The sequence below is a fragment of the Gambusia affinis genome, linkage group LG17, assembly GCF_019740435.1.
Source record: "Gambusia affinis linkage group LG17, SWU_Gaff_1.0, whole genome shotgun sequence".
NCBI classification, from domain to species: Eukaryota; Metazoa; Chordata; class Actinopteri; order Cyprinodontiformes; family Poeciliidae; genus Gambusia; species Gambusia affinis.
Window position 1 is genome coordinate 10152614 of NC_057884.1, and position 106170 is coordinate 10258783.

The following is a 106170-nucleotide window of genomic DNA, read 5'->3' on the forward strand; positions in this document are numbered from 1 at the left end:
ACTAATGTATTTTCTCTGTAATTTTTGTCAAAACTGATTTTTTTTATGAACTCAATTAAATATTTAAGTGTGGAGAAAAAAAAGAGAGAAAAAAAAGGCCTGGCATATACTGAAGTGGATGTAATCAGAAATCTTTTTTTTTTTTTTTTTTTTTTTTCACGTGCTTCCTTAATACTTGCTTTAAACTAAAAGCTAATTAGAATTTCTTTTGGTCACATAAACTTGGTAAACTTCATAAGTGTGCCTCTTCTGCTACCAGAATTAAAAACAAAAATAGCAATAAAAACGAGTAGAGATGTCATATTGATAAAAGGCCTTTTTGTATTGAGAACGAACGTTTTATATGCTTTTTAACTTGAACATAGATGCTGTGTACACTCATCTCTATATTTTGCACTGACCCTGGAAACTGCATTTAATAAGGATAAAATTAGTCCTGCTGTACACAAGTAAAAGGAAAACATCTATTGGGGAAGTTCTTACTTTTGCAGAAACAAATCACCATCTTCATGTTATTAAGCAAGGCAGCAATTATAGAAAAAGGTGAAAAAGAGGTTTGTGCCAGTGAGATTTAGATGACTTCTTACAATTTACAGAGCTCTGTTGAAAAATGTTCAGAACATGCAGCTCTTCCAGTAAGACCTCAGAAATATCACACTAATTAAGCCTTCTTTCTCCCACTCCATTAACATATTTCCACATTTTGTCATGTTACAAATAATGAAGTATACAAATAATGAGGTGTAACAAAAAAATCAAGTTTAATTCAGATTTTACATAGACTCACATTAAGTAATGCATAATTACAAAATCTAAGGCCAATTCAAAATTTGTCATCAGCAAATTCAGCTGTTCTCCTTCAACTGTCTGACACTCATCAGTAGCTTCAGGATTCAGACTGTCACCATCACTTGTCTCACCAATCAGTTTGTACACAAGTGCATCACATGGGTAAATGTATGAATATTGCTGTATATATGATGTGTACATATACATATATTAAATGCCAATTTCTCACATCTTTCAATCCAGTTCAGATTGTTCCTGGTGTATGATCAGAAATATTATTATCGTCCTTTGTTAAAGTGTCATGTGACACTTGTTTCATTACCTTGAACTAGTGGCTATGAATTTGTCTTTTCTGAAGAAAGATTTTATCATTCTGTTTGCATCATTATTTTTAAAAAGACAGACATTCAGGACTGATAAACACTTCAAAACATAAGTATAATGCTGCTTCCAACTAAATTGTACTTAAAGGTGGACAAATGTGAAAATGCTATTCACTGTGGGTTTTTTTTAATTATCCATGTTCAAGGGTATCTTTTCCTTTTTTTCTTACCTTACGGCCCCTGAAATTAAAATTGATTTTTGTAGTTTTTTTAAAATAATATACACATCACAGAACAGGTATTACTTTTCAAAGGGTTATCATGACACAAAAATTTAAATAAAAAAAAAAAAAAAACAAGTGAAAAGGATTATTCAGCCCTTGAATCATTTTTACACCCTCCATTTTGTGAAAGAATTTTACAATAATTACAATAACAATAACAATGTTAATTTTGTCCTTCTCCAATGTAACTTATTGACTTAATGCACATACTGCATATCTTTTAAGTGATGTTTTAAATGCTCCAAAAGATCTCTAGTGCAAGTAACCAGACACTAAAACAAGTTTTCCACAAGAATCTGGCTTTATCAGATTAAATAGATTTTGACAATCTAATTACAAACTGTCTGCACAGGATGTGCTGCCGCAATATTTGAATTGTATTCTTGATACAACCAAAATAACATTTTTTGCACCAATCTTAGATTATTTGAGTAAAATCTCATTTATTAATAATGCAAAGATACATTGTGTTATCTAAAGAAATTGAATTGATTAGAAATGAAAAATGTTAAGATAAAAAAATTGTAAACTAATCCGATTTAAAGCCAGACTCTTTGTTATAAATTTCTTTTTTGACATTTAGTATGACAGATTCAACAAAAGACTTCAATGAAAGCAGAATGTAGATTATAGTCACAGTGAAAAATATATTTTGATGTTTAGTACAGAACAATTAGTGTATTAAGAGCTTGCAATTAAACAGTAGCTTTTAAAATGTTTCTGTTTTTTAGTATATTTTTGTGGTTCTGGGCTCGCCTCTGAGTCATCAGAGCTTTTATCAAGCTTTCATCTTTTCTCCATGTAGTTGCAGACGGATTTGTTAAAAACCGCCAGGAAGAAATCCGCGTCTTCCTTTGTGATGCACATGGGGGGTTTGATGCGGAAGATCTTCAACAGAACAACAACAAATACATAAGTAAATATTCGTACCTGTGCAAGAATACAGACAATTACAGACAGATAATGGGAAATAATGCAGTGCTCTGACTGAAGTAGTGATTCAAAGGCAGTTCTTCTGGTTCTGTGTTTTAACTGAGAAAATAAAACATTGTCATTTAGAATGTAAAGTTTCTCCTTCTCAGTTTGTCCTTCATCTTGTGACACTTTGGGTTTGTATTTTTGGATCAATCTGGTTTTAGTTTGGGGATCTGTCTCTCCTTCAACACTGTGAACGTTCTTGTTGGTTTCTGGATTCAGTCTCATTTTGTTCCTGCTTTGTGTATAGAGTCACAGTTTATTTTAAAGCCACTTACATTTTGTCCTCTAACCTTTGTAACCTTTGAAACATACATACCAGATAAATGAAGGCCTGCTAATCTGTAAAAAGATCATATGTGTTGTTAATTGAGGTTTTTGCATTTGTATAATAACGAGGGGTGACCATTTAGACTGCCTGGCCAAAAAAAACCCTCATATGCTAATATTACATTGGATCGCCTTTGGTTGTGATACAGCATGCATTTGCTTTGGCATTGTTTTGATAAGCATCTGCAATGTCACAATATTTATGTCCATCCAGGGTTGCTTTAAATTTTCACATTTTAAATGTCAACTCGTTTGACCTTTCTTAAACAGAGTAGCATGTTTTCCACAACCACAGGATGTGTCTTTCCACGTGGATGTTTAAGAAATGAGAAGCTGCTCGTTGGATCAGCTGGGCTCAAGTAACTTGTTGCCAGCTGGAAGACAAGTCGTTCAAGCAGTAACTATCCAATAGGAAGCTCATGATTATTTGCTCAGTTAAATTCAAGCGGTTACTTTTTTTTAAGCAAGGAAGTGCTTAATATTTTTTTGGTTTTTATTGCGCTCATTTTCCCAGGGTTCTGTGTATTCATTCTGTTTATCAATTAGTTTCTTTAAGCATCTCCTGTCCCCACCCACATCACAGCTGCCATGGCTTCTGAAATTTTACTGGCCTCTGAAACTTTCCAATACTTACTCTTCCTCACACAGTTTTTTTCCTCATCCTTTGCTTGAATTTCCTGCTTTTTTTCCCTTGTCCCTGGTTCCCGTTGAGCTTTTCCCTCTGTAACTACTCCATCATTCTGTGATGTTTACATTGTGCCCTGTTTTTCTGGTTCAGCCAATCCAAGTCACGCCCCTCATTTCTGTTATTCCTCGCACCTGTGTTTCTTCCTATTGTCTCCCTTCTTAAACCTCCCTCAGTCACAACCACGCTGCCAGATTATCGAACGCTTTCAGCAAGTAGTTTTCCAGCACTCATACCTCGCCCTCATAATCACGACCACGCCTTGTTCCTCAGACCTGTCCCTTTTGCCTCGCCCTTGTCGGACTATTACTGATTGCCTTTCTGGATCTCGACCCACGCCTGTTGCTGTACTCCACTCCCGCCCACTCCCACGGATTCTGCTCTCTGCCCCGATCGTGTATGACCTCCGCCCGTCTGACTAGGATTCAGGATCTGGATTTGGTTCTTCTGCTGCCCCCACAAGTTGGCACGCTGCCCTGCATCAGCGCTTCCCTCCCCAGGCACTTCGTCCCGAGCTCTGCGTCAGCGCAGCATCTGCTCCACTCCTTGTTCCTCAGCCGATCCCCACATTTACTGAATGCCAGGTTAGTGTTTCCCTTTACACACGCTAACAGACCCCTTTGTTGCTATTTCTCCGGTCATCAACCTCTCCTTTTCGCCCCCCCTTCGCAGTGCTGCAGCTGACGATCCTGTGCCCGGTTTAAGCTGCCTTTTAATAAATATCAGAGTTACTGCTCACTCCTGTGTCGTGGCTGAATTTCTGGGTCCCTCTAGTGCACCATTACACATTCTCCATTTGGTTTCTCCAAACGACTTTTTTTTATAAAATTGCATAGCCTCTTCATGTTATGTGAAGACTGACTAACCTCACTTACATCTTTGGGAGAGTATTAAAATAAGAGGAAAGAAACAGATGACATATAAACAATAAAAGAAGGGTTTGTCTTTTTTTTTAATGGCAATTTTTGATTTATCAGACTTTTCTTGTTTCACTAATCTCTTTTCTTTTGGCATTTTGTTCTATTATTGATTATAAATGCCTTGAAATACATTGGAAAACTCAATATTAATATATTAATATATTAAAACAAAAATAAAACTTAATATTTCAAACATTTCTGGACATGTCCAATAACAAGGCATAAAAAATCAGCCTAATGTAAAGTAAGTCTGGAAAGCTAATATGAAATTAATCTTGATATTAGTGTGACTAACTCAATAAACTAAAGGATGTTAAGCCTTGATCTTTAGCATGTACTCCATGTAATTTACTTATTTTTTATGTAATCAGGATTCATGTTACCTGTCCATAAACTCCTCCTTTGCCTATGAGGACTCCCATATCTTTAACATCCTCAAAGATCTCGGCGATGTCTTCAGGAGGCAGTGGATCTCTGCTGGTCTGTAAATGGAAGAGAAGATAACTTTGAATAGAAGAAGTGGTCCTCTGATATCTACAGATCAGCCCAAAATTATTCATGCACCTGGAAATTTAGGTTTAAAGTTATATTTCAATTTTACCAACATGATCCTCTTACTGAAAATAATATGCATGTTCTTAGAGGTCACAGTCCTGCCTTAAACCTGACAGAAAGTCTGTGGAGATAGTTTAGATTAGGGTGATGGCAAGGACAGAGGACTAAACATTATGTAGAAAATCTAAAGCAACATCTCAAGACATCAGTTCACAAATACAGACGGTGAACATTGCAGCCAGCTGGGACACAGCTGAACCCTGCCCCAGGACGCATCGTGCAGAAACACACGTTAAACAAACACGGAAGAGGTGAGAGTCTCTTCTGTCATACACTCAGTACCTTGTCTTTGACCATTTCCACACCGATCTGAAGCCCTTTTCCACGGACGTCGCCAATGATTTCATACTTGTCTCGAAGTTTTGCCAGCTCTGTCATTAGATAGGTGCCCACATCAAGACTGTTCTTCTGTGTGCCGTCCTCTATGATTGTCTGTTTAAGAAAAAGCAATTGGGAATCAGAGAGAGCTGCGTGCTCCAGAGAATTTGAAAATACCTTCTTTCCAAGTCAATCTTGTGGACAGGAAATTGCTCACATCAAGCACGGCTGAAGCAACTGCACAGGCCACCGGATTTCCACCAAAGGTGTTAAAATGCACTCCCGTGGCAAAAGAATTAGCAATTTCTGGAGGGAAATAAAACATAAATTAACAAGCTCACACCTTTAGCCCTCTCAGGTTCTACTTGATGTCAAGCATTCAGAACACTAAGCGAAAAGTATAAAAACAACAACATTTTTTGTTCCTGTTCTATTTGTTTCTTGGAAAAATCAAACATCTTGGAACAGCTGGAGGGTCTTTAAGTATACAGAAGTTTGATTATCAACCAAGTGCCATGGAAACGGGCTATCACAATAAATAACACAAGAAGTAACATGTGTTGTGCTACCAGAAATAAGATGTGATTGTTTGGAAGTGTGAAGTAAATCCTGATGGCAATCAGCAAACAAGGCTACATAGATTAAGAGGCGGAAAGTGAAATCAATGAACCACTGAGGTGAGGGTCCAGGCAGCTTACTTCTCGAGCCCAATTTTATATAATATATGTTTTTATTTTTTTGGGAGAGATTATTGAAATCAATAAGTCTGACAGGTTGCTAAGAATGCCCCATTAATAAGGATGATATCGAAAATCTTTAATGGCTCTATGTTCTTCTCTTTATAACTCAAGTTCTGTGACAGCATATTCTTCATCGTTCACAACAATTCATCTTCCATCTGCAGACAATACACTTACTAATGTTGCAAGTAACAAACTGGAAGTGTAAATTTTAAAGTGTAAATATATATTCTCACCTGGTGTCGTAACTACAGCTGCCATAGGGAATCCATTACCAATGCCCTTTGCCATTGTAACCATGTCAGGGATGACATCATGTCCTTGGAAACCCCAGAAGTGGCTTCCAGTTCGTCCAAATCCAGTTTGAACCTGCCACGGTGCAGTAAGAGACAATATGGGGATTCATCAGCACCTTGCAATGTGGTGATTGCTTTTGCAGTCCTTCCTCTCAGGTACATAACAGTGTTGTCAATGAGCAATCTACCCATGTATGCAGATATATGCCATTTCCATTTTAATGTTATTAGCAGTAGGTAACTAGCTTTCGTTCTAGTTATTTTTCTAATAGAAATTAAAATGGACTTTATCAAGTAATCAAACACAGTACTTGATTCTGAAAAAAAAGCATGGCTCTAATGTGTGACTTATCAGTTTTCCAGGTGTAGCACATATTTATGCTTCTGATTTTCAAACAGATAACCAGATTAAACGGAAACATTTGCAAATGACAATTTTATCTATGAAGGCAAACATCTATTCAAACGTATTTGATCTTCTGAAAAACAGTTACAATAATGAATTGCAATTAACTTAATTTCTTTCTAAAGTTGAACTTAATGCACAAACCATGCCAGAACTTATAAGTACAGCCAGCACATTATCCTTTGATCTAAAAGAAACTCACACATATAAGTGTGATTGTAAGACTGTCAGACTGGGTTCTCTGTTTATGTTAGAGGACTTGCAATAAGTAATAGAACCATTAATTGTGTTCTTTGTCAGAGTTGTTCATAAACCTACAGAAAACTGAAAATTAGTCAATCTCATATCACATGTAGTTCCATGTGGGTAAAACTTTATCTGGATGAGTTACCGTTGTCTCAGGAGAATTGTAAGCCTCTAGTTCATGACCTTAAGCTGAAGGGAACATGCTTTATGCAGTCAGACAATAACCTGAAGCAAGCCAGCTTTGAATGGCTAACAAAAAAATAAATACAGAAATTATTTTCAGCTGTCCAACTGAGATACTAAGGCACAAAATTAAACTTTCTTTCATGCTCGAGAGATTTTGGGTGTGATTGAATTGCAACAATTATTCAAAATCTGGAGGGCCAAAGTTTCTCCTCTGTGGTATAAAACATTCATTGTCAGTTACTACAAATAGATAGAGGCAAAACCAGCTTTTAGGCTCAAAAGAAATGATCCTTTCACTTGGTTTGCATGCTTTTTTTCCTCTTTCCTTTTCTTCATCATTTGTAAACCACATTTTGTTTTTACTCAGGGTATAAGGTAAAAATAAGTTTTATCTGAAACATTATTTTTCACAATATACACATATATAATTACAGTTTCATTAATTATATATATGTATATAATGACACATTATAATTATAATGTTTTATGATAATAATGAAATTATAACTGAAGTTCACTGAGTTTCATGAGTGAAATTTAATGATGTCAAACCCTTTAAAATTTTTATCGGCTGCATAAAACTTTTGGTAATGCCATTCTACAGAAGTGAGCGTGCAGATGATGAAAAACCTCAAAGGTTTACTGATACTCTTAGTAGCTTTTGATTTTTAAATTTAAAATCATTTAAATCAGACCTCATCAGCAATGCAGATCCCTCCTCTCTCTCTTACAAGTTTGAAAGCCTCCTTTAGGTAGTTTTTAGGGTACTGAACAGCTCCTCCGACTCCCTGAATGAACCAGACATATTCGCAAAAACATGGAACATATAAGTGGAAAAAGATATAAGAATTATATCAGAAATGTCTTCATTTTTAATCAATATATTTAATCACCATGCATGTTTATCTACCTATACATTAAATACCGATGGTGACAAAATTATTTAAAAGATTTCAAGACAAAATTAAAACTACTGGGAAAAAAAACCCATTGATATAAGCATTATTTTCAATATCATCACTGTATGATTTCTTAAGATGTAAAACAACACCTGAATAGGTTCTGCAAAGAAAGCAGCAATTCTAGGAGGGACGCTTGTAGCTAATGTCTCCTTAAGTTGTCTGATGTATTGCTCATTTGCTGCACAGTGACCTGTATAATAAAAACATAGAAAACTCAGAAAAATGCTGAGCGGTGATGTAACAGGTTAAAAACAACTAAAACACATTCCACCTCTCTCCCACCTGATTTGAACTGTTTTACTTTAGTCCCAGAGCACAGATTAAAAAAAAAAAAGAATATTTCTGAAAATTTGTTTTTCCGTGACTGATTTTCTCCGGCCGCGTCTAAAATTCACAGTAGATGCCTCATGACAGAATGAACCTTGTAAAGGGACAAACTTTTCACGATGGTTAAAAATAAGTCAATGATCAACAGGAGGAGACTTTGAACTTCATTCTGCTCTTTCAGCACTTATTCTCGTCTCCTCACATCTTATTTTTAGGAGTTCAGCATTTTTACTTTTACAAGTTTCATCTATTAAATTGAAGATATTTTAGACCAGTTTGAACAATAAGTAAGAACTGCTAACAATAAGGCATAAAAATGTCTGGTGCCATTGGGAGTTGTACAAATATTAAAAGGCTAAGCAAACACTCTAGATCCAAAACATCAAACTTTTTTTTTTTTTTTTTAACAAAACATGGATGGATGATATTTTATGATTTATTTCTCCTGTTAATGAGAACTGAGTCTTGTGTGGCCATGTCTGTGTACCTTGAGCACAGCTACACTCTCTGGTAGTCTGCACAGGTGAGTCCCTGCAGTGCCTTCCTCCCCAAGGACCTCTGAACACATCCGGACACATCGTCTGTTTAATTGGCAGAAAACAACACAGCTGGGTTAAAGTGACAAAAACGGAAATTCTTACATAATACAGCAGCAGAAAAAAATGTTAAACTAGAAAACTGCAAGAGTATTAATTAGGTCAATACTCTGAATGCTGCAATTGTGCAAAAAAAAAAAAAAGACAAACAAATATTAAATATGAAATGCCTTTTTATTCATTAATGTTAAATGAATTCCTCTACCGCAATGCAAAAGACTTGTCACCAACAACTGCTTGCCAGTGTGGCGCAACTAGTTTTTATGCCCTATAAACCTGCTGGTTAGTTTTTAACATAGAGCCAGACTGATCTTACCCAATTCCTTTAATAGCATTTTCTATTTTCGTAAGTTTTCATTGTCTGATAATAAAAAGTGTTTCAAACAAAGAGTTTAAAGAAAGCAATGTTCAAACACTGTGTCCTAATGTGTGAAATAAATGTGTATTTTTCACTTTTTCAATTGAATTACTGAAATAAATAAACATTTCAATGTATGGAGATGCACCTATTTATCATTTCTATTTCATGGGCGAGACTAAATGAAATCCTCCACCACACCAGCATGTTTCAGTTAGGCACTGATGTTCCCACACTTCAGCTCTCTACAAAAATAGCAACTTGAAATGAGGCCTTGCCAACGCTATTTTATCAACTTATATTAGAGGGTATGTCGTTTACAATAAAACAATATAGTCTTGTTAAAACATAAAGGTGTATAATGAATACGACATCACAGATCATGAAAGCATTGCCGCAGGACGGACAGAACCGTGAATGTATGACTGCTTTTCTATAGACATACTGCTGTTCTACATACATTTGTACAACCTAAACCGTTGGCAACAGGGTATTTGTATGCTGCATTGGAAGTCAGACCCATGGCCATCGGGCTGCCACCATGATATGATCCTCTGAAAAACACACAACAACTATGAGCACATTGCACATGTTTATCTCAAGGAAACATTCTTGTTAATTTAGCAATCCTAACAGACAAGAAATAAAATGAGAAAAATGTCTCCTTGCTCTCCTCCAGTTTGGTGTAAATATGTTAAAAGTTTTTAATAATTCATTGGTATGTTATTTTTTTAAACATTGGATATTTCTATTCTAGCAAAATGTATAAAAAAAGAAAATGTTGGACCTGAAAGTGATTATGTCAAAATTTCCAGTGTAGAGACGAGCTATAAACATCGCAAGGTCGTTTGCTTCAGAGCCGCTGTTTGTCAGAAAAACCACCTGCCCACGGAAACAGACATTTTAACTACAGCATAAATATACATACCCATGACTAGTCTAAAAATACACCACCCTACCTTAAGAGGATCGGGCAAATGGGAGGCAAGTTTCTCGCAGTACTCTTGGAGAGTAGGGTAGACATAAATGAAAGTAGTATGCCAAAGTTTTTTCAGCTGTTTTTCAGCAGCAGCAGTTACTTTCCTGCACACACAGACATCAACAATTAGCTATAAATACACTAAAAAGTGAACAGACAAAAACATAATTCCTGCTTCACATATACACACAAAAGAACCTTACGGGTGGCAGTGGCCCACACTGACAGTGGCCACACCAGCAAACAGATCCAGATATCTGGTCCCATCCACATCCCACAGATACTGCATGTACCCCTGATGGATGAACACTGGTTTCTTGTAGTATGTAACTTTCATGGTCATGGGGTTGCAGTTCTGTTTGCGGATCTCTATCATTCTTGCTTTTGACATTCCCTGGAGAGGCACATGGTGTAAAATATAACTTCAAAAGAAATATTATGTTTCATTTTTCATTTGATTTGTTCTTGAATTTTCAAAGTACAAGACAGTGTGTGCATATCAGTGGCACTTGAGACTGGAGGTGTGAATGAAATGTTGGGGTTTTTTTGTTGTTTTTCCATGAAACGATTTTGTCATTTAGACAGTTAACTTAATTCTTACATAATACAAGACAGAACTGTCCAAGGTTAATCTACTGTGTGTCTGCAGATCTTGGCTCATACCTTATATTCCTCTGGAGTGAAATTGCAAGAAGGCATCTCTGGTATATCTGTGCGAGAGAATCTGAAGTCTGATTTCTGACATGATGCACCTGTAAAAGAAAAATTAATGAACTTAACATATTCTGTCAAGTTACAACCACAAACTACAAAATACTATTGTAGTTTTACATTACGAGGGATATGGCTGAAAAAGGATTTCATGTCAGTCAATATTGATAATTATTGATTTGTTTTTTGTTTGAAATACTGGCAAACTGGTGATGTGGTCTTTCCTGTTTTGTCCACAGTTTCCTGTGAAGGTGTTTTACAGATTTTCTCACTTTATTTCTTGCCAAGGTGCAACCTTAAACTGCTGCTGCATAAGTTACTCAATTGGTTTAATTGCTTACCAAAAAGTCAGGGAGTTGTTGGCACCTTGTCCAGCTGTCCCTGAGAGGTAGAGGATTACAGACTCTCCTCTGCCTACATCTCCCAAAATGCTGTGCGGTTCTTGATCGAGTTCAGGTGAAATTATGATCTACAGATACATGTATAACACATGTTTTTGATTTATTGCCCAGCCCTAGTCATAAGCCAATACAAAGTAAGGAGGAAGGAAAAGAACATGTGGTTTTTAAAATGTTTTGAAAATGAAAATGTTTTATTTTTGTTAATTCAGTGCCAGAATGCCAGAATTGTGCAGTGCCAGACAAATGCTTGTTTTAGGTCAACAAATTCTTCCAGTTGAGCTGTGGATCAACATTGGATTAAATGTTAGTATGTTCAACTCAGTATAGCGGTATAATTGGCTATTTTAGATATAGGATGTGTTCCCTTGATTTTAGGTGCATATGATGGAATTTTATCTGTTTATGATGACAGTCGAGTACCAGTGGTTCAAATAACAAAAATGGTAAACATAGAGTAAAACTTGAGACGTGTGCCATCTGCATTACCTTAGTAGAACAAAAACAAGTATGGCATGTTCCATGAACAGCTGTCTGCACTGCAGCAACAGTTACAAACTAGTTTGATCCGGATTTGATAAATTTCCACGTTAACTCACCGCTCGCCAGGTGGATTTTAGCCGAAAATTGGGGCCGATAGACGGGATGTCCCGTAAAAACTGCCCATCGGCCACTCGCACAGGACGCAACTTTTAGCATGTTGAGGATGCACTCTGTTCAACTTTGCCCAGACTTGTGTTTTTTGTTTGCTTTCTCCATCTCTCTTCACGGTAGGCGTAGACCGACCCCCGCTTCGCTAGTGGTCCTTTCGTTTTTCGACATACTGAGAGGTGTGGGCATGCAGGACCGCTGCAGAAAATCCTATTAATCACCCAGGTTGGCCCCCATTCCCACTTGATCATTGACATTATGCCTTGTGTTATTTTATTTGTTTAGTCACTATAGGATATTAAGAAAATGCATTTTTTCTGGACTATTAAAAGTCAAATGGATAGATGTTTGGGCTTTTTAAACCCAACAAATGTACTCATGTAATGACTTCACATTAAAAAAATTACAAAAATATAAATTATAATAACTTAGTTTTAAGAAAACTTAAAATGAACAGTTCTCAACATCTAGTTTTTTCTATATCAGACTCATAAAATCCAAACTTACATTATATACGGTATATCTTTTAGTTCAAGTACAGAGAAAAGTATATTTTACTATACTTTTTACATAGTATAGTGTAAAAGGTATTGACACTGTATTATTTATTGTACATTCGCTTGACCTGCAAATGACACAAGTTAAGGTTTTAGAGAATAAGAGACATCTGTAAAGTCATTAAACAGCTGACTATGCAGTGTATTTTCTCTGATTAATCTCACTCACTAAGAATAAGACTTGTGTTTTAGACATTGAATTAAGTGAGTAAATAATAACTATAAGAAACACTTTTCAAGATCAAAATGGTTTTTAAAAAGGGATTACATCTGACTCAAACGCACCAACAGTAGGTGAAATAATAGTTAGACTCCAGCTATTCTGCCAGAATTAATCAAGAAGTTTGCTGACTTTTGCAAAAAGTAATGTAATCAATATAGAACAGATGTATGCATAAAGCATATTAAGAGCTGTGCAAGAATCTGTTTTTTTAATTAAAATTGTTAATCTCTTTAGTTCATTAATTCCACCTGTAAAACGGAGTGGTTAAAAGGATAAATCACATCTAAATCTGAAAAATATATAATTACATAAAAATGCAAGGCAATCACTCTTCTCGCTATAATTATATAATTTGATAGTAATTTAAAAAACTGTAAGTAATACATCTTCATGTTAGTATAAAGGTAAAAAGAAAATAAACCATATACTGTTACAGTGTAAAGTAATTTATTACAAACTCAATTTTTAAGACAAGCTTTCAAAAGTAACCTGATGGCTGTTTCTTATGTATTGCAAATATGTTCACCACAAGTGTAGCCATACGCACAAGGACAGTATACTGTTATATAAAGGTGTCCAACTTTTATGACACAAATTTTCCATCAAAAAGAACACATCATTATAGATTTCTTCGACTCAAATGTACATAATCTGCTCTGAGTGACAAATACCTCAGTAAATTCTTGCTTGTCTTCTTTTTTAACCTCATGTTTAACATTCAAACACACACACACACACACGCACACATGCACGCACACATATCAAAACACATACATAAACCAAACTACAACATCTGAAAATAAGTCTCTCTTCATATCTTAATGTCCATTTAAAAAAAGAAGACACATATACCAAAAGACGTTCCCTCTTTTAGCATTTTTTGGATGCTCCAATACAAACTTTTATTCATTTCAGCCAAATATTTCACACTGTTATCTGTGTTGAGAGCTGGTGACAGTGAAGAGCACATAATGTGATTTACATCATTTTTATATGCAAATATTTAACAGAATATTTAACAGCAGCACAGAAAATAGTATAAAATATATTTAATTTGCACAGACCCCTGGAGCTGTGCAACGAGCAGAAACTTAAATGCCCTGGGTGAAGTGTTTAGGGGTTCTTTACGTTGTATATATATGTGTGTGTAATATGTACAATATACAACAAGCAGCCTTACAATATATTTTAGAGGTAAAATAACAGCTTGCAGTATAATCAACATTCAAACTAGAACATATAGAATCAACATAGAAACATGTAGTACCCCATAAATTAAGATACATTTTATTCTTAATTAATCTGAATGACAATTATACTGTTTAATCATCTGAAAAATTGTGGCTCTTAAATATCAGTGTTTCACCTTGACAGCAAAAGGAAAAAAGTATATTCCCATGAAAGAAAAATTGTCTTTGCAACCAATTTTGGAAAGATGCAATCATTGTCAGTATGGTTTTTCTCCTTGTTTCAGGCTTAAAGTGAACCACTCACAACGTCCAGCAGCTGCCAGATTAATATCCAGAACACCTAGTAAGTGGGCAGGCCAAACATGGTGGCGGTGTCAACATAACCACTGCCTGCCATTTCGTCAAGAATTGGCAAGGCGGTGTTAATGCCAGTCGCAGAGTTCTGCAAAGTGGGAGTGATGGATGCTCTGCAGCCAGTCGACGTTGCTCTGCTCACCATTTCTTCTTCATAAGGGCACATATTCTTCTCTTCCTCAATAGCATCTCTCTGAAGAAGTAGCAACCCATTATTATTGTTCACCATCCTCACCCTGCTGTAGTCCTCTGTTTGGTGGCTTACATTACAGCTGTTTTCATGGCTGGGGGGAACGGGGTGAAGAAGAACCACGTCCTCGTCACTGACCCTCTGGACTTCGACATACTCGGTGGGCCTGACATTGAGCGCATGAACATCCATCGGCGCTTCCATGTAGTCGACATATGCCGCATTGAGGTCATTCTGGGCCTGGAGGGCCTCATGGGCTGCTCTCTGGGGATGGAATAGATGAGATTGCTTGTGGTCCAAGCTACACTCCCAGTAATTTGATCTAAAGCCTTTTGTGTTGCTGGGATCAGGCTGAGTGAAGTAAGACGACAAGGAGTTTGGGGTGAACAGGCTGTCAGAAAGACAGTGTTGTTTCCCCGTCTTAGGTTTGTTTGGTTGATTCACTGGGCTAAGACTGTACTGGGGCAGTGGAGAAAACAAAGAAGGGCAGCTCTTCACCTTCTCCTTCTCATTGGAAATATTTGGGATCTGTGCATTTTCATGAGAACATGCCAGGAGTTCGTCCTCCAGGGCTTCCTCATGACTTTTTGTGTCAGCCTCAGCCTGACTACCTTCCTGATCTGACTGCTGCCCATCTTCTTTGTCACCTCCGCCCTTATCGATAAGCAGTGTGTGGCTGTCACAGCTGCCGCGGCCAGAATCATTGTCACATGTGGAGTTTTCAGTTTTGAAGCCATCGTCTTGAAGATCTTTGCCTTCATCCATGATTAGTTCACGCTCCTCAGGGATATACACCTCTAAGTATTGCACAAGAAAATCCTCATAGTTGGATGTGGTTGGGGGGAAATTAGACACCACCAGTGAGCTGAAGATGTCCTCAGATTTGCCACTCTGCACATAAAAAAGTATATGGTTACAAAGACGTCATGATTTAAATAGATACTTTAACATGTATTAGTTAGCATCTTCAGTCAAAAAGCTCTGGTTTACTTTGAGAAGTTGTTTGTCAATTCCCTTGATCTTAGGTCCTGGCACTGGTGGCAGAAGGTAGTGCTTCACACTGCATGCACAAAAAGTTTGAACGGTAATAAAAATCAATATTAGATTTATATATATATGATATATGACTAGATGTAAATGTGTTTAATGTCTAATACATGCAATTTACTAAAAATGTTTACTCTTACCTATGAAAGTTCATGTATATCATCCAAATAGAGATGAAGAGGATGAAGACAGCAAAGACCACAATAAGGATCCACATTGACCTTTCCCGTGGTAAATCTGAATGAAACAGAACAATAATGACAGTCTTAGAACATGTAAATGATTGTATTAATGTAGTATTTTCTTCTCTTCTCTCCCAAGTCACTTTTATGCCACAAGGCTAATTTTTCCACTGGCACACAGAAGAAAAATGTGAATTAAGCACATAGTAAGTCAGTTTTTCTTATAGGTAATTACTTGCTTGTTCCTGTGAGGACAGGGTAACTAAGCTTATGGGTTGCAAAATGGGAGCATGGCGTTAAAAACAAATCCTCCCACATCTCTCTATATTACTAATTACCCCATTTTTTACTAAATCCACACAAAAACCAGGTGGACAGGTTAAATCCACTCTGACCATAGAATAGTGAAACATGCATTCCTCCAAGTTTATGTTTTTGGTTCTCCATAAAAAATAGTCTACATTCATGATGACAGATGCTGTGAAACCTGAAATAATGTCTTCAGTCAAGCTTCTGGGACCTACATGAATTTATTGCCTTTCCACGTTCTGCAATAGTACAATCACAAATGTCGTTGTGTTTTACTTTAACTTACTAGGATGGGCAAACACAAAATTTCATAACGGTGAAGTGAAAGTAACATGAGGATGTATATTCTGTTGCTGTACTTTTGACCAACAAAATGATTGTTTTTTTGTTTTATTTTTTCTAAAATGGAAAATATGTATTTTACAAAGCTGATTTTATCTTCTAAATACAGTTGACATTGTACAACTGTATTTAGACAGTTGTAAAGTTATTTGTGGGTGAAGGACTTACATTCAGAAACTTTGACACGGGTTGAGGGGCTCCATTCACTCCAAAAGCCATGATCAGGCTTACAGCGAACCTGAACATCATAAGTACCACCTGACCTCAGGCTGTAAATCTTAAAATTCTTCCTCTGGCCTGCAGAGAGCTCCTGGAAATGAAAGACATATACATATGAGTCAGGTGAGGTCAGTAAATTGTAGCACTCTATGTAGATTTTAGGTGTGGTTTTGAGGTTTGAGAATCAAACCCTGGCTTTGTGACATACCAGCGAGTCCTCTGACAGAACTAAATGCAAAGTTTCACATTTGAAAGACAAATGCTCTACACACCAGGCTATTCCATCTCACTGGCAGTGGTTTACTCACCTCCCATTTATTCTCATTCTCCAACTTGAGTCGGACCTCGTAGATGAGTGTGATCCAACCCGAGCGGGTGTCAGCCATTTTGGGGGGTTTCCATGACACTTGAAGAAAAGGCCAGTCTTTGTCTTCTGTGACATTCACTATCACTTCTTCCGGAGGATTGGGCTTGACTGGGGAGAGAAGGAAAGAGAACATGTATGTCTTAGATCTGATGAGACCCAATAATGAATGACAAGAAATCATAGTAAATAATCACGCGCCCTTCACTCCAGATGTGCTAGTGTATGTACAGGTCCAGCTGAGGAACTCTAACATTCTAGCTCTGACCACTGATGTATATTTTTGAGCTAGGAGTAAGAACAACTATTTAGACTTCAAATTATAAACCTACTGCAAAAATAGACAAGTCTGAGGGCTGAGGTTAGTGAAAGACGCTGATGCTAATTAGCCCTGATATTCAATCATTGTAAAATTCTAATGAAAAGGATAAGTGGAGCACTTACAGATCCTCTAAATCCAAGATAAAATATAATCCAAGTTAGTCAGGCATAAATCTCTTCCATTAACAACTTGAAAAAGGGAACAATTTTCAAACCTCTGAAAAGGTCAGACTTTTTATTAAAAAAAGTTGTGATATTAGCATTAAAGAACATGGAAAGAGGAAGCGGATTGCTTTTTCTATATATTATAAGATTATGTTCCAAAGCTGATTGTCAGCCTATAGCTTAAAAATGTCACCGCAACAGAAATAGTCCAAAGACTTGAATTTTGCTGTTGTGTCTGCAACAGCAAAAGTCCAGATATAACAGCTAAGATTTTTCACAGTACACAAAACAACACGAGTGCTGTTCTGTCGAAAAACATATTTTCTACTAAAATTCTCCCAAGGAGTTGTGTCAGTGCTGTCCCACTGAACCTTTGCCACTTTCCCCTCACCGATATAGACGACATCTACGTCAACGGGATTGGAAAATGTGCTTCCCATCGAGTTGGTAGCCACAACGGTGATGTTGTAGTTCACCCAGATGGACGTCACATTCTTGCTGAAGAAGCAAGAGTTCTTGCCGGCCGTTTTGTAGTCAGGACACTCGAACACCTTCTCAGAGCTGTTGAGGAGAAGGAAAACATCATGCAGTTGTGTGATTTCAGACACTGTGCAGTAAAATACCAAGAACAGGGTGTGCTTTTTGCGGTACAATTTCTATTTAAAAAAAAGATGTATTTTGAGAGGATAGGAGAGGATGATTCAAGGATGAATTGAGAAATTATTTTCTTATTAATAGTGAACAGATTTACTGAAAGGAGGAAGAACCATTAACTACAACAATAGGCGATACGTAGACAACTAATGAATTCAAAGAATTACTAATTATTTCGAATTTTCTGGAATACTCAACAATTCTCTTGTTGTGTAGTGATGTTACCATGTGTGTAGGGTATTTTGTTTATGAAAATAATACTTTTGATAATATAATGGATGCTCAGCAACCACTGCAGGCAAAACCCCATTAGACTTGTGGTGGGTAAATGAGTATAGCCTTGAGAATTGATATGGAACCGATGGGAACATGTTGTTGTTGCTGTAGCAGCAGCTGCATCGTTGTGATGTTGTAAATTTCAGGATGCAATGATCTCGTCTCACAAGGAAGTGCTTTGCTACTAATCTAAAAGAACCACATGTTTTAAAGTTTTGGGATGAAATTCCCAAGCTCTTCCTTGTGTGTGCTTTACATGAAACTACACTTGAATTAAAAAATGGAGTGTTTTTTATCTTCCACATATTAAAGTATGCACTTATTAGACTCAAGAATAAATTGGGAAATTAATTAATAGAAAGTTTATTGCCATCTGAAAATACACAACAGACCAATCCATATCACAATGAAATTTCATTCTATTGACTTATAATGGACTATGGACCAAGCTTTCATAGCTTTTATTGCTTTGACACCAATAAAATAGTTTATTGTAAGCAACATTTTCTTGTAAACAAATTTGAAACACGGACAAAAATAATCATCAAAGGTTTTGCTTACGACCAACTGTATCTCAAGGAAGCCTTTTCGGACTGAATGCAAAAAATGTGACAGCCATTTTCAGTTTGAGCAATACTGAGGTGTGGAAGTAGACTAGGGCATGTGTACAATTTCAAGATAAAAAAAGATTTTAAATTCCAAATTTGATTTGACAGTTCCTACAGCTTAATGTCTTTTTAGACATGTCAGAAAATGTCACAATGACCGAAGTTTTCTTAGGATGTAGAGCATCACAAAACTGCCCCTCCACCACCTGCTGCTTTGCACTACCAGGCGGCTGACTAAAAGAAGGCTACCACTGTTTTTGAGTACAAAGGACACAAATAATTCAGCAGTGAATGTCCTGCTGTGCTAAAGAGCTAAAAGTCATAGTATGAATGAGGCAAATCAAATGCACTTCAAACAGTTCACCCAGCTTACATAAATGGTTATTGAGTAGAAGATGGGCTGCTGCTGAGCTCTGTGGGCTTCCATTTATCAGTTGTGCCTTAGCATATGTCTGATAGTCTGAATCAATTTAACACATGTTCACCAAGTTTTTCAGTCTGTTGGAGAAAAATGGTGGGCTCTGCTGTATCACAGGTGGGTGCGTTATTTAAGTGGGTGGTAATTATTACCGTAACATGAGCAGTATGAATAATATTGTATGAAAAGAATCCTACATGAACAAATAACTTGTTGGTGACACCCTAGAACAGAAGCATCAGACTTTGTGATGAAGCTGAGAGACTTTTATTTTTGGAGACAAGTCACGTGGTCAGTTGAAACTAAAATTGAAGTGTAATAAACTGTGAAGTACAGAAGTGAAAGGCTCATATTGTCGAGATGTTTTGCTGCAGGAAGGACTGTCATAACAAATATTACAACATAAACAAAAAAAACAAACATTAACGCAACATCCGAAGGCAGGAAGACAAATCTGTGGGCAGAGACTGCTGGTAAAGGAAACTCAATTACACCAGTTCAGTTATATCCCTTTTGTGGATTTTGTGATAGCGTATCTAATTAATGTTCACTCAAAGATGTTTTTTGCATAAATCTTTTTGATGTAGTATAATTTGTAACAATAAAAGACACATTGGTTGTTCCTTGTCTTCATTAGGCCAACCACACACTTGACTGTTTTGTTCTGACCCACTAAAAAATTATGCCAATAAATGCTACTTATGCATTCAGGTCTCTAGTATTGCTGGCTGGATTTAACAAGTATCAGAAGAAGAACAGACATCCCTAACAGAGCTGTCACCCCAAGTGGTGAAACGTAACAGTACTTTCCCTGAATTATAATTCAGCCACTGCTGCCATAAAGTTTTGCCACAAAAAGGTCAAGGGTCATGCAGACTTGTTATTAGAATTTAATTTCTCCTGTCTGAATTTCTGCAAGAATCATGCATAAACTGAGTTCAACAGAAAAGTGACTATTATGAGGAACTAGTCTCTGCATTTCTCTCAAAATAATTGATTCCTTGTCAATAGTTAAATAATATAATCCCTTTAAGATTTTTAGGGGATAAACATTGACTCAGCTCTAGTTCTTAAAATGACAAGTAAAGAGGAAAAACTGTGTTAAAATGAACAAATAAATAAATGAGAGGTCTACGATACTTTTTTTTTTTCCATAAAAAAATTTATGGTGTTATCTGCTGTACTATGACTTGGCTGATTGTAGCAGGATCTTGACGCTACATTGTCACTTCAAAGAGATAGCTCTGAACTATTAATGCAAGGTTATCTTAAAAGGTTAGAAGCAGTTAATATCTTACCTGTGGTAGATAATTTGCTAGGTGTGTTCATTTAATACATATTCTGATTAGTTGGTCTAGCTGAAGCTGAAATTAATAACTACTCTGAGAGAGGTCCAGACTTTCACCATCTTGTCACAAACAACTCTAAAAAACATTGCAGAAGTTAATTAGCAGGAGTGGTTTCAATGACAGGAGGAGAAATGTCACCAATGAGCTTACTGTACATGTACTGAGAAAAAACAAGTACATCTTTTCCAGTCAGAATAACTGGACAAAGGATTATTAATAGGGTGGGAAAAAAATCAATGTAGTGTCATTGAACTAATTCCCCAGAACTGTTTTACTATCAGACTGAAAATGCTTTATGTGTTTTGTTCTCAGAGTGCATTTCACAGAAGACCACTGGTGGCACACTGCTTCTTACCTCTATTTACTGTGTAATCAACTATTAGCACCTTTGTAAATAACCTTCTAATGAAATTATGAACATTGTTAAGAGCTTCAGAGAGCCTGCAGAAAAATATGTTTTTTTAGACTGGAGTTGTTTTAATGGCAGAAGGTTGCTTTGTTGTTGGTTCCTACTGGTTTAAGGCTAATGGTTTTGCCATTAGCCTTAGCCTCAGGACCCAACCTAATGTGAACCTTTAATAAATAAGGGGAGCTACCAACTGCAGATCACTTTAGAAATTCTGAACTACACATTTAAAGTAGTAATATTTAGCTAAATCAACTTCACTGTAGTTACATATATACAGACATAGTGAATACTAAAATTTCAATACATTGAAACTATCAGTACAGTTTTTCTGAATTAGAGTTTACTTCTGCTATCAAAAATTCACTTCCTGTGATTTTCAGTCTCTATATGTCTTATCGACATGTATCTCAGCTGAGTGGATTAGGCTATAAACAAAAACTAATCCGCTGCATCCTCTCCTTTTCCACATCTGTGTTGGCTCCTTATCAACCCTGCTCACGTTTTAAACTCCACCTTCACAGGAGCAGGCCGTGCCACATGACCCTTTGCAATCTTTATCCTCTTACACCAGTCTGCAGCCCTCAGTGATTCATATTATGAGGTTTCCACTCTGTGGTTCACACAGAGGGTAGCAGGTGAAATGCATCCTCATTCACATCTAATTGTGCTTGAAAATAGGTACAATATTTACTCTGTGTTTGTCCATAGCTGGTAGAGACATACACCAAAAGACTTTTAGGGATTTTTATCTTTAAAAAAATAAATAAATAAAATAACAACATGCCTTCAAGCTATGCAATATTTTGTGTTAGTCTATCACATCAAATCATTGTAAGTTACATTAATGTGTTTAGTTGAAATGTGAAAGAATGCCAAAGATGTTGCAGGGGTATGATTAACACTGCAAAGCTCTGTATTATCCTGGGTGAACACAAACACTGAATGATCCAGATGTCTTATAGCAAACGCTGCTAGAAACCCTTTAAAGTAAAACTTAAAGAAGTCAAAACCTGAACTAATTTCAGTTATTTTGTCCATCTGAAAATGCAAAACAAAAAAGTGATTAAAATTAGAACAGAGTTTTATCGCCAGATCTCGCTCAGACACATGCACACACATGTAGCATTTCTTCTTAGTATCCACATGTCAGGAAGGAATGAAAATGATGTGCATTCCTAAGCCTTTCTCTATCCGCTCCAAACATGTATGTACTGTTATTAAATAGGAACTTGCACAATAGCATCTTTGAGTGTATTTGAAAATTCATGAGGTCATGAGGTCGAGCCACAAACAGAGTAAGAAACACTGTCTTTTGGTTTCTGAGAAAATTGATTGGTTCCTTTCAAAAATCTCCCATTAAATTTTTTCTTTGCTTTTCTTACCACATATTTAACCCATATGGATGAGGGTGGGTCACTGGTATACTAAAAATCACCACAATTGATGAAATGGAAGTTAACAAGAGCAACATAAGTATTTTTAACAACCAGGAATTGAGTTCCTGGTTGTTAAAAAACCCTTCGGTTTGTTAAAGACAAACCGAAGGGTTTAAAACATCTCATAATCCCAGCATATTTGAGATCATGTCAAAATGGCCATAAAAGATAAGTGTGGTCAATGCAATTAAATATAAAAGAAGCCTTTTGAAAAAGAACCAGATTCTAATATTCAAATTATAACCAGAAATATTCCTAGGAATCTTATATGTATTCCTAGGAGTACATATATATATAAAATTTTTACACTTATTAGTTTAGTATGGTCACATAAAGTTGTGGTCAAACTTTGGTCCAATCTCAGCCTTGAAACGATTAAACAGGTCTCTTCTAAAAAATGTTTCACTTTTACTGCTCTGCATCTTTTTGCTCTCCTCGGCTGAACAGCAGATTTTAAAAAATGCCATCTGTGGTACACTTTTCATTGTGTAATTTACATTTAATATTGAAACATGATGAGCAAAATTCCATTAGGCGGCAAAGAATCCTATGGTATCAGTTTTACCCACATCTGTAAAGTGATACAATAAAAACACAACAGAGTCCTGCTTCATGGCAGACCTTTTGGAAAAAGAAAAAAAAATAAAGATAAAGGGTGCATTACACTTAAAGGATGTTCTGCTTTTGATTCTCCTCTACCGAGCAAACCAGTTAGAACAAGTCCCTGTCCACACTTGGACTTGTGCAACCCATCTAAATTCAGAAGATTAGTCAGGGCTGGATTAAAGCTAATATACAAAGTTCTCTTCTAACAAGCTGTGGGAAAATAATATCAATCATACCAATAGTTTTGGTAGTCTGAAAATGCTTCACTTGGTGAACAAAGGTTCCATTAATCTAAAACTTTGCTTTGAAAAATCTCTGTTGAGTGAAGGATAATCTTTTACAGTTTGATCACAGCATCTTGAAATTTGAACTAAAGAAAATCAGGAGAGGATCAAAAACATGCAATAACCTGTAAGATTAATACCAACAGGAAGGTCTGGATAGAAAGCAAAGCTCTCATTAGCAGCGATTAGTCAGTACTTTCACAGTGCCTACAAATAATTTGTATTTTGTCTCATTTATCCAAAACGTTGTTACACAATCAACATTAAAAGAGTTGGAGCCTTTTTCAGTAGTTGATAGAGTAAGAAGGTCTTATTAGTCAACTCCATCAACACAACTGGTCAACATCAACTACTTTGTTTGTTTATTTTGTTTTGCTTTTATTAAGTCTCAAGGGTGTCAAGCCTTTAGCACATGCCACCATAAACACAGTGCATAGAAATATTAACAATTCATTAGACAAGGACACATAATGACGGTAACAGGATCGAGACAGACTTCACCTTGATGAGCTATCTGGAGGTTTTTTCAAATCACTAGATCTAGTTACACCCCCCACACCCACAGGAAGCAACTTACCCTTCTTTGCGGTAGTACAAGGCGTAGGTGGTTGGAAGCCCGCCATCAGAGCCTGGCTGCCACCAGCAGGTGAAGGTCTCTTTTTCTGGAGAGCGACAATTGATATTTGTTGGCTTCCCTGGAGGGCTGTATCCTAAAGACAAAAAACACAAATAAATCCGTTTGCGAAAACAATAATGGTCATTAATGTAATTTATGAGCAGTTATTTATAACGAGTTAATTATTCAGTGTTGGATCCTGTTTCTTGTTTCAACAGCCAGTCAACCTTAAGGCACATCTCAGATGTCTTCACTCATTAGCAGAAACTGCTGAAAGTTTGTTTAAGTCTAGCTGAATACAAAGCACCCGACTTTCTCCCTTTGTGATCCTTTAAAACACAAAAAAGGGATTGTTACAGGTAGATGAAAAAAAATTCCTGGACCTTATTTTAGCCTCTTTCCCGTTCTTTTCCGTATTTAAAAACTGAGAAAAGATTTCCCTAAAATGTTTCCTTGGGCAAAGCATATACTCATCGTGTTTTCCTCTTAAACTGCTGATGCTAATGGCTCTGATCAGGAAGGATGGATTAGCTGAAATTTCATTTTTAACTAGACTTTTCCAGACTGTGTAGGAACCCTGTCTCTAATGTTGAAAGTACTCTTTGACCAATACTTAAGCGTCATTTATACATTTGCTTTGTCCTTTCAAGCAGGCTGCTACAAGGTGTTTCCATGGTAAGAATGAGGGATGATTGGATTCAGTCAACCGCTGCCCATTGACACATGATTTTGAGAAACAACGTAATTGAATTTCAGTTTGTTTATGAGACCAGATTGCATTGGACTGATTTGGTTATACATTTCTGGATTGGATCCGTTTGTCTTGTAAAATGACTTACAATAATTTGCCGTGAATGGGTGTCAAACAAATAAACTGAACTAAGTAAAACACATACATAAGGCAAGAACAGGAGGGATCGTTTTGTCAAATGAACACTCATTTAACAAAATGAACATGCTGAAAACATACAGGTATTATTTCTGGATACAGAAGTTCCAATCAGATTTAACTAATGAGCTGGTTCATTAGGGTCATTAATTCCTCCCACACGATGAAGTGCAGGAGCAACTGAACATAAACACATTACCTGCTGGAAAATATATTTCATTAACAGGCTTCGGAAAAACAAATAGTATCAAAAGATCATTTCATTTTACTGTTGTGGATACGGATTCTGAAACTATGAAAAGAAGATTCTGAATTGGTCCGTATTCTGCTTATCCATAACTTAAAAGGCCTTGAATCCATAGAAGGTGTTTAGAAACTGGGGTTAATCTAAGTGCAAATCCAATGGCGAACTTACCCTCCCCTGCTGCATTCTGGATAAATAATATCAACAGCCACAGCAGAACAACTTCCCCAACCTTCTTCATCGTGGCACCACAAAGCCTTTGCTGTGGGATTGAGCAAAAAACACAAACAAAGACAGGTGAGCATGGCAGACAGGCTGATACGGGCACTTGACCAATCACTCGACCCATAACATTCGTGATGGATCGGAAAAAAAAAAAATTGCTGTTTGCAGTGGAGGCATTTGTCTGCTGCTGGCATAATCTGACTGACATGAAAACCCAGCATGCTGTAATAATATTTACTAAAGGGACAACAAGAAAAGATATGGCACAAGTGAACATTAATTAAACAAGAAAAAAAAAACCTCAAATACTTTACTTCAGAGGGAAGACGTCAAACATTTACCCAGAGAGCATTTGTGCTGTTAACATTCAACCCAACACAGAGGGCAAGGAGGAGAAAATCTGAATAAAGAAAAGCAAATGAGGGAAAAAAAAAACTCTTGTTGACTCTCTTACTAAAGATTTAAAAACAGAGACACCCACACACATTCTCTGTTTCTGACTACCTCTACCAGCTGGTACAGGCAGCGTAACTGATTGCATAACTTGAGCTTGGGCTCCATAACAGCAGAAGGCTGGATCGCCATTACCCACAAGTGTCTAGACTTCCCACATCTGCCTAGCTACGGACAGATGTCTTCATTTCTGCACCTTTGTTTTTCAAATGACTGATAAAAGGAGGAATGCACGATGACTATAAGAAACAGGAAAATAGCTGGAAAGAAATACTCTCATATGTTATTGCCTAAAACTAACATTAAATACTCGGCACCTTCAGTGCAGCACTTTGTTGTAGACAAAAAAGGGACGTTCTTTTGTTCATTGCGAACATTTGCAAATAAACTTCCTTTCGAGCACTATGGCTGTTTATGCAAACAACATGTAAAACAAAACTGCTGTCTTTGGGGATTTCTTTCCCCATAGGTCACCTTCTTGTTTACTTGCACCTAGCAGGACAGTGCAACATACATGCAAATTATGGTTTGTTTTTTTTCAAAGACCATCCTGTTACTGTAGTTTTGATTAAAACGAGTGACAATTCTTAATGAATGAAAAAAAAACAACATGAATTTGTATGCAATTGATTGTGATTTTGATTTGGCTCTGAAACTAAGTGCACTCACTGCCTGTTTCCACTGTTCAACCAGACAGAATACGGAAGAAAAACTTCCTTTCCTTACATGCTGTTCAGCACGCACACTCTAAAACACAACTAATGAGCATGCTGAAAACATGGATGTAGAACCTATGGGAGTGCCTGTGGTTTCCCAAAGCATGCCACTGCAGTGCTTTATAACAATGTACTCCAGCCCTGGATTCAGGCGGATACCCTCATTTGGGCCTTTTCTTCCATTTTCTTGTTTTTTTTTTTTTTTTGGTTAACCAAGTAAAATAAAAAAATTATTTGACACATACAAACAAATAGCACTAGATTAGTATTACTGCTGATCAGATCCCCACGTTTAATGTCGAAATATTCCTGAACAATCCATGTATAAATAAATTAAATTGCTTTTTACATTTTTACCATTAGAATGACCACTGTCAGCAAAAAAGTTGAACATGGCTGTAAAGCGGAAGGAAAATAATAAATGTTTGCAGATATTTTATGAAAACACATATCGTCATGTTGGTCAATATTTTGTGCAGTGCAGCGGGTGCAAGTGAAATTCTTTTGGATTGTGCCTTTAAAATTTTGCATACCTAGAGACTGACATTTCTGTCCATTCTTCTTTACAAATTACCTTAAACTCAATCAGATTGGGTGAGTTTTCCCACAAATTGTTAATCAGATTTAGAAATGGACTTTGACTGGGCCATTCTGCTTTGATCTAAGCCATTCCCTTGTAGCTCTGGGTAAATATTTAGGGTTGCAACTCTTCCAAAAAGGCTTATGCTTTGGAGTGATGACTATTAATTGTTCTTTCATCAAAGTCTCCCCAAAGCTGTAGATCACTGCTGCTTCTCCAGAATTACCAGTCACTTTACTGCTCTCCTTGTCCAGCTTATCTGTTCATGTGAACACCCATGGTAGGTTTGTCAAGCTCAGTTTATAAGATGGGTGGAACAACGCTTCCTGATGTGTTTGTCGCTATAATGCAGTTTTACTTAATCCTGCTTTAAAATGTTTCTTGATCATATCTCTGACCTGTCTGGTCTACAGGTAGATTTGGTGGGTTGGAAGTTGCAACAAACTCTTTTGGTATGATGAACTGATTGAGTCATCATACCACTGATAGGACTGATTAGTCAGTGTGATTAGGGCTGGGTAAATATGCATGAAACCCTTTGAAAAGGTTAATTCATGATAATAATATACTGTATAAAGTGTGGCTCATTTCCCTTCCACTTCAATAGCATGATACACTTTGTGCTGATCTGACATTAAACCTAAATACCAATTATGACCATAATGTGGTCATACTATAACAAAACGTGGAAAAATCTTAGATGTAGGGTTACATTTGCAAGACTGTGTAAAAAAGTCTCTACTCACTTTTGTTTTCTTTGTCTTACTTTATTACTATATATTACCTGTGTGTCTCACAAACTGTTCTTAGAGTTAGATTTTCTAGGAAAGGGCTTGTATTTCCAACATATTAAGTTTTATAGTGTAGTAACAAAAGGCAAAATAGTTTAGTTTACCGCTGGAATGTAAACACATTGCGGGGTGAAATAATCTGAAACGGGCGATCTCCAACATGCTGCGACTTATTCCGCGACTGATCTAAATGCCAAGGATCTGCCTGCAAACCGCAGCACTATGTGTAAATTCTACATTAATAACGTGCTGCAATTATGTTCAGGGATGTGGCTGCCTGGGCATGTGTTGTCACACAGCCTCTGCCTAACTACTAGGTTAGGTCTACCTTGTGCAATAGCCGCAGTGTTTCTCAATATATATCTGAAATTTTTCCATTTACACATTCATTCACCTTTAAGAACCTTAGAACATGAACCATATCCTGCTCATGTATATAATGCCTCCATTTCAGGAACGTCACCATGATCTGATAATTGGCATTAAGATCAAGGCACCGGATTAGCCTCCTGCTACATATAGCCTTCTTACATAACCAGTAGCCGAGACCGTGGGACATAAGCTGCTGCCCATTGCAGCAAATCTTTTTCCCTAAACCTAGCGATGATGCACCGTTTATATGATATGGTTGTGCACTTTTTATGCTTTGCTTCTTCAATCATAGTAATTTTGGCTTAAACTTCCTGTCAGAAATGCTTTATGTGACCCTTATCAGAGGGTTTTAAAACATGAACAGATGCTTTCTGATCATATCACAAAATCTCAACCAGTCTTAAGTCCAGATCCTGACTAGGACACCGCAAAACCTTAATTAATATATCTTTAGCTATTCAGTGCTAAACTTTCTGTTATCCTCTGGATTATTGCCTGGCCTCTAAACCAAAGTGTTTTTATGCAAACTGATGGCAGATTTTATGTCAGACAACTCTGAAGGATTTCTGCTAAGTAGAATTTATAGTTCCATCAATAAAGTCAGTTATCCAGGTCCTAAAGCAGTAAAGTAGCTCTAGACTATTACACTATTACCACTATGTCTTGCTAGTATATTGCTTTTTTTCCCCTGAAATGCAGTGTGAATTTTAATCTTATTTCTAACTGAACACAGGTTAACATAGAACATAGAACCAAAAAGTTCCAAAAAGTTTCATATTTGTCTCAACAGTCCACAGATTGTTTTCCAAAAAGTCATAGAGGTCATAATGGAAAAGGCAGTATGGGCCTTTCTGTTATTTTTGGTCAGCAGGGGTTTGTCAGCATTTAACTATTGCATTGATGTCATTCTTTTTGTTATTGATTCATGAACACTTAACAGAGGCAAGTGAGGGCTGCAGTTCTTACGATGCTAATTTGGGTTCTTTTGTGATCTCTCTTCAAAAGATTCATCTATGTTCCATCTTTTCTCCACTAGTAAATATTGGCTCTCACTGTGAATTATTAATGCTCAAAGCCTTGGAAATAGCGTTCCAATGCTTCCCAGACAGACTGATGTCAATGGCTTCGTTTGTCATCTCTTCTTGAATTTTCTCACATTGGATCACGATGTGTTTCTTTTTCAGATCTTCTAACCTAGTCCGTGCTGTCTATTTAACTGATTTCTTGATGGCAGCAACTGGGCACAGTGTGGTTGGTATAATTCATCAAAAATAAAAGTGGATTACCAGCATTAATTTGTGATGTAACAAGGAGTCCATCTTTTCCACACAGAGTCGGATTACTTTGCATAGCTTCACCCCTAAATAAATAAAATAATTTGTTAACTGCCTTTTTGTTTTTATACATATTTGTTTAGTATTAAAATCTGTTTTGTGACCTGCAACACTTCAGTGTGACAAAAAGCACAAACATAAGGAATCCCTAAGGAGGCAAATCATTTTTCACCTTGTTTGTATGTTTTGTTTGAATTATTCCCGACTTCTGCTTTTGAGTTTTCAACTTGGAGCACCTTTGAATTTGCTTCGTTAAAAGTGTTTTTCCGTCTTACTTGGCTTCTGCTTGCTAGCATTAAATTGCGTCCCGAAACACATCATCTCTGGTGAGAGCAACCGTACACATGAGAAAGTGATATCCAAGCAACAGAATGCGCAACCCACATGCATTTGATGCAACATGCACCTGCATGTGTCTACACAGCATGTGGATGTAATGAAGTTACAAGCCATAAACTAAACTATATGTGAAATGTTCTTTACACTACCAGTAAGTAAATTTCTTCTTTCTACCAAATAAATTAGAAATTTTGTGGGGGGGTTTTCTATGACGTGCAGAAAATATTCGGATAAACAATCCCAATTAGGTTAGCTGTTCTCCCATAAAGAACCTGGGGAACAAAAGACACGACCCAGAAGACTAACACCTACATTCAGATTTTGGGTGAATCATTCATGAGCCGAGTCCTCCTCTGGCCTCTCAATTTCAGAAGGTGTGAAGCGGATGTATCAAATGGTGTGCTGAGGGCGACTGTGAGCAGAGAGAGGTGTCAGCTGGTGGCAGACATACGGCTAAATAGCACACCTTTGTGTGGATGACATGTACATAAAGTTTTTCTCTTATGCATAGTCAGAGCATTCTCAGGAGGCCTGACCGACACAGCTGAGTTTACGGCATTCCTCCTTCCTAGAACCTGTTTCTAGTTTCCAAAAGGTTACGAGAACAACCAGAGGAGTGTGCAATATATCCTGAATGATTTACGGCACATTTATGTATCTCAGTTTTATATTAACTTGAGCTTAGTGGGATTAATATAAAAAAGGAGAAAAGGTAAAGAGACCACTTGAGTTCTTGGTAATACTTTCTTTAAAAGCTGGAAAAACAGCCTGACAGTTTCCTGGTACTGAAAACTTTAAACACAGAAAGAGCAAAGATGATGTGGACCAACAGGTTTGGCATGACTGAAAGGTGGTTCGTTATGGCAACAGCTCCTCGACTTTCTAACCCTTTATTTGTGAATTTACGCTACAATCCATTTTGTGATTCTGGTCGCGAAGTGCATGCAGGTAACTTGGCAGGAGGAATAACAGATACCAGAAATTGCTGAAACTTTCCTCATATCATAAGCTTGACCTGAAACCCTGCTCAAACTGGAACAAACCTAACACTTCCCAGCATTGTAAAAAAACCGGTTTGAACAGCAGCACAAACAGATTTCTAGGAACTATTTTTTTTCACCGTCATACAGGTAGTTAGGGTTGGGAAGCTACAGAATGCAGAATCAAAAGGCATAAAGGGACTCCAGGTGCACCAAAACCAGACTAATATATGGGCTATTGTATATTCTGATTTGCCTAAAAAGTAGGGCTAAATCTGTACATCAGCTGTTGATTTTTGTTCTACGTTAACCTCAGACTATAGGGTATGCAATGAGTTTTACTTTAAATATTTCAGATAGATCTCACATTTATGTTCAAGTTAAAATATGAATTTCAGGGCGTGCTGTGGTGGCGTAGGGGATAGCGCAACCCACATTTGGAGGCCTTTAGACCTCGATGCGGCCGTCGCGGGTTCGATTCCCGGACCCGGCAGACATTTGCCGCAAGTCTTCCCCCCTCTCCTTCCCCCTTTCCTGTCAGCCTACTGTCATATAAGGGACACTAGAGCCCACAAAAAAAACCCTGGTGGGGGAAAAAAAAAAAATGAATTTCATCGATGTGCCTAAAAACTAAAGATGCAACAATTCCATAAAAGGAGAACAAATGAGCTGCCGGCTCTTTGATGGAATTTATTTTAAATAAAACAGGACATGAAGAAATTAAAATACTTGTACCAAATCTTAATCACACTTGTCCTGAAATCAATAAAATGTGCATCAAAGCACATACGCTAGTGGTTGATGTATTTGTAGACCAAAAAATAGTGATAGATTTTAAGTCTGATGCATTTAATGAAAGGGTAAAAATAGGAACAGAGACCGTCACCGATCAAGTGATGCATGTTACATAGAAATAATTAATGACTGAAGTTAACTGTTAAATTACATATTCAGGTATCCACTATTCCAATATTCTGTTTGATAAAAGGCAAATATACTTTAGGAATGACAACTCCGGTATGAACAAACATAATTATAAATGCACAAACCCTTAACTACAAGTACAACATAGGGGCAGAAATTTTAAAATATGCACAAAGGGGTCAACAAACTTGTTCAATGCAAACTTTTAAAACATATAGCATTGCCCCTTGTCAGACACACCTTTGTCCTGCTTGAGAATGTGTGGTCTGTGAAATTTCACTTGCTACCATTTCTTGTCCAACCTAACTTACATCTGACAGTCTCAACATGGAAAAACAGCTTCAAGGACAACATACACACATACACGCACACGCACCCACACACCCTTCCCTCACTGCAGCCCTAATGATCCCACTTATCTTCAGTCAGCTCAAAGTCAAGACATAGGTTTGTGAGATAAGAGCAACAGCTAAATTTATGGGCCACTTCTCCTATGCCGGCAACTGTTTGAGAAAGAAACATTAGTTCAGCTGTTTTCTAAAGAGGACACATTAGCCTGATGTTTATGCTTTTTATCTGACACAGGGATAGGCACAAGAATATAAATCTGCATAAATGTTAAATTTCTGAAAGTGGATCCGAGGCAGGTGTATCTGCTGGGACTTTTTAATGTGGCTTGAGGCTTGTGCCCGTACCGATTGTCACAGACATCTCAACCCCAAGTCCAGATGTTGTTGGGCGTCCAGAGGGAGGAACAAAAATGTAGATTTATTCATTAGTTGAAGCGAAAAAAAAATTGGGTTAGGTCGCCATTTGACACTTCTGTGAAGAACTTTAATGATGTAGGCGTGAATTGAGTTACTGCTTACCATGGTGCCAAGCAACATGTGCAGATAAAAAAAAAAAAATTGACACCATCTACTGGGCAGTGCATCCTTTACATTGAGAACAGAAGCTTGAAGGTGGATTTACAGCCAAGAATGTAATACCTGTCATTTGATAAGAGCTGGGTCTTTACTGACCTTTCACTGATAATAGTTAGACTGCTGTGCACTTGCTCTGGGATGAAATGAGCCTGTTGTATTCAATGTTATTAAAATCTAATAACTAAGTTTTTACTGGTTGTGTCCTTTAAATAAATAAAGGGTTACATTAAACTATGCTGACTTTCAACATGTACTCCTTTAAAAGTTTTAAAGCGCCTAAGAGGCGTAAACGTCCTGGCCATGACAGCAGCAATGAGCAAAGCTGAAGTTAATTAAAGCCTCCGTGTGTGACTTGAAGCGGAGAGAGTCAGTAAGCTGCAGGCAACTAACAGTGTAATCTCGTATTGAGATGATCAACCTGGTCCTATAAAGGTTGAGAACTTCTGCCACCTCTTCCTGACCTGACTTAAGTCCGTTAAAAACAGAAAGAATAACCCAGGTCAAAACTACTGAAACTCTGCATCCTCATCCTCATTGCTGCACGACAAACGAAGTGAAAATCACATTTTTTTTTTCAATTCAGACTCTAGAGACAAAAGACGTTGTAATATGCTCTTCTAACCATTGCATAACAATTACAAAAAATTTGAAATAGGAGAAATGGGGGAGTTTACCGGCAGACGACAGGTGTATCAGCGTCTCTCTGGTTTGCGCCTTCGCTGAAGGGACTCCTATGAAGACCGAGCAACTTTTACCTGCTTTCAACTTTCCTGCTTTCTTTGGAAAGTTGAAAGGTGAGGTGCGCACACGCTCCACCGAACCGTGGAAGCCGCTCAGCACGATCGTCCCGTCTGTAAAGGAAGCGCGACTGGCACTCTCCCCGCGCCCTGATGGATCAGAGGAGGGCGGGGATGGTACCGAGGAGCCCAGCCTCCAGACCCCGCCCACCGCTCAGGTTGACGCAGATGAACCGAAGACTGGGGATTACATAGATCTGATTTTTAAAGTTAAACTGTGTGGCTGAGACTTTTATCTGCTATTTCATGTCTCAAATATATCCATTTTATAAGAATAATAGAGGTCAATTAGCATTAACAAAAGTATTTATTTGCTCAATGGCAAAATAATCACTGTTTGTTTTATTTTTTTGTTGTTGTTTTTTCATCTTAAAGTCAAAACGTTAAAAAAAACCAAGATAACTATACCTTTAAACAAATTAAAAAGGTAAAAATGGTCATGCATGGGTTGTGTAACCTTCAGACAGGGAGGAACACCTGTGCATGTATTTAAAGATAACATCAAACACATTGTATAGTTGAGTGGGATCATTGGGAGAAAAAAAAAAAATTAAGTAATTCAGCCAAGCTATCAGAGAGAGAATTGTGGACCTCTATACGTCTGATCCATTCCTTTGAGCCATACCAGATGACTGAACTTGCCACTTTCACTAACATTCAAGTCTAAATATGAAAATATGCAACAATCAAATTGTTCAGGATATTAACATGTTTTGGTACAGAATTTGTGTATCAACCCCAGAACAAAACTAAAAGGCAATGTGATGATTGTTGTATCAACATGACCTTTATATATTTAGATTTATATATGAGTATTATTAATATAAATTTATATTACAAATATATTATCTCATCTTCTAACTGCTGAGCAGCCATGTTAGTTTATTCACGTCTCATCATCATGTCATTTGTTCGATTATAGATATGTAAAAATGCACATTGTTTTTTTTTCTCTTTTGTGATATCTATATTTTTTCATTGTTGCTATGATAAAATCTTACTGATGTTTGGTCTTGGAATCTCTTTACACTCTTATCAACATATGTCTCTCCATATAAAACGAGCAATTTCCCATGGGTCATATTCCAAGATGAAACCATAGTTTAAGGTTCAGTTTAAGGTATCTTGACATCCTACACTGCTTGGTTAGGCAGCCAATGTGATTGTGATCTATGTGATCTAGGAAATGTCGCCATAATCCTTAAACCTCAAAACATAAAGTCTTGGGTTAACCTCAGAGTGAGCTTCCAGGAAATGAATACAACTTGCCGACCATGTTGCACAGGTATCGGTGATAGTAACTAATACATGTTACAATATGGAATCGGGCTGAAAGTGATGATGGTAACTTTGAAGAAAATAAACACCAGCATTTTATTTTTTTTAATGTGTGTTTGGGAAGGAGTGGCATTTCACTGCAGTCTTTATAAAATGTAAACACGCTCCCTATCTGTCATCCTATCAGGGAACAGGCGTCCATGTTGGTATCAGAAAGGAAAACACACTTTAAAATGCTCCCCTGTGGTAAACCAAGACAATTTGCCTGGCTGTAATTATACCCATTATGACCGAAGAACAGGCTGCCGTCTTTATGCTGCAAGATCCTGGCTTTCTCTGCGAAACAAAAATAGTCGCGTCTCCTCAGGGGGTAGAGGGGGGCCACCACATGGTGCCTGCTTGGCGCTACCTTAGTAACTTTTGGTCACTCTGAGTATGAACAAATATTGTAAAACGCACCATGAGCATCCGAATGATGTGCTGTAAATCACTTTTTATCCTTTTCCCTCTTTCCTCTTGTAGAGAGCTATAAAGATAGTTTGGTCTCCAAGTACAGTATATTAGGTTTATGCAGAAAATCTGTCACTGACTCTCTTTTCTGTACTTTTACATAAATATGTAAACTGAAGAGTATTTTTTAAAAGCTCTTCCAGTCTCTGTGTGATGAAAACAGAAAGATGGGCAGTTCAAAATGGAAGATACATGTTTTTTCTGGGAACAAAAGTACCCTGCTCTCAGACATAGACTTTGCTCACACAAAAGTAAACAATGTCGAGGTGCATTTTGTTTCCAAGGAAACACCAACACTGCTTTGGAGGGCACGGGAGGAGATGTAGAGACAGATTCCTTCAGGGATCTTTGCATCCGATTATTGTCTGTCACATGAAACTTCCTCAGAGCTTATTGTGTTCAATCTCTGGAAAAACACTCCTCAACAGATTTTCATGGGCGGGCACTGACGCAAATGCACACATGTGCATTCTTGCAGAACCCTTTCAATGAAGGGGAATAGAAGTTTCTGGAAACATGCATAGTGTGGTATAGACTGGCCAAGCCAAGGTCTGCCTACTTAAACGTGAAGCAAATGCACATGGAGAGCACTTGTTGCAATACTGCTGTTGGTTTTCCACTACTGATTCACTTTACTTCCTATTTTAAAAGGAGAGGCCTCTTCATGCACATGCAGGCACTTATTCAGTGAATAAATACTCAAATGTTTGTTGTGTTTGCCATGGACTGTCCAATATTATTTGTGAACGAGGAGCCACAAATATTCATGTAATACACCATCTTAAATAATCCCGCTATCTGTGAGTAATCTACTTTTAGGCAGACTAACTGGTGGCTCTCTATCGGGATGGCCCAGGAAATCACTCCCCCTCCCGTTTTCAGTTCTACTTAGTTGCAATAATGTTATATAATATGGCCATCTGCTCTTGACATTGATTTAAAAGTCTCACTATGTCTGCCCTGTGAGTGTCAGCAAACATTTGAACACAAGCGGCTTTATTGATGCCCTAAATAGCGTGTTTTTACTATCCAGAGCAATGATATACAAGTACACGTTGCCCCCCTACTTTGATTTTGTTTCAATTTTTCACACAATTGAAATGTTTCTTAATGTCAACATTTTTAAAAAATGTTTTTCAGAGTGAGAGGTGAGTCGATTATATGTAAGTATATACATATGTGTGTGTGAAACATATACGAAGAGAGAATGAGAGAGAAAGAGAGAAATATGAGAGATAGGGGGAGAAAAATGTGGTCCCACACTCCGTGTAAATGAAACCAGCGTTCTGTGTCTGCGTTCATAGTGACATCTAGCGGGTGTTTGCAAAACTGATTTGAGCGAAACTCAAACTGTACAGTTGAACCAGGATGTTTAACATGAGATTTCACACCATTCCACCGAAGGACAGGTCGGAACAACTATATCTTTAAAATCCCCTAAAGGTTTTAATGTTAAAAAAAAATCTAGGGGTATGAATACTTTTAAAATCACTGCAAAAGTGGCGATTGCTTCAATTAATCTAACGTTTCTTTGTTTTTTTGTTTATTTATTTTATGGGAAATCTTTTTTTTTTTATCCTTTAGACATATGCCAAATATTATTCACTTTGGATCTTGGCACCTAAATCTATTTGTAATTTAATGAGACATAAAAGATAAATGCAAAAAAAGAACAAAACACACACAAAATAGGACAACAGAGTATATCCATTATTAGAACTTATTGGGTCAATTTGTCCCTATAATTAGCTTAAAATTAGATATTTAGCCATTCTATTACAATTCAAAACCACCCTTGTAATGATCTCCTAAGGTCAAAACATCAAGTCTAAAAGTTGTTACTGTCAGCTTGTTTAAATGTGAAGTCTGAGGGCAGACTTGTACAGACCCATCTCCGCTGGGGTTTAAATGCCTTGCAAGTGTGAACTGACTCTCGGCGATTCACGCAATATTTGCTTTTTTTGCCAGTCCCATGTCTTGGACAAGCCAGTTGGTGGCGGTACTGCTCCGTTACGTTGTTTGTCAACCACCATTTAGAAAAAGTAGTAGAAGAAGAAGGTCTTGTACAAGCATGGCTGCGTCCAAAAGAAAACGTGGAGGAGATAGAGCCTTTGACAAAAAGGGGAAAAAGGGTAAATTTGTTGTAGATAAAGACGAAACTCCGCCAGAAACCGAGCAGGAGGCAAAAAATGAAGTTACCGTCCCAGCACCGGTTTCTTTGGTAAGTGATTGGCCTTGTTATTAGCCATTAAGCTAGCACCAGCTCTCATGTAGAATCCATTTTCATTTGTTACAGAAGGTGATTAATGGTACTAATGGAAGACTTCAGCGTTTACAAATATATAACAACAAGTGAACGTATGGACAGAAGGTGTTTAGTTAAACAAAGTTGTGAAAAATAACTGATATACCAAAAACAAGCGATTTAAAATGCGTTTTTTTGATTTCTTAATTCGCCATGATTTTTGGTAGTGAATAAAATCGTTATCAATGACATGCTTTATTAATTTGGTAATAGGATTACATTGGGAAACTTTTATATGAATGCACAAATCATCAGCTGCTTTCACGATTTAAACTTCTCCACAGTGGAAAGACACTGAATTTTAACATTGTTCAGGCCAAATTCTGTGAGTTTAATCCTTTATAAAAATGTCCTATTAAGATTTCCAAAAAAGATATTTGACGGGGTATAGATGTATTATTGATGGAATAAAACCTTAACAGATAAAAAATTATTTGTATCTGTTAATACAAATATTATTAATGTACCTTAAATACATTAATGTAGCTTAATGTATTTAGTTTTTGTTTTTTAAAATTTGCAGAATATTGTTCTTTATTATCTGCTTCTGGACTTCATCTACAAATATAACTCCCTTTAGCTGAATAATTAGTTGCTATGTCAGATTAATTACAGACATGCAGCTTTTAGTTTTCAATGAGCATTATTTTAAAGTTGCCAGTGGCACCCTGTGTCTGTCTGCTTTTCCTGCTACTAGTTTGATATTGTGGGATAATCTTTCCTAAACAGGGCAAATGGACCAACAAGGAAAGAGTTCTTATCTTCTCTTCAAGAGGAATCAACTTCAGAACCAGACACCTGATGCAAGACCTGAGGACCATGATGCCTCACTCGAAAGCAGGTCAGTGTTGAGGGATTCAGAGTTGTCTAATGATGGTAACGCCCGAATGTACGATGAGCCAAGATTTACTTCCACAACTTTCTGTACCAGATACCAAAATGGACAGGAAGGACAAGCTGTTTGTTGTTAATGAGGTAAGTCTGTGAAGAGCAGAATTCCTCTCACCTCACAGCATAGCCTGATGTCTGTGTGCTTTCCAGGTGTGTGAAATCAAAAATTGCAACAAGTGCCTCTTTTTCGAGGCAAAGAAGAAGCAGGACCTCTACATGTGGTGAGAGTTTCTGCCTGTGGTACTTTTTTCAAACGTTTAAGCTCCCACACTCCGTGTGGAAACCAAACATATTTTACACTGAATCATTCTATTTTCTTTTTGTAGGATCTCCAACTGTCCGCATGGACCTTCTGCAAAGTTTCTGGTTCAGAACAGTAGGTTGTTTCTCTCCTTCAGCTCTTGGATACGAAGGATATTTGTGGTGTTGCAGATACTTGATAAATGTTATTGCTTCCCTCCCAGTTCATACGTTGGCTGAGCTCAAAATGACAGGAAACTGCCTGAAAGGATCCAGACCCCTGCTCTCGTTTGATCCAGTGAGTGTCACAGAAAAAACCTGCTGATTTGCCCAATGAAAATAAAAATGTATAACATTAACATGGAGACATTTTGCCTTTGTTTTGTGCTCCATGATCTGAATAATGAGTAGAGCTTTGGTTGGTGAAGTCTAAAACTACCTCTTTGTTTCCTTTTAATAGAAATTTGACAAAGAGCCCCAGTATGCTTTACTGAAGGAACTCTTCATCCAGGTATGTTTTTTGTTGTTAAAGCTTGAAAAGAAATTCCCCCAACAGTGAAAATGTCTAATACAGGATGGAATTTAGTGTGACTAAATTTTAATGGTAGGAAAGAAAGAAAATGTATTTCCGGACTTAATTCTGTACATTGGTTTGCAAATTTTCCCCATTTTATCCATCTGTCAGTTACTTTATTCCTTCCATCAATCTGTTAAGTCTGTTCACCCATTTATCTAGTCATCTGTCCATTCCTTAATTTCATTTATTCCATCCATCTATTTTTATTCATTATTCATTTTTTTCCAGTTTAATTCTGTTTAGTTCTTAAGTCAATCAGTCCTCCATTATTTTTGCAGGTTTTATATGTAAAGCAGACCAAGTCACAATATTTACTACATGTTTTGGTTTTTTCCCCTTTAAAAGAAATTAGCTTTGAAAGGAAAAAAAAATCACAAGTATGAAAAAGTCTTAAGATTTTGTCATGAAAAAATGTTTAGCAAGTGGAACCTGACCTACTAGATAATTGAAAAGCTAAGCACTTAGCTTTTACCCAATGCATGTATTTTCAATGTTTGTTTTTGTTGTTTGGAGAATCCCTTTCAGTTTCAAAGAAATGATCTTTAAGTTTTCTTGTAGACATTTTCCACGCCTCACTACCATCCTAAGAGTCAGCCTTTTGTGGACCACGTCTACACTTTCTCCATCGCAGACAACAGAATATGGTTTAGAAACTACCAGGTGATCTTTCTTCATGTATCCTCAAGTTTTACACTGCAAAAGCACATTTTTAGTAGACACTTTTACACAAGGCAGAGTTTGTATTTTTCTGGCTTTGATTTACATTCATAATAATTTCTCTATTTTTCCACTTTCAGATAATTGAAGAGGACGCCTCTCTGGTGGAGATCGGCCCACGATTTGTTCTAAACCTCATAAAGATCTTCCAGGGAAGCTTTGGAGGGCCCACACTATATGAAAATCCAAACTTCCGATCTCCAAACTTGGTAAAAAATCATATTTAGTCAAGCTTCTTTCTTCGTTTGACAGTCACATTTCATATTTTGTAATTATTTTTTTTTTTGGCTTTTCTCTTGTAATAATATTAATCATATCTCAAGCGTGGATGATAGACATTTCATCTAACTTTTGCTGCCATTGCAAAAGTGGTTGATATTATTAGGGACAGTAAATATTCTCTGACTCTGTACCAGAGAAACCACAGATTAGCCTGTATTGATTTTTTAGCAGCATGATTGATGAAAAAAACTCAACCCAAGAGAGAAAAAAATCCACCCTTTTGTATACAGCCAATAAGCACCAATATGTCAAGCTGATACTTTGTGGTTGGAAAGTTATTACAGCAGAACTACTCAGTAGCTAAATAATTTTTAGTGAGATCAGAATGAAATGTGTGATATTCAGAGTGCTGCTTTTAAACAGGAAGTCTGTCTTTTTATGTTGCGCATGCATTTTTTCGGGACTGAAGTCCCGAAAAACTGACTGTAGCTATTGTTGTAATCCTGCATTTTTTCCCCCCTGTGCACCCACAGCACAGACAGCAGATCCGCCTGGCAGCCGCAGCCAAAGTGCGAGAGAAGCAGCTGGTGAAAGAAATTCAGAAAATAAAGAGGGAAGATGCGAAGGAGGAGGTCGACAACGATGTGACGGCTGACGTCTTTGTTACACCAGATGAACAGAAACCTGTTCACATTCAGACGGAGCCACCTACGTCAAAAGTGGTGAAGAAGAAACACAAACCTTTCAAGAGGGAGCGGATGCAGCGGGGACGCAGATGATTTGCTTCAGCCACAATCCTAATTTTTCTCTCCTTTTTTTTTTCTTCTTGATGTCGTGTTGTGTTCAGTGACATGTGCAGAAACTAATTGGCCATGTACAAATCTTTATTTTACAACACATCTTAAGTATTTACAGTCCTTTTTAATAAAAATACATGCTGTTAAATGAACCAGGCTTGATATAAATTGTTTTGTATAAAAAAAAATTTGAATTTTCCGGTGTACTTTGAATGTGTACCACAAAAAAGTACGTTATTCCTCAGTGTACTCGTTTCACCTGGGGTCCATTGTGTGTCAGATGAGTCAAATATTTGCTGTACAAAGAATAATCATGAACAGATACTTGATACCTGCATAAATATTAACATATTACGACATTAAACTTAAATGGAATTTACTCAACCCAGAACTTTTGAGTTTGACTTTCGCAAAACTACAGACGGATACATGACAGGACTGGGTGGACAATGATGAGTCAAAAAACACAAGTGTGAACAAGTTAATCGCTAAAATCTAAACATTGTGTTACTCAATTCAAGTCTGGAGATTTTATTTATGAAAATGAGAAATATGAATTCCAACAGTTGACATTTTCAGGCTTTCAAGAAGACTAGAACTAAGGATACCCATAGCTTTTCTACTGCCTGCTCAAGCTTTTATGGCTGTGTGGTCAAATAAAGCCATTTATCCCAGCAGACCTTGAGGAGCTTAGGGCCACAACAAATCAGCTGTTACTCCTCCTCTACCTCTTCATCAGGACAACAGAAATATTCTACAAAGCAGATCTGACCATCATCATTCCTGACCAGGTACTGCAGAGAAAGAAGGCCCCTGCTGTCGGTCCTCACTGAGACTTTACAGGATATAGACAAGGCTTTGGTGGACGGCTTTAGTAAGGACATCTTGTATCTGTCACAGGAGGAAATCAGAAGTTGTAATACGTCGCTGACGGATCCAGGGTGAGAATAATCAAACTATAAATGATTGCAGATCATTTAGTTTCTAGTTTCGTAAGCGCCTGAATGAAATAAAATGGCCTAAGGTTGAATTTATGGAAAAGTGAAATCTGGTGGTAAAAACAATGAACTACCTCTTATGTAACTCAGGATAAAACCGAAGGGTGAACTGTAGACCTTTGTTCAATAATTGCTTTAATTAAAAATTAAAAAATGTATTTTTAATTGTTGAACTTATGTAAACAAGTTTCACCAACTGCTTCAATTCACTTCAAAAATATCCTTTTGGTCCAAATGTTGGGCATTCCTTGGCCCTAGTTAAAACGATTACTCAGACCAGTGTCTAATATTTTAAAAAGCAAAGGTGACTAACTGTTAGCTTAGTTTTTCTATTAGATGACCTCTTGCTTTTCTGTGGTGAATGAGCGTTTCCACTGATGACTTCACTCACCTGTTGGTTTGTGTCGTGCTGCACTGAAAAAGCTCCATCATATCTGAATCCTTGGAGTAATCATAATGAGCATTTCCAGAGTTTCCAAATGTGGACAACCTGCAGAGTTGAAATGAAAAATAACCCTTTTTAAAGATAATAGGGAATACAATGAGAAACAATACTGAGGTTATTGCATAGGGGAATATACATAATACAGGGAACAAAACTTTACTATAGTATAATTCTTGATCAATTTGTGTTAGATTTTGCATTGCATTACTTTACTTGCCTCAACAGTCGAAATGTGAATTATTGGAAAGTGTTTTTTTTTTCATTTTTACTGTACTATCATAAACCATAGAACACTTTAAAAACTTCAGACAGCCCACCTGAAGTACGGCTGGCTGGGGGACATGGTGATCTGCAGCACCTCGCTGGTCATGTCCAGTTCAGAAAAGGCTTCCTTTAGACTCTCTGACTGAAGAATGACCTATGAAAAGAGACAGAAACAAAAAATTACTCATATATATTCTATGAGGAGTCAAGAAATGATGTTTTTTGAAGAACAAAAGCAAGATGAACCTTGTTTGTGACATTGGAGCTGGAGAACTCAAAATCAATTGGTTCTTCTGGTTCTTGTGTGTTAATTTTGCAGACGGTCACTACACCACCCTCCTCCAGGAACAATGTCAGAGGATGACCATACCCCATGTAGCACATTCGCAGAGCCGTTGATGCTCCTGAAACATCATACAAGGCATGAGGTAAAAAAATAAAAATAAAAAATGTGTAGATTTGGGGTCATACATTTAGTTTTGTTTCATTTTCCAGTCATGTTTCTTTTAGTTCTCACCTGCTGCTGTGCTTCCTCCAAAGATATTCAGGCAGTCGAGCAGAACAGTAAGATTAATTTGAAAAATAACCATATCTTCTTTTAATGTGAACTCTTGAAAGATATCTGCCTGAAAGAATTTAAAAAGAAAGAGTGAATATTTCAAATATAAACACAGAAAAACTTGCTTTTCTAAGTGCTTGATAAAAAAAAAAAAGACCTGAATGAAGGCATTGGCTTGCATGCATTTGCAGTCCTCCACTGTGACCTTCAGGCCGTTTGCTGTTGCTGTGAAGATGGCGTGGTCCCTGCAGGTGATGGCTTTCAGGATATTGGAGAGATTGCGAGCGTTATCCAAATTGGCTACCAGAACATACTGCTGATCTTGACTTTGAGATTGCGTGGACAGAGGCATTATGGGGCTGGAAACAAACTAAAAAAACCCACAAAATAAATTTAGATTTTTGTCAACACTTGCAATAGGAATGTACATAATACATGATCTCATATATTGTCAGCCTTTGTGATTGGTACCATAATTTTAGGTTATTTTCAGTTTTATGTTTCCTGGACATTTCCTTCCTGCGTAATTTCCTCAATAAAAAAAACTGTAGTGGAAATGCACCAATTCGTTTTTTTGTTTTTTTTTTTTCCAATTTTTGGTTTTCTTAATCTGACCAGTTGATTTAAATTTTTCAATCAAACAGAAAAATAGGCTGCAGATTCTTTGACATTACAAGATTATATCCATTATTTATGCATCAAAGCTTATATCTCTAATAAATTAATAAACATTTATAGAGAAATATGGTGGAAGTTCATAGTTTTAAGGTCATAAGAGTTTGTACTCGAGAAAGTGTAACCGTACAAATATGCTGCTTTATTTAAGTGCGAAAAGGCCACATAGGAATGTTGGGATCTTAATAAAAACAACAAAAAAATGTTTAGCTTAATGAACAGGTGAATTAAATTTACATATTACTGCAAAATGCAACATAAAATGCCGGTTATTAATGTGTATGATTTACTGCAACAGATAAACATTATGGCTTTTTTTATTTTCCCGTTTGCTAGCTAATATGCTTAATCATTAAAAACATGTCACTGTTTAGCAACTCAAAAACAAAACACCGCTGCGACGTTAATTACTAGGCATTATATTTTCCGAAATAAAGTACATGACATAAGAATACAAGCATGTAGAACTTATAAGCAATCATCAGTCACTCACAATGTTAGAAGCCAGCAGAAAAAACAACAACAAATGTTTTGAAGAAATCCTACTTTGCCCGCTGACAAGTAGTTTCCGCTTTCGTCATCCACCTCTAACGGAAGTAGGATTGGTGTTCTAACATCACGTTCCAGAGAGTTCGCTCAGTCGCAATATTCGATATTCGCGCTTACCTCGCCGGCAGTACGTGACAACACCTGCGTTTTAGTATTTGACTTATACAGGTAAGAGTTTTTCCTTTTAATTAGGAGGGAATCTTTGGGAGCCTTTGGCCTTTAATGTCTCTCGTTAACCACAGAGTTAACCCCGGAAGCTAACGTTGCCTAGCCATCGGCCGGCGACGTTTCTATAACTATAAACAGTTAAAATAACTATAAACAGTTTAAAATGAAGGTTTTTCCGCTACTTTATTATTATTATTTTTTACCAGCGTGAGCTACGTTAAACGGATTATTATGACTTTAAGTCCTTATTAAACCCCATGATAAATATGATATATGATATATACACATAGCACAGTTACATACGTTATCTTTAAAGTTTTTTGTTGTGAACGAAAAAAAGGAATTTTGCAAACGGACCCAAGTCGTGTTATCTTATGTTGAGCCGAACTCAATTCGCTTTATTGAATTTAACCTAATAAATTGTAGTGCATTTAAATAGGAATTTCGTCACTTTTTTCACCAGGATAGTCAATAAGTCTTTTTAAATGGGCCTAAGCTAAATGACTACTTCTCAAAAAACTTTGAAAAATGACTTGTAATGGCTTAGATATTATCTCATCTGCTTAACCACTGCCTATTTAGGGGATGAGCTGGTCTCTAAGCAAATTTGTTGCAATTTTACCTTCATCGTTGACCTTTAACAGGTACATACTTGACTATATACTGAAAACTGCATTCTAAAAAGGTGCTTAAGCTCTGTGAAAGCAAGTAGCATGTAATCTGAGTACATTTTGACCAATGTAGGTTACGTCATAGATTATATCGTAAAGCTTTGGCATGTCATCCAATTGGCTTTTAGCATAAAACGTGTAATATGTCTTAATATGTCGGAAGTGAGGGAAAAATGCTGATTAAAGAAAGATAACTTACTTGTCTCATTTTGTTGTCCACTGACAGAGGAGTTGTTGGATATTTGGTCTGCCTTTACAGATGAGATACTGATTTTCTAAGTAGTCTTCAAACTGGAGCTCACTGTATGAGTAAAATGCATATTATATATGACATCTTCTCAGTACAATGAAAGATGACCCATTGTTGTAATCTGTCATTGTGTTATAGGCTTAGAAATGTCCGTCCTTTAAGAAATCTTTGTAAAAAAAATAAATAAATAAATAAAAGTTTTGCTTTCCTGAAATTAGGATGTCAGTTTTATATAAATGTATAAACTGGATTAGTAAAAACTATTAAAAAGCAGAGGCACAACTCCAAAGTAAATGTATGCCAGAAAATCAGGAGTGTTATTGCATCAGATGATATTAACTTTTCAACCCAATTCATAATATTCTTTTCTCTATTATATGAAAGAAACTGATACATTTCTACTTTTCTCCTTCAAAGACATTTTCATGTCTTGTCCATTTAAAGTACTACCTAAATCTTACTCAGTTTAAATTGGTGAAATATTTAATTGAATATCAAGTTAGTAATTTGTACTTTTTGTCCTTTTCTACTTGGGTTCTTTGTCTAGTTCACCTGTGTTAACCACAACCATGGTGTGCATCCCCTGCATTGTGATTCCTGTCCTGCTGTGGGTCTATAAGAGGTTCCTGGAACCCATCATCTATCCTGTTATTTCACCCTTCATTCATGCGTTTTGGAACAAAAAAGCTGTAACAGACACAAACACTGATCAGAAAGGCAGTGAAAATAGCAACGGGACTTACAAGGTAAGACATTTAGTGAACTATTTTAAGGTGTAAAATTAATCTTGTGTTATATTTATTAACTGCCTCACTTACAAAAACAAATTTCTATGTTTCAGCCTCAAAGCAACGGTGAGGTGACTGCAAATGGAGCTACTATAGCAGCTGATAAGAAGACAGACTGACTGCTGCCACTACTTCTTATTAAGAAAGACTACAAATATTCCTATAGTATCATTTGGAGGAAACATTTAGTCTTTTTCAAATAATGTGACTATAAAGCTATTCAAGGCTTGTTTTTAGTTTTTCTTTCATCTGGCTGAGGTAGCTTCATTGTGTATTCAGTTTTTTTTATTACTGTTTGAATGAAACAGATTAAAGCACTTTAATGAAACTAAGGATGAAAGAAAGCTTTCAAATAAATGCATATTTATTTCAAGCCTGACCTGCCACTTTAACTACTCTATCTTTCTGCAGAAATTGCTGCAAAGACATCACAGCATAGATTCGTTTATATAAATAAAATGACTGTTGTAGTGATGCTATTCATAAAACTGGCTAAAGATGGATCCTCTTTTTTTTTTTTAAACTGATTGTAATCGATTGTCCATTTTCAAAGTGTGAAGAAAATAAAGTTATTTATATGGAAGATACTCATTCCTTTAAACATACCTTGATCATATGGTTTTCTTACAAATAAAATATGAGTCCAGTCTAATTGTAATAAATAAAAGTTGATTTGTCATTCAATAAAAAAAATAGCATTACAGTTTGATGACAATATTTGATGCAAATTATTTTTAAAAAACCTAATCAGGAGATTTTGATAAAGATATTTTCTGAACAAGTGGTTTAAAGCATAGAAGAACCAGATTGTAAAGGTTTTTTGTTTGTAACCATTTGTGTTCATAGTTATTAAAAAGAAATGTACAGTTGTACTTTTTGATTTGTTTAAATAAAAATTAAATAAAGCAATGACTGACTTGGTTGATTACTTTTAGTGAAAATATGTGTGAAGTGCAACCTAAAATTATCTTATTGGAATCTACGTGACAGACCAAAGTAGTGCATGACGAAAGAAAAATATCCGTTTTAATTTTTTATAATCAAAATGTAGAGATTGCATTTCTATTGTTCCCTCTTGAATTAGTCATTTTGCAGAACTGCCTTTAAGTTCTGCTGCATGTGAACATCTAGGATATCTAGGAGAGAAAGAGAAAGAGTCATAAAATCATTTAGTTTGCTTTAAAATAAATATACACTTTGCATTGCATTACGTTTAGAACAAATTAAAAACGTTTTAAAAAACTTGATTTGTTTATGTTATATTGAAGAAAAGTTGACACGCTTAAATCTTAAAAGCAGAATATTCGTTGAACAGAAACCTGCATCTGTTTACGAACGGACGACGTCACTCACGTAGAGATTATCGCTCACATTTCGTCATTACGCAATGGGTGGCGACGTGGAAAACATGGAGGAAAAGGGTACGTAGAGTTAGGCTAGCAGTGTAAATGACTTTGTAATTTCAAGTGTTTTCCTCTTTTGAAATAAACCCGGTAAACAGTCGGTATAAAACAGCTTCTTTCCCGGGAAGTTCTTGGTCATTAACGCTGCTGAAGCCTAGAGGAACCAAAGAAACTGCGAGAAGCTTTTGTGACAGGTAAGCTGAGCTGTCAGCTGATTGCAAACAACCAGTGAACGTTAGCTTTTTCCTCAATAATAATTCACTTACTAGCTGTAAAATGTTCTCATCAATCATAAACTAACCCCGGTGTGTCTCTCTCAGTGTTGTTTGACACCAATTTCCCTCGTTTAGCGTCCGGGATGTTATGGCACTCCTCAATTCCTTCAGTTAAAGCCAGAAAATTGCTAACATTGACCAGACTCACTCATATGTGTGAACAGAAATAACGCTTGAATACATTGCAAACTTCGCGTTTGCCAGTATATTTCTTCATGCACAGCTACTTGCAATGCCTGTACATAGCAGTGTTCAGTGACTGAACTCTGCTATGTACGTATGCTGTACTGCACCTGTTTGCAAAAGGCGTGTTATTAAAAGACAACTCAACGTCCTGGTTGATAAGACACTATCCTGTTGAGTGTCTTCTGTGACTAAATGACCTGCTGCTTTAACGTGTTTGAATAGTAAACCGAGAATAAGAAGATTTGGAAATTTGCAGTGAGTACATAAATAGATTTTTAGCTTTTGATATTTATAAAGTGATGGCCTGGCTATTCAGGTAAATCTAGTCCAATTTCGTTTTGTATTCTTGTTCAGTGAATTTTTAATCACAGTTGTAATTACAATACTAGTGTGTTGCGATTTCTGTCCTCCAAGTTACTTTACAGATTGTATGAACTAAGTTAATATGTTGTTTTCTTACAGTCCAGTTGTAGAGTTGAATGGAAACACATATTCCATTACTAAATTACTAAATTCAATGCAATATAATTTAAGTGCTCAGTTAGTATCAGATGGTAAGATATGATTTATTCTTGGAGCTCTAATTTAAAAACATTTTTTCTATTTTGATTGCTTTGTAGAATTCTTTTGATAATTATCACATTATGGTTTCAAATTAAAAGTTCAGTTCTAGCAAAGGTTCTGTTTCAATATGCATTTAAAGAACAAATAAATCTTAATTAATTAAACAATAATACACCTGTAAATAAATATTTATATCCTGTATAGCACTTCTGGATAGATGCAAACTACATTTCGTTGCTTGTACTTGTGACAGTGCAATGACAATAAAGTTGAATTCTATTCTATTCTATTCTGATGCATTTTATTTAAAAAAAAATATCACAAACTATACACCAAATTCCTTCCAGAATTGTTGAATTTTATAGATTAATATTGACACATTCTCAATAAGAAACATATTGATGCATAAATTTGAAGTGTTAATATGTCTGAGTACCACCAGAAAATGAAGCAAATCAAGTTCATGCTGATGTTTGCAGTCTGTTCTTTATCTTGTGAAAATGCTTAAATAATGGTGGTCCCATGGACTATCTGTTAGCCCACATTTTCTATTTGTCTTTTTGAATTTTAAGGCCTAACCTTATCATTCTTATTGATGTTTTTTGTTTCTCATTAAATGATCAAAATAGTTTTATTTTGTTGCCTAGCACTGCATCTTCTCATTCTGTAAGCTAGTAGTTAACACTAACAGGAAATGGATTTAAGTCAACTGACAAATAGCACTCCTCTAGTCATCAAACTTCTATACACTATGAGTTATATTGAGCAATGCAGGATTGCAGAACCAGTTGTATGACAGAGGAAAAGACGTTCAGCAGAATGAGTCTGCAGTTTGTAGCAGAGAAGAGACATCAGTTCATTATCTGTTGTCTCGCTGACCAGAGAAATACATTGATCAGTAGAATACGATGCAGGTAATGCCAAGTTATGAACGGTTGGTAAAAACTTTGCTTGTATTTAAAGCACTGAACTTATTTAGACAGTGCGCATGTTTAAACTCTGGACGTGTTTAATAATTTATTGTATTATAACTGCATGCATGTTCAGCTTGATACTAGCAACTAATTTATTCACATTTGTCTGCGAGTCTTGGAAAAATAAGCTAATGCTACAACAGCAGTTTTAAGTAAGGCATCAGAAGGGAAAACCTTTGGTCTGTATATTATGTCTGTACAAATGGCCTAAATGGATGCATTGTCTTAACTACTTTTCACATCAAAAATTAATATCATCATTTGTTATAGGATTTGGCTCATGCCCAGAAAATAAGGACTGAAGATCGGCAGGTGTGGCTGAAAGAAGCCAGGAAATATGGGAGCGAACACCAGCCATGTTACTGACTTGTCCGAAAACACCAGCCTGAAGGCCCTGGTGGGCACAGAGTCCATATCTGAAAACGACCCCTTTTGGAATCAGCTCATCTCCTTCACCTTTATCAGTCCTACAAACAGGTAAAAACAGAAACAAAGAAACATTGAGCATTTTAAAAATTGTATTGAAAATGTTCTTTCTTTCTTTTTGCCATTTCTGTTTGCGTACTGCTGAAAAGCAATGGAGCAGTTATTACAATTTCTAGTTTGTTGTTTTTTTATTCACTAAAAGGTTGTGTATTTATGTGTATTTTGACACTAATTTCTTCCCAGTAAGCTGATAGTGAGAATAACATAAAGTCAATGTTAAGTGTCAATGTTTTCCTATCTAGAAAAGGAAGTAGTTAATCTTTGTCATTGTGACATGAGCACGTCTTTCTAACTTGGGAACTTATTCAAAGATACTTTGTAACTTTACTTGCATAATGGCTTAGCATAAAAATTTAACAATGTTTTAACTATGGAACAAACATTTATTTCATTCCTTTGCATGCTTTTGGAATACATTGACAAAGTCCTTCAAATTTGTACCCAGGATGTTTTGTAAGCTTCGATGCGAAATGTTTGCAGAGCTCGACTGAGTAATGATCAAACTGGGTTTCTGATAAGCTTCTGATTTTTGTTAACTGTTAACATGCAGATCCCTTGTTTAAAAGTTAATCAAAACGAGACATGCATTCCTGTTTGTGTTTGCCAGCTAACTTTGTTTTTGTATATACATAGTTGTAGGTTAATCCGTTTTTAGGATTTTTTTGCCATTCGGTGGAGTGGTTCTCTTTCAGGTGTATGGGTGAATTCACAGGATGTACTTGAGACAGGATGAGGGTAAATAAGCTGTGATCTGTTGTGGCAAACTGTTGGTAACAGATTCCTTAAGTCTTTTAGGATAATCCTGCATGGGTCAACCTTGATCCATTTAGTTCATTTAGGTTGCTTAGTGTCCTGAATATTAAGTCAAAGTGAAATGATGTCTAAAGGAATAAATTGCCATTCTTAGAAAATTGCATGTTGCCTGAATTTGTTGTAACTTAGACTTTACTTAGTGTTGTCATTCAGACAGTGTCTAAGACTTTTCGGATTTATTTGGTTTTTATGTTTCAGTAACACCTAATGTTTTGAATGCTCAAACAAATGTTAAGAATTAGACAAAGATAACCTGGGAAAATGTAAATAACAGTTTTCAGCTGATGATGTAATTTATTATAGTAAAGATAAACAATACAAACAAATCTGGGGTTATGTGGAAAACTTTGGCACATTCTTTTTGAATAATTATTTTTATTCACCCAAATTGTGGGGTCAGAATTGGACTTGCTTTGGATCGTAGTCGAGCTGCATGACCCAAGAGTGCTTTAGCTTTAGGTCAGAAACTGATAGCTGGTCACCTCTCTTCTTTATAAATTAAACTGCAGGCTTACATTGAGTATGACATCTAGGTCCTATAACAGCAAAACAATCCCGGACCCTCACATTGACACTCGTATGTTTGACTTGGGCACAACGTTCTTCATGTAAAGTGTAACTTTTGGAACAACTTCCAAAAAGTTCAAATTTGCTCTCATCAGTACAGAGAATAATTTTCCAAAAGTCTTGGGTATCCTTAAGATTCCTGTAAAGTTTTTTTGTTGTTGTTGTTGTTGCATCTTAGCATTCGGCTGGGTGAATGGTTGAAGAAATTAATTTTCTCCCATAGTGGGCCCTACTGCATCTTCTCCTTGAAGGCAATAGGCTAGATAAATATGAAATCCTTTTAGATTTACATATGCAGCATCACAGAGTAACCAAAACAATGTTTTACACTCAGACGGGGAAATGCAAAACACCATCTTTTAAAATATGACTAATCAGCTACTTATTTCAGAAAGAAAAAGGTTCAGGATATAACCTTTGTAAAATATTATGCTCTAACAGAGTGTAGCTTTAATAAAATCTCTCTTTTTTCTTTGTTTTCAAATTTCACAGTGGAGACTCAAAGTTACTTGAAGAGGCTGTCATCCCACTGGCCAAGACTCTCAGTATGTCGGATGTTTACCTCACAGTTGCATTTTTTATGCCGGGAAAATGAGCACTTTATATGAATTTGATCTATTTTTGTGGATTTTATCTTTCTGGGTTTTTTTTCTTCAGTTCAAAACAATCCCAGGACGGGAAACTTTGGTGCTCTTGTGAGAGTTTTTCTGGGCAGAACCAAGGAGCTGAAAATTTCTACAGAATGCCAGGAGTGAGTATGAGAGCATGTCTGAGTAAAAAATAAACAAACAAACTTGTCTCATTGCATTAAAGATGACAAGGGATATGAACACTGTTGTTGTTTCCTATGAGAGAAATGCTAATTATGTGTATAAAAACTCCACAGTTACTAACCAAGCACCATTTTTATGTGGATTATTGATGCCTAAGTAATTTAAACCTTAAGGTAACTTGAAGCTTAAGCTTTTTATTCTTTGTCATTCTGCCACTTTTTGAAGCAAATGTAAATTTTGGACTATAATAGTTTCAGTCTATCTATCGCAGGGGTGGGCACTCCTGGTCCTTGAGGGCTGGTCTCCTGCAACCTTTAAATGTATCCTTACTTCAACACACCTGAGTCAAATAATGAGGTCATTAGCAGGACTCTGGAGAACTTGACTGCACTTGGAAGGTGATTCAGCTGTTGGATTCAGGTGTGTTGGACCAGGGAGACATCTAAGAGTTGCAGGACACCGGCCCTCGAGGACCAGGAGTCCCCTGATCTATTGGATAATTTCTTTTCCACTCCTTTTACATTTTACATTGTCCATGTTTCATGTGAACATACAGCAACATCTGTGTTTTCACTTATTAGCTTTGTTGAACTAAACTTTGTGTTAATCATTTTATCCCACATACCACCTCATCCTGATACAAAATTTCTTTGCTTAAACATAAGTGTTAAATAAATATATGGATAAAATAAACTGCAGAATATTCTGATTTGATTTTGTTTTGTCTTTCTGCCACAGTCAATTATTCATCTGGCAGGCGCATAATGCACTGTTCATGATTCGCTGCCTGATGAAGGTTTTCATCAGAGAGATGAGTGAGGAGGAGCTGCAGCAACAGTTCTCCCTCCAGGAGAGGGCGCCAGGCTCCTGTGGAGGTGAGCTCCATCAGACTGAGACGTAAATAGGGAGATAGCAATTTAAAAAAGTATTAGTTTAAGCTCTATTATTACAGCAATCTAAGGAAAGCAGTGATTGTGAATCCAAAAAATTTATTGATTCATGAATTGATAACATAACTGAATATTTTTTACATTCGGTTGCACTTAAACATTCTTAAGGGAATTGTGTTCACCAGGAATTATGTTGAATAAAAACTCAGATGTGCATGTGTTCCCTCCATTGCTTTATATGGTGGTTTGATCTAAGTAGTTATTTAATTAAAAATTATTGTTTTAGAAGCTGGGAGTGAGGACCTCTTGGAGGAGCTGTTGTTAAATCTCGTTCACCTGATTGTTGAAGTGCCCCTGCTGTAAGTATATCTGAGCATGTGAGGATATGAGTGTCGGAGAAACATGCGTCTGTACTGCATACTTTATAATAATGAATGACAATATCCTCTAGTGCTCTGAAGTAGCCCTTTTAGATAAATACCATTAACAGATTTGTAACTGTTAATGGTAATTTTGACGTGTGACTATAGAAGTATTTTGAAAATTTCTCTTTAAACTAGTAATAATTATTTTTGTCACTAATGTGTCTTTAGTCCCATCCTTGATCTTTCACTTCTAATAGCCTAAGAAAAACAAAAACCATTGTTGTTCATGCAGACGTTGCACCAACAAGCTAGAGGTAAAAGCTGGGAACAAAATAAATTGTGAAATTAAAAAAAAGAATTTATGTGTGAGAAACATCTGAAGACAAAGAGAAAGTGATGTAGAGGTGCAGAGAAAAGGCTTGAAATGAAAGTTCATGAACGTTTCCAGTGAGTGGGAGAGAAGAGAACATAATGTTTGAAAAATAAAATCAGCCTTTACTCCCACTGGGCAGAGCACACACTAACTCTCTGAATTAATGAGGGAATATTTCACTGAGTGGGTGGCTCATCAATGGGCGAATTATTTGACTGACAGTCTACAAGACATACAGGGAGACTTCAGCTCTGCACAGATCCCCTTTGCTCTCCACAGAGGTTTGTTAGCCATGTCAAACCAGTTCTCACAAACAGGCTGACATTTGGTATTTCCTCAATACTGCAATGTCCACTTTTTTTCTAATCTCATGTCTGTACTGGGTCAATTTTTGACTTTGTCTTCTGTCTAACTCATTTCTTTTCAATGCCCCTTATTCACTATTTTATTTATTTTTTTCAGTTGTCTTTGGACATCAAAACCTGACTCTTGTATAAATGCATTCAGCATTCCAACATTATTCATTGTTTCAAGCTTAAAGGCTCCCTGTTTTTCTTCCCTTCGCCACTTTGTGGCTGTCAGCCCATTTCCTCCGTACGTGCTGCTGCTTTGGGAATCGGGCCATTCTTTTGGTGTAGTCTCTCCAAATCGCCAGCAGACTTCTGCACCTTTTGTGTCATTGTTTCACATGAGAGATGGATGTTTCTTTTTTTCAGTCTAATATGGAGCAAGTAGAAACCGTTGATCAAATACTGGCTTATTGACCAGTACAAAAAATAATATTTTATTATCCATTTACTGATAGGTTCCTTGTAAATTATTTGCTTAGACACTGGATAAACATGCAGTGGAATGGAGGAACATATAAGCATAAATTTGAGCTTTAAAACTATATTTTCTTCAAGCAGACTATTTAGAGGTTTGTCAGGTCTTTAAGTTCAAGAAGTACTTTATTTATTTTTTTTAATTTTGACAAGTTTCCTATTTATATTTGTTTGATATCCTTTAATAAGGGAAATGGTTTTCTTATTTCAGATTTTTTTTGGATGCAAGCATCATTTTCTTGTTTGGTTGTGAAGAGCTCATTTTTGTTGAATTATATGGAGCTCATAGTTTAAATGAACTTTTACGTTTTTATATTTGTGATTAGCATAAGAAGCGCAGTTAACACAACTAAATGCAAATATCCCTTCAGAATGTAGAGTCTCATCTTAACTCTGAGATTCCCAAAAGGCTTGCAAACATTTATAAGTGTTGCAAGTTAAGTGGTTGACAGGATCTGAGAGCTCAACAGAATAAAACTGCAACTTTTCTTTCAGATGTTCAGTCTGCTGGTATCTCCAGGTTGGCTCCAGGTCAATTTGCACCTTTGCCAGCTATGTGAAACCTCTGTAAAGGAGACACAAACAGATGTCCTGTCAGCCATTCAGTTTTCTTTTTAAATAGGTTTTGGCATTCCCCAAAATTATTTTGGCACTGGAAATAGATTTCACTCATCTTCCTTCAGTAGCAGCTTCAATACTGAAGCGTGTTATAGTGATCAGGTGGAGTTTACATATGGTGTGCTCAGCAATTTGAAAAAGAAATCTAAGTCTCCTATCAACCACTCAAGTGTCAGTGCTGACTGTTGTCTGCAAAGCTTAATATCAGATGATTCAATTAACCAGGAGATTTTTGCGTCTCTGGTAAATGGTAATCATTCCTGAAACTCTGTGCTCCTAATCCTGCAGTGACATCACCTACAGCATTCTGTTTGAAGCAGTGACAACGTTACTGATATTCTTCTCCTATCAACTCTTCCACAAAGACATCCTCCGAGATGGATTAACATACCAGCACATCATGAAGGGACGATGGTGAGAAGTGCATTCATTGTTTTACTGTAAAGTATTAACTTGACTCTGAACCCAATGTTTACACAAAGGTCTAATGAAACTGATCATAAAAAACAGTCTCTGTTTTGGGTCTGGAGGAGGCGTGCGGTCTGTAGTCTGTATGCTCTTCTTTATTGCATTGCATAATTGTTTTAGATTTCTCTAAATTTATCATGCAGCACAGTCAATGTAAGAACAAATAGTGTCAAAACTGTCTTGTACTTGGAAATAGCTAGAAACCCTGGGTCTCAGTAGAGTTATTGTAGACAAAAAAAGCAATATTTAAAAGTCTAGACACATGGTCCAAAAATAACATTTATTGGGACTACTGGACATTTTCTGAAAGATCTACTTTATTTTCTGATTTATTTATTTATTTTTTTAAATCCTCATGTGCTTAGGAAGTTGGGTCCCTGCCAGCTGCTTAAGAAAGATGTAAATTATTGTAATTCATAGTTCAGGTATTTGTGTTTCTTGACCTTTATTAAACACAAACTTTTATTTATTTTACTGTAATTTGATGTGAAGGACAAAAAAAATAGAACCCAAATCAGAAATGAAAATAAAACTTGACTTTGCAAATGGAAATCTAAACTGCCTGGCTTACATATGTAATTAGCCACATTACATCTAATGTCCCTAAATAAAATCCTTTGCAGTCAATTACTTTCAGATGTCACCTAATTAACACTTGGTAATTAGTCACCTCTGGGTAATTTTACCTGCCCAAAGGTCAAGTCAAAATCCAGATCCAAATTTAAGAGAATTTGTCAAAAGACTTGAAAACTCAAAAATTTATTCTCAGGCTGGTATAGACATACCCCGAGGTTTGTATTTCATAAAATGTTGCATTGTTAGATGATGCAACATTTTCTAAAAATCTGACACTTTTAGAAAATGTTGCATTTTATTGGTTAGAATGCAACATGACAGATTACTGATTTGACCTGTTTTCTTCTCGTTCCCGTAGTTTGGAGCTGACTAGTCGACTAGTGAAGACCTTGCTTTATAACTTCATCAGGCAGGAGAAGTGTCCTCCTCCTACAGCCCACATCTTTGAGCCGAAAGCTGAAGGCGGCCTTCTTTATGGGCTGGCGTCTGGGGTGGCAAGTACGTACACAGTCTTAAATAATAGAAGTGCTCTGAAACAAGACATTTGAGGCATTTTCTCATTCATAACTTAGTTCATATCCAGGTTTACAAAGGAATAAAGGTTTAGACTGATAATGCAACCATTTTCAAATAATGCAAGGTTTCAATTTAGATCTTATCATTGAGTTTTTTTATTGCAATATTTTTTCTGGTTGTCTTAGTTTTGTTCTCCTTCTAAATCTGTGGTCTATGACCTTAAAAGGAAAATAATAATTAGTCAATTTAATTATGATTTCTCTTTTTTTTTCCTTTTCAAGCTGTTTCTTGTAAATTAGTTTTTGGCTCCTGCAGGCCTAAAACATGTTCCAAGAAGACATTGGGGTCACATGCTGGGTGCTTTCATAAGCATAATCACATATCTGGCATTAATTGTTAATTTGCTAAGGCAAAGCTGTGGTGTAAATTAAATTGAGTTCTTATTTCTGCTTGTAACCAAAGAGTCAGAGAAATCTGATTTATGTGGATGAGAGTGATGAGTCAAGAATAAACATAGTTTGAGTATTTCGGCCTGCTTGAAAAGGTCTGTGTGCGCATTGAATGTTTGTTTGAATGTGAGAATAGGGCAGGGTTTCCCCCACGGATATATGCTCTTTGTTGGTTGTTGGTTGCAGATTCCTATCAGTGAGCAATCACCATTCAGTCCAGCCTGTCTGTCTGTGGCCAGTTGATCGGCTTGATGAGTTATGGTCCCCTGTCCTGTTCTGTAATCCCCTAGAGCCTGCCTGTCTGCAGACGCCTCCCTTATGCACACACACGGGGGCCGACAAAGACACAAACTCTTTTATGCCTAAAGCTCAGAAACAACACTTGTTTTCTTTCTCTGTGTCAAATGATTAAAAGTATCAGGAGATGTGGAAAATCTACAACAAATGGATGTTTTCCCATGTGACTGTAATGAATCACTGTTGTATAATTTTGCAGTGTAAAACTTACTATTTATGAAGAGAGCTCAAAGGGCTTTTTTGGGGGGGATTTTTTTTTTATGATGATTTTTTATTTATTTTGGATGTAAGTGGATCTTTGTCTGCTTTCCAAATAACTATCTAAAAGGTGTGGCATGTTTGTTATTTTACACTTGCCAGGAATTTGAATAATTCTGAGCTTAATGTTGTATGTACATAAATAATCAATAAAAATTATTTTAAAAAACTCTGCTATACCAAAAATGTAAATAAAAATGTTATATTATTATCTTTTATAAGGTTTTCTACATGCCTCTTAGCATCTACAAAGAGATCCTTGAACCCTAATGACAACTCAGAATTTTTAAAAATTAATTTCACTTTTTTTTGTCACTGACATGCTAATCAGCAGTACTAGGAAATAAAACCAAAAGCATAACCAAGTTACATCTTTTTTTTTTTTTTTTTTTTTTTTAAATTTGAAATATCATTTGAGGCTAAAAGCCTTGAACATTACAAAGGGTTCTTATACTTCATATTTTGGTTGGTTTTGAATGTCTGCACTTAATTCTAAAGGAATCCATCAGTAGTGTTGCGTTTGTTGCTTCTTGCTGAAAGGCAGAAACGTCAGTGTCTTGGAAACCTCTCAGATATTTCACGTCTAGACAAAAAAAGATGAGTCAAATGTCCCGCATTACTGTCTAAAGTGCAATGCCAGTAAAGTGGGTGAGAAGGTTTTCACAGAATTGCAAATACACATCGGTGTCATTTCTGATTAAACTCCATGCGAAATGTTTATGAAGCCTCCGCTGTAGCCGTTTTCCCTCTAAATGAATAGTTCATAACAGAGCCACAAAACTTCATATATTGACTGTGTGTGTCATTTATCAATTGGATCATATTTTAAAATATCATTAAGATTTTTAATTTTTTTCCAGATGTCATTGGGTTAAGATTTGATTTATTTGGCGTCAGTTATAAGACTGTGGATTGATGAGATGTGTTTGGATTTTGTTTTTCTCTTTAACCAGTGTTTTTTGAATTTAAATATCTGATATCCAAAAGAGTTTATCAGCAGAAGAGAACATAACGTTTTGGATAATCATTGCATCTCTGGAATATGCGTGTGTTTCTTCTCCTCATGCTTGGCCAACACTTTGGCCTGAAGCTCTGATAATCTATTTATTTTACTGTTATGCAAGTAAAGAATTGGTACATTGTGTTTGTCCACCAGAAATTCACTCCTCTGCCTGTATTGCAGCATAGTTTAATGTCTTGCCAATCTCTTCCAACCCTAGTTTATTTTTACTGTTGTGTTCATTGTATTCAATACTTTGTTGTGGACTTATTTTATTTAAATAAGTGCAACAGAAACAAGATGACATTGAGTAAATATTGCCAATATTTAGTTTTGCTTAATTTGAACTGAAATGGTACGTAATGGAATTATTTTCACTAACATTTAGATGGGAGATTTGGATTTAGGATTAGTTGTTTAATTAGAGTAAAGGTTTTCTACAGTCACAACAAGATTACATAAAACTTTTAATTTGGACACATTGACCTAATACTTAGACTCATTAAGAATAGACGGCATTGTATTCTGTTGAACTCTGCTTTTTGGTGCATATTTACTACTGCTGCAGAGAATGCTCAGGATTTTAACTTGTATAAAGTAAACATCTAATCTACTTCAATCTCCTACATTCTAGCATTTAGTCAACATGTAGTTCTCACAGTATTATAATCTTTAGTAAAAATAAGATGGTTTCATAATATTCTAGTATTTGTGCAAATACTATAAGACATTATTGCATAAAATGTACATTATGTTTTTATATTTAAAAAAAGAAAAATTATAATTATTAGCTTTTAAGCAAAATACTAAGACATAAATGTAAGCATAAACCAAAAACTTAAAAACACCAGTTATATTTGATATTTTTGTCTAGTCTTTATTGTGAATAACATTCTGCTCTGTTCAGTAACACAAGAAGACCAAGCTGTAACGTACAAGTTTGTTATCAGATTATCAGCTCCAGTGGTCAACCTGCTGCCGAATGATTAACTGCTTATAAACAGTTAATACACTGAACTAATATGACCTCTTTCTAATCGAACAGTAGCCTAAAAGAGCTTTAAAACCTTGATGCTCAATCATATAGGTAAATTACAGAAACTTTGCTGTGTGGTGGAAGAAGCTGAATTTGAACTTGCAACATGCCAATTGACTGAAGTTTCTATTTTCCACTGAACTACAGCTAACTTGCTGCTTGCCAGCTGTAGTTTTATTAGAGTTACCATTATACAAGTGATTTGGTTGTGCTATTTTTAGTTTCCAAACCCTGTTTCTTATGTTTTTCTCTAACAGTGGTCCAAGTAGTGAATTTTTCTGTCTTTTTGGGCAAAGAAGCATGTAAAAACCTTCTTTCAGCCAGCTAGAAGGCAGTCCACATCAAGGTCAGGGGAAGTGGAGAATGCGCTGTTTTACTATGTGATTCATTGAGCCATAGAAAACAAGTCATTCTGACTTTCCATCCCATCCCTAAAAGGGATTTTAGATTGTAGGAACATTGGCATTACAAAATGTTTTAGCAGTTTCAAAACCTTCATCTTTTTAAAACCTTGGTTTACCTTGACATAAAGTCTGCACAAGATTATAAAGCACATCAGTGTTATTGATATTGATTGAGATTTATTAAGCTATAAGATATTCATCATAAGTTGTCGTCAATACTCCCAATCTCTGGCATCCACCGTACCACTACTTTTCTTTTCCTGACTTCTTTCTCCTCCTGTATGCAATCCTACAGCCTAAGCTTTGTAACCTTATTTAGTTCATGTGCCGGGCCGGCAGACAGGGAGAGGGCACCAAGCCAGATGGATAACAAAACAGCACCCACAAAGGTGAAATAAAGCGTGTGTGTGCAGGAAGCATGGCCGCCAGACTGGGCTCCCTGACACTGCTGAACCAGTCACTCTGGTGCCAGAGATCTAATGAACAGGACTCCATCCAAACTCTCATCGGATCACCTTTTCCCTTTCTCTCACTCCTGTTTCTGGTCAGATGTCGTTTTGCCCAGATATGATAGGAAATTCTTTCCCTTGTCAATAGAATTGAATTCAGATAAAATCACTTTAAAGGCTGCTATAGCACGTTAGCAAATAAATTAGGTCAAGTATTATACCTCCATGTGTGCATTTAGTAATTTATGCAGATATGTGCTCTGATTTTCCAGCTTTCAGCTCTAGATGGCACCAAGTCCTCTTGTCTTTGTCTCAGACTCAGTAGCTTGATCTATAACGCTCTGTCACTGGTTCTGAGCTGTTTGGTCGTGCAGGCAGTTGAGGTAGACTTGCTGGAGCCAGAGACAGTCATCTGTGTACGTTGGTGTTCATGTTTCCCATGCTTCTCGTGATGCCTGAAAGGGTCAGCCGGCGCTTTGGTGACTTTGCAACAAATTCTGACGTCTGTGTCTCTGATCCCAGAGCAGAACAAATATCCTCACCCTCGGTGTGTCCCGCAGTTCCAGTTTCTCTTTGTTGAGACACTGTCTATGCTGTTTCAAATTTCAGGTGCTGTGAAATGATCTGTGTGACTTCATTGTGCCTCCGTTTGCTGTGATTACATCAGTCTGAGTGCAAATAGTCCTTCGGCAAAGTCATACTAAATAATGTGACAAAACACATTTCTAGCAGCCTTCACTGCTATTTATGTAATTTTTAGGAAGATTTTAATTTCATTATTTACATGTGTGTTTGCACCTTTACGCCTTCACCTGATGCTCTCGCAGCATCATGTCTGGCTCCGACTGAGAACCGATTTTAACAAAATTATATCTATAAGCTTCCTGCACGCATTCTACTCTGCTACAACACTGGCGCAATTTATGACTTAGCACTAAGGAAAATAGGTCGTTTAGCAGCTCAAGTGACAGATTTCCCTCAGGCAAAACCAAACAAGAGTAAATATTGATCTGGAGTTTGTCATGTGGAAAGAAGCATGACTCCAGATGAATATTAATGTCTTGGTCTAAGCTGTTAAATAGAAGCCAATGGCAAATATAACAGAGTTGGACCAAATATTTTGATCAGTATAATATTTATGAAATTTTTCTTTTGTTACCCCTTTGTCATGTATATGTAGAATCATTCTCTTTGCTTATTCATTTAAAGGTTTTAGTTTAATGTCTGAACATTTATTCCAAGCCCGTTTCACATATAGAGTTGTCTTCTTGATATTTCAGTGCAAATTGCATAAAGGACCTTAAAGTCCTGTTGTTGTCATACATCTGAGCTACCAAGAGAGCTTATGAGAGAGCAGTGGGTGAGTAGGTGTAAGTAGCTAAAACCAGCATGGCTGTTCCCACTTAGAGGACCCACAATGCCAGTGTCATTTATGTCAGCAGGTATTATTGGAGGACATAACCTTGTTGAAAGATTGACTTACGAAAAGCAGAGGCATTTTAACAGGAGGCTTGTATTTGCAGCCATAATGTGGAAACGTTTGTGAAAAGAGCTTTAGTCATGTTTGAAAATACCAAGCACTAAAAACTGCTTGTTAGAGTGCATGTTCTGTTAAAAAAAGCAATTGTGTGTATTTTTACTGTATTGTAACTGCTTACAATCCTGCTTGAAGTCAGGCCTGTAAGCAGACCTGACTTCAACTAAGTTGTGAACTAAGTTGGATCTGTTACATCTTACTGGTCCTTAAATCCTATTTTGCTGTCAAAATCCAGCATGAGAATTAAAAATGTGATCTAGATGTTTGACTAAAGCCCACTAGTGTCTTAATTGACAATGAGAAGCCAATGGTGAACATTTTAAAAACAATAGACTCTTAGGTTCATACCCCGTTTGCTGATAAAATACTTTATGAACAGTTTTAGCTTGATTTTCCCCCCTGTCCGCTTATTTCATTATCATCATTTTCATTAGCTTGCTTTTTTCATTATTCCATAAACAAAGCTCCCAATTTAGTATGTTGAAATTCAAGGATGGTTTTAGGACATCAAGTGGACACATTTCCATTTGGTTGATGACTTACCTGATAGGTTACCAGGTAGATTTGCACTGATAAGCTTCCCTAGTTATTCATTCAAAACATATTTTTTAGTCTTCCTGTTATTAGCATCCTGGGTTTATGTATATTTTTGGGCAACCTACAGTTTCCTTAATAAAGAAAGCAAAACAAATTATTCTGTGTCTTACCTTTTCTCTGACATTATGTTAAACTCTATACTGATACTGAAAATAGCCATCTTTGAGTGTTCTTGCAGTAATAAATTCTGCACCAAAGAGTGTTCTGGTTTGAACACCCTGTTAGCAATTAAGTTTGATATGTTTATGAATTGAAAAAAGGGTAAAATTTGGGGGTTTCTCAATAGCTGGTTGGATCTGGTTTAGCTAAAAATCAGTCGGTTCTAGTCAACAAGTTTCATAAAAAGAAACAAAAAAAACAGAAAGCCTCTTTTCACTTTTTAGCTTTGACTTGTGTCTCTGAATTTCATCCAAAACAACTTGCTTTTTGAAGACCCTTTTCTATCAAATGAAGTGCTTACTATTTTATTAGGTTATTTCTCTCTTTTATGAAATTAAGGCAGTACAGTACAATATAATTCTTTCAAATGGTTCAATATATCCTAAAAGTCAACTTTGTGTGAATGTTTACATCTTGTATCTATTGATAAATATTTCTTGGTTCTACTTGTGCTCTTTTTCTCTAGGTGGTCTGTGGAGCGTCTTCACTCTTGGTGGAGCTGGTAGTAGTGCTGGGATAGACCAGGACAACAATCTTTTACCTTTATCCAATCAGAGCCTCTTGTTACTGCTGGTATTGGTCAATCTAACAGATGGGCCTGACTGGCCCAACCCCTTCCGCCAGGCTATCACTTGTTTCAGAAATACGCAAGGTAATAACTGTACGAAAGACAAGGTATTCGCTATGTTCTGCTGTATAGCTTCAAAACTCTTAACACCGCACTCGTATGACTCGTGCCATATGGCAATAAAACAGTGTTGGTAGTAATCCTCACAATATTTACCCTTCCTCCTGTAGACACATCGTCGCTGCCTGTGGAGCCACCTCACACTTTCCAGATCAATTTCAACAGCCTGTACACCGCTCTGTGTGAGCAGCAGCGCTGCGACCAGGCCACTCTGCTGCTGTACACCCTGCTCCACCAGAACACCAACATGAGGACGTACATCCTGTCAAGAACTGACATGGACAATCTGGTGGGTGGGAGGAAGCTATAAAGTGCCTCTCAATCTATCAGTATTCCAGCAGTTAGATATTTTCAGGAAGGTGGAAGGAACAGCCGTGGTTAAAAATCAATTTTAGTGTCATTGAGTGCCTTTGTAATTTTTTTTATCCAGTCAAACTGGTATAGAAGCGATATTGTTTTGATTTATGACCAAACACTATGGTTCAGTAAACAGGCATAGGTGTGCGCAGTGACAGATGGTGCTCTTTCTGTCGGTAGGAACCAGTGCCAGTTATTTCATGTTACAGTATACAGTCTTTCAAACACGATATTTGATCCACCGTTGGGATTTTCTTTCTCCATTGACGTTCCCAAACTGTTTGGAATTTTCTAAAATAAATATTCAGCATGGATTTATAACGTTACAAGACATTAGTCATTTATTTAGAAGTTTTTAAGTCAATTTTTTTGACGATAACAAATCTGTATCTTCCCAGCTCTAGTCCGAGCTGGAATTTTTTTGTAGGCCAGGGCCTTTAGCTGATCAGTTTTCTGACTCTACCTTATACCACTTGATTTTACAAAGCTATACGTGTAAATATTGAGCTCTTTCTCAAACTTTCCCCCCCATTTTCTCAGGTTTTGCCCATCCTCGAGATCCTTTACCACGTAGAGGACAGAAATTCCCACCATGTCTACATGGCCCTTATTATTCTTCTTATTCTTACGGAGGACGATGCCTTCAATCGCTCCATCCATGAAGTGGTAGGTAGACACACACTTTATTGTGCATGCCACGACTCACATCTGGAAGTGGTGAAAAGAAATCTTCACTTTCTGACACTAAAGTCAATCATTCATAAAGTTTTCAGCAGCCGCGTGTCATAACAGTCCCCTTATCGTCTTTCAGGTGTTGAAAAACATTTCATGGTACACAGAGAGGTCACTGACAGAGATCTCACTTGGAAGTTTGCTCATCCTGGTTGTCATTCGCACCATCCAGTTCAACATGACACGAACGAGGGTAAAACGGACTCGCACACAAATACATTTTTTGACAAGACTTTATACTAAAGAGGTCAGTCAGTACTCATCTAGTAAACTGGTTCTTTTTGTTGTGTGCATCTTCAGGATAAGTACCTACACACCAATTGTCTTGCTGCACTTGCCAACATGTCAGCCCAGTTTCGAAGTCTCCATCAGTACGCCGCTCAGCGTATCATCAGGTAAGTGCATACTGAGACATATCAGGAGTCTTATGGTGCTTGTACTAAAAATATCTGGTTGACTTGTTGTGTGGTGTTGTTTCACAAGTCAACATATGCAACAAGGTTGTGTCCCAAACTAAGAGCACTGTCCAATGTTCTGTAGCACAGTTTAAAAAACAAAATAGGGGTCTAAACATTAAGGAAAATCATAGTTGGGTATGCTTCAATGAAAACAGTTAAAAAAGGATATGACTTTTTTATTCTTTTTTTCTTTGGTCAGCAGTTCAATTTCTGAAAAGCGATTTTATGTTCTAAAACCTAGTGTAACTTAGAGAACTCACTGGAGATTTTGTTGGATTTATGTAAATTATTAAACACACAAAAGCATGCAAAGCCAATGCATGGATAGATTATACAACAATATAACCACTGGAAAACAGCTAATGCTGATGTTAATCTTTTTTTTTTTTTTTTTTTTTTTTTTTAAAGTAGGACTGTGCCCATATTTGCGAATAAAACATGTTTAAGCAACTCTGGAGTGGCTTTGATTTTAACCATCTAGTTTAACAACTGTACCAGAATACAAGTAGTGGGAGTTGTTGGGGAAAATCCCATCTCATTGTGCTGATTGGATGCTATGGGCAGCTGATTCTTTGCCAGTTACCTGTGATGTTTACCCATGTAACTGATTGCTGTTGAAAAACACTGAAATAAAGTTTTGCTCCCACCCATTTTTTTCTCTACTGCAATTGCATGAGAGACCTAAATATTCCAAATTAGCAGAGTTTACCGACAGCTGGTGGTACTTTTATGTTGAATTCTGTACCTATTTTGGCTCATACATATTCTCCATATGTTCAGATCCAAAACACCTCTGTGCTTACTAAACTGACTTGGCTGCACCAGACAGTTTTATCAATATGAATACAAAAATGTTTCTGGAAAAAAGGTTTTATGGTCAGTCAAGGAATAAATTGAGCTATTTATCCATAATGACAATAATTATGTTTGAAGGATTCAAGGAGGCTTTTAAGGAGGTCCTGTCAGATCGCTGAATAATTACTATATTAGAATGGCCACAAAAGGCCGATTCAAGCATAAGCACATTTATTCTTTAAAAGTTTCATATTTAATGTCTTAAAATGCAATTTGTTACCTGACAAAGGCTACTGAGTCTCTGCCTTGGTTTTCCTAATGTTGCATAACATTGTTCTCTGCACAAAGGGCCTCAATAGAAGGCTGAAGAGGACGAAGCCCAAACCAAAGCACATACACACAAACACACACCCACTCAGTGACATCAGGTCATTCATGGCTGTTTGTTCACTGCAGGCACACGGGAAAGAACGTTTCCTTCCTTGAAGACGTGCGCACATTCACGCAAATTCAAGGATCCTCTTATCTCGCTGCCTATGTCTTTCTCCCTATCTGTGACTCCGGTGGCTTCAGACTGCGAGGAAAGCTATCTCAGTGTGTGTACACTTGTGCCCAGCATTAATGTAGAGCAACTGACTACGTCTGATGATGATGATCAGTGTGATTGCTTGGGTTGGGGTTAGCTGGTTGGCCTGCTGCAAGATAAAGGGAATTTCCTGCCAGGAATTTCCAAATGTCAGCCAGAGTGCACTGAACTCTGCCCCACATCTGACCTCAGAGAGAGTCTTAGATGCTGCTGCTGTTGATGTTGCCTTCCTTATTATTTTATGCCCATTGTTGCTCCCTTGCAGAAATGCTGTTATGTAAGCTTATGCATCTGTAGACTCAATTCAGGTCACCATCGGCTAGAGATAGGAATCAGGCAAAATAAAATAATGTAGCGCATCTTCTGTCTGTTTTGTGTGAAAAGTATCTGGAAAAAAATGTAGACTGGCGTCAGGCTGCGTGCAAGTATGTGGCACCGTGATGTAGGTTAGCAACAGTTCAGACTACATGAAGTAAGAAAATTGAATCGGAGTGCAAATGTGTTGACACAATGCCAAGTTATATTATAGTTTCACCAACATCTCATAAAATCCAGGTGCATCCCAATAAATTAGGATGTTATTGAAAAGTTGATTTATTTCAGTAACTCAGTTCTGTAAGTGAAACACATTATTTCAATTAATTACACACAGATGTTTTTCAGCCTTTACTCCTGTTAATTATGATTTTATGATTTTCTGCTTACAACTGGTGAAAACAGTATTTAAGATTAGAATATTACATCAGTCCAACTAAACACTCAGAAATGTGAGCTTAATTAAAAATATCTTTAGTATCTGCTTAGAGGTTATTTTTAAAAGATACTGTTGAGCTGACAAATGAGCCTCATTGGATCACATATTTTAATTTACTGAGATGTAGTTGATTTATTTGTACACTCTAATAAAAGCTTTAAATTATTTTGTATCAGTTTTCTTTTTTTTAATATTGCAAAAAGAAACAAACCTTGCAGGCTCAAATTACATAAAAAAATTCTTAAGTCTTTTTTCATCACTGCTTCAGTTTATGTTGAAGTGGGGACAGACCAACTAGTCATCCTGTAGTATTGTATGTTAACACACCAGGTGGAGCTTGGTTGGTGGTCTGTCATTTGAAATGGAGAAAAAAACCCCAGATAGTTTAGAACAACAGGTCTTTATATGTTACTAATAGAGGCTTGAGCAGCAGATCTGGAGATGAGAGGGAGAACTCCACATAGTTGATCCAGTTCCTTCATTCAGCCAATTTTCTTGGATCAAGACCACGGTGGTATTTTGCATGTGTATATTTCCTGTGCTGACAGATGAACATGTGGGTCTTTAGTGGGATTTATCAGAGCGCTCTTTGTGTTTCTTCAGCCCTTTTCATTTTGTGGAATAGAGTAAATTTTACATTTGGAATGGAAATTAAAGGTTTGTCCTCTCCTGGGGCCACAAATGTTACAAACCTGAATGTTAAAAATGGATGAAATGAGGAAAAAACAGTAAAACATGGAGTTTCCCCACCCCCCCTCAAACATAATATGTTCGTTGAATTACTCAAACCCAAAGTCACTCCATCAGACTGTCTTTATGTCTGCACTCATACATTATCCTTACATGTACTGTGGTTCAGTTGCCTACAAACAAACAAACAAAAAAATCACAGCAAAACAAATCAGACTAAATGTGAAACGTTCATCTGTAGCAGAAATAAGTTTTATAAAAAAACTTTAGAGGACAACTTAAGAGGATGAAGTTTAATAATCCTAGTTTGTAGATTTTCAACTCCTGTAATTTCAAAATTATCCCATGGGAAAGTCTGGGTTACTTTGAAGACTCATTAATAATTATTACTTTTGAAAAGCTTCATTTAGAAATAAAAACAGTTACGTCTCAATAATCATCTGTCTTAAAGAGAGGCTTCTGGCTTTTAAAGGAGAACAAAATCTACCATTTCAGGATTAATCATCTATTAGTTTCAGAAATGAAAAACATTCCAGCTGGCTACTTGGCTTCTTTGTGCTTAATTTGGTGAACTATTCATCAGTTGCTGAATCTCTCAGTCTTATGTTTCTCTTTCTGTCTCTCTGTTTTTCCCGTCAGTTTATTTGCTTTGCTTTCGAAAAAGCACAACAAGGTTTTGGAGCAGGCAACGCAGTCTCTAAGAGGCAGACAAGGAGACAACGTAGCCTTGCCAGACTACGTGAGTAAAGCACACATACGCACTCACACTTTCTCTAAGTGGGAATAAAGTTTATTAATAGCTGCTGAATTATGTCTACATGGATAAGAAACAGGAATTTGCAAAGCACTTAAAATCCAGGCTAATTAAAATGTAAAAGTTGCCTACAATAGCATATTTATCATAACAGTTGTTTTTCTAAATAAATGACTTAAACGAAGTAATTTAAATTGACCCGAGTTTGAACATTTCATTGACATGTCTGAGAACTCGGCATTTGTCTTCAGAGCAGCCCACAATATGCTACATTGACATTTGATATTAAGAATTCATAGACAAAATTCCCGTCATTGCATTTTATTCCAACCTTTTACTGACCAATTAGGTGCATTTTTACTAAAATACGGTACCTAGAAGCAAGTACATGATGCATTATGTCAGTGTTGGACACAACAGATGAGGAAATTCTGATGACTGACAGATATGATTACATCTATTATTAATTTAGTGTGTCTACATGGACATGTTGGTTTTATGTTGGTGTTTTTTTTTTCTTATTGTAGTGTCTGTCTGATGAGGCCCTGTACTAAAACATGTCGGCACACATGTCGAAGCACACAAGAACATGTAATGCAATTACCAGCCTTGTTGAGACATCTCATTCCTCAAAGACTTGTTTTTAATGCTGTTTTAATCGCATTCAAACAATATCCAGCACTGTTTACGGGTAGCGATGGAAAACACACGAGTTTTGCTGTGCTAAAGATATCCGTTTAGATAGATGAGGCAACTCTGTGAATATGGAGCAAGAAATCAGAGTGAAGGGTCATCTGCACAACAGTGCTGGTGCGGTTGTCAAAAATTCAGTGTGTTGCTCAAGGGTGTGTGGTAAATCTTCAGCATATTTCTTGGGAATTTTGCAAGAGTTGTCTTTTCCTTGAAAAGCGTCTGACTTCCAGTCTGGGTCACAGACTTAAAAAAGAGTCGATCAAGTTTTAGGATGCAGCTGTTATCCTTCAGCTTAGTCTACACCAACTATATGTGACATTGGTTCCCATGTCTTCTCTCCAGCTCCAGAGGCATATTGACATCTTCTGATGAAAAGTACTATGTGTTGTTTGGCTTCAGACCACGGACACGCACTTACACAAAACAGAAACATACAGTGTCTTGTAAAAGTAGTCACACCCTGGAACTTTTAATGTTACAGCCATAAACCTTGATGCAATTTATTAGGCATTTACCGTATGTGAAATACCAACACAAAGAAGTGCATAAATTGAAAGTGAGAAGTTTAGTAATTGTTCTATTTTTAGTGCATTTTTTCCAGCTTTCTCTTTTCGATAAAATTCAGGTAACTAAATAGTAAATGGAGAACTGCCAACTACTAGAGAAACACCAGCCGCTATATTAGACCTTTCACTGCGGTTAATTTTCTTTCAAAGCATGAGGATTTTGACTTATTGCAACAATGTTCAATTTTAGATGATGACGTTTACTTGCCCCAAAAACTACTTCTAGTATTGTTGGGATTGTTACAATTCCATTTTTTTCCACAATTTGTTTCCAGTGAGCAGAAATTAATATAATATAATATATATATGTATATATGGAGTGCTTCTTAGGAATAAAATTGGAGAACTGAATGTAGCCTACTCAATAATCCAAAACCTTTTCTTCTTTTTTTTTTATGATTTGTTTTTTGTAAGAGCTGTATTTTTATTTGTGGGGCTTCTACTTCAAATACTTGTAGTCTCATACTATCTGTACTTTTGTCAGAAAACACACAGTAATGGTTTCATTTAAAGCACATTCACGTCTTATTTGCTACGACCTAAACATTGAGATTTACAGATGCTCTGCATCCAGTTTGGCTGAACTTGAATTATATTGCAAAGAAGAAACAGCAAAATCCTCAAACTGCAGAAGCACAAACATACCCCAAAATACTAACGGTGCTATGTTTGCAGATGTTTCTACAAAGTATTTACCCAAAGACATTGAATATCACTTACCGCAATTTTATTTTATTTTTTTATTTTTATTTTGAAATAATCTTGCAGGGTGTGAGTAGTGTCTGAAAAATCTTTCCAGGGGTGATTACTTTTGCAAGGCACTTTTTAAGCAACTCTTTGCTGCTAACTTCATTTTCTCTCACATTGCCTCTGTTCTGTTCATGAGGATGCAGCAGATGGCTTGTGTGAAATAACAACTCTGTTTTCTCTTGTTTTCATAATCCTGACTTGTTACCCATGTCTTACCTTTCATGGTAATTGCCTATTAAGAAGGCACTTCTGAGTACAGCCTCAGGAGAGTTTCTCATGCTGGGCTTCTTTCTGGTAAAGACCTAAAAATTTAAATTACTCAGCCTGTTGTGATGTCGGCTTTGAGCGGTTTTTAGGTGTGGCACCTGACAACAATAGCAGCTCCTTCCACAGTTGGCTCCTTCGTTGACTCATGGCGAATGTGGATGATTAATGTTGTAACTGAGGTTTCAACTTGACACAAACTTTGTGATTATGGTGAATGGAAATGTTTTGAAATGCTGTTTGTTTTTCTGTAAAAATCTTTCTAGCAGTGCACAATTCCCTGATGCTAAGTCATGAATTGTACCATTCCAGTATCTGAGACATTTTTTAATTACGAAACACATTTTTTTATTAAAAATTATGTTGCCCAAGTTTCTTGAAAATCGAATTTCCATTTCCGCTTGTCATCTCAAGTAAATGTTTTGCAGCATTCACAGGCCTTTCTCATGAAAATAATGACTTAATTAAAACAATTTGTAAGCATCTTCTGATTTCATCTTACAAGGAAAATTATTACAACTAACAAAGTAATTAAGCATTTTCAGAAACTTTAGTGCTGCTGTGTGCGTCGTGTTTGTGACTAATCTAAATGTTGGTGTCTTTCAACCTCCATCATAGCTGGTAAGAAAAGCAACGTAGAAGTGACAAATAGCCAAGGTAATAATCATGATTTAAATGTTTCACTAATGAGATGATTCTGCTTTGTGGTTGTGGAAAAAAAGACCACATATTTCAATTCCACTGTTATATTCATCTTGTTGTCTTTTATTCAAAACAAATGTTGTCTCTGGGCACTTCACAAAATAAACAGATTGTAGTGAAATATGTTGTACAGTCACTTCAGTTCAAACATAAAGATGGATTTAAATTAAATTCAATATATTCCAGTTTATTCCTAATTGCAAAACAATGCAGTTAAGTTATTAGTCATGTTAGGAGCAAACTGCATCATGGTCCCATTCCCTAACGAAAGGATGATCTGAAAGGAGCAATAGGAAAGGAAAGAACGAAGTCATTATCAGTGAAGTTTCATGTTATATTAGGAATAACGGAACAAATTCAAATATATTCAAATAATATTTTTTTGCAACAGCAGAAACTTTTGTAAAATCATAAAGATCCTACAAAGTTTTATAAGTTTCATTGTTGAGGAATATTTATATGGAACGATTGACAGTCTGCCTTAAGGCTACACGACATGCAAATCTGAGACATTTGTGTCTTGGCTCATAAAAATTTTATGATTATTTCCAAGATCTAAAACAAATGCAAAGCTATTTTTGATAATATCAACGAAATAGGATTGTAGAAAAAATATGTAGAGGATTATTTTTGTTTGCCTTTTTATGTCTGGAATGTTACAAAATTAATTTAAACGGCATTGTTTATAACTGTTCTGGACTAATATTGTTCTTGTTGATATAAGATTTCTATGATACTTCATGCATAATGTTTCTTATATGAGCAGCTGTAATTAGCTCAAGCCTTGAATGAGCCTTATCACTCGTTTGGCAGATGTGACACATGACGGAAGCTCCCCTTGTCTCATTATACCAGCTCCTTTGCTTCCCCCATCCCAGGGCTCTTCTCATCTTCTGCTAGTGGTTGTGACGGTGTAATTGAAAACAGACGCCTCTGGAGTTGTTCACAAAGCCACGCCTAAACTTGAGAGGTGTGGAAGTTTAGGGAACTACAGAGAGAGATAAAGGAGGTCAAAATGTGAGGAGAAAAGAACAATTGAAACAGGAGAAGCTGGCAGGCGGCACAGAGAGGAAGGGATTGGAGGAGGGTTCAGGGTGGGTGTAAATGTGTTTTTGTGACAGGCATCTGGAAACAATGTAATTTGGCCGAGTCTGGCTCTGCAGAGAGAACTAATGTTTGTTTAATGTGGGTTTGTCCTGGACATGTAATTGCTCTCTTTACGAGGGAGAGTCTGAGAGGAGGATATGAAAAAAAAACATCATGAAACGCTCTCAGCTTTGGCTTAAAGCTGCGCGCTTTATGCTTGTCGCCTAACGTCTTGGTCTCTGTCTCTTACATACACACACTGAACACGCCCCTGTCTCTCTGAATGTGTTGGTGCCACTGCATCTGGTTAGCATCAGGGAAGACAGAGTGAAGGGTTTAAGGCCTCTTGAGGCCCCCGGGGAACATCATAGAGGGTCTCGGTCAAAGTAGAGGATCTCTCATGGCCCCCCGTTGAATCGCAGAACGAGCTTGCACATACAAGCAAACATTAAAAGAAAGATGTACCCTCTGTGTTGGATTGAATTGCATTGTGTTTCTGTTTATGCTCCCAGCCAGTCATAATGGTTGTCTTACTTCTCTGCCTCTTAGTCTGTTTACTGCTGCACATTTCTGGGAAGGATCCTGCAAGCACACACACACGCACACACGCTTACGGACGCACACACCCACACACACACTGCCAGCAGCTCCATGGACCACCCAGCCTATGTGTTTATGTGTCCTGGTTGAGTCACAATCTGTGATCTCTTTTTAATAGCCAGAGTTGACGCATGCATTAGCTTTGTGGCACCAGTCCACTTGTTTAAGGGAAACAGCAGAGCCAGAGGATTTATCAACAGATAATAAACATTATGCCTTCTGTTTATTATCAGAGCTTTTAGGATTCTGCCACTTTTCTACGAGGATATGCAAAAGCCATTTTCCTTGCATTAAAGCTGCTGTAGTTTATAGTTGTGTCTAAATTGTTTTGGTGAACTTTGTAATTCAGACAAAGATACGGAGGAGTAGTTTTCATCGTAAAAGAGGGCATGTTTGTGCATTTGTAATAGCCTTCAACATTTGTCAGAATTTGTGTGTAATTTACCACAAAAGGGCATTTGACTCAAATACTTACAACAGTAATGCCACTGACTGGTACAGTACCTCAGTCATAGCTTGATACACTTACATGTCACGAACATTCATCAGCTTTAGTTGCACTGTTTTTGTTTAAAAAAAAAGGTACTGTGACTACTTCTCTCATCTAAACAAATGTCTATTTGTTCAATCAATGAAGCTTAAATGTAAAAAAGAAAAGGAAAAAAAAACTTCCCATGACTAACTCACAAGTTGGACTCTTGTACGGTGGATCTCCAGTAATTGGGGTTAAGGATGACAAACCAACCATAAATAGCTAAAATCCACAAATGATTGATATTCCCCTTTAAAAAGACTTAACACTGCCTATTTTAACAGTTCAAATACCCAATATACATCAATATGCATTGATACAAACAGTGGAAACTATTTTAACACTACTGCATAAGATCATATCTAGAGGCTTTCTTATCTCTACTCTGGGCGTTCAGCAAATTGACACCAAGGAAAATAAATTGTGATCCTGGATTAGCTGTTTTGCAAATGCCAGCCACTAACCTATTAAGTTGCATTTTACTGAGGTATTTCAGCCTTTTAGATATGCTCTGCAAAAAGGCATATTTTCTGCAAATAATTAGGAGTTGCGTTCCACAGAAAAATCTGAGAAATACTCAGTTGTGAAATAGGCGGGACCACATGGTATATTTTCTTCTCTGTCTGAGACTATTGACGTTTATAGCCCTCCTTTCCAGAGTCCACATGGATTTTATCTCATTCTCCAAGGCTATGGAAAATGTTTAATGCATAGTGTGCAAGGAAAAGGGTCAACATTAACCGTCATAAATCTTTTAGCTGGAAGGAACAGCCGATTGATTGCAATAGGAATGTTACATTGCCCTGTCACATTTCTTACTGCCTTTTAATCTAGAGTCCATCCTTCTATCAGTCAAAGAATTAACCACACCTCCGAGTCTTTAGTGCAGAGAGCTTCTGGACATTCTGAATGAAATACCTTGAAGAGAGAGAATGTAAATGAGTTACAGGCTATGTACAGTGATTATCAAAGAGTACCTGGTTTCTGTTTGGTTTTTAAAAAAATAAAAAAGAATTATTTCTATGTGCATTTCAGTTCAAAATTATGCATACCTATGACAGACTTGCATACAATTTTTTTTAACCTCAACCAAGAAACTTGCTTCTGATAAATCACATTTGAGTATTAAAAACTAAATCTATAAGTATTTATGTTGTATTAAAAAAATCACGTCAAAGATTATTTACACCATTCTCAATCATCAATTAAAAAAATCTTGGATTGCAGCAATCACATTCTCCTTACTTGGCAATTTATCTTCATTGATGAGTTGTATAGTTTTTGAGGTTGGAAGGCCTCTTTCCCAGCACCCTAATCCATGGGTGTCAAGCTAATTAAGACTTGAGGGTTTTGCAAGTTTTAAATGCATCTCTGCTCTATCAGAGCAGCTTTAGACAGCTGAATTAACTCAAAGATATAACACCAAACTGCAGAGATCCAGTTAATGAACCATTCATATGATTTAGTTGAGTTAAACGTGGGAACGATTTACATCATCCTGAACACCAATACATGAAAACACTTTTTTTGTACTCAACTTTCACTGTTGGCCACTTGAAGGCCACTTCTCCCTTTAAAACTTTGCCATTGAGACTTTTTATGAAATAGTCAAAGTCTGATAGTAAAATCAAAATATCCTGTCCTTTCTATCTCAGAAGTCTTGCTTTTGTAGTTCTTATTAAGGCAGTGAGCAACGGAGCTAACCTACTTTGCTCATCACCTGCTTATTTTAATTAAAAATACATCCCTCCTCCTCCTACTGTCTCTTGTCTGGCTCTCTATATCTATTCCTGAGCAGTGGGGGAGCCATGCCTGCAGACAGCATGTTGGGTTCCAATGATTATCTCCTTCCAAACGATAATTAGAGCAGCCCTGCTGTGCCCTGGTCTTTTTCAGGACTGAGGCACAGCAAACAGAGCACAGCTTCTGTCTGATCAATTAGCACTGCACACTTTTCTCCCAGAGTTCTCCCGCAGCGGCCGGTGTCATCCCTCTTATCTTTAACCCCACTACTGCTTTTTTTCCCTTCTTCCATCATCCAAGTCTCAACCAACTAGATGACACCTACAAAGTGATAATGAGGTCTCGTACTGTTAATGGGCTCAAACTTTTCTCCTCAGACAGTGACGCAGAGCCTGTCCTGAACAGATCCTAGACCTAGAACGGTCCAGTGTGCTGCTGCTGTTGTTTCAGACGCCGTCGCTTGCCTCATTCTCAGTGTTTGTGCAACAAAAGAAGTTTTGTGCATTGTGTGTGAGACTAGGGGGTAATGAGAGGCTGACCTGGGCACAGTGCTTCACAAAATGGTGCGATTATGACGTAGCTGTTAGGCCATAATGTTCGTCAGACAATGACCCATTTAAAAAAAACTTCCAAACAGGGCAGCCGGCTGCTGCTCAGTCAGTCTGACTCTCTCTGGTTGTCCATGTGGCTTTTCTTTTTTTCTTCTTTCCTCGTTTTTATTTATTTTTTGCCTTCAAACTTGATTTTGTTTTTAAGCTGCATCCTACTTCACAACAAACTACTTTATGGTATTAATTTGGAAAGGGGTTACATTTTGACTCATCTCTGCGTCTCTTCTCCCACTATCTCTGTTTGTGTCGGTCTTAGTCAGTGTTCTTTCCTAATATGTCGGCTTTATCTGCCCTGCAACAGCTTGCAATGAGTGTGGCCAACCAGGGATTCTCTAAGCTATTGGTTTAATGATGCCAGCTCCTGCTTTACAGGGATTTGCATGTCTGTCTGTAAACACTCTGTCCTCATGCACAAGGATTCCCAGGCAAACATGCACTGCCAGCTTAGCAAACACACGCTGATGTTGACCACATCCGTTACCTTGTCGTTGCAATTATTGGATGTTTCGCAAATGGTCAAAACCACCTGGAGAGGTGTTAGGCAGATGCACTCATCCCTCCTGGTAGCATCTGTTGCATCCGGATCAATGAGAGACGCATTTCTAAGGGCTGTTTTACTCTGACTCTGCAGCTGAGTTGGAAACCAAGGAATGTCAGAGAAGGACAAATAATGAAAAGGAGAAAGAGACAAAGAGAAACTGAAAGAGACGTCAGGTGTCCTCTGGTCCTTCCAGGATATTCACTTTTTGGGGGCGTGGGAGTGTGAAAACTAGTGCACAAGGACAGATTGGAAAGTTGGAGAGGAGAAGGAGGAGCAACCAGCGTATTTAAATCCTGTCTGGGTTTCAAGTAGACCACGAACCTCTTAATCTTATCCTCTTGACAAACACGCACGCAGGGCCAGGCAGACGTCTAGCTAGCCTATTTTCATGTGACCTGAATTCCCCAGTGTGGCATTTTTTCCCCTGCCAGACTAATCTCATTAAGCTGGGTGCTGAGCTGGAGAACAAACACACCAGGCATTCCTCACTCCTACTCTTGCCTTCCTCTGCTGCTTTTGTCTCCTCCTTGTCGCGTTCGTTCCGTCTCCATCAGTTCCTCCCATTTTTGTCCCAATGTACGTTCCCATTTTGGTTGCCGTCTTCATTTCTTCTGCCTCCTCTTCCTCCTACTCAGTTGTCTCCCATATGTGTGCCTGCTTTCTGTCTAATTATGGCCTGCCACTGCAGAACAGAGGAGAGCAGGTCTAGCTAGGCAGTGGTGTCGAGGAGGGAGAGCCACCTCTGCCTCCAGACATACAATCAGTCCTCATTATGGCTGGCTGTCCTGCCTTCCCCCTGCCTCCTCATGTCTAGCATGTGAAGCCTTCAAACACCTTCACAGGCTTGTGGAAATCAATGCAATACATTATTGCATCTGTCTTGCAAGCCTAATTCACAGTCTGTGCACAACTGAATGCTGTTATTTACAATTATCCTAATCCCCTGGCTTCTTATGAAAGGCTGATTCTCTGTGTGATGTTGTGGGGTGGAGGGGGAAGCCACACTGCAAGCTAAGTTATTTATAAGATAAGGACTAGTTTTCCAGCAAGGCGTACAAGATGGAATAAAAAATGCTACCACATGCTGCTCTGTTACAGATGGATAACCCAGATTGGACGGAATCTCGGCTTCCCATCGGTTTGTTGCGGCAGTCTTGCCAGGTTCCTGTTTTGAATGTGCTATCGCCAAAGCCACAGTCAAAACAGGTCATCAGAACAATAATGTTTTCTGTTCAAATCAAACCTTGACTGTAGGTCATAGGTTTGAAATGCTGCAGACGGCGCGCGGAGATCTTTTGAGTCTTTTCAAATGGAAGCACGCATGAGACAAAAATGTAATTATTCTGAATGCGATTTTAATAGTGGCAAGACTCCCAGAAGAGGTCAAGCACAAACTTATCCTCTAAAGTTATAGAAAAGATGACTTTGTCTTCAATCTAAATCAAAGGAAATTCATAAATAGGGAAAAGATGTCAACTTAAATATGTTTGCTGGCCAAGTACTGTCAAAAGGCTCTTAGAGTTAATAAGTTACAATAAATTGTAGCTTTCAACATCTTTGTGTAGACTACTGGATGTTTGGGCTAAAAAGTCTGCTTCAGCATATTATTCTAGATCAAATAAAGGAGACAATTTCCAGAACAGAAAAGGTGTTCAATCATTCCCTGTTTGATTGATTTCTCTCATTTCTGAGCTCCTTTTACATCATGAGTTGGTTAGAAGTTGAATATCAATTTTCCCTAGTATATTGGGTTCCTACTCACTCTCAAAAAGTCTTGAATTTCAACTCTACAATTTCCAGACCAGTATCGAAAAAATATTTTAATGTCCGAATGTATTTTTCTTCCTTTCCTGCCTTATGTTCCTTCCTTCTAGTTTCTGCTTTCTCCTGGTGCCAGATTCATAATAAACTTTGGCATGTTAAATTTTACAACAAAGTTAAAGAACTGAGGTGTGGTAATGTCAGTAAATTGATGCACACACGCACTATTGGAAAATTCTTCATCTCTAGGAATTTCACAGTAGATTTCACTATTAGTCAGTCAATATATATGTTTTTTAGGGTCAATGATATTTTTGCATGCAACATCAGATACTGAATTATACGGTATGTCTATTGTATGCTATTTCTTTGTCTTTCAGATCTACTTGACTCTTAATCTTGTTTACATTAGCAGCACACTCCTGGTACTTAACCATGTAACAGCCTTTACAGTAGTTCATTTCACTAGAGATCCAGGATGATCACAGAAACCCGTCACATATTGTGTTGCTCTGTGTTTAGTCAGCCATTAGACCGATTTCATGAAAAAGACACTGCATTAGGCTAAGCTGCTTACAATGTTCTTGACTCCTGTGATCTTTTAGTCTGTGTTTTCTCCTCTCAGCCTCGTCTTAGTTGCTGAGCTGCCAGCCTTTTAACTCTAAACGGCCCGAGAAACAATATGTGCCGATTTCAGTTTTAGGCTACTATTGCTGAATGTTGAAATTGTTCTTGGGTCTATGAACAAGAATGTGAACAATGAATAAATATTTACGATGAATAGAATATGAATAGTTCAAAACATTTCTAAGTATTTCCCACACTGTTTATTTTATTTACATCTCATTGTCAAACATGCTCACTGTTACCAAACATGGTCATCACTGTCAGGGGGCAAACTATATATTTTTCAAGCATAAGTTTAGGTTTGGAGAATTTTTTTTTTCACCTTCAGCAGGACGTGTGCCAAAGAGCAGATAGCGCTGCTAACTGAGCAGGGTAAAAACATGACATGAACTGGCCCATTAACGTTTCAGAACCATAAGAGATGCATTCATTCACTTGAACTTTGTTGCTATTCAGACATCAACTTAGTTGAATTTCACCTGCGTCAGATCTTTTGAAGTTATTTCCACAGACATTGCCTGTTTGAACTTTACTGTGTAGCTTAACAGCCGCAGTGAAACAGAGGTAAAAACCCGTTTGAATTACAGAGCGTCAGCACACGTACACTGAAGTTTTCAACTGAAACAAAACTCCTCAGGGCTCGCTGGCAGCTATCAGCCATTTTAATGTGTACCTATTGCTCCATAATTATCATCTAACACTCTCTACAGAGCGACATTTTAGAATACATTAATTAAAAAGGGTAAAATCATCTCCATAAAACAACCAAAAGAAATTATATTCTCGGAGAGAACAATCACCTTTTGATTAATTGATCAAATTATGACTAGTCAGGGAGAATACCAACAGGATGTTTATTTAATCTCGTAAACAAAAGAAAAACTTAGTGGAAGGCACTTGCCTTTAACTTGATTCACTCTAATTCTTATTTGAATCATCTCACCTCAGTCTTTTAAATGTTTTGCTTTTTATTAAAACATCAATAGATTTTGGATGGACCAGACCAAATCTTTCTGTTGTTCTTATTGTGTGTTTTAGTTTCATCATTTTGTAGTAACTTTCATGCATGTTCCAGGGGATAAAACCCAATTTTACATTCCATATTTTCCCGTCTCTTCTCTTTGGGCCCCATGTTGGAACTGTGAGACTTTCTTTGTTTATCCCATCCAATTAATAACCTTTGAAAACGTTTAGATCTATTCTGAGGACGGTTAGAATAGATCTGGCAAATTTCAGAATAGAGACTTGATTTTTAATATAAAATCTATAATGATGACATTCGGGTTTCAGGTTTTGTTTCAGCATTGAGGCATTTTTTTCCAAGTTGTCATACGAAGATAAAGCAAAACAGTTTTGTTGGATGTAGATTTTTTTTTTTTCTTCTGGATGACATAATTATTTTTGCTGAAACCTTTTGGGTCGTTTTTACAACTGTTGTCGTATTTGTGGAAATCCTCCATCTTCCCCTGAACTTTGACAGTTCATAGCCATCTGTTTTTTACTTTCCCACGGTGTCGGCATTTTTTTGTTTTGTTTGTGCCACCATGATCATGGCAGACGGGACCTTATCTAGTCTTGGTGGCGTCTGTCTGGCTTGTAGACACATTGTTATGAATACAGTAACTAAAGGATGAGATATAATCTGTATTCCCCAAGCCAAAAGTTCTTCTTTTAGAGCAGATTGTTTCATGTGGGTAAACAGCTTGGTAAGATTTCTATTGATGATTGAAGTATTTTCCCAGAAGTTTCTTTTTTTAAAGCTGCCAGCTCTCTTACTTTGAAACATTGCTATTGGGCTAAAAACTGATGGTCTTTATTAAGATGTACATTTTGGTTTAAGTGTTCAAATTATTTGAGCAAATGCCGGCTTTGTTAGAGTTACAATAAGCAAAATAGACAATTCTTGTACTTTTTGAGTATTTTGCATTGACAGGTATTTCTTCCTTTCTAAAGAACTGGTCAGTGTATATTGCCTTGGCTAGAGTTTACAAATCCTCATACATTTGGCCTTGTTTGTTTTGTTGGTTAGTAAAATAAAAGAAAATGAATCAAGAATAACCCCCTCATGAGAAAAATAGCAGTCACCTGGTATTTTGCAGATCTAACCCAAACATTTTTCTCAATATGTAAATGTGTCTACAGTTAACAACACTGGCCCTCATAAGTTGCTGCACTTGTGTTGTAAACTAAAAATTATGACCCAACATACAAACTGTCTGTTGAAACGAGGGGGGGAAGATTACGATACTGTTCTAAGAATGTTAATCAACACAAAGTGTGGTAAAACATGTTTGTTTCCAATCAGACGTGTCAGAATGGGAGACGAGTTCAAACAAAACAAGATGATAAAATAAAAAAACAAATACAGGTAGGTACAGGAAGGAGTCAGACCAGAGGCATACCATGAAAATAGGAAATGTACAACAAAAGAAGGAGAACCAGAGCAACTCAACCACAAGGAAATGAGTAAAAGAAGTGGGGTTTATATTAAGGGAAAAAAAACATCGCCCTGAAGACTGCATTAATAGATGAAATGGATCATTATTCTATAATGTTGCGAAAACAGCCAGGAAAGTCTGTTTGATGTTAACATTTGGAGGAACCTTGAGTATGTCTGGAACATTGATAAACTGAGAAAAGTGTCAAAAACAAATTGATTTCATGCTTCTGAGTGTTTGCAAGCTTTTAAATCAGTGGAAAGACAGACTTGTATGGCAGAGGTTCACTGCCCTTTATGTCTTAGCTTCTCAACAACTTTACCACCAATAGGCCTAAAACAGCCTATTGATGATTTTTTTTTTTCTGAATAAGTTCTGTTCAAGCTGAAAACATTTAAAACAGGCAGTGGAGAGGCAGCGAGGACCACTGTTTAATGTCGTACATCGCTTTTGTTGCTAATAGTGGTTTGATTAACACAACTATTTGGACCTCCTGACCTTCTGTTAATATCCAAATTCTGGTTTCTGGAAAAACAAAATGCTGCTTAATCATGACTGTCTTTATCTTCAGTTGTCGGATGCTTTGCTTCTTCTAGCTTCATCCTTCTTCTTGAACTCCTCAGTTGTCTTGATTTTTGGCTGCAAGCCTGCTTTGCTTGAGGAACTTTGTAAATAATCCCTCTGAGTCATCCACTTAGCTCCATGCTTTTTCTTCTCTTGTTCTCACCAGCCTCTCCTCCGTCACTGTCATCCATCATTAGTGACACTTCTCAGTCCCCCATGGGAAAGCCTACCATGTCGTGACCTGTGGCTTATAAGATCACCTCTCTGTCCCTGCCTAAGACTCATCTTACTTCTAAGCTGACATTCCTCCATCTTTACCTTCATCCCTTGTTCCCTCCTTCTGCCATTTTCCTCCACCTTTTCTCACCCACCCTTCACCAAGAGGCAACCATTTAAAGACGCAATAATAAGAAAAACCACTGTAATGTGAAGCCAATTAACCTTTACATCCTCCCTGTTTCCCCCCCAAGGCGCAGGACCTGAATGTGATTGAGGAGGTGATCCGCATGATGCTGGAAATCATCAACTCCTGCCTGTGCAACTCCCTGCACCATAATCCCAACCTGGTATACGCGCTGCTTTACAAGAGGGAGCTCTTTGAGCAGTTCAGGTCTCACCCATCCTTCCAGGACATCATGCAGAACCTTGACACGGTCAGTTACTGAAAATGAACAGTGTCTGATTTGTTGTAAGATTTTTGGCTCATCTAACTAACATTTATTTTAATAATTGATTATTCTATCAGTTATTCTGATGATTGAGTAAACACTACACTATTAGAAATACATGAAAGGTAGAAATAAACAATAAAATTTGTGTTTAAATAAAAACATTTTACTACCTAAAACGCAGTAGCATTTCTTTAGGATGCACTTGGTTATTTGTAGCGAAGGATGCATCTGCAGCTAAAAAAATACTTCTAACATCAACATGTGAAAATCTCAGCCCTTTCTGCTTGACATAACATTTGACATTAACCAATTAATGATTGCATGGCAAAAGTTGCTTAGTAGGAGATTTTCTTGACTGAATTTGACCCAGGGGAAGCAAAAACTATGCCACTTGAGGAGTTTTGGATTGAACATTCTCAAAGAAGGATTATGTTTTTTTTTCCTCTTTGATGCAAAATGAATATATTTTTGTATAGTTTCGGCTTTATTACTACTCAGTATGGTGTTCTTCCAGCAAATTACCTTTTTTGAGTCTGTTTACTCCAATTAACAATGAATCGATTACTAGATTAGCTAATAATTGATTTATTATGATTAATCGTTTCAGCCCATCATTACAGGGATAAATTTCCATGTATTCTGGGGGATTTTATTTAGTGTATCCTAACACGGAGTACAACATTATAAAGTGAAGGAAATGTAAATATATGTTTTCATGTCTGGTGTCCACGCTCAGCCTCCTTTACTTGGATACCCTGAATAAAATTCAATACAACCAATAGCCTTCAGATGTCATCTAGTTGGATAACATCATTGAACAAAGTTGATGACGAATATAACGCAGAGCACATATATATAGGTTTAAGGAGCTGTGAATGAAGGCTGTAGGTTTGTCTTCTGTGTTCTAACCTGCAAACTGTACCAGTAACATGGAGCCTACAGCATGTGAAACACCCTGAATTAATCAAACCTTGTGAGTTGAGAGGCTTTGTCTCTTAAAAATTATTGAGTGTGGGTGAATAAAGATGAAGTACATAATCCAGTGCTGTGTTTTATATCTGTGGCAGCCATCTAGGCAAGGAAGGAAAGCTTTTTGCTCTATCTGCATGTGGTTGCTGCATGCATCACCCTGGGGTTCGCTGTTATCCATAAGTATGAGGGAAGTACGTCTGCTAGGAACCCTTGGTTCAGACCACTTCCCTCAGGCTATTCTCTGAAGCTTTCCTCGTGCTTGCAAATTCATGTGTGCTAGCATGAGATCCAGGATGAGAGGCTGCTTCTTTGCTATTCTAAATTAAGCCCATATGAAAGGCCTTCAGAGTTAATGAAAAGATTAGTATTAGATTGAAATGCACACTGCACTCATCCTGCAGTAGTGTTGAATTTTATAAAGCAACTGTTGAGCATAAGCAGAGAAAATGTTTGCTTGTGAAGGCATTTTTTTCTGCTGTTGGTGACAAAGAAGCGGTATAAAAAGAAGGCTTTTTTTTTTAAACATTTCCTCAGAGGGCATCCAGCGCAGCAGTAGAAACACAAAATATGCTTTCCTCAATTTCCTGCTCGAGTGTAAACCCAAAGGGCATCAAATAATTCAAGTTCTGCTGCTGGGCTTTTTCTAAGTGTGATTTTAAAAAAAAATTGCTGAAATCATGTGTTGAATTTGAATCAGATCCCATTTAACAAAAACAGCATTCATGGAGTTTTGAATTTTGCCTTTTAACCTCTTATTTTTTACTTTTCCCAGCTATTGTTATTTATTATTTGGTGCCAAATACATATTCTGTAGTTCTGCACAGAGTGGAAACATTTTTGTTCATGAACCCGTAGATGAAGTATGACTTAACTGTGTCATCTTTTTATTCCTAAATTGATTATGTTATTAGTTTCATTATTTTGTTAAGGAAGCAGGATTGTTATTCAGTCGTGGTTCATTGTAAGGTCATGTATGTCACTGTTTCAGTAGGACAGACCTACAAGACAGCAGTAGTACACATGCATTATATTACTAGCACTACACATGCAAGATTGGCCACTTCATCAAGTGAAGTATCCTGAATGAGGTCAGATTTCTCTCTACAACATGACACACTGCAGAGACAATTTACAGCTTGGTGTCCAGGCGGTGATAAATAAGGTTTCAAGGCTTCTCAATCAGGGAAACACAATAAACAACATGTAATTTAATTGTGTTTGTGTGTTTTGTGGCATGAAATGTATTGACAAGAAAAATCTGAGTAATAACTAGTGAACAGTGCTTCCATGAAGACATTTATTGCCTTGATGCTTAGATATTTAATTATGGAAGCTTTTAATTTATCATACTCAGAATCTGGACAGCTCACAGTTGCATTTGCTTTTTGAAAACATTGAAATGTGATTTAAGAATTGCAAAATATTCCTGTTTGCTTAATTCTGGGTCTTAATATGCAAACTCATAAGTGGACATCAGCCTGCATAGTATTCTCAAGGTGTAACGACTTAATAAAAATACCAAGTTTTCACATTTTCACAGTATTTTCTAAAACAGAACACAATTGACTTAATCTAATGATTTTTTGTTTAATAAAGAACCTACAAAATTTTCATACTAAAATATAATAGAATGACTGATCTGTTATTTGATGCTTAGAATTAAATAAAAATAGACTTGGAGGATAATACATTTATGTTGGAGGAATTACTCAGACTGTCTGCTCAGGTGGCTAGCCAACTGTGGTTTTGAAACAGTGCTACATTAATGAGTGCTGGGTAGTGCTGCTTTGGTTTCACCACCAAGACTTCTCATATTTTTTGCAACTAGAAAATTAAAAAATGTAAGCGAGGCAAAGGAATACTAGCCTTTTTTCACCTAGTTGACTAGCAAATACTCTCTGGCTTCTCATTGATATGCCTTTAAACTGTAGGAATGGTATGATGGAAAATTTTAGACATGTTCAAAACCATAACTTGTAAAAACCTTGATATGAGCACAATGTGGTTTGCGGATCCCCCTCCAAACAACTGTAGTATAAGTACGTTCCTGATTGTCTGTCTCCTGTTACGTGAACTTTAGGTGATAGGATTCTTCAGTCAGCGTCTGGAGCAGGCTGGAAGTGACCTGTCAGTGGAGAGGGTTCAAGAGGTCATCATGAAAGGAGCCCAGGCCTTGCCTAAAGACAGACTGAAGGTAAGATAACACATAGGACACCACAACAGAGGTCATTGTTAATGAAGGCTGTCTACAGATAAATGAAACAGTACATGCGTAATGTAAACAGGCCGTAGACTGCCAGGTTCTGCTTGTTGCATGGTTGCAGGGTAACTGAAGACAAGCTCACGAATCTGTCTGCACAGAGGAATGGGGAGAAGTATTAGACGTGGATGAGGAAGGGTTCAATGAAGAGATAAAAACAGCTACTGAGACTTGAGACAAAAGACCAAAGCCCAGTTCTCATCAACATTAATGCATATCTCCCTTCCATCTCTGCTGGCCTGCTACATGTGAACATGTAATGACATTTCAAGGATATGGGATGGGGGAGCTCAGGGGCACTTTGTCATGGACACATAAGATTGTAGGGAGAGGGGCGGGAGGGGACATAAATCTGCCACCGCGCCTCGTTACCCTACACTCCTGGTGGGTTTGCTAACCCCTCCCCTCCCAAAGCTCCTCCATTAATCAGTAAGGGAATATGTAACCAGGGGTCTCCACACAGCACTCCCCACCAGCACAGAGGCTCTTAATTGCCTGTTTCATCATGTGTTTCATGTTCTATACTTGGCGGCGGGCTGCAAGGCATTTGTCTCACTCGCCGACACTGGAGAGGGATGGTGCATCACCATGAGTTTATGTGGGTTCCCCGTCTCACTCCCAGTCAGCACCTCGAAGCATTAAGGCAGCAATCAACCATAAATCCATAGAATTATACGTGTGTAACCCTGCTCTGTCCTTCAGAGCGGTGCACATGTAGAAAACATCAGCTGAAATGTACATGTATGTGATTCATACTTCTACATTTGTACGTTTTTTGAGTTTTTCTTATGCCATGGCAACTGGGTGCATGACTGCGAGTGTGAAGCGAGTGACTGCAAATGTGTCGTTGAGTTTCACATTGACTCTCCAACCATCTGAAAGCTTTCCAGTTCCACTGGGTGAAGTGAAGCGAAAGAAATATCTGGGCAATGTCTCCTCTGGGATAAGTCCATGCTGTCTGATGGTACCATCAGTCAAACAAACAGCTGTCTCTCCTCTTCTGCCTTCCTTCTCCCTATGAGCTCATCCTGCTGTTGAGCCCCCAATCTAAAGAAAATCCATATGTTAGATGAATGTTGTGTGGAATTGTCAATGAGTCGATAATTACTCCGCAAAAGGAGGATTGGTGACTCAATCAGTTGAGCCTTCAAGGCGGTTGGGAAGAAAGAAATGTGAACACTGTCGGTATTCTCCTAAGAAAACACATTGAGCCTGAGCATGTTATTCATCTTGGTTTGTCAATCACAAGTACAGTTAGTCTATCCAGTAGTAATTACTTCCGATGAGGAGGTGCTGGGATTGATATGCTTTTGTTTCTAGTCCAAGATGAAAGCCAGAGTGGGAGAATAAGTGTCAGATTTCCACTGTTTGTGCACAAACTTGTTAATTTTTTATTAACATTATATTATATGTTTTTTGCAGTTTGTGGAAACTAGGTCTAACATCCCTAGTAGCTCCTGCCATTGCATCAGGATTAAAATATTGTCCTCTACCCATAAACTTGTGATAATTTCATACCGTTTACACAGTAAATTGGCATTATAATCCCTTTTGAGTCAATGGAAATTCCTAAAATTCACAGATATTTAATAAATCAAGTCTCAGAGACTTGTTCCAAAGGAATATTATTCAAATACTCGGGGCAGCAGCACTTTATTTCTAAAACTCTGTTCATAATAAACATGGATTGTGATTGTTATTTATCGGTGCATCAGCACATAAACCATTTTAAACCCTGTAATATTACCTTTACTTAAATTTTGACTCCCTCTTTTACCACAGACAGCTGTGAACAGCTGTGTTGATGATTTTAAATATTTTACAGTTAAAGTTAATGGTGTAAAGTATAAGCTTTAAACTTTTTTTAAACTAACGTGACTAAAATATAGGCCTGTCAAACGATAAATCAATTAATCGTACGATAAATTAAAACTATCGGTTCATTTTAATTATCGACTTTGTCATCTCTTCCGGCCTTTTTCTCTTTCCGTTGATGACACTGAATGAAAAAAGGCTCCACTCCGCTGCTCTCCACTGACCCGCCCTTCCTCATTTCCTTAGTGTAATGCCCAGCGCACACTACACCATCGTAGAGCTGTCGGCCCATTTTCAAAACCTGATAGACCAAACATTAGCCAACAGAAATCCTAGATATAACGGTTCGATCGTGCCTTGTGGTGTCCAACAGTGGGCACATAATAATGGCTACAAGTCCAGCGAGTCCATGACCTCGTCATTTCTATATTCTTTGCACGAAATATTTTATAAACATTAATGTTGTTTCCACATATCATCTCCAATGTCCGCTGGACTTGGGTTGCGTTGGGTTTTCCTCGTTCATGTAAAAGTAGAGTCATTTTCTGGGGTAAATTTCTTGTTCATTGCATTTTTGCTGGATAAATTCACTAAATACTTAAGGTGGCATAAAATCGACGCTTTTGGATAACTGCAGCAGACAATGACATCTTGGGGGGTCACTAAGTCTCCATAACAACAATCAATTTCAGGTCTTTTTACTCATCTTTGCTGCAGTTGTCAGTAATTGTAGAGGGTGCTAAAACTTAGTGTTGGCGAGGTTTGGGCCAGTATGATATTTTCACTGCATGATAACCCTTTGTAAAAATACCATGGTTTCCAGTTGTGATATTATGTTGACAAAGATGTAAACCATGGTTTTATCACTTTAAAACAAGATGGGGAGGAGCTTTTAAGAAATCTTTGACTCAATTGACTCAAGCAAAACAATAGAATAAGCAAACTTTGGTAGTAATTTTTTGGTGGAAAAGCATGTTAGTTTTCTTTGAGCCAGTTGAAAGGCAGTGCACATCCACTGGTGGAAAACTTGCTGTGTTATGACAGAAAAATTTTGCATGTCATTTTTTAAAAACCTTTAAAACCAGTAAGTAGCCCATGTGTAGCGGAGACAGAGACATTTCAAAAGTGAGAGGTTAGATTTATATCTCTGGAAACTATTTGTCGAGTAGCGCTGACAGCTGTCAAGAAACCCATTTCTTTTAGACTTTACTAATCAAACAGAACTTTATTTTAAGCAACAAGGATGACTGTTGACACTACAGTACATAAGGCCAGTTCTTTTGAACAAAAATGTTGATGTGTAAATGAAGCTCCAGCTGAGACAATGTGTTAAAAAAGGTGTAAATACCCCAAAGAGGACCCTCATCGTCTTGTCACTCAGATGTCTCTGACCCTCTGTGTGTGTGGGTGTGTGTGTGTGTGTGTGTGTGTGTGTGTGTTTTGTCTTGGGGTGTGTGGTGTTTGCAGGCAGGGCTTGAGGAATGTGTTGTTTAACCTGTCTAGCTGAAATATGCTTTATTGAGCACTGATAGCCTGCAGACTGTCTGACTCCTAGTGGGGGCGGTGGATGGAGGGGTGAGGCAGCAGGAATACCAGCTGTCCCTCAGGTACCTGGTTCCTCACAGGCCTGGTGCTCATCACCACTATCTTACACACCGACGTGTAGGGAGCAGAACAATTAGACAAACAAATGCTTAAAACACTGTAGGCGATAAAACATGGGAAGAGATTCTCAAATTAAACTCTTCATCAAATCATCATTACTAACCCGTCCCTAGGATTCAGCGTCTGGACCCTCCAGATGGTTGACATTTTCCTTCAAAACCAAGCAGTAATTGAGTTACTTTTGTCCTTTTGATAATAAATGACTGAGAGATTTGAAAAGAAAACAACCCAAAAGAAACAAAGAAAACCAACACAAGCAAGTCAATTTGACATACAACCTTTGAGTGGTTGTGTCTTTACCTGCTTTTTGGTTTATTTGTTTGCTCGGGGTTCATATTTGCTCCACAGCTGGATTCTTCTCTGTCTGGTCAAGATCTGGCAGCACAGCCGCCTGCAGAGGAGGAAAGGGAACACAGAGTCCTGAGTGAAGATACGAGGCCAGCCAGTCAGTCTGTGTTCTGAGGCGAGGGCCTGACCCGCCAGGACCTATAACTAACTGATCTGTTCTCTAGCCAAGTGGGTCCAGACAGCAACCTGATAAGGAGGGGATAAAGAGAAAAGGCAACAAAGAACCACATTAGATATTTACAGAGGAAGTCAGAATAAGGGACAACTAATAATAATGTTGGGGTCGCTGTACTTGTTCTCCTCTCAGGCTTTAAGGGATGTTTTTGCTGCATATCTAAAATTTCCGACTGCACAAAATCCCCATCTATCCCCGTCCAATATATAAGTAGAAGAAAAAACGGTGGCCACTGTGACTCAGGCATTATTTTCTCTATTTTATGTATTTAGAGTCTAGAAGAGGTACTTGCCTGTGTCTGGCTTTCTTTTTCCTTCAATAAAACCATGACTTGGGGAAATTATAATTTGAGGAAAATATGTTTAAGTATAATCTTTTCCTCCATTTGAGTTTTTCAGGGCATGTCATTTTACAACAACTTCCAGATTTGTAGACATCCATGTCAGTTGCTCAGGTTTCATCAAATATAAATTTGAAAAAAAAACCTCGATCAGTCCAGTTAGCTGAATTTTATTAACGTGACACCAGACTTGTTTCCTTTATTTGCAGCCTTTATTGAAGCTATTTGGCTGCTGCGTGCAGCTTTAGAGAAGCTTTTTACCATACAGACTTTAAGAACAAGAAAGAACAGCAGAACTTCCCATGTGTTTCTTTATATAACTTCTGAGTACAAAAAACTGCGAACAAACTGCATCTAGTAGCTTTTGATATACAATCTGTGCTTTTTCTCGAGGACAGAACAGCTGATAAGGGGGCAGAAATACATGCATTATTCAACAAGGGATTCTTGATGGATTTATCAACTGTAAAGAAATTGTTGCTTGTTTCAGGTGTTTTATAATATCCTGCAGCGCTAGTGTCTCTTGCTGACTTGTGTGTGTTGTGAAATATAAGGCTGGTTTTAGAAAGGTAAACAATAAAAGCACAAAGAAATTCTCTATTCCACTATCACCCATAGCTCCTTGATGTTAATGATTGTCTTGGGGAAGCTTCAACATACCAGAAGGGTTTAAACATTATCCATATGTCCAGAAATGATCAGTAATGTATGTTTTGTACTGGCAAGGTTTTATTTAATATACAGAATAAATTGTAGACTTTGACCACAAATTATGTTCCTTAGGGTACATGATCAGTAATCCCAAAAAACTGACCGATATTTTAAATTTTAAAGTGCCATTTGCATTAGTAGATCAGTTTTAGGAACTTCTGATCATTTTCTTTGCTTTTATATGTCACAGTGAATTATATTTCTCTTGATGCTCATGAATCTTAGCACTACTCTTGAGAAAGAAATATTTAATGTATTGCTTTCGAGATAAAAGCCAAATGAAAGGTACTGATTGAGAAAAAAAAATACTTGCATTCTGTCAGGCTACGTTTACACAAATCCGCTGTCTGGAAACTGCTGGCATTTTCAGATGTTTGGGACAAGACCACTAAGACCCCTTGAATCCATTGTAGTTATCATACCAAGCCACTGTATGGTGCTGTGTTTTTAGCATCCCGTCGAATTGTGGATTCACTTTTGACTCCTCGCTTCCACCTTATGTAGAAAACGGTAACTCATCTCTGATGAACCAGATGCTCATGAAGGTTTATGCAACATATATTCCTCACCAGAAGTTGTTGTTGTGGACTCATCAGCAGAACTGATCATACAACTACCCTGAGCATTCATGACCGGCTCTGACATCGAGAAAAAGCTGTAGCAAAGAGCAAAAGGGGGTGTGAATAGCATGTGCATGAAAAAAGATTGACAATGCTAAGAACACCCTCCTAACATGACCCTCATCTGCAATAGCTGTGCAAATTTACATCAGGAACTATCTGGTGTCTGGTGATTTTGTTTTGACATTGACTGAAAGCGACTGAAATGTATGCCACTCCACTTTCAGCAATGACTAAAAGGTCTGCTAAAATTTCCCCTTTGCACTTCAATAACCATTGATTTTAACAGGTGAAAAATAGCATGTAGATTCAGCTAATATTAGAAATGCTTCATAAAGCTAATTAGAGTATTGTATATTGTATAAAGATATCTGTATATTCCCCTGGGCAAATTTAATCAGTTAATGCTGCTTGCTGGAACAGCATTAATATCACACATTTTGACAGTATGTTGACATAGCCATGTTTGCTGATTAATGCTTTAATTATCTTAATTAGCACATCAGCTTTACTGTGTAGGATCCATATATCATGATAATCCGATCTCGACATTAATCTCCTTGACAACCTTCTGTCACCATGTGGTAATGTATACAAATCATTAAATAAAAATGAGAAACAAATTTTCCAATTAAATGAAAAAGTTTGGAGCATTTTTTGTTAATCCCTTAGGCAAAAAAGGAGCTGGAGTTGAGTAATCATCACCATCGTTGTCGTATGGGCATTTGCTGACTTAGTAGACTGAGACAAGTCACCTACACACACACACACATACCAGGAGGATAGTACAGCTTCTGCATTGTGTCTGGCCATCACAATGGTCCTGGTGTGTGTGGTCTAGTCTCAGTAGCCTGGCATATGGCCTGTGACCCTGGAGCCCCTTCGTCTGTGTCATTATGATACCGATAGCGTTGCTGTGAATAGAGGCAGTCAGGACTCAATGGAGCAAACTGGGACCATCACATAAAGGGCACAGCGTCTGTCTTTCAGCGCAGCCTGATTACTGGACTGTGTGCGTGCACATAACATGCATGTTTAGACGGGAAGATATAATGAAGTGCCCTTGTATTATTGATGCTTTCTGCTTCTGCTGCCTACCTGCTGTTAGGTGGCCTGGCTGATGCTTGGTTTGGTCCACTTGGTGGGCTTTTCTTCTTTTTCATGGTAGAGTTGGAAAAAGATCACACAGCATTCATATGAGAAGATCTCAGCTTTTTTTTTTTTTTTTTTGCAAAACAGAATATTGTATTCAGCTCCTACTGTGATCATTAGTGTCTTAGTTTTGTCTTTTAAATATTTATATTGCTTAACAAAATGCTATGAAAGATGTAGGCAAGTTGCTCCCTTGGACTAGCAGGAGCAACATTAATATAACTGCAGATTGTTTTTGGTCAATTTCAGCAGACTTGCAAAAGCTAATTTCAACATCGAAAAGCATGACCCTAAAGTGACCCTGGTGTTCGCATCAGAAATGTATCCCTTCTGTCTGCTTGGCCATCTTATTCCAGTGATACTGGCAGTCTGTGGAGATTGTCTGAAAATATAGGTTTCTGTGCATCTGCAATCTTGGGTGATACAGCCTCACACTGCTTAGCATGCCATTTTGCTGTATTTTTCATAATCTAATCCAGTCTATCCATCTAATATTTCAGTGTTTATTTATTCATACAGTTAAAAATGTGTTGATAGCCCATCATGTTCTTCGCTGAACTTTAGATTTCCTCCGACTAAAAGATTTGACCAATCACGAAGAGTTCATCAGCAGGACTTGCGGCCTTTTGTTCTTGTATAAAACAAATTAATAGACACCAGCAAACAACTCTATTGTCGATTTAATTCAACCATTTGTTTAAAGATTTGATTTTCTTTATTTTTCAACTTCTTGAAAGAGAAATAATTATCGCATGTGCTGGCACAATGATGGGGTAAAAAATAGAAAAACACAACACGTTATGAAACTAATTACAGAAGCTACAGATTTATTGTACCTCTGACATTTTTCACACATTTGCAAACAATTGAATCTGTCGTGCGCATGATTCAGTGGGGAGAGTTTTGTGTCAATCAAAAAGTATCCTGGCATTGTCAAGAAAATCCGAGATCATCCCACTTCCCCATGCTGGAGATTTTAGTTTAACAGTAAAAATAAATAAAGTTATCTTTAAAATTAATTACTCAAGTAAAATCTAGACCCAACATTAGACTTAAATGTCAATAAAATCAATTTGGTTGTGTGTGTTGTTTCTGTCTCCTGCAAACTTTGCTTTAATTCTACTTTTTTCTATCTAATCATAAGAAATCATAGTCAAGACAGAGAGAGTCATGAAACAGGAAAAGCAGTTTCCTGGAAAAAGAGGAAGTAAGTTTACAGCCTGCAGATTTATAAAAATAGTTCAGACTATTACTTATCATGAAAGTTTTAAAGAAAGAAATCTAAATATTGTGAGTAATTGGATAAGATTCAAAGTAAAATACTTATATTAATATTGGTTTACTTGTAATAATACTTACACTTACACTTACATTAGTGGGAACTCTTACAAGTAAAACAAGTAACTGTAACTTTGATATCAAATAATAAGAATCATGGATTATTCTTGGTTTCTTTACAGAAAACATTTGTAATAACTCACATTAAGATTATACTAAGAGTAACTGATAAATTATGGTTATCATAACATTATAAAAGAATGATAAATCAGAGAAGTAAAAGAAGTTATAAATGTGATTTTTACTCTGAACTTGAAATGTTATAAATGTGATTTTTACTCTGAACTTGAAATGGTGTCAAAGGTGTAACTGCAATTAAAGATCACTGACATGTTAGGAGGTAGATTGTAGGTGAAAGGTTAAGGGAGAAAGAGGAACTAACAGGAGAGCAGAGATGGTCAACACCTTATTTGGAAACAGGTTGTTGAGCAAAAGTGGGGTGTGGGTCCGACTTTAGCAACTCTCGGTGCGAAGATGTGAGTTTGGAGGATGCAGTTGCTCCTTTTCTCGGAAAAGGAGTCGTGTCCTACGTGCCTGGGTCAAAGTGACCCAGGTCACAAGTGTCACAGGTGCATTATTTCGCAACCTTCAACAGTAACCAGGGCGAAGGCCTGAGCTAAGAGTTGGGGCCTGGTTGCGCAGTCATGAGGATGTGCTTACAGATGTTCTTTTTCTATAAAAATGCCTAGGAGACTGCTACAGCTTTGTGTGTTGATTAATAGTGATTGCTTAATGTGTAATCTCTGTATTTTAGTATGTTTTCTGTAACGATGAACCAAAATCAAATAATCTAATGTAATGAATTGATGTTTTATATAAAACAAACTTTATTGATTAAAGTTAATTATATGGATAAGAGTATAGAATCAAAGAAAGAGAAGGAAGGCTGAGGTGGGTGCAAACTGCAAATGTCAGAACATGAGAGTGGGTTTAGTTGTGCAACTGCCAGGTCACAAGTATGCCTGCCACTTGAGAAAGTTTCCAATAGTCGCAGGTGTCAAAAGCACGTTATCTCGCAACAGGGTCAATATGACCCAAGTCACGAATGTCACCAGAGTGGTGTGCAATCTCCCACAACGGTTGGGGCCTGAGTGTAGAGGCGGGCAAACGCAAGCAGCACCCCTGCTCTCTCTCTCTCTCTATCTGGGGTACATGCCCACAAGTGCAGAAACGTATAAAAATGTGAGACCGAGGTGATACGGTGTTCTTAAATGCGCGCTGAGACTCTACACAAGTGTGGTAAGAAGACCAGCAGAGGACTACGCCTGAACCAAGAAAAGCGCCTCACAAGGAGGACAACGGAGCTCCTCACGCCGGACCAAAGGGCGAGATCCACCGACCCATTGTCTTGGTTCCTAAATTAGATTTCCAAACTCTGCACTCTACCCAGCGATTTCAAAGAATTACATCTCAACGGACTTGGGGAACTGAACAAAAGTCACAGGATCGACTAAGGGCTGTTCGGCTGGATGAAGCAGACAGTTCATTTTTGTTTCGGTTCCAAAGAGGATTTATGATTTAAAGTCAAAGACTCTGACCAAGGACTACAAGGACTCCGGTTGCCAAGATCCGATACCATCGATGAGTATGAGTTGTGCCACACCCCAAAGCCTATTCGATAGATAGATGACAGTGTAGGGAGGTTGTTAGGTAAAGGTTGAATTGATCTAAACTATATTGATTTTCTTTGTATGGTAATCACAAGTAAATTCTGTATGCCTGTCATTTTCCCTGCTAAAGCTTGCTTAATAAATTCATATATTTTAAAAATTCTGATTAGGTTGTGGACATTGAAATTAATTGAGTCATTTGAATTAAAGTGCTTCTATTTATAGTAAAATCAGTATTCATGATTCTAGTAATGTGGTGGCTTCAGACTTTCCTTTGGTGAGAGAAAAATAATGACCCTGTGATTATCTTAGTCTTAGTCACTAAATAAAATCTAGCCGGTAACAAGTGCCCGTTACAATAGAAAGAGAACTGCCGTTAACAGAAGTGGTTATTGAATTATACAGCTATGAAGGCTACTCAGTTGGTTGTTCCTTAACTGAAAAGGGTCATAACTTCTGGATCGGAGGCAGTCAGTGCTAGACGTGTCTCTTTCGCCACCAGTTTAAATAGATTATCTCTTATAGATCTTGTTCAGGGTAAGACCCAGGTCTTAGAGATTTTCGGACCTGTTAGACAGAGAACTGGTTCAGTAGTCAGCCCGAGGAGTTGTGAGGAGAGGGCGGGCTGGCTATTGCGTAGTAACAAACATGGCGTCCCTGGGTGGGCCCAAGTCCAACGGAGTAGGAGGGCCCCAGGTACTAAGTCAGTAAAAACAGATGTGTGATTCTGAATAGCTCACTTAGTGGCTAGCTCTTAGGGAGAGGAGCTAGTGGTGACTGGCAGGGCCGTCAGTCACAACCCTTGCAGTAACTGTATAGCATACAGGTGAGGAAAGCTTCTACTGAGGATACCTGACCAGATCCAGACAGTGAAGCCAGTAGCCAACCGGTCTAGACCCATCCCTGCTCATAACGCTAAGAGAGGCTTTGGGGGATAGACAACTCAAGACAAAGAACAAGAATGGATAATAAAGAAGATTGATACGGCCACGAAGAAGAGGAACAAAGTGAGGAGGGGGAGCAGTCTGAGCTCTCCAGGTCCCAACTACAGAGAACTCCAATGAAGTTGCTGCTGCTCAGTGATGGATTCGGCACCAGGACAGAGCCAAATCAGCGCATGTTCTTCAATCATCACTACTTCTACAAGAAGGAGAAGAAGGAGCGGGAACCAGCATCAGCCCCAGCTGCGAGAGAGGATTCTGACGTCGCTGAGGCTCCATCCCGTTTCCCGAGCAGGACAGGGACCCCCGGCGGAGAGCTGGGATCGGCGGACCTCATCGACTTGGCTTCGGATGAGGACGAAGGACCATCTCGACCGGCTCCGTCACCAGCCCAGGAAAGTCCTCGACCGACACGTCTGGAGGAAGCGGAAGGAGCACCCCAGCGGAAGGTTGAGGAGGAGGGGATGGAGACGGCTGCGATCGACTGGTTGTCGCGGAGAGCCCAGCTGTCCGAGTTTCGCCCGACGCTTCACAGCACGGAGAGGAAACCATCAGCGCCGACACGGCATCAGGATGAGAGCAGCTCAGACGACGCGGGGGACAACACGGATGAGGAGCATCAAAGAGCGCACACGCATGAGGGAGCTCATTGGCGTGGGAATGAAGAAGTGGGACAGAACTCCCAAAGGTCGGGAGGTCCCAGAAGAGTGGACTGTTATGTCCACCAGCGGAAGATTGTCTTTGTCGATACCGAGAAGTGGGACAGTACTCCCAAAGGTTGGGAGGTCCCAGAAGAGTACGTGGACGAGGTTGTGCGCAGTGTGCATGAGGCCCTAGGACATGCAGGCGGCGATCTACCCGTAGGGAGCTGGAGGAGCAAGAGCTTTGGATCCCAGTGAAAAAGGTCCAACGCGTGCTGAGGGACTGCGAAGTGTGTGGTCAATACAACGCAGGTCGCCGAGGGCAGCGGTTGGAGGGATTGACCATCAAGAGCACAGTCCCCTGGGGCTCAGTCTGCATGGATGTTGCGGGCCCCATGGGGAAAACAGGAAAAAGAGGTGAGAAATACCTCTTGGTTCTGATGGACTCAGTAACAGTGACAGCTGCTAGAAGAGCAGGTCTTCCCTGCAGAGGAACTCCGCTCACGTCACAGAAAGCAGGGAGGCGAAGACACTTCTCCTTTTTGCCCAGAGAAGGAAAAAGGGAAGTTGCAGCTCAAAGTGTCATTGGAAACAGGGCAGAGAGTCAAGATCGGCCTACAGCCACGGTGATGAAGCTGAGGTTCAACGCCCAAGATTTTGTAAAGTAAGTACTGAACTGCAACACAGTACTACAGATGAAGAAAGGGATCCAAGGAGTCGAACAGCTCACTCCAGTTCCTAACTAAAGAGAAACAGAAGCCGGTGAAATGGCCAGTGAATCATGTAATACTCCACCCTATCTCGGACTGGCCACCGTGGGGGGGGTGGTTGTAATTAGAAGAACAACTTCAAGGCTTTGGACTGGGAGGGCCGTGAAGAAATTGGACTATGCTAAAGAAGAACTCCTGTCACAAACTGATGGATTAAACTGGAAAAGGGGCTGAAGTCGTGAGGAAGAAGTGGCGTCATAGAAAATCACTAAGATCAACCCTGTAACAAAGCATTGAAGTCAGACCCAACACCTGGAAGGATCTGGCAACTGTTTCGTCCTGATATCTAGAGCACCTGTCCTGGATATTCAGCACTGTAAGTTTTGCAGTTTTGTTTTTTTTTAAATTGGACAATTCCTGATGCCTCCGACAACTCCAGTACCCCTTAAAGACCACAGCTACGGAAAAGGATCACGATTACGAGGAAAGCGTCATGCTGCTTATTTTTTTTGCTTTGCTCTGCTGAATGTTCGAGATTTTTTTTTTGAGGCCTTCTTCCTTCCCACATCCTGAAGAAACGACAGTTCATCCAGCGAAGGTTCCTGTGAAAGAATCAGAGCGATCCAAGTTCTCTTCGACATTCATCACCTAATGGGGGAAATTAAAACTCCAAGGAGGGGGTGTCAAGAGAGGTGGAGTTTTGATGACTACACTGAGCCCTTTGTGACAACTGAGGATGAAGAATCTGCAACTTCACATCCCAGAAGAACCTCTTCTCTTTCCAGACGATGACGACGCAGAACTGCAGGAGGGTGATGGATTCCCAGCATGGGAAAGGTCTGACCTCGTGGAGGGGGTGTCAAGAAAATCCGAGATCATCCCACTTCCCCATGCTGGAGATTTTAGTTTAACAAAAATAAATAAAGTTATCTTTAAAATTAATTACTCAAGTAAAATCTAGACCCAACATTAGACTTAAATGTCAATAAAATCAATTTGGTTGTGTGTGTTGTTTCTGTCTCCTGCAAACTTTGCTTTAATTCTACTTTTTTCTATTTAATCATAAGAAATCATAGTCAAGACAGAGAGAGTCATGAAACAGGAAAAGCAGTTTCCTGGAAAAAGAGGAAGTAAGTTTCCAGCCTGCAGATTTATAAAAATAGTTCAGACTATTACTTAGCATGAAAGTTTTAAAGAAAGAAATCTAAATATTGTGAGTAATTGGATAAGATTCAAAGTAAAATACTTATATTAATATTGGTTTACTTGTAATAATACTTACACTTACACTTACATTAGTGGGAACTCTTACAAGTAAAACAAGTAACTGTAACTTTGATATCAAATAATAAGAATCATGGATTATTCTTGGTTTCTTTACAGAAAACATTTGTAATAACTCACATTAAGATTATACTAAGAGTAACTGATAAATTATGGTTATCATAACATTATAAAAGAATGATAAATCAGAGAAGTAAAAGAAGTTATAAATGTGATTTTTACTCTGAACTTGAAATGTTATAAATGTGATTTTTACTCTGAACTTGAAATGGTGTCAAAGGTGTAACTGCAATTAAAGATCACTGATGTGTTGGAGGTAGATTGTAGGTGAAAGGTTAAGGGAGAAAGAGGAACTAACAGGAGAGCAGAGATGGTCAACACCTTATTTGGAAACAGGTTGTTGAGCAAAAGTGGGGTGTGGGTCCGACTTTAGCAACTCTCGGTGCGAAGATGTGAGTTTGGAGGATGCAGTTGCTCCTTTTCTCGGAAAAGGAGTCGTGTCCTACGTGCCTGGGTCAAAGTGACCCAGGTCACAAGTGTCACAGGTGCATTATTTCGCAACCTTCAACAGTAACCAGGGCGAAGGCCTGAGCTAAGAGTTGGGGCCTGGTTGCGCAGTCATGAGGATGTGCTTACAGATGTTCTTTTTCTATAAAAATGCCTAGGAGACTGCTACAGCTTTGTGTGTTGATTAATAGTGATTGCTTAATGTGTAATCTCTGTATTTTAGTATGTTTTCTGTAACGATGAACCAAAATCAAATAATCTAATGTAATGAATTGATGTTTTATATAAAACAAACTTTATTGATTAAAGTTAATTATATGGATAAGAGTATAGAATCAAAGAAAGAGAAGGAAGGCTGAGGTGGGTGCAAACTGCAAATGTCAGAACATGAGAGTGGGTTTAGTTGTGCAACTGCCAGGTCACAAGTATGCCTGCCACTTGAGAAAGTTTCCAATAGTCGCAGGTGTCAAAAGCACGTTATCTCGCAACAGGGTCAATATGACCCAAGTCACGAATGTCACCAGAGTGGTGTGCAATCTCCCACAACGGTTGGGGCCTGAGTGTAGAGGCGGGCAAACGCAAGCAGCACCCCTGCTCTCTCTCTCTCTATCTGGGGTACATGCCCACAAGTGCAGAAACGTATAAAAATGTGAGACCGAGGTGATACGGTGTTCTTCGTCGCCGGCGCTGAGACTCTACACAAGTGTGGTAAGAAGACCAGCAGAGGACTACGCCCTGGAACCAAGAAAAGCGCCTCACAAGGAGGACAACGGAGCTCCTCACGCCGGACCAAAGGGCGAGATCCACCGACCCATTGTCTTGGTTCCTAAATTAGATTTCCAAACTCTGCACTCTACCCAGCGATTTCAAAGAATTACATCTCAACGGACTTGGGGAACTGAACAAAAGTCACAGGATCGACTAAGGGCTGTTCGGCTGGATGAAGCAGACAGTTCATTTTTGTTTCGGTTCCAAAGAGGATTTATGATTTAAAGTCAAAGACTCTGACCAAGGACTACAAGGACTCCGGTTGCCAAGATCCGATACCATCGATGGGTATGAGTTGTGCCACACCCCAAAGCCTTATTTGATAGATAGATGACAGTGTAGGGAGGTTGTTAGGTAAAGGTTGAATTGATCTAAACTATATTGATTTTCTTTGTATGGTAATCACAAGTAAATTCTGTATGCCTGTCATTTTCCCTGCTAAAGCTTGCTTAATAAATTCATATATTTTAAAAATTCTGATTAGGTTGTGGACATTGAAATTAATTGAGTCATTTGAATTAAAGTGCTTCTATTTATAGTAAAATCAGTATTCATGATTCTAGTAATGTGGTGGCTTCAGACTTTCCTTTGGTGAGAGAAAAATAATGACCCTGTGATTATCTTAGTCTTAGTCACTAAATAAAATCTAGCCGGTAACAAGTGCCCGTTACAATAGAAAGAGAACTGCCGTTAACAGAAGTGGTTATTGGAATTATACAGCTGCGAAGGCTACTCAGTTGGTTGTTCCTTAACTGAAAAGGGTCATAACTTCTGGATCGGAGGCAGTCAGTGCTAGACGTGTCTCTTTCGCCACCAGTTTAAACAGATTATCTCTTATAGATCACGTTCAGGGTAAGACCCGGGTCTTAGAGATTTTCCGGACCTGTTAGACAGAGAACTGGTTCAGTAGTCAGCCCGAGGAGTTGTGAGGAGAGGGCAGGGCTGGCTATTGCGCAGTAACAAACAGCATGAATCATGCTTCACTTGCAGTGGGCAAAAAATATAATTTTTTTTGCCTTGAAAAAGTTTTGTTCACCTTAAAACCTCTTACCACAGCTCTCTCCACCTTATTCTAGTGAATCCTAACATTTTCTCAAATCAGAGGAGATATATATATGGTACTTTCCAGCTTCAAGTCTCATGCATTTCCTTATTTTTCCTTTTCTTTTTTTTTTTTTCTTTTTTTGTGTGAACAGAAGTTTCCAGAGCTAAAGTTTAAGTACGTGGAGGAAGACCAGCCAGAAGACTTCTTCATCCCATACGTTTGGTCGCTGGTCTTCAGCTCCGGTGTTGGCCTCTACTGGAACCCACATGGCATTGAGTTGTTCAGCATGGACTCCGGTTGAACAAGAAAATAACCCCAAAAACATTCAGTCTTCATCACAGTTCAAAACAGAATAAAAGGACTAATGAGTGTGTGTGTGGGTGTGTTTTTTGGTGTGTGGGTGTGTTACCATTTGTAGTATGTGCACGCTACTTTCAAAGTGCCTCGACCTTGTACATGATGGAGTTCCTTTTTATGCAGCACAACCTTGTATTGTAATAACTGCTCTGCTTCAACACTGTGAAGCCTCATCAGTGCTGGTTAGCGGTGCACACAGTAGCTTCCAATTGTTTCCCAATATATTTCTGTAGTGAATGCTTGTTTAGCAGCACATATCTGTTTTTGTTTGGCCAAGAAGCTCAGATTTCTGGCAATGGAGGATTCCCTTTTTTGCCATTCTTCAAAGAACAGGTCATCAAGGAAAAAAATAGACAATACCTACATGTTACACATTTCCACCGTACAACTTTAGGTCCTTAACTATGTTGTAATATACTGAGTTTTAAATATTAATGTCGTTTATTTAGGTTTTATTTGGATCCCTCATGAGAACACCTGCGATTTATAACTAGTTTTGTTTGTGAAGTTGCCGTTGGGTTCAAAACAGTCAGCGAAACATAACTTATTATCAACTTTTAGATTAAACATGCAGTGTCCCTGGCTGTGTAATATCCATCGTTCATGTACAGTTTAATTAGAGCTTAATCTGAGTCCCTAGACAATATTAGCCTCCTGCATCACTGTGATTCATGTGATTTCATCGTTGCTTCCAGCCTGACTTCACTCAGTCTTTGTCATTTGCATCTTTCTGAATAGTCTCCCCAGGCAAGTACTTAAACTAGGACAGACAGTACATCTCTTGTCCTGTTGTGCATAGCTACAATCGTCTCTTCAATTTGTTACTTTATCTGCATGTTTAACTTGAGACTTAAGTTATTTATTTCCATGTATGTTGTTGTTTTTTTGTACACACACACACACACACACACACACACACATATATATGAAGAAGCATATTCAAGACCACTAAATATAAACGTGGCAGGAACAAGATGAGCACTGCTTTTAAGGCTTACGGCCACGGAAAGTTGATTGGAAAATTAGCTTTTTATTACTGCAAATTCAGCTATCATTTTGTCAGTTTTCTTTGAAAAATAGGAGTTTCAATAAAATGGTTAAATCAATGTGTTTGTCCCTCATTATTATAACATTAATTCTGCACCATTTACATAACAACACATGCTGTTTCTAAGAGGTTTCTGCAACTTTCTGTTGAATTATTTGTTGTCTTTAGGCTTAGTGGACATTTATGCTCCCCGTAGCTTCAGGTTTGGTGTGGATAGCTCTTTCACCTGAAATTAGATCACTAAAACTGCATTTGGTATTTTAATTAAAAGTCAAAAATGCTTTACTGTAGTCCCAAAGAGAAATTAAATGTAACTCATCCATGTTTCTTTAAAGAGCTTTTGCACATGGTGATGATTCTGAGCTGGAAGATCTCCTGTAAACAGTCTCTCTCTTTCCAATTCATATGCACACCTAATTTTACTTTTATTTGTTCTCTCTGACCAAAAGAACAGGATTTTTCTTTCCTGTGCATTAAACGAGACAAGAGACAACTCAAACATTCAATAACATTTTGAATGCGCCTCACACATCAATGCTGCAGAAGTATGAACACTTCCTCTGCAGACTCTGAAAAATCAGAGTCTGGAGGAAAAAATGTTTTTGACAATGGCACCCACTGTAATATCAAAGAGAAGCATGCAATTCTCTTGGGAAGTGCATGCCTTTTGGCTCTACTGTAATGGTTTTTCTGCATGAAATTTTCCAGCTCTCAAGGACAATAAAATGGATGTTATTTGATGTAAAGAATGCTATACTGTATTTTCAGCAGAGGCCTGACATTAGGTTACAGTGACATTGAACGCTCAAGGAGACTGAACGTACCTTCTTTATGCGCTTCCAGTCTCACCTGCTATATTAATGCAGCGGCAGATGGTTGAACGGAGGTTTCCACAAAGTGACATGGCTCTCCTTGTTCCTGCATGCAGCAAGGGTCGACGTCCTGCTTCTGTTTCAATGGGAAGATGGATGAAGCATGGGATTCTGGGCAGGGTTGTATGTTTTCTACATGTCTGTGCCCTCTCCTGAACTGTTCCCCTACTGGAGCAGTGTGACTCCAGAGCCAGAGGTCATACCCAGATCAGTTTTCTACAGAGAGTTATCAAAAGTGGGACACTTTGGAGACTGGCTTGCTAAAGTGCTGCTTACCCCCTGTGACTCAGAGCTCATTAACTTGACTGATTGCCTCTGCAACAGTGGGAGGTCTGTAAGTTCAGCAGTTTTAGGATGAGGTCAGATCAGGAGTCAACCTCGATCATAATATGAAATGTGTTCAAAAAGATTTTAAATGTGAAAAGAAATGGGTGCATAACCACCCACAGGCCTGCAGATCTGACCTGGATTGAAAACAGACTCAGAGGGTTGGACAGCTGAAGTAAAAGAAGGACAAAAGAAAGATATAAAGACGAGACGGACACACTGACATGATCTTGATGTCTGCAAGATACCAGTTGACTTGGGTGACAATAAATGGAATGACAAACCTCTGGTTAAACCTTAGGGAAGACCTTTTGTGTACGCTGAGTCCTTTTATTCTCCGAAACCACAGTTTTTTTTGAAACACCTAAAACATGCACTGATAGTATTTACTTGAGAACAAAGTAGAAGATTTTCTTAACTATAACTAGCCCTCCAAGGTCAACAGTCGGATTTGCAGCTAATTAAACTAGATCAACTTAAGAGTTTTAAGCATTCTTCCTCCTAGTTGTTAATTCTTCACATTTCATGATATTTGGCTGTGTAGATAATGTGCTAGATGGACATTGAACAGTGATAACTAACCCATGCTCTGCTACGTGTACCTCGGATATCTTGGATCTGGAAATGACGTCACACTAAGGTTAGCTGCGTTGGATTTGCTAGGTGTTGTGTTTTGTGACCAGGTTGGACATATTTAACACTACAAGATGATAGTGACATGTTTCTACATATTTTATCTCTGGATTTTAAATGCAATGATCAAAATGGAGAAATGCAACTGGAGGGTAAACTGCAAGACTTGAGTTTTTCTGCCAATTCTGACCTCCAAATTCAATATGTCTGCACATACTTTAGGGCTAGGAAGTTGAGTACTCCACTTTTTTTAACTTCTAGAGGCTATTATGTTGTCCATCCCATCCATCCATTTTCTTAACACCCTTCTTCCCTAAATGGGGTCGGGAGGGTTGCTGGTGCCTATCTCCAGCTGCGTCCCGGGCGAGAGGCGGGGTACACCCTGGACAGGTCGCCAGTCTGTCGCAGGGCAACACAAAGACATACAAGACAAACAACCATTCACACACACACACCTAGGGAGAATTTAGAGAGACCAATTAACCTGACAGTCATGTTTTTGGACTGTGGGAGGAAGCCGGAG

At 37.7% G+C, this 106170-nt stretch overlaps 6 protein-coding genes across 10 annotated transcripts; 3 read left to right on the forward strand and 3 right to left on the reverse strand.

Moving 5' to 3' along the window:
• Nucleotides 1-737: 737 nt before the first annotated feature.
• Nucleotides 738-12194, reverse strand: agxt2 (alanine--glyoxylate aminotransferase 2). 3 transcript variants are annotated; one of them, XR_006368637.1, is made up of 15 exons: nucleotides 12044-12194; nucleotides 10999-11087; nucleotides 10539-10729; nucleotides 10316-10439; nucleotides 10144-10238; nucleotides 9817-9910; nucleotides 8890-8983; nucleotides 8165-8265; nucleotides 7809-7901; nucleotides 6216-6348; nucleotides 5457-5545; nucleotides 5204-5353; nucleotides 4690-4788; nucleotides 2074-2284; nucleotides 738-2010 (listed from the first exon to the last, which is right to left on the reverse strand). XR_006368637.1 is itself a non-coding variant. In XM_044096471.1 (15 exons), the coding sequence occupies exons 3-15, from the start codon at nucleotides 11032-11034 to the stop codon at nucleotides 2183-2185; spliced, it is 1401 nt and encodes a 466-aa protein (XP_043952406.1). In that variant the 5' UTR covers nucleotides 11035-11087; nucleotides 11388-11515; nucleotides 12044-12166; the 3' UTR covers nucleotides 738-2182. The 3 variants fall into 3 exon arrangements, 2 of the variants coding, with proteins under 2 accessions (XP_043952406.1, XP_043952405.1); XM_044096471.1 differs by adding an exon at nucleotides 11388-11515 and having other exon boundaries at nucleotides 738-2284; nucleotides 12044-12166; XM_044096470.1 differs by having other exon boundaries at nucleotides 738-2284.
• A 1118-nt stretch (nucleotides 12195-13312) lies between these two features.
• prlra (prolactin receptor a) lies at nucleotides 13313-33883 on the reverse strand. The gene is made up of 9 exons (XM_044096472.1): nucleotides 33662-33883; nucleotides 25519-25609; nucleotides 24176-24308; nucleotides 17950-18119; nucleotides 17017-17183; nucleotides 16658-16799; nucleotides 15797-15893; nucleotides 15600-15669; nucleotides 13313-15500 (listed from the first exon to the last, which is right to left on the reverse strand). Exons 2-9 carry the CDS (start codon nucleotides 25586-25588, stop codon nucleotides 14406-14408), a joined length of 1944 nt encoding a protein of 647 aa, XP_043952407.1. The 5' UTR covers nucleotides 25589-25609; nucleotides 33662-33883; the 3' UTR covers nucleotides 13313-14405.
• Nucleotides 33884-37489: 3606 nt separating this feature from the next.
• On the forward strand, nucleotides 37490-41473 carry bxdc2 (brix domain containing 2). The gene is made up of 10 exons (XM_044096473.1): nucleotides 37490-37793; nucleotides 38607-38718; nucleotides 38809-38852; nucleotides 38919-38989; nucleotides 39095-39144; nucleotides 39233-39306; nucleotides 39469-39519; nucleotides 40144-40245; nucleotides 40383-40511; nucleotides 41058-41473. Exons 1-10 carry the CDS (start codon nucleotides 37545-37547, stop codon nucleotides 41301-41303), a joined length of 1128 nt encoding a protein of 375 aa, XP_043952408.1. The 5' UTR covers nucleotides 37490-37544; the 3' UTR covers nucleotides 41304-41473.
• rad1 (RAD1 homolog (S. pombe)) lies at nucleotides 41391-44837 on the reverse strand. The gene is made up of 7 exons (XM_044096474.1): nucleotides 44756-44837; nucleotides 43745-43957; nucleotides 43546-43654; nucleotides 43275-43432; nucleotides 43082-43182; nucleotides 42711-42809; nucleotides 41391-42212 (listed from the first exon to the last, which is right to left on the reverse strand). Exons 2-7 carry the CDS (start codon nucleotides 43937-43939, stop codon nucleotides 42035-42037), a joined length of 840 nt encoding a protein of 279 aa, XP_043952409.1. The 5' UTR covers nucleotides 43940-43957; nucleotides 44756-44837; the 3' UTR covers nucleotides 41391-42034.
• Nucleotides 44832-47594, forward strand: LOC122819626 (UPF0729 protein C18orf32 homolog). The gene is made up of 3 exons (XM_044096475.1): nucleotides 44832-44979; nucleotides 46448-46646; nucleotides 46742-47594. The coding sequence occupies exons 2-3, from the start codon at nucleotides 46470-46472 to the stop codon at nucleotides 46805-46807; spliced, it is 243 nt and encodes an 80-aa protein (XP_043952410.1). The 5' UTR covers nucleotides 44832-44979; nucleotides 46448-46469; the 3' UTR covers nucleotides 46808-47594.
• Nucleotides 47595-48004: 410 nt separating this feature from the next.
• dym (dymeclin) lies at nucleotides 48005-103873 on the forward strand. Of its 3 annotated transcripts, none has more exons than XM_044096476.1 (17): nucleotides 48005-48109; nucleotides 50361-50567; nucleotides 52449-52501; nucleotides 52614-52707; nucleotides 53468-53604; nucleotides 53906-53978; nucleotides 56088-56213; nucleotides 57202-57341; nucleotides 64012-64197; nucleotides 64344-64522; nucleotides 65131-65256; nucleotides 65402-65515; nucleotides 65623-65717; nucleotides 69245-69344; nucleotides 83308-83490; nucleotides 86561-86674; nucleotides 102562-103873. In XM_044096476.1, the coding sequence occupies exons 2-17, from the start codon at nucleotides 50428-50430 to the stop codon at nucleotides 102709-102711; spliced, it is 2010 nt and encodes a 669-aa protein (XP_043952411.1). In that variant the 5' UTR covers nucleotides 48005-48109; nucleotides 50361-50427; the 3' UTR covers nucleotides 102712-103873. The 3 variants fall into 3 exon arrangements, with proteins under 3 accessions (XP_043952411.1, XP_043952412.1, XP_043952413.1); XM_044096477.1 differs by having other exon boundaries at nucleotides 48006-48285; XM_044096478.1 differs by having other exon boundaries at nucleotides 48055-48285; nucleotides 53909-53978.
• The last annotated feature ends 2297 nt before the right edge of the window (nucleotides 103874-106170 follow it).

Bases quoted from the DNA above. Each gene is read 5' to 3' on its own strand.
- LOC122819626 (XM_044096475.1), top strand. From the start codon at position 46,470: ATGGTGTGCATCCCCTGCATTGTGATTCCTGTCCTGCTGTGGGTCTAT. The intron at 46,647-46,741 runs GTAAGACATTTA...TCTATGTTTCAG, and splicing joins ATAGCAACGGGACTTACAAG to CCTCAAAGCAACGGTGAGGT.
- dym (XM_044096476.1), top strand. From the start codon at position 50,428: ATGGGAGCGAACACCAGCCATGTTACTGACTTGTCCGAAAACACCAGC. The intron at 57,342-64,011 runs GTACGTACACAG...CTTTTTCTCTAG, and splicing joins GCTGGCGTCTGGGGTGGCAA to GTGGTCTGTGGAGCGTCTTC. The intron at 83,491-86,560 runs GTCAGTTACTGA...CGTGAACTTTAG, and splicing joins TCATGCAGAACCTTGACACG to GTGATAGGATTCTTCAGTCA.
- rad1 (XM_044096474.1), bottom strand. From the start codon at position 43,939: ATGCCTCTGTCCACGCAATCTCAAAGTCAAGATCAGCAGTATGTTCTG. The intron at 43,655-43,744 runs GTCTTTTTTTTT...AAATTCTTTCAG, and splicing joins AAGCCAATGCCTTCATTCAG to GCAGATATCTTTCAAGAGTT. The intron at 43,433-43,545 runs GTGAGAACTAAA...ATGATGTTTCAG, and splicing joins TGGAGGAAGCACAGCAGCAG to GAGCATCAACGGCTCTGCGA.
- bxdc2 (XM_044096473.1), top strand. From the start codon at position 37,545: ATGTCTTGGACAAGCCAGTTGGTGGCGGTACTGCTCCGTTACGTTGTT. The intron at 37,794-38,606 runs GTAAGTGATTGG...TTTCCTAAACAG, and splicing joins TCCCAGCACCGGTTTCTTTG to GGCAAATGGACCAACAAGGA. The intron at 38,990-39,094 runs GTGAGAGTTTCT...TTCTTTTTGTAG, and splicing joins AAGCAGGACCTCTACATGTG to GATCTCCAACTGTCCGCATG.
- agxt2 (XM_044096470.1), bottom strand. From the start codon at position 12,143: ATGCTAAAAGTTGCGTCCTGTGCGAGTGGCCGATGGGCAGTTTTTACG. The intron at 10,440-10,538 runs GTAAGGTTCTTT...CTGTGTGTGCAG, and splicing joins AGTGTGGGCCACTGCCACCC to GAAAGTAACTGCTGCTGCTG. The intron at 7,902-8,164 runs GTGTTGTTTTAC...TGGTTCATTCAG, and splicing joins TCTTTGCAGAACCTATTCAG to GGAGTCGGAGGAGCTGTTCA.
- prlra (XM_044096472.1), bottom strand. From the start codon at position 25,588: ATGAAGAAGGTTGGGGAAGTTGTTCTGCTGTGGCTGTTGATATTATTT. The intron at 24,309-25,518 runs GTAAGTTCGCCA...TTTTGTCTTTAG, and splicing joins CCAGAATGCAGCAGGGGAGG to GATACAGCCCTCCAGGGAAG. The intron at 18,120-24,175 runs GTAAGTTGCTTC...TCTCCTCAACAG, and splicing joins TTGTACTACCGCAAAGAAGG to CTCTGAGAAGGTGTTCGAGT.